Below are 144,179 nucleotides of genomic sequence, written 5' to 3' on the forward strand. Positions count from 1 at the left end.
TCAGCATGTAGATGAGCTAGGCAATTTTACAATTGCAAGAAACAAGCGGGAAAACATTACTATTGTGCAGTTTTATGACAATGACGTAGGCTCAGGCCAGATTTCATTAGTCATCAAGCCATCCTTTACAGCAGCAATATATGCACATCAACGTGACTTTGGCCCAAATCATGAATTCTGGATTGGTTTACCTGCATTTTTCTCCACTCTAAGAGATATGAAGAAACTTTTATCAAAACTGTCTACATACCATGTTTGCGTCTGCAATTATGAAGACAGATTTGCAGACTTGATTCCAGTTGGTGTAGGCATAAGTGAAGGAGCTATTTCAATAATATCTGCCTACAAATTTAACATGTAATAAAGTACATGAGTTGAAATTATGGAAATTAAAATCCAATGTACAGTTCACTTCATGGATATCTAAAATATCTGTTAATGAAGCTATATTAAGATTGTGTACAGATTTGTATGATTTTATGTTTTACATTCACAATCAGTCCTAAATGGACAACATAACTATGCAGGTTGTGTTGCAAGAAGTTTATAAGTTATCATCTTCCCTTATTTTATCATGACTACAATTAATATATTTTCCTGTCATCATTATTCTTCCTAATGAAGTTTGATTATGAGTTTACCTGGGCTTAGACAGTACCAACAGCCTGTCTTATGCAACAAACAAAATGAAAAATGAACTCATTATTCAACATTATATTTATATCATAAAATTATCGTTTGTTTTGTAGATGCCCAGGAAAAAGAAAGTTTTCATCGGAAGGGCTACTCAAAGAGCCTACTATTAAGTACAATATTCCCATCTTGATTAAGTACATATACCTTGTTTCAAATTCAGTTTAGAGTGTATTTGCAACAGTTGAAATTCACATTTACTGTGTTTTTAATGAAAGAATATCTAAATGGTTGAATTTAGTAATACATTATTGTACATATAGCTCTATGGTCCTATTCTACAATAAATACATTGTACATATAAGAACGTGTGATGTTGTGTTTTAATGTTATTGGTTGCATTTTCCTGCCAAGTTAAAGTTGACATATCTATTATATGGTCTCTGATTTCATACACTGTACGGAGTGAAAACGTTTGACATATATCATTGAATGTGTAAAAACATGTATCACTAAGTAAGTATGAACTGGGCACAACAGGAATTATCTTACCTCACACATAAATGTCGCTTTCTGATTGGCTGAGCACGCTTCTATTATTTTCAATGAACCCCCCTTACAAGCGAGTAACATGTCAATTTACCCCGCTGTCAATGGCGGGGTAAATTCGAGATAAAGAATTACTACCACGAAGTACGAAATGAGTGGCCATTGACAAGCCAATCAGAAAGCGACATTTATGTGTGAGGTAAGATAAGAACCCAGTCATTGATGTTCAGTCATCAACAGCATGAGCATCGATCTATAATTGGGATACGATGATATATGTCAACCGAGTCAGCGAGCCTGATCACCCGATCCCGTGTTTAATATTTTATATTATTCATCTTTCTGCTTAAGTGATAAACAAAACGGGTGTTACCAACAGTAAATATACTAAAAGAAGTACATTACATTACATTGTATGTTACATTCTCGAAATCAGACATGTTGGCGGATATGTAAAATTCAGAAAATCTGAAGCCTCACAAAATCAAACAAATAGAGGTTATGAATTGAATCAGCTTTGGGATGGTGAGCACCCTGAAATAAGGAATAGATATTATACTTAGCAGCCCCTACTTGACCTTTCTTACAAATATCTCTATCCATGTACCCCCATCGTAAAACGTTTTTATTCGTTGGTTTTAGAAATCTGCCCATTAGGTGATAAAAACAATACTGGAAATTACAGAATTTAAGATAAAATGTCTAAACATCAGCTGTTGTGTTTTAGGCGAAGGCCTGATGGATATGACTTCTGCTCGGAGAATATAAAGCCGGAGTTCGATCCCTGGACAACGTATACTAAGTTACCCTTAGACGGTACAGAAACTGTGAGGGTCCAGCTTCTTAAATATGATTTAAGCCGCTTCGTAATATATGTAAGATAACTACTTTTCAACATGGAAATTAAATGTCAACCTTTCGAAAACAAAAATAATTGTGTTGCGTAAGGGAAATCTTAAACAATGTGAAAAATGGTATTATCGTAATGAAATTGTAGAAGTTGTTGGGCTGTTGATGACTTCATCATTAAATTTCACAAGAGAAGTATCACATTTGGCGTTAAACGGGAAAAGAGCAATGATAAATGTTTTCCAAATATACTATTCCAAAAACGAAACGCATAACCCAGAAATCTGTTGCGAAAATGTTGTATTTTCAAACATGTATAACTCGTCCACAAATAGACTTTAAGAAATGAATGTTTACATTACTTTAGAAGAAAGTAATGTCTATACAACTAAGTGGATAATTTTAGATAACGGAGACGTTGAGCCCGATGGTGACCACATAGCATGGTGCCGACGTCGGGTGTCCTGGCTCTCAGTCCAATCTCTCTCAACCTGTTCCGTACAGTTTGACCGGATATCACCCGAAGTCCAGGCACCCTGGCGGCTGTGCTCTCACACGTGGCATTACGATCACGCAAATGTAGTACCCGGATGTATCGATCTTGGGCTGCAGTGGTGACTCGAGGTCTACCTGTACGGGGACGGTCATATGTTATACCTGTTTGGTTGTAACGAGCTGCAAGCAGTGATATCGTGCTCAGACTAACATTCAGACGCCTGGCAACAGACAATTGGTAATCTTCAGCGTGCATTCTTTCAATATTTCGTGTCCCAGCGTCAAGGCTTGGATAATAATGATTTGACCTTAAAACTCCTTCAAAATGGATGCCGATTTCCGAAAGTAATCTGGATTTTTATAGCCAGACAGTGCATGCTCTTTGCTGCACAATATCAACTTATAGTTTATTTCTGTTGCGTTGTGGCGATACCTTTTTAATTCTTGTAAGAAATCTCATCAAAATCAACATTTTTATAATCATGTTATCAAACACTTTTGTTACATATTTTGACGACTGTTTGAACACAATAGGTAATTAATATATTTTATAAAATACAAAACGCCTATGCGTTTCTTTTTGGGGATAGTATAGTTTGGACAAATGGAAGAGTCGCACTCAGAACATTTTTCAAAATATTTGATTAAAACATCAAACCTGCCCTTCTTTATGGATGCGAAATATGGGGACATCAAAGACTAGAGGTGGTAGAGAGGGACCAAGTTCTTGCATGTAAACACTATCTTGATACAGGCATTAACACTCACAATGCAATGGCGCTTGGGGAATGTGGTCATTACCCATTGTTTATAGAGAGTTCGGTGAGGTGCATCACATACTGGCTAAAACCACTTTACATGCCACCTAGTAGACTCCCGCGTAAGGCTTATGTTATTTATTCTTGAATTAGTAGGTGGACAGAATTGGGCAAGTAATGTGATACATATTGTATTTAGTTCAGGTCTTGGTTATGCTTGAGTCTACGAAGACGTTAGATGTATAGCTAGTTTTCTTAACATTTCTCAAACCAGAGTAAAGGATATCTTCACCCAAGAACGGACAAATACATTAGCACTAGATATGAATGCTATGCAAGGTGTAAGACTAACAATGAAGCAACCGACTTTGCTCGGGTTCAAGTTGGATGTACAATACTAAATACTTATACCGGGAGACATCATAACATTGCAAAGTCTGAAAGAGTATATGTATCTTGTAACTTAAACAATATCGAAAAGCTGTACCATTTCACCCGTCTTTGTCCATCATTAAAGATCGTCAGAAGGCAATGGACACCAAATATATGTTTCATTCGACCTTCGGTACAATGTATTCGCGTTATAGCAACCACAAACTATCACAATTTACAATATGTTGTGCTATACTTTAAATATACCTTCCAGAGCAGAAACGGATTGAAATGAAATGTGAATCGTTTCCTAACGTGATCATATACTGTATCATATGCACTTCATGCATTTGGGCCTATGGCCTTTCATACAATAAACATTTTAACGATGGAACTTTGTTGATCCTGGAGTTAGGCATAGGTGGGATAAAACAAGAAATTGTCTGTTCGGAGTCCGTGTAATATTTTTGTATTTCCTTCAAAAGGTCAAGACGAATAACTGATTATATGATACTGCATATGTAATTCATACTTTCTGTTCCAGAATGAAAGGTCTACTCACCACGGTTACCGTAAAGAAAAACAGAGCGAACATTTCCACATATCTGCCTTCGTTTTCCATGTTCAGCAAGTTTAAAGGCTGTTATCCAATCACACAGAATGCAATGAACTGGAGACTGCGATGTGTACTGGCAGCGCACCAGGGTACTGCAGTATCTAGTTTACATGTAACATGTATACAACAAATCATGTGACACTGTTTATGTAGCTGCAGAAATGTGCATCTGACTTTAATGCTTAGTTTGTTGAAAATGACAAGGGACAACAGCTTGTCGTGACCAGAATGCATATAAAACTGTCACAATTAAAATATTGATACTAAATCTATTATTTATGAATATACATTTGTCATGCTGGTGATTTTAAACGTTTGCAAGTTAGTTGGGTATTGGAAAACAACCCTGGTCGATATGGAAATTGAGTGGCCATTGATGGTCACACTAAATATTTTGAGATTTCCAACAGAGATTTGATACTTGATTCGAAGAGAAAAAGGTTAGAACAAAAGTACATGCAGTTCTTCACAGCTACTAGCAGTGTCTTCGATTAATATTCAATATCTGTTTTCAAATACGGTAGAGTAATATTGCAACATTTCACCATCGTTGACACTTAAGTTCCAAAACATACGTTTATCAAGGGTTGTTTATGCATGGAGATACGGATGGAAATGGACATTGGTGTTGCTGAACATCAGCTCTAACCGTGGTCCTAGAGAAGTAGCAACGCAAAGGTTTCTACAGTGTGACGTCACCTCAGTAATCCCAGTGCTTGACGTCATAGTTGAAAACCAAAGTGGAAACATACAATTTTGTCAATAACGTCTCCTCCATGTATAACAGGGCAGTGGGGTAGCCTAGTGGTTAAAGCGTTCGCTCGTCGCGCTGAAGACCCGGATTCGATTGCCCACATGTGTGAAGCCCATTTCTGGTGTTCCCCACCGTGATATTGCTGGAATACTGCTATAAGCGCCGTAAAACTAAACTCCCTCACTCAGTCATTTATAACGGTGTAAGAAAATACACTGAAACGTCACTTAATGCAATAAGCAAGGAGCTGATTTCCTTGAAGTTGCATGTTTCCCTATTCACACACCCAATTCCAGAATGCCAGTCAAACAATTAAAAGCGGATGGTAGCAACACGTTAATTCTATATTTGAAATACATAAATAGCAATTTTATATTAATGTTACCTCATTAACATGATTGTCTCATAGATGCAAATCTAATCAATATGTCGTTTTTAATTTAAAACCTTGATATTAATTAATAAATGTTTTTATGTGTTTACTGTGAAGACTGTTTTGGATTTCTCTCTATACTATGTCAGTCACTGCTGTAGTAAGTTGGAGTACCGAGCACTAGAACACCTCCGGTTTATAATTTATAGTAACTTTAAAAGCGGACATCCTTGACACATTTCTTCATGGAAGCTGTGCAACATCAGACAACAATATATTTTAACAGACACGGAACAGAAGCAGAAATCAAGAATATAAGTCTGGTTGGAAGAAATGTTTTTATTCTTAATTGTTTGAAATTGGACATCAGCCGGAAATTTCTTTTTTCTGTCTCTCTAATATGTCTCCAAAACTGATATTTTTCTTACCAACTCACTCTCTTTTCAAGGTCAGGTTTTGGTTAGTAATAACGGGTCAATAGCCTGTAAATGGTGAATGGATACACGTAAAAATATGTGCAAATCCAGAAGAGTTAAGAAATCGAGTTTCCCTTGTCCGAGATATCAGTTATTGTAAGAGTTGCTCAGTGGTTGTTTCCACCGGCATGCTGCTGTTTTAGTGACAGCAGTGGAAAGTCTATCTAATTGTATGTGCGTAATACTTTCGGCATCAGGTTACTTTGTGGAAGAGTTTCACATTACTTTCTTGTGTCATCATGATGGTATAGGCGCCATCACTAAAGAACGGTCTCTCCAATATCGGGGCTGATGTGGACCAAAGAGCGTCTACACTAAACGGATGAGAGAAAACAATGCTAACTTTACACATGCGAAACGTCACCAAATATAGAAAAATATGTGAAATTCACCCCATCCCTTTGATAAAAGGAAACACCAGAAAACAAATATAGATAATTACAGCTGACTAAATTTTATCACGAGGATGTATCGATGGTCTTGCTGTGATATAAACATAGAAACCATTAAACAATTTAGTCCAGAACAACAATACAATTTGAGTTTAAGGGTGCCTGGAAGCATTTCGTGATGCCGTAATCACAATACTGTATCGTAGTATTGCTCGAATTTGCAAAACATTGTCGTGACATCAGACACGATCTTCGCGTCTTTAGGTATTTATTCAGAACAGTTTACATGAGATGCAGGCGACACATCTCATAGGCTACAAGTAGGTCCCAGACCTTTCCTGAATATTACCAGTCACATTGCTGTCAACAGGGGAAATTCAATAACATAAAGCATTTCATTGGCTTCATCAGAAATGACAAGGTCGGGTTAGTTGGCGTGCATAGGCGTCTGAGGCTCTATAGGGTCCTAATTCAAAGAATTGGGGGATTGTCATTTTCAACAACGCTGTCTACATTTTCTAGGTCATACCATGGACGACCCTCTCATTCAAAACCACAAGCATGGCGAAGACTGTAATAACAGGACCGAACCAACATGTCGCTTAAGATACTCTGTGTATGTGCCATCATTGACTGACAAATCACACACTGACATAGAGTGAGAAGTTACTGGTCCTTGGCAGCAAAGACAAAGCCTTGTTTCACTTGGAAGCCTTGTTTCCCTTGGAAGCGAAAGGCAGCATGGCTTCCCTCCTGTGCACATAAACCAGGTGTAGCGGTAGTTCAGAGAGCCTTCACTTGAAAACTGAGCTTGTGCTATTTAATATGACACTTTGCTTGGTTGACACTCTGTAAAGAATCAAGTCTGGACCAGACAATGCAGTGATCAACAGCACGAACTACGCATTTAGGATACATGACATGTGTCAACCAAGTCAGTGAGCCTGACCACCAGATCCTGTTAGTCGCCTCTTACGACAAACAAGAATTGCTGAACACCAATTCTAGCCCGGATTTTCACGGGTTCATAATATTGCTACCCGTGAAGGTCCGGGCTGGAATGACTCATCAGTAACCCATGCTTGTCGTAAGATGCGACTAACAGGATCGGGTAGTCAGGCTCACTGACTTGGTTGACAAATGTCATCGGTTCCCAATTGCGCAGATCGATGCTCATGCTGTTGATCACTGGATTGTCTAGTCCAGACTCGATTATTAACAGACCGCCGCCATATAGCTGGAATATTGCTGAGTGTGGCGTACAACTAAACTCACTCACTCACTCACCCACTCACTCATAAAATTGCAGATCATCAGACAAATAAATGTGTATACACAATATAATTCTGTCACAAAGGGCCCTTTCAATAGAAACTTCATTAAATATTGATACGCAATTGAGGGAAGAGCGAGGATGGTCTACTCTATGACATGAATCTTCATGTGGGGGGTATCATTACTCTGAAGTTCTTGTTTCGGTCAAACAGAAACACCAAACGAATAAGGAAGGACGGGCACAGCAACTGTAATTTATTGTTATTGTGCCTTGGTACAATGCTTCTGCCAAAGAACGGTCAATCCGCCCTATTACCTGTGAGAATACACAGGACAAAATAATTTAAAAGCATGTCTGATCTTATGTCACAAGATCAGCTTGAAGCAAGAAAAGCTTGAAGCAGAAAGAAACTGGAAAGGGTCGTTGAGGTTCAAGAAACATTTGTTTCTTAGGAATGTCCATAAACTCGGTCATATATTCTTCTACTCGCATTAAATAAGACCCAGCTTTCCACGGTCATTGGAAAGAGAAAAAGGGCCTCAACCCTTCAGCTATTGTCTGTCCATCATGGTCAGCCATTGTACAGAGTGTCCCTCCATGCATTTGGAATAGAGGAAGTGGCGGACACCTAGAACTTGATACAGCATGCCGTAGTGTAACAATTGGGCCGAGGCAACTCTGTTCAACAGGAAGCCGATGGATTCATGCGGCTATTTAGAAATGATAATTGCATTACAGATGGCGAATAATTAGACATAAATATACAGTTATATTTGCTAAAAAATCAAAACCCAATTCTGATGACTCAATGGTGAATAATAGGTCAGTTCCACTTCAATGGTGAAGTAGTGCTGCTAATAGCTCCACATTGCTGCACTTCAGTAGTATATTAGTGACGCCGTTTATGCAGGTGAATAGCGTGTGTGACGTTTATGTCGATTTTGTCCACCATTCTGACGGGTGACAGCTTGTTGTGATCCAAGGGAAAATGGAATTAGGACAATTACAGCATAGTCCAGCAAGTTTGTTTATCCCTATTCAATTATCATGCGGGGTTCAAACATATGCAAAATACGATATAGGAAACAGCATGGTCAGGTGGAAATGTAGCCCTCAAATTGGCTAATGAACTGAAGAAAACATAAAAGACAACGATAAAGATCCTGTCTGAGGCTGTGATTCCTGTTTCCCAGCAGTAATAATGTTGTGTTATGCTATTTGTAAGATATTACATGGCACATTATTACGGTGTAAGATGTGGCATTTTGTTAATTCTATATCATGGTCTGTTGTGATGTGGGCAATACGGGCCAGGAAGAGGTCACCAGTGTCTGACCACTGTCACTTACTTATTAGAACTGCTATCATTAGTGAGGTGGTCTTTAAGAATTATTCAAAACATGAATTGGTAAATAGCAGAGCGGTTCCACGTACATATACCAGTGGACTATAAGTACGTTGCCACACTCATATATTTTCAATTACACAGAAGAAGAGGTATTGTAAAATAAATACCTGATCATTTATTCATCATTTTCAAAGGCCGAACACACATGTATATATTTCTTTCAACAGGATTACAAATATGTAGACATAAATGTTTTCACTCCTGCCAAAAGTCAAAGTCAGAGTGCCATCGTACACCATGGTCTGGTCTTTGACTCGGTTGACAGTGTCATCGTACACCATGGTCTGGTCTTTGACTCGGTTGACAGTGTCATTGTACACCATGGTCAGGTCTGTGACTCGGTTGACAGTGTCATCGTACACCATGGTCTGGTCTGTGACTCGGTTGACAGTGTCATCGTACACCATGGTCTGGTCTTTGACTCGGTTGACAGTGTCATTGTACACCATGGTCTGGTCTGTGACTCGGTTGACAGTGTCATCGTACACCATGGTCTAGTCTGTGACTCGGTTGACAGTGTCATTGTACACAATGGTCTGGTCTGTGACTCGGTTGACAGTGTCATCGTTCACCATGGTCAGGTCTGTGACTCGGTGACAGTGTCATCGTAAATCATGGTCTGGTCTGTGACTCGGCTGACAGTGTCATTGTACACAATGGTCTGGTCTGTGACTCGGTTGACAGTGTCATTGTACACCATGGTCTGGTCTGTGACTCGGTTTACAGGGAGGCATGGTACACCATGGTCTGGTCTGTGACTCGGTTGACAGTGTCATTGTACACCATGGTCTGGTCTGTGACTCGGTTGACAGTGTCATTGTACACAATGGTCTGGTCTGTGACTCGGTGACAGTGTCATCGTACACCATGGTCTGGTCTGTGACTCGGTTGACAGTGTCATCGTACACCATGGTCTGGTCTGTGACTCGGTTTACAGGGAGGCATGGTGCACCATGGTCTGGTCTTTGACTCGGTTGACAGTGTCATCGTACACCATGGTCTGGTCTGTGACTCGGTTGACAGTGTCATCGTACACCATGGTCTGGTCTGTGACTCGGTTTACAGGGAGGCATGGTGCACCATGGTCTGGTCTTTGACTCGGTTGACAGTGTCATTGTACACAATGGTCTGGTCTGTGACTCGGCTGACAGTGTCATTGTACACCATGGTCTGGTCTGTGACTCGGTTGACAGAGAGGCATCGTACACCATGGTCTGGTCTGTGACTCGGTTGACAGTGTCATTTTACACAATGGTCAGGTCTGTGACTCGGTGACAGTGTCATCGTACACCATGGTCTGGTCTGTGACTCGGTTGACAGTGTCATCGTACACCATGGTCTGGTCTGTGACTCGGTTGACAGAGAGGCATCGTACACCATGGTCTGGTCTGTGACTCGGTTGACAGAGAGGCATCGTACACCATGGTCTGGTCTGTGACTCGGTTGACAGAGAGGCGACGTACAACATGGTCTGGTTTGTGACTCGGCTGACACTCAGATACCTAATAGACCACATAATTAATCACTTCCACTTTGCTTATTCCGCTGAGTACATGATACCTGAGGCAGTCATGGGAAATTTGCATTGTATAAATTCACTGAAATTGCGCTACGCCACTTATTGCTGCACAATATTGACGGCCATTGTTCAATACTCCGAACAGATGTACATGTATACAGGTATATTTTTAAAGGAAACAAACTGAAACAAGTTGAATAGTAGCATAAGGTTCCGCTCGAAATTGTCAGGTGCACAAATGTAGGTATCGATCGAAGTCAAAGTGAACGGAGGTGAGCCGTGTCGTTACAAAGTACATGGGAGCTTCACTGACTTGAGTGGGCCATATACACAAATAAAGTGTTAGGTAAACAAGGTTTAAGGCGCGATAACATCCCACAAACAGCGTTACTTAATGAGCAGCAGGTGGTACTGATTACCGCGTGGCGGAATAACGATTACTGCAGGTCAGTTTTCATCCGGACCTTGAATAACCACAGACTGACCACCGGCGTTACCGGATATAACGATCAGCTGATTACCAGATTATCAGCTTAGTTAATCGTAACACATACGCCAACTGAAAATGATTGATACATGTTACATTTGACCACTTTCAAAATGGCGTACTAGATTCTGCACGCTCCACATATTTGTCCATTTCGAAAGATCTTTGTTATTTTGTCATGGCGAAACAAACTAAGTTTTTCTACATACAGTTTGTATACCTGTATGGTATACGATATCCTATGACACCCTCCAGGTGAGACTGAGAACTTCTCAAACAACCCTGGTACTGTCGGTTGGAATACAACTGGACCCGTGAAGGTCCGGGTTAGAATATTGATCTTCAGTAACCCATGCTTGTCGTAAAAGGCGAATAACGGGATCGGGTGGTCAGGCTCGCTGACTTAGTGGACAAATGTCATCGGTTCCCAATTGCGCAGATCGATGCTCATCCTGTTGATCACTGTATTGTCTGGTCCAGACTCGATTATTTACAGACCGTCGCCATATTGCTGGAATATTGCTGAGTGCGGCGTAAAACTAAACTCACTCACTCTCTGGAACTGAGTTAGAGTTAGAGCGTGGCTGGTGGAAAATTCCGATCGATTTTTTTCATTACGTCAGTTCTATTTTAACGAATTATCCAGTTTTTCTTTTCACTTCATGTTTTTTTATTGAATGAAGTTACGAGTAACGACAAGCCCCCATCCCCCAAAGCATGAAAGTTCAAGACTATAAATGAAAGAACGAAACATTTTGGTTTAAAAATGTACTTTACCAATGTGGGATTTTTGTATTTAAGTGGCCACCACATATCACTAACCGCCTGAGCGTGGGTAAACATGTAGTATCTGGTATGCTGGGTATTGTATGCTTGGTTTGTAGGCATGTCGTAAAATGTAGGCATGTCGTAAAATGTAGACTGTCATTATTAGGTACTATAGTCCGCAATATCCATGGACCACAGTCTCTGACATACTGATAAGATTGATAATATCCACGTAAATGACTAGTTTGTTCTCTTGACAATTGATGCAATATCCCTTATTGTGTACTGGCGTTACTGTAAGTGTGTCTAACCCTGGAGACACTTTGGCTGGTGCAGTTCTCTACCCGAGATTCACCATTAGCTCTGAAGCATATTGCTTTCTCTTGTCAATTGCGCAGATCGATGCTCATGCTGTTGATCACTGGATTGTCTGGTCCAGACTCGATTATTTACAGACCGCCGCCATATAGCTGGAATATTGCTGAGTGCGGCGTAAAACTAAACTCACTCACTTACTCTTTCTCTTGTCAGGCAGACATGTAGCTAGGCGACATGAAGCTAGTAGACTCCACACAACATTCAGATCATAAGATTTAAATTATTTTAGATCATAGTGCTGTTGAGTGTGTTTGAGGCATTACCACGTGTGGGACAGTGGTGTAACCTAGCGGTTAAAGCGTTCGCTTGTCACGCCGAATACCCGGGTTCAATTCCCCACATGGGTACAATGTGTGAAGCCCATTTCTGGTGTCTCCCGCCATGACGTTGCAGGAATATTGCTAAAGGCGGCGTAAAACTCACTCACTTACTCATTAACACGTGCCTTTGACTGCGGTCAACGTTCTTTGGATTCAGACATGTTGTGGACATACAACGACGTCAGTAAATGGACAAACGGTGTGATTATCTGCCGAAACAGATTCCATAGGATGTGAAAGGCACAGCAGCAGTGGCAATGGTATCAATGGTTTTTGGATAAAAGGTCAGCATCCGCCACTCACTCAATTCGACTGAAGGCGTGTGTTGCCAAACGTTGCTTTAATTGAGTGACCCAGATTATATACGTCTGATATAAATCCCCTACCCGAGCATCAAACGTGTGGTCCCCTTCAATTATTTCTTAGATTGGGACAGTAGACGAGGTGTATTGAGGCAATGGTCTCATTTGAAAATACTTCATGTTATCTGTCAAAGTATATGTGATGCTTCACAATTCACTGGCGAACTGACCCGTGATGATCCGGGGTAGAATAGTTCTTCAGCAACCCATATCATGTGCTTGCCATAAAAGGCGACTATGCTTGTTGTAAGAGGCGACTAACGGGATCGGGTGGTCAGTTTCGCTGACTTGGTTGACACATGTCATCGGTTCCCAATTGCGCAGATCGATGCCCATGCTGTTGATCACTGGATTGTCTGGTCCAGACTCGATTATTTACAGACCGTCGCCATTTAGCTGGGATATTGCTGAGTGTGGCATAAAACTAAACTAAACTCACTCACTCACTCACTCACTCACTCACTCACTCACTCACTCACTCACTCACTCACTCACTCACTCACTCACTCACTCACTCACTCACTCACTCACTCACTCACTCACTCACTCATCACTGCTCACTCACTCACTCACTCACTCACTCACTCACTCACTCACTCACTCACTCACTCACTCACTCACTCACTCACTCACTCACTCACTCACTCACTCACTCACTCACTCACTCACTCACTCACTCACTCACTCACTCACTCACTCACTCACTCACTCACTCACTCACTGGCAAACTGGCGCGCCAGGCATGGGAGAATCGTGGACCCGGATCGACCTCAGTTTAGTAATTTTTAATTTCACTGCACGTGTTTCTGTATCTACAATTCGGGTATTATTTTCGAATTGTCACCTTTTCTTTAATTGGGTAATAACACAGTTCGAAAACATGTTCTTGAAAAGCTACAGTATGGTGGAATTAACATGAGTGAATGTGCAGAGGATGACAATGACATACATGTATTTGAGTTTCCGAGCGGCTTACAGTGTGACGTTATAAATATATGTGAATGGTAAGCCGGTTGAGTAAACCAACGCCCGTTCGTGTTGAATAAAACATATTCGTGTTATTTTGTTGCATTTTTGTGCATTTTATTTCCAAATTGATACAGCATTTGGTTATGATGGTTTCCACTTGAACAAATTCAAGTGACCATAAGAAAGGATTGCAGTGAACATATACAACTTGAATTGATTCTTTGTGCCGAGTACTGAATGCACTATGATCCTTTTTCCAAACGTTACACCGTAAAATTCACGGTACGATAACCTTCAGTCTTCAACCGTAAAATAATACAATATACATCCCAGTGTCATACCGTAACATTCCTGATAGGATAACTCTCAGCTCTTTACTATAACCCCCCAAAACAACAATAACAAAAAACAACAAGAAAGACCAACAAAAAAGCAACAAAACAGAAAAAAAACAAAACATAAACAACCCCCCCAAAAAACAACAACAAACAAAATAACCCACCAAAAACACAACAACAACAACAAACAAAAAATCCCCCACGGTTTATATTGGAACGTTACACCGCAACATTTACAGTAAGATAACTTTCAGTCTGTAACCGTAAAATAATAGCCCTTTACTGTCCCCCCAAAAAACCCAACCAAAACGGTTTATATTGGAACATTACAAGTTAAAAACATGGTAAAAAAGCGGACCTTGCCGTCAATATACCTCGCTTGCCTGCCAAATACACTGTTTTCAAGCTCCCCATTGTCCTCGGTGCCCATGGTTTGGTACCTTTCATCTGTTGTACCCGTGTTCTCCACCCACAGCACAGCCTTTCTGATGTTCTAGGTATTGCAGGAGGCTGTAGTGTTGGGGAATCTACATGCCAACGAAATGTTTTGGTGGGTTCGATTAGGTAGCACTTCCTAGGATAACTCAAATTCCCTGTTCCAGCTGCGTGGCCAAGGGCCAAGAGCTGATGATGAGCTTATTCAGGCTGACTCTGTCAGGATTTAAATCTGTAAAATAATAATATCATTATGATAAACCATAGGCTACTGCTTCATCTCCGCGACACCTGGACATAGTTGCAGGGTATGACAATGTGTCAATTATAAACAGCTTACAGCCAACAGGATGTAATATTGCTTTCATGTGTGAATGAGATTTTATCGAAGGTTTACTGCAGTTATTCCTTGTCGACTGTCTATTGTTCAGTAAGGTATGTAATTACTGATGGCGTCACGCGTCGCCTCCAGGGTATGTAGGTGGAAAGTCAGCGGCCTATATAAACGCCTTTAGTCAACTTCTCTCTAGTGGATCATTCTCTCCCTCAAGAACAATGTACACGTAAGTTGTTCTACCTGTATTCTCCATATCATAGCTTCAGCAGATGTAATCACACTGTCTGTGTACCACAATAGGCACCAACAAATTCGCGGTTTCTGAGACTTTCTTTTGCGCAGCTCAAATGTGACAATCTAGTTTCAAATTGTTTCAACAATATCTGCTTAGTCCACATTCACTATGAGATCACAATATCACTTCTAATTTAAAGGAAATTGTCCATATAGATATGGGACTCAGACAAGTATGTTAAAGAAGATAAAAAAACATAAATCACCAAATAAGATTTGCTGACGATCATTGTTTCTGGGTCGTGTTCGGCAAATTACATTTGTTGGCCGTAAGAAAATAACAATGAATATGTTGATTTCCGATCAGTGACAAGATTTGTAAGAAAAACATCTGACAGTATTACACCTAAAATTACCCGTCACATTATAGTCTCTCTACAATTGTACATAACATTCACCCTTGTCTAACCACTGGATTGTCTGGTCCAGACCGCCGCCATATAGCTGGAATATTGCTGAGTGCGGCGTTAAACGACAAAACAACTAACCACTCTTGTCTAACCTGGAGCGGTGGGGTAGCCTAGTGGATAAAGCGTTCGCTCGTCACGCCAAAGACCCGGGTTCGATTGCCCTCATGGTTACAATGTGTGAAGCCCATTTCTGGTGGAAAATTGCTTAAAGCGGCGTAAAACTAAACTCACTCACTCTTGTCTAACCTAATACAACGTTTGTCCAAACCAAATCCTATATATACACAGAATGTCTAAACTTCATTGAAACACACGAACACAAGCATGGTGCTGGCAAACCTTAAACATATTCAGCGTGACCTGGGATTCGAACCCACCATCTCGCACGTCGACAAGGCGCAACTGTGCAGGACAGGAACACCCGTGATCCCGATCTGGTGAAGACCATGTACTCTATAAACATGTGTGACTTCTTTTCAAGATTCCTGCTGCCACTTGCGGCTGTGATCTCGACGACAATTGCGGCGTCCAACTACACCCTCCTCAACACCTGGCCGGGAGGTTTCCAGGCGGAACTATGCATCACAAACAAGATGAACGTCAAATGTGGCTGGAGAGTCGCCATTGATTTCAATCCTAAACTTTCTGTGTTAGATGTAAGTATTCTTTATTCGTTTCAGTCAGCTTCCGGATGTTTTTTCAATCAGAATAGGTTTTCGTTGTAGTTATGCCAATGAACTGCATCCTTTCAGCGATGACTGACCGACTGACTGACTGAGTTTGGTTTTACGCCGCTTTTAGCAATATTCCAGCAACATCACAGCGGGGGGACACCAGAAATGGGCTTCACACATTGTACCCATGTGGGGATTCGAACCCGGGTCTTCGGCGTGACGAGCCAACGCTTTAACCACTAGGCTACCCCACCGCCCCCTTTCAGCGATGAAGCTAAAGATACAGAACCGTCATGCATATAGTATCTATAAATATTAGGTATCTGTTGGACAACCAATAATCGCTTTACAGCTCGATGGTTAAAAGTACATATTACAAACTATACGGCCTCATTAAAATATCGTTACCGATTTATCGCATCGTTACATAACCGGAGGTATACTACGTAGCTGTGCTTTTCGAAGTCGACTATTAGCCTAAGGCTATAGAAAATATACCTTGCAGATGGTCAGGCGCACCTGTTATTTCAAATGGCGTTACCTTTGTATCTCACCATACGCATGTACATACAAAACATTGGATTGTGTTAAATGAGCTTTTTTTGTTTTTTTCAGATTTGGAATGTGCGAAGGGTAGAGCGTGTTGACGTAACTAAGAGGAAAGAGCGGTATGTTGTCGAGAGTTTCAGCTACAATCAAGTGCTCAAGCGCAATGAAAATCTCTGCCTTGGCTTTGTGGCCAGATACAACAATAACAAAATGCCTAATATCAGGAAACTGAAGGGGAAGTTCTTATACCGCTGTCAGGCTCCTACTACACCTGCTCCGGCAACGACGACGTTGCCTGCTACCTCAGCTACTACCACACAAATAATGACATCACCGACGATCCCAACAACCACTTTTGCGGAAACAACATTAACAACTAGTGATACTGAGCAGTCGACGTCGGAGACAACGTCTGCCACAACAACATCGACGTCGCAGACAACACCAACTACGTCACAGACAACAGCAGCGATTTCACAGACAACAGCAGCGATTTCACAGACAACAGCAGCGACTTCGCTGAAAACACCAACGACATCATGGACAACACCAACGACGTCACAGGCAACAGCAGCGACTTCACAGACAACAGCAGCGACTTCACAGACAACACCAACTACAACACAGACCCAACAAGGTAATTCAATATCAGAACGGGTCTTCATATACTTCTCTTCAAAAGTTAGAGGAGAACGGTTTAAAATATGACACTACAACACAACGTGATATCCATATCTATCCATGCCGCGCTTGCATTTTACCCACTGACATTTAATACGAAATATCCGTTTTTTGCAAAATATTCCATGTATTGTAAAACAAATTCGTAACAATGAAAAGATTATTGTAAATGATGAAAGTCAGTGAAAATTGGCGAATTCTTAACTCCACTTTACACCACAACGCAGCTGTTCACTTGCACGATATTTGCACATGCCTTTCAGCAATTTGATGCATGGTCCTCGTGCTATTCAGCTGCATACAGTCTGCAGTTGGTTCCCCCAAATTAGTGGAGAAATCAATCTTCGATGTAACCATATACTAGTATATATATGTAACATATAGTGAGTGTTTCAAGTGAGTCTAAACTTTTGAAGAGAAGTATATTTCGTCAGGTCTACTGGCTCGTTTGTCATGCTTATTATGACGTACCGACACTGACGGTCTTAAACCAAAGTTTAGATCATGGTTTTTGAAGAAAATTTTCACCAAATCCTTGGTGTCAGCGACATGATACTCGATGCGGTGTTTAGGCTACGACATTGATAACTCCTCCCGAGACAGTCGTGTTGTTATTTTCTGTCGAGAGCTTCTTTATACGGAATCATTACTTTTTTCAGCTGGAAGGTTCGACTACAACCAAGTGTTAGGACTGTCCATCATGTTTTATGAAGCGCAGCGATCTGGCAAACTACCGGAAACTAATAGAATCACCTGGCGGGGAGACTCTGCACTGGGCGACAAGGGAGGTAACACCGACCTAACAGGTGGATGGTACGATGGTAAGTCTCATGTACTGTTGCTAGGGAATCAAACTCGGGCCAGTGGCGTGACGATAGAGCACTGCTACCATGCTACCCATGCTAACAAGCTTTAAATGGTGTATGCTTATCTCGAGTAGGTGTGGTATGCATGTCCTTTGAGAGGTTAAACACTAGTTCGAATTCAAGTTTATTCACTGATATGAAGGTCTCTATATTTTGGACAAAAAAATAGGTTATAAGTTTAAGCATTCTGCTAGAGATCAACATTATATGTCCAAGGACTGGATTTGAAACCAAACCCTTAATTTACGATCATTATATAGAAATTGTTATTCAACAGATACGCAATACCGCTGTGATACGGTCGTCAAGATGTTCAATCCGCAGTTCAATTGTAATTTATAACATGTGATTAGCTAGAATAATACCTGAATATTTTCTAAGTGCATTCTCGATCATAATGAGATAATCCAAGTGATGCTTGCGGTTTTGTCGGACTAGATTCCGTTCCAGCCGCATTCTGTATTACATTTGAAATACAAAACCATTTGTTTAAATCAGTGGAAATGGTGCAGAAGCGTTCTCTACCTGTATCTATATTAAAGCCGGCGACTTCATCAAGTTCACGTTGCCGATGTCTTCAGCCGTCACCTACCTACTGTGGGGTCTGCTACGTTGGCCAGACGCCTACACCGCTGCGGGTCAGCTGGACTACATGTACGATAGCGTCCAGTGGCCCCTGGATTACTTCCTCAAGTGCTGGGAACCCACTCAGATGGAGTTCTATGCCCAGGTACAGTCAGGGAGGCAGTCTGGGATATCTGAGGGACATATCAGGGAACACAATCCATCATGATTGATTTAGGTTGTGCATGATAGATCTGTGGTAGCGGCATGTGAGTGAAACATCATAATTGGTTTCGGAGTGCATGACAGATTTGTGCTAGATCGGTTCTCGTGGTCTATGGTAGATATATAGTAGACTTTATGTTTGCGTATCAGAACATGTTGTGGTGTATATATTTTACCCGAGACCACGTACCGACCTGTAATTATAAATCACATACTCAATAAAACAGGAAGGTTGTCAACCTAATCGCTACTTTATGACGACATCTTCTTGTATTAATTTGCTTTGCTCCCTGTAATTATGAAAGGAACTGAATGCTATGGCTGCAGGCAGTTTTGGGGGTCCGAAAATGTTAGAAAAAATATTCAATTCGATCTATATACGATATATATTTGTCTCCACCAGCTGACATGTGAGAACGGATGGCGCAGCCAATAACTCCCACGGTGTGCTAGTTTTGTCAACCTGTGCTAAAAACTGATAAAATCAAACCCTTCTTGTACGTGACATAAATTTGAATTGATTATCACATAGTGTTATCTGATCTGATGTCGTATTCGTGTTGCAGGTTGGGAAGGTGTCGCTGGACCACAATTACTGGGGCAGACCGGAAGACATGGACATGGAAAGACCTGCGTACAAGGTGTCACCATCAGGACCCGGAAGTGACGTAGCCGGCCAAACCGCAACAGCACTTACTATGGGATATCTTGCATTTAAAGATAGAAGTATGTATTAGTTTAGTTGGTATGTCTCGGTAATTTGTTATTACACGTACCTCCATTTGATCTGCAAATATCAGTATCGAACCAGGCAGTGGGACAGCCTAGTGTTTAATGTTTGCTCGTCACGCCAAAGACACGCGTTCTATTCCCCACATAGGTACAATGTGTGAAGCCCATTTCTGGTGTCCTCCGTCGTGATATTGCTGGAATATGTTTGAAAACGTCGTAAAACTAAACTCACTCACTCACTGATGATAAACGAGAGAATAATATAAAAACGGAAAACGATGCTCTGTGTTGTGACCGTCAAGCGTCTGGACCCGCTAGTCGTTGGCTTGAATCTGTGATTTACTCCTGATTGCATATGTCAGCATCATGCTCATGTCGGGAGACCTAACCTCGACGTCGATAAACTCCGATATCTACACACACACGTCGTTATTCAATGCAATCCTATGACAAACCTCATTCCAAATGTTTTCAAGTCGTCGAATGCGTTGTGTGCGTGTTTTTTACACCGCCCTCAGCAATTGTTCTGCTTCATGATATAACTTTATGTGACCTGATTCCGTATCCCCATCACGTATACTACTATAATAAAACCTTGACCACTGGTTTCATCGAAGTAGTTACCTGGAAGAAAGTAAGGGATCCAAATACACAGTATGTCAGCAACGTAAGCAGTGTGTGCATGCCTTGAATATATTAGCGGCAGACCTTGTTGATTGTTGACTGTACTAAAAATATTATGACGAGACATGACTGCATTGTTCCGAACATATTTTGACAACGTGACGTCAAAACCAAATTTTGACTTCATCAGATTGAATTGTGTTGGCTTGAAATTTTCAGACATTTTCTTTGTATTTTTATTTTGTTGAAACGGCAGTGTGGAATATATGCTATAAAATGAAAGGCCATGAATGAATGCTGTGAAATGTTTCTCCACACCAGATGTGACGTACGCCACGACGCTTCTTGACGCTGCTAAGAGTCTGTACGACTTCGCCAAGACGTACCGTGGTATCTACAGCGACACCATCACAGACGCCAGAGATGTGTACCGGTGAGGTTATCTTTGATTTAATTCTTAAATAGTCTTAATTTTATTTTAATAAAATCCATTTTTACTAATAGTCGATACGGAACCTGATAAACAATGTCAGGTGGGATTTCTGCTCCACCAACCAAGATGAGGGTTCTGTTTAAGATGGAACTTTTATAAAAGAAACAGGTCAATTCCGACTGGTGTAATGGCCGCGCTATGCTGTGGAAATGTTATACTGTCGTTTCAGTCGCTTCTTTCAGCCAACAGCATTAGATATTTCTCTTAGCTGTGGTTCCTTGCCTCCTTCAAACACTTGATCAACTGCCCGTACTATATTGAATATTTTCAACTGCTCCCTAGTTGTTGCTGGTGCTGGTACTCGCACATACAGCTTACATGGTGTTACATACTCTTACATGGTGTGACCCGTGAAGGTCCCGGGGTAGAATAGGTCTTCAGTAACCCATGCTTGTCGTCAAAGGCGACTATGCTTGTCATAAGAGGCGACTAATGGGATCGGGTGGTCAGGCTCGCTGACTTGGTTGATACATGTCATCGGTTCCCAGTTGCGCAGATCGATGATCATGCTGTTGATCACTGGATTGTCTGGTCCAGACTCGATTATTTACAGACCGCCGCCATATAGCTGGAATATTCCTGAGTGCGGCGTAAAACTAAATTCACTCACTCACTCTTACATGGTGTTTTCAGAATTTGTGTCACGTATTATTGTCAACTGTCAACATGGTGTTAGGCCCTTCACGCAGTAGGTCAAATATCTAACTGTCACTGTCACAGACGTGTTTGTCACCCGTCCAAGGTAGTTGTCATAGACGTTAGTGCTGGCAACTGTCACCTGACATTGTCAACTGTAACTGTTATCAAATATTGTCAAGTGGCACACTTCAATGTCAACAGTCGAATAGTGTTGTCAGCCGAAACACTCTTTTGTCAACTATCACTTGTCGTTTCAACTGTCACACATTATTTTCAACTGTTATCCGATATTGTCAACTGTAACCTGACATTATAGAATGTTACCTGACATTGTCAACCGTTACCTGACATTGTCAACCTTTACTGCTATTGTCTGACCAGGTCCAGCATGTACGAAGACGAGCTGGCACTGGCTGCTGCCTGGCTCTACAAGGCTACGGGTGATAACAACTACCTCGTGGACGCTGAGACGTTGGTGCCGATGTACACGGCCTGGTCCCTTGACTGGGACGGCAAGATTGCTGCAGCACAGGTAACCGTCTTTGGGGAGGTGGTAGGAGAGTACGCAATAGTCCCTCCTTGAATTAACTGCAATCAATAATGTGAGGTGAAGTGAGGTGAAATTGGGTTTAACGTCGTGCTTGAGAATATTTCGCTCATATGACGACGTGCATACGTGTGTATGTGTATGTGCGGCTGCTTGTACTAGCCCAGACGTAAGCTGGTTTTATAGTGCTAGCCCACTGAGATACCATGCCACAGTGAAGCATGAATACCCCACTCAGACACATTATACTGACTCCGAGCCGACCAGTCATTGTTGTACCCATTAATGCCGAGCGCATGACAGGGACCAACAAGTACCATATTTTAACGTCTTTTGGTATGACGCGGTCGGGGATCGAACCCGCGACCTTCCGCTCTCCGGGCGGACGCTCTAACCACTACACCACGGAGGCGGTCCAATTATGTTTAAGAGTGCGTGAGTAAGCATGGTTTTACGTTGGTTTTATCAATATTGCAACAATATCACGGCGGGAGACGCCGGAAAATGGGTTCCACATAGCTTAACAACTTGGCTAAGAGTATCCTACCGTCCCAGTTATACTCAAGAATGTGGTATTCGTAAAGGTAGGTAAAGAAACTAGTATTTACGGAGAGGACACCAACCGCCAGGAGTATATAGAAATGTTAAATGTTTAGAATACGTGGTATTTTAGGTTTCATTGCTCGAGGATCCGTGAAGATCCGGGCTAGAATTGGTCTTCACCAACCCATACCTTTCGGAGGAGACGACTAACAGGATCGGGTGGTCAGAGTCGCTCATGATGTTGATCACTGGATTGTCTGGTCCAGACTCAATGTTTCCAGACCGCCTCCATAAAGCGTTAAACAATAAACCAACCAACCAACCAACTCTTGCTCGAGGAACCTGGGGCGGTGGGGTAGCCTAGTGGTTAAAGCGTTGGCTCGTCACGTCGAAGACCAGGGTTCGAATCCTCACATGGATACATTGTGTGAAGCCCATTTCTGGTGTTCCCCGCCGTGGTGTTAGTGGAATATTGCTAAAAGCGGTGTAAAACCAAAACTCAGTCAGTCAGTCGAGGAACCTGATTGTTTCACTGTGACAGTAGTTTTAATTATGTACATCCTTGTATGGCTGCATTAAACACGCACCAAACTGTGACCAGCGTTACGAGCACGCCAGTTAGTAACATCCTCACGCAAACACGCCGTCATCTGTGATGCTTTGTCTCTCCATGCTAAATATATGGAGCCTCTGTGTTCCAGTTGGTCCTGTATGAGGTCACTGGGAAACAGATATACAGGGACCAAGTGGAGGCCTTCGTCACCTCTTACATGCCCGGGGGGAGCGTCCCCTACACGCCCCTGGGTCTCGCCTACAGGTTGAAGTGGGGAGCTCTCAGATATGCAGGTATGTATGTCTTTTCCCTGCCTTATTAAGTGCACATCTTGCAATGAAACTCTACAGTAGCATACATTCCTTTACGTTCTGGCCCAATGGTGCCCTGTGTAGGACAGGTGTGTACTGGTCAAAAGCTGCAGTAAAATGGCTGGTGGTCAGAGTGACCTGGTTAACTGCATGTCGTTATAACCCGAGGGCGTGACGTAATGACACTGAGTGTACAGAGGGGCGTTAACATTACACTAACCGTGCATGCATCGTGTAATAGTTTGTAGTACGTTGTTATGAGATAAAAATGCTTCCAAATGTAGTAATGCACTTACTTCAGGTATATTGTGTAAAGTAGAAAAAATGGACCATAAGAAAATAACGTTAGCTCTCACTCATTGTTATACAGCCAACGTGGCCATGTTTGCCCTCATCGCTGCTGACGACGGCATCAACGCTGCAGAGTACCGTGCGTGGGCCTTGTCTCAGATACATTATATCCTTGGCGACAACAAATACGGCATGAGCTATGTCATCGGATTTGGAGACAAGTACCCACTCAAACCCCATCACGCTGCAAGGTAATGGATTTGGCTGGATGGGACAAGGGGTGCGACATGGTCTGTGAAGGATGTGGAGGAGTGAGACAAGGGGTGCAGCATGGGCGGTCAAGGGTGTGGCGGGATGCATGGGTCAAGGGGTGCAGCATGGACGGTCAAGGATGTGTCGGGGTGGGACAAGGGCTGCAACGTGGACGGTCAAGGATGTGGCGGGGTGGGACAAGGGGTGCGACGTGGACGGCCAAGGATGTGGCGGGTAGGAACAAGGAGTGCAACGTGGACGGTCAAGGATGTGGCGGGGTGGGACAAGGGGTGCGACGTGGACGGTCAAGGATGTGGCGGGTAGGGGTGCAACGTGGACGGTCAAGGAGGGGGTGGGACAAAGGGGTGCGACGTGGACGGTCAAGGATGTGGCGGGTAGGAACAAGGAGTGGACGGTCAAGGATGTGGCGGGGTGGGACAAGGGGTGCGACGTGGACGGTCAAGGATGTGGCGGGGTGGGACAAGGGGTGCGACGTGGACGGTCAAGGATGTGGCGGGGTGGGACAAGGGGTGCGACGTGGACGGTCACGGATGTGGCGGGTAGGAACAAGGAGTGCAACGTGGACGGTCAAGGATGTGACGGGTTGGGTCAAGGGGTGCAGCATGGACGGTGAAGGATGTGGCGGGTTGGGTCAAGGGGTGCGACATCATTTATTAAGGTGTGGCGGGGTAATGCAAGAGGAGTGCAGGGTCGACATTGATGATCGTGTTTCTAGTGCACACCGATGTGATACCGAGGTATCAACAGGGTGATCACGTCGATGAGCAATTCCTTGTCTTGTGACGTATGTTAACCTGGTGGTGTGGCGGGAGCGAAGAGGTAAAAGCGTGGACTTCCTTCGTCACGATAAAGTCCTTGGTTCGGTTCCCATAATGGGTAGACAGTGTGAAGCCCATTTATAATGTTCCCCGACGTGATATTGCTGGGATATTGCATGAAGCGGCGTAAAACCACACTCATTCAATTTCTCTTTACTTTTGCGTTAGGAACTGTGAAGACCTCCCGCGTGTTCCGACTGACATACACATATACAATGAACGTGTTGAATAACAAATGTGAAATCGGAAGACAGCCATTCAGGCTGCAGCAGGTGTTTATGTTCAGTGATGTCAGTCATGTTGATGGTAGTGATTCAGTGGCGTCCGCAGCGCTACATGGAACAGGTGTGTCTGATTCCTAGCTGGCAATAATTCATTATAATCACGTGTTCTAAAGTTTCTCAATTAACCCCCTTTATTTCTGACGTCAGCTCGTGCCCAGACCCTCCTGCAAGTTGTACCTGGAATGAATTCAACAGCCCCGACCCCAACCCCCAGATTCTCTACGGAGCCATGGTTGGGGGCCCGGATCAGAACGACAACTACGTGGACGACAGGACCGACTACGTCCAGAACGAAGTGGCCTGTGATTACAACGCTGGCATGCAGTCCGCCATTGCGGGTTGGTATTTTCGTCACACGGACGTTCTGTTGACATTAATATTTATTTAAACTCGTCACTGCGGTAAATATTCATCAGAGGTATACAGTCAGTTAAGGAAGCTACTAAAGAAATCATCAAACTGACATAAGAAATGGGTTGTAACAAGGTATACAACAAAATACGCCACGTACATACGCTTGGTATGCACGAAGATTTTGCGAATGGTTTGGATAAAGAATACACGCTTGGTATGGTCTTTGTACCAATTTGACAGAAACCTCGAGAGTCTATACTCTATACTCTCGAATTGTGATTTGTTTTGGACAGGCATAATTCATCTCCGAGAAACAAATCAGCTGCCGGAAGACGCCATTTCCTCCACAACCTCATTACCGGGGCAACGATCGACCTTGACCCCTGTGACGGTGACCGACGGTGGCCCAACAGTATCTACCGTCTCCCCAGGCACGTGTCTCGGGGTTGTAAATTCCTTTCAGTATATACCTGGACACAGGTATCCCAGTGAAGTACGCCGGAACAGATTGTACAGGGCTTCTACAGGCTAGACTTGAGGTCAAATCCTCAATTCCTTTAACGGTTTTACCTTTGTGGTTCCTTCAGTAATCAGTATGGCTTGGCATAGTTATCTACTTACAACCAAGTGAACCTTTGAGGTTCCTACAGTATAGCGGAGCACCGTTGTTTCCTGACAATGTAGTGACTCAATATGCTACAAGACTAATGTAAACAGCAGCACCTGTACACAGAGGGTAAACTAGATACTGTCCAAAAGAACATCGGTGTTTTTATCAAATATGGTATCCTCATGTACTGCATTGAAAAATGCATTTATAACATATCAAGTAAATGGAGATATAATATACTATTGGCAAACAAGGATAAGTTGGACCGGCGCAGAGAACGCGTTTACGAGACGTAGGCGGTACCCGGCAATGAGCAAACCCATTTGGTTTGTGAAAAGTAGAGCAGATGTAGGCTAGTGCACGTGCAGTGCATGACGATGCGTAGCTGTCGAACTCGGTGTTTGCTGAGACAGGCCACGCGCTTTACCCATCGCACTTTACTAGACAACTGGGGCCCCTTCGCTGACAATGGCAAGCCCCAGTGGGCGGCAGTCATATACATGTATGCTAATACGGGTCAATTGTCAGGTCGGTGCTCAACTTATCCTTGTTTGCCAGTAGATAATTAAGTGTTTCAGTGTGAACTGAGTGAATTTTATGAATCAAATCAAGAACTTGGTTAAAGTGTTTTACAATTACGTCATCTTCCTGGTGAAAGTAATCAACTGTTGTCATGCACGTTCTACCAACATGTTTTTGACACTATGCAGGGAGCGCCTCTGCTCACAACTTGTCTCAACTCCTGGAGCTCTCCATATTGTTCTATGAGGCACAGCGATCAGGTGATCTTCCAGACACTAACAGAATCCCCTGGCGGGTAGATTCGGCACTAGATGACAAGGTTCCTGGAGGATGGTATGATGGTGAGTGGACAATAACCTCGGGTGCCTCCAAAACTTCCATCATGTATGATGTTCCAGAGTAGTATGTGTCCATTTTGGAAAAATACCGTAGAGACATAAGTCACCATGATTTCAACATGTGGAAATGACTAAAGAAAATTTGGCTTAGAATTCAGTCGCACATGCTTGTTTGGGATTTTTGGTCAGTCTCGCTGACTAAGGTGACAAGTGTCACCTTGTTCTCACTGCGCTGATCGATATTCATGATGTTTATCACAGGATTGTCTGGTTCAGACTCGACTATTTACAGATCGCCATTCTACAGTTGTAATATCGTTTAATAGTGAGACGTTATATAACAAACAAGCATACATTTCTTATTTAAATCTCAGAATCATTGAGAATACAATGTAACTGCCGTTAGGGCATCTGAGTCAGCCATGTGGCACACCTATGGACAGTAATCATGTATGTGAGGATGTGTGTTGGATGCTAATGTGTCGAAGGATATAGGAGGGACAGCGATAGTGAGGGGTTCGCTGTACGGGTTCGCTGTACGGGGTTCGCTGTACGGGTTCGCTGTACTAGAACGGGATACATGGCGTTTCTTTTACCATGAAGCCAAATATCGGGACATTTCACTACAATAAGTATTACTTCTATAATCGTAGCTGGTGACCACATCAAGTTCACGTTCCCAATGTCGGCTGCTGTGACATACCTTCTGTTAGGCGTGAACGCGTGGAGGGACGCCTATGTGGCCAGCGACCAGCTCAACAACATGTACGACAGCATCCGCTGGCCTCTCGACTACTTCCTAAACAGCTGGAACCCAGTAACGCAGGAGCTGTACGTTCAGGTAAATTTCTCCATGTTACACTCGGTACTGTATCCTAGCATAAAGTATAGAGACAAGAACGGCATTGCAAACAGACCTCGCCGCTGTGACGATGGTTTGTAAAGTATGGAATACTGTAAGGGACATTCTCGCGATCTCGTCCTTTGGAAACAAGCTAAAAATGCCAAAAGAGCGAGAATGCGAGATCGCGAGAACGCGAGCTTTGGCCAAAATCTCGCGATCTCGCATTCTCGCACTTTTGGCATTTTTAGCTTGTTTCCAAAGGTCGAGATCGCGAGAATGCGAGATAGCGAGAATGTCCCTTACAGTATTCCATAGTAATGTGATGTGATGTGATGTGATGTGATGTGATGTGATTTGATGTTTTTCTCATCTTTCAAACACTTCAGGTAATGAAGCCATATTTTACGAACGTTTCACTTACTTCTCATGTTTTTCAGAAATTCATGTAATTTTCATTTCGACTTAAAACACAAACGTTTAAGTTAACCAAATACTCGTACAGTGCTAGTCTTTGTTCCCTTACATGATCTTTATAAAGTTAAAGGTCACATGCAACGTAAAACACAACTTTGCAGATTCTGATACCTTTCGGTGTGGACTTACAGATACAAATCATCAAAAATGCAAATTCAAGTTATAAAGTTGAAAAATAACGCGATGAAAGAAACCCCGCGAAATCGGAGTTCAAACGATTAACTACATTCACCCCAGCGCTGGGGTGAAAAGTGGTTTCAACAGCTGTGCTGCTCTGGGCTGCGCTCATAGCGCATGCGCAGTGAATAGGTTCACGCAGCGTGGAAGCGGGATGATTATAAGGTCGTTGTCAGTAGTCTAATCAAAATAAATAGAAAATACTGAGAAAGTGTAATCCAAAATATAACATATGATAAATAGGAAATAATCTCCTCGTTACATAAAAGAACGTTGTTAGGATCTCGATCTACTCAGCTATGTGCCAACCAGTGAGGCGTTCGACATCGGTGAGTACTCGGTGAAGGCTTTGATGCGAGCTATTTTTCTAATGTTTTGTTGATATTTCACAGGCGCGAGCTTTTTATATGTTATGAAAGTAGATTACCGATTTATCTGTTTATATAATTTTATTTGTCTATTTCACCACACGTTCATCTTACCGAGTCACTTACTCAGTTCGATAATTAAAAGCAATGTCATTATTTAGCGTTGACATAATGTCTAACTGTGATATAGATATGTCTTTTCACAGACAAAACTGAGTGTCTGTTTTATTGACACCTATGTGTCTAACTGCCTGTCTGCTAATGACAATATGCAATACACAACTTCGATCACTGACCACATGCAATTTGAACTTAACACCTATCAGGCCATACATCATAAACAAAACACATTGATTGATTTATGGCTCGTGCACCCGAGTTCTGTCTCTGTTACATTACGTAATTACACAGACAGGTGTGACACATGACATGCTATGATGTCTGTTGATTGCAAAATGTTATACACAAAAAATGATCATGTAATTACAAAACCCAACATCTCTATATACACACACACAATGGGCGATTGTGCGCTTATAATTTTGTTTTTTCATAATCAGCCATGTATATTATATGTCATGAATAAGTGATAATTGTGTTTTAATTATGTTTGATTTTTTGGTTGCATGTAACATATTTTTGAGGCGTATTAAAGTCAATGAACGTGCAGTTCTATGTGGAGTTACATATCCATTCCTAACAAGGACATCTTTCAAGGGGTGTTCCATGTCAGTGAACGTGCAATGTGGTGTTATGTAGATTGGCAAGGTCTCCCTGGATCACGCTGTGTGGGGTCGGGCTGAGGACATGACCATGGACAGACCAGCGTACAAGCTCAGCCCCTCGGGTCCTGGGAGTGACGCAGCGGCAGGGACAGCAGCAGCCATGGCTATAGGGGCCATTGTTTTTCAAAATGAGGGTATTAATCAAGTGTCCATATACCTTAAACTTCGATTTAAATGAATTTTTAATCAGCTTAAATTAATTGCTGTTGATCCAACTGAAAAGAAAAATGTTCAGACAACATAACACGCAGATCTCCTTATCTGTGCATTCGGAAGAGCAGGAATTAAATCATTACCCCTCCCCTTTGTACAGATCCCGCCTACGCCAGTCGACTGCTGACGGCTGCTGCAGAGCTGTACGACTTCGCAACGACATACGTTGGGATCTACACTGACACAGTCACTGACTCTCGTGGTCCCTACGGGTAAGCAAGGTCATGGTTAGCCTGAACCACGGAGCCATGTTGCAAATTTCAGAACAATTTGTCAGTCTCCAATTGCATGTCAAGATTATATGAAATGGGGGACTTCGTTATTGATGCTATCTATGTGATGTTTTGGGGATAAGACATTTAGGCAGGAAGTGTGCAGCCCAATGGGCACCTATTCTGCTCCCATTCTTAAGGATATGTTTCTTTTTGCATGGGAATATGAATTTCTGCTCATTTTCGCTACGGTCAGAGCCATGATATATTGCCAAGAAGCGCAGCTTAAGCTTCCGGAATAGTCCAGTAATGGATGGTCATATATCCCAGAGGTATTTTAATCCGAACAGGACCTCATTTTAATGAGATTGGAATTGCACCATACTGAGTCATAGGTTGCAGGACCGTCTTCATTTCGGATGGTCTCAACGGAGTGTTAGCGTCTGGGTGCTGCGTCGCTGTCGGAGTTGTGATGAATGACATACTGTGATTTAACTGAAAACAGTTGAAAGCAACGGATTACTTACCTGAAATTAGTTTCTTTCGCTGATTTACGTGAAGGATGTATATTATATAAAACAATTGCAAAAACAATGATTTTACTCAGATAATTTCTTAACATGTTTAAACGGGAAATTCGTGAGCCAAATAATTCTATATACGCTGACCAGGTCCAACGACTACAACGACGAGCTTGCCCTGGCCGCCATCTGGCTGTACAAGGCTACCCGTCAACAACACTACCTCACGGATGCCACCACACATGCCTCGACGCTGTCCACTCCATGGGCTCTCGACTGGTCAGATAAGACTGCAATCGTTAATGTGAGTACTGGAATGGTTACTGACCGCCCTTTAAATATCCTAGAAAGATTTCGATGTTTTAGAGAGAGTCTCGGGTTTGAACGTGGGTGAGCTGAAATGGGGTTTACCATGGAGTTCAAGATCATTACACTCAAATACGTGTCCGGTAATGAGTAAGTCAGCGTGGCTTTGTCCCGCTTTGGCAATATTCCATCAATATCACGGCGGGGGACACCAAAAATGTGCTTCACACATTGTGGGGAATCGAACCCGGGTCTTCGGCGTTACGAGTTAAGGCTTTAACCACAAGACTAACCGCCCCGAAGCCTGTAGTGATTACTCATGAGCTGTCCAAGCTGTAGTGTATGTATGTTGTACACGTTGTAATGTCACGTTGTATTTTACAGCTTGCGATGTACCAGGAGACGAGCGAGGAAAAGTATGGTAACGCCGTCAAGACCTTTATGACGTCATTCCTCCCCGGCGGGTCAGTCTCCTACACCCCGTGCGGTCTCGCCTGGCGCCTTGAGTGGGGGCCCCTCCGATATACAGGTAAAATCATCCTTAAACAACGCCATAAAGTTCTGTACATTTAAATGTTAATACATTGTCAGGGCTATTTCCAACATCGCTATCCTTATCATTCAAACACTGCATTCGACTGCATTGAGATGAAATCAACGAAATGTCTCTTGAATGTAGGTTAACTTCGAGCTTTTACCAAAGCAGGTCCTCTGTTATGGAACCAACTACCTGAAAATTTGAAAAATTTGTCAGACATCATTCCATTCAAAAAAGAACTAAAAACAGTTCCTTTCAACAGAGCATTCGACCAATCGCCTTAGAGCAAACCTTGGATTCAGGTGCTATACAAATTTTAACATTATTGTTATTACCTGCAAACGTAAATGACTATTTCAATATGGAAACCGATACAATGTTTACCTATTTGTCAAATTTGTGAAGCATTTACAAAAACCGGTACGAACGCGTAGTACTACAGGCATCCAGGAATGGCAATCCAGCAGTTCAAAGAAAATACTATTTTCAGAATATCGTATTTCTTGTAGCGAGAACTACCTGTACTTTCAGGGTCACGTACGCTCATGAAACACCTGGTGTGATGATGAGTTTCTCGTCAATAGACCATAATACTGATCCCTATGAACTAGTGATACTAACACCTCACTACTATTGACAGCCAATGTGGCCATGTTGGCGCTGCTGGCTGCCGATGCGGGGTTCGAACCTCAGACATACAGGTCATGGGCTTTGGGTCAGATCGGCTACATGCTGGGTGAGAACAACGCTGGAAGGAGCTACGTAATCGGCTACGGCAGCAACTACCCGGTCAGGCCGCACCATCAGAACAGGTAAAGCACTGATCACCCTACACAGACGTACATTCAAACGAACAGGCATAAGCACGTAAAATAGCTTGAATTTCACTGCGGCATCAAACAACATTCAGATACATGTTTGATACACCTTGACGATCGGTGCGACGTTGAAGTTTAACTAGCTACTACTATAGTCCGTTTGACTTCATTTGAGACCGATGAATTACTCACTAAAAAAAACACAAAATCTAATAATTGCAACAAAACCACATTTTGCACAGTCACATTCGACTGTCTAAAATTATGAGACTAATCATCAGAGTTGGTCTGTCGATTTCATGTGACTGTGCAAAATTTGGTTTTGTTGCAATTATTAGATTTTGTGTTAGTGAGTAATTCATCGATCTCAAATGAAATCAAACGGACTGTACCTCAACTGACATATCTGAACGCCTATCTAAATGAACAATTTCCAAAGAATAGTCAAATTAACATTAAATATATATATATAAATCTAAGTCATTTTGTCATGCCCTCCCCTCCCTGTTCAAAAGGACCAGTCCTAACGTGTTCAACTTCTCCCCTTCAGCGCCTGTCACCCTGCCCCAGCTGTCTGTGACTGGAGCACCTTCAATGACCCCGCCCCTAACGCACACGTTCTTAAAGGGGCCCTGGTAGGGGGTCCGGGGAGCAACGACAACTACGTGGACGACAGAACGGACTACATCCAGAACGAGGTGGCGTGTGACTACAACGCAGGATTCCAGTCTGCTATTGCAGGTAACGTTTCATGGTAACGGACCAGCACCGCTCTACACAGTACCTATCACGTCTTGGTGAGAGAGAAAGACTGACATGATGCAAGTGCTAGATATGGAACTGATTTCACATGTGGTAATGACATTACTAATAGGTCTGCTAAGTTGCTCACTTACAAGCTGAGGTGAGGTGAAATTGGGTTTAACGTAGTACTTGAGAATATTTCGCTCATATGACGACGTGCATGCCTGTGTATGTGTATGTGCGGCTGCTTGTACTAGCCCAGACTGAAGCTGGTTTTATAGTGCTAGCCCACTGAGATACCATGCCGCAGTGAAGAATGAATACCCCACTCAGACACATTATACTGACTCCGAGCCCACCAGTCCTTGTTGTACCCATTAATGCCGAGCGCCAGGCAGGGACCAACAAGTACCATATTTTAACGTCTTTTGGTATGGCGCGGTCGGGGATCGAACCCGCGACCTTCCGCTCTCGTTCACTTACAAGAATTGACTTGATGTTATTGTTTTTTTGCGCTGATGGAGGTAAACACATTCAAACTGGTTTGGTCACTGTGTCATTCTGCAAAGTACGCAGATTTGCACTCTTCACGAGGCGGTGGGGTAGCCGAGTGGTTAAAGCGTTCGCTCGTCACGCCGAAGACCCGGCTTCGATTCCGTACAATGTGTGAAGCCCATTGGTGTCCTGGTGTCCCCTACCGTGATACATGTATTGCTAAAAACTGCGAAAAACTTAACTCACTCGATACACTCTTCACGCTTGTTACTATGGTTACCCAGACAAATTGATAGTGACGTCAATATATATTAGTAAATGATTATAACAAATGTATTCGTGCATTGTTCTATGCTGATTTGCTTGCGTTTCTGTTTGCTAGGTCTTCTTCACCTGGAGATAACCAACCAGTATCCAGTTTCTGCTCTCGACAGGTGTTACCCATAAGGAATAGTTGGCGTGTAATACGTGGGCGATTAATTAAAATATAGCTTTGAATTTTGCGTTTGTTTTCCACATGAGTATATATGCTGATATATCTCCCCAGTTACCCTGTGACTGAATGATAAATAAAGAGAGGCAGACATCGAAAGAAACAGAATACATAAGACCTTTAAGGTTATTAGGTATTGGCGAATCACAGGTGAGCGGATTTCAGTAATCCTCCCATCACAAGGAAAACATAAGTTCATGAATGGCGTATTTCCAATCGAAAGGACCGCCTCCGTGGTGTAGTGGTTAGAGCGTCCAGCCGGAGAGCGGAAGGTCGCGGGTTCGATCCCCGACCGCGTCATACCAAAAGACGTTAAAATATGGTACTTGTTGGTCCCTGCCTGGCGCTTGGCATTAATGGGTACAACAAGGACTGGTCGGCTCGGAGTCAGTATAATGTGTCTGAGTGGGGTATTCATGCTTCACTGCGGCATGGTATCTCAGTGGGCTAGCACTATAAAACCAGCTTCAGTCTGGGCTAGTACAAGCAGCCGCACATACACACGCATGCACGTCGTCATATGAGTGAAATATTCCCAAGTACGACGTTAAACCCAATTTCACCTCACCTCCAATCGAAAGAAAACGTTGTATCAAGACATAAGAAAGAGGTCTGTCAGATTCAGACACTTTAGAAGATACAGTCAACACTTAAGTTAGTGGCGGGGTAGTGTAGTCTTGTGGTTAAAGCGTTCGCTCGTCATGCCGAAGACCCGGGTTCGATTCCCACATGGGTACAATGCGTGAAGCCCATTTTTGGTGTCCCCCCGCTGTGATATTGCTGGAATATTGCAAACAAAACCGGAGTAAAACTAAACTCACTTACTCAAACTTACCCGATCGACTTGAACTTTGGTCATCTCGTTCCCCAACCCGGGACGAGCTTGTTCAGTCTGGTGTCGACGTCCGAGTCACTTTACATTGAAGAAAGAGATTGAGGCACAGGAAATGCTTTATGTGTATAGAATATGTGTTGATCTTCTCATTGATTGAATGGGCGACAGTACATGAGTTGATAGTTAGGAACAGCGGTCCCACACTCGTACATGAATATAGCACAGTAATGTCTAGACTCTCCCGGAGCCACGGAGCCGCAATAGGTCGCGTGGTCCCTTTGGATCCCAAACCCGAGTTACTCTCGGAAGGAGAACCCAAAATGCAGTCACGGCAGTATGAAGTTGTTCCTTACTGATGCAAACTTTCACTAAACTAATCACAAAATGTGAGGATTTTATTTCACCTTCCATGCTTCCTGTACAAGTCTCCAAAACTCAGGAATATATTCACTAGCAACAGTCGTTGCTAATACAGGGCAGTCAGGTTTTCGAAAACATTCCAGTCCCTTCTTTGGTTGCATTTTAAAATCTCTTCTCATGAACGCCCCCTGGTGGTGGTCAACAATGTTCAGCCGTGATGCGACGATTCCAGTCAAGTACACGTCATCAATCCAAAGAAAGGGGGATATGAGAGACGCTTTATAGAAATTGGGGACAAGAGACCCGGGGACGAAAACAGCGTATCCTCCACAGTACGTCCAGGGGAAATAACGATAGAATTTAAACACGTCAACATGGACAGCCCACTTTGAATGACCTCGCTGAATCTTCCCCACAGACCCGGTTGCGATGTCACAGTGGACCCGACCCCGTCCCTTTAGGTCTCGTTCCATATCCAGGAGCTTGTACGTATTAACAAACGTATCATCGTCAATTTTACCCACCAGTTTCACATTCCGGCAGTACATTGACATCCATTTGAACGCCATTGTAAGTTTCAGTGTTAAATTACGGTAGCTGTCTACGAAATCACCTTGAACGATGTCTTTGTGCTCAGCGAACTCCGATATTATCTCATTGCCTATGCTTGTGTTGGATGAACGTCCTATCAAAAATATTGTCTTCACGACCTGTGGCAAGAAGAAAAGTCCGTCCGCGAATGTCGTTCTGAGTATCTGTCTCTGTTTAAAGTGACCAGGTGCACTGTTCACCACATACAGCAGCGAGATGTCCCTCACTTCAGAACAAGAGTCCTTATCATGGAGAAGGAACCCAGTGTCGTAATTCGCCGGATATAGAGTTGAAGCTCTCGCTGGTTTCTTTCTAACAATGATATTGGCGTGAAAACTAGTAAAGCGTTTGCGTATCCTTCTATCTGCAAGCATGGCCCACAGGCCGAGATTTGTGAAGGTATGGAGAACGGCAAGGGTTATTAAGGATGCCATGCAACCTTTCATCGAAACTCTCGATTGCATTGCCATCCGATGCGACATGACAGATATGGCTGATTTTGCGAAAATGAAGAAAATGTCAACCGCCCTGGTAACGACCTGTTGTCGATAAATCAGCAGCAGTTAAATATTACCAGATGTTACAATCACGAACATGAGCGGTTCAGTAATGACTGATAGATATGTCAATCTCACCCAATTTATGATCCACAGCTGATGGTGAAGATGGGGATCTTCAGGGCCGATTTGGACCAAGAAATACATCTTTGATCTGACAAGTATTCAGCCACATATCCTACTGAGATAGAGGCGTATGGTCAGTGACATCATTCTGTGGTGTCCGGTGAATTTCAAAATATAAACCTTACTGTTGCAAGCAAAACATTAATGATGCTGATACTCCAAATTAAGTACAATGCTAATGATTGATTGATTAATTAATTGAATGAATGATTGGTTGATTGATTGACTGATTGTTTTACGCCGCACTGAGCAATATTCCAGCTATATGGCGGTCTGTAAATAATCGAGTCTAGACCAGACAATCCAATGGTCAACAGCATGAGCATCGATCTACGCAATTGGGATACGATGACATGTGTCAACCAAGTCAGGGAGCCTGACCACCCGATCCTGTTTGTGGCCTTTTAGGACAATGCTAACGAGCAGATCCCTAACGTCAGTGACAATAAATAACTCAAAACAATTTCTAACTATATATATATTTGCACATAATTGATGGCATAAAAAATGACACAAACCATGAGATTAAATATTGTAAATGTACAAGATACTGTTTTTACAGGGTATATGATGAACACAGATTGAATTTGTGTTATGTTGTTTCAGCATTATGGCAGTCACTGGACACCAGCGAACATCAAGAATCCATGAACAATCAAACACAGGTCTTCAGGGTCACAAGTCTGTGGTCTAATCTCCAAAAGTTTGCCTGTTTCTTCGTTGCTTAACACTTTACACAGCGATATTCCCGCAATATGGCAGCAGTCTGTAATAATCAAGTTTGGACCAGATAATCCAGTGATCGACATCATGAGCATTGATCTGTGCAGTTGGGAAGCAATGACATGCACGAACCATGTCAGCGATCCTAGTCACCTGATTATGTTAGTTGCATCTTACGACAAGCATGGGTTGCTGAAGATCAGTTCTAACCCGGATCTTCATGGATATGATCAGCTACTATAGTTCCTTGAGGATACTTTAACATGTTTTTCTGCTATTCCTGAAAAGGTTATTGGTCCTTAAAGAATGTGTGAACTGAAAAATCTGAAAGTTGAACATTATGAGAAAGACTCAGAAGTTTGTAGTGAATGTTTATCGTTGGAAACTTGGAAAATACATGTATGTACATTATTCATTGTGAGAAAAACTGCGTAGTGTCCAGCAGAACAAGTTGATGGGGGAAAGAAGCAGAAGCATAATGATGATGTTAGCCAGAGGTTATTCCTTCTAGCCTTGGGTTTGAGGGCAGGTGTTAATTTCTATTTCTTCCTTACGGACTTTGATGAGCTAGGTCTGCAGCAACCTCTGCTTGTCAGAAGAGGTAATGGATCGGGCAGTCTGTCGGTGACTTTGTTGACTGCATGTTGTAAAGAAATAACTTGCGTCAAACTCTAGAAGGAAAACCGGATCCTTATTCCGAGGCCCACCTCGTACATTAAACAGTTGATCCTATGAGACTAGTAAATCTCTGTTACAAACTGATCCTTCCACCCAAATTCCTTGGTAGAAGGTTCTCATATGACTGATGGAGAATGTGTCTTGGACTGAGTTCACATAACACAATGTTCCCCGTCTATATGGATGCTGACAATGTTGTGTCTCATGACTGATGGAGAATATGTGTATTGGACTGAGTTCACATAACGCAATGTTCCCCGTCTATGTGAATGCTGACAATGTGGTTTCCCCTTTAACTGATGGAGAATATGTGTATTGGACTGAGTTCACATAACACAATGTTCCTCGTCAATATGGATGCTGACAATATTGTGTCTCCTATGACTGATGGAGTATGTATATTCGACTGAGTTCACATAACACAATGTTCCTCGTCAATATGGATGCTGACAATGTGGTGTCCTGGCACCATTGCTAATCCCAGAATCCTTGGCTCCTCTCGGCTGTCATCATCATCTGAAATGATGATGGAAAATTAATTGAACTGTTTTCCTGAGTACATGATTTGTTACAATGTTGACAGTTGGTATATAATTCATTTTAACCTAAAATACCAGTTTCACCGTGCATATAAGATGTTTTCTAAAAGGACATTTATGAACAATATATGATAGTCATATTACCATTCTTACAGTCCCACCCCATAACACATGACATGTCCCTACAATTAGACATTAACACATATCAACAGTTCCCTTTTTTCATAACTTCCAACCCTTTTCGTCAGACTTGTGAACATCCGGGTTAGACTTGATCTGAAGTAACCAGAGCTACAGATAACTTTTTGGTCCACTGAGTTCTGTACTCGCTTGTATTCATCTTAATTGGGTATCCTAATCTCCATTTGAGTAACCAAATGAATTGTACTCACCGCACTCAAACTCAATTGGGTACTTTGCCATTTTCCATTAATTTTGAAACTATATTAAAGTTTAAATGTTAGTGTTTGTCATTTCTATTAATGTGTAATATGAGAAATGATAAGAAAGACTGCATATTTGCAAAGTACCTGAAATAGAACCATTTATGGAGTATTTACAAAAATTCAAGCGTACTTGTACGCAAACGACTTAATAAGAATTGAGTTTTCACATAAATATTTGCGTAATTTACGCAAATACGCAGGTTATGTGTACCTCTGTCAGTAACCCATCTTACATGTCATCGTATCTAAATTGCATAGATCGATGTTCATGCTGTCACTAGCTTGTCTCGATTATTTACAGACTGCCGCCATATAGCTGGAATATTGCCGAGTGCAGCATAAAACTAAACTCCCTCACTCACTCTCATCAGTCTGTTTTGGTATTCTGTTACCATCATTACCTGGGGAACGAAGATACTCTTCACATGATCCAAGGATGACATTTCTGTCACGATCAGTGCATAGAAACACACCTGAAAAAATAAAATATAATACAATACATAGACTGGTATGTCTATAAGAAATGAATGAATTGGGTTTGAGGTCTGCGTAGAGCTTTTCCAAACAGTAGAATGTCAGCTAATTCAGGGGGGACAACTCGCAGTATCATATGTAAACAGTTCAAGGACTTTGACAAGGATGTGAACTTATACCTTTGTTCACCTGTGTTCATTGTAATGAGTGAGTGAGTGAGTTTGGTTTTACGCCGCTTTTAGCAATATTCCAGCAATATCACGGCGGGGGACACCAGAAATGGGCTTAACACATTGTACCCATGTGGGGTATCGAACCCGGGTCTTCGGCGTGACGAGCGAACGCCTTAACCACTAGGCTACCCCACCGCCCCTTCATTGTAATGACAGCACAGAAGATGAATTACATATCTTGTATCACTGCATATGATGTCTGGGAAACTCTTGTCAATGATTGTATTGCCTACATATTATGTATGAATCTGGTACTGACAGACTCTGCATTATGTTACTGTTGACAGTGCATGTATAATAGGCAGGGGTGGAAATAACTTTAAAATTGCTAGTGTACTCCGGTACAGTGGCACATGTAAAATCACTTGCCCTGATAATTTTTCCACTATACCGGCCATTTTCTTGTTGATTTTTAAAATAAACAACATAATTAACATTGGAATATCAACTGTACAACGGTACAGTGTGATATACAAATTTGCTTGCCCGACAGAAAAAAACACTGGACTTGGGCGTCGGGCAATGGGTTATTTCCACCCCCTGATAGGGCTGCAATGAATCCACTTGGAGGCAAAAACATCACCAGGTAATTTTCTATTTAATATATTCAGTCAAATCATAACAAAATATACTATTTGACACATTTTGAGTATATTGACAAGATTAATCTGTCTTGATAATGATAAGTGACCACCTTACTATCAAATCATAGCAGTCCATTGCCAAAGCCTCTTTTGAAATGTTTGGCTTTGATAATTTGTCCAATATCCTATATCTGACTACAAATAAAACTTGTAAACATACATTTGGGATTTCCATATCACAGATATGTACCATGTGTATTGCTCCTTGCATCTTGACCATTGAATAGGAGTCTGTTTTTCCGCCTGAATTGTTCATTGTATTATGACAGAGGATGACACTTAACCCTACCGGGGGCGGGTGGGGTAGCCAAGTGGGCAAAGCGTTGGCTCGTCACGCCGAAGACGAGGGTTCGATTCCCCACATGGGCACAATGTGTGAAGCCCATTTCTGGTGTCCCCTGCCGTGATGTTGATGGAATATTGCTAAAAGCGTCGTAAAACCAAACTCGCTCACTTAACCCTACCTATTAGTGTTCTTCCATCTGTCATCTTAATTTTCATGCTTTTATTCAACCATCGCTCAAGTTTCTGCCGACCTTCTGTCTTTGTCACAGACACGACGCTCTGAAAGCAAAAGCAATATAACCAACAAAGATGATAGAGAAATTTACCACTATACAATCTGTGTTACATACTTTCAGGTCAACAGACCTGATCTGGAGCATATTTACAGTTAACATACGGGTCATCATGATTTTATCATGCTACCAATACTTTTCTTATTACCCATAATTTCTAAATCTTTATTAAAGCGTTATATCATTTTATTTAAGCAATGTCACAGCCAAGGAAATATGGCGAGACAAAAAAATAATCATACGACTATGTTCAGGGCACAAATGAATAGAACATACAGAAAGAAGACATGGTGAATCCTGAGTGGTACATAAAATATTCATTGCAAAGAAATTCATGACAAGAAACTTAAGGTTTCTGTAAATAAAGTTTTGAAATTCCACGGTTAACTACATGACACCATTCCAATACATCATTAGGCCCTCATATTTATTCACCTTCAAAATAGTAACAGGGGTTTTGTAGGTCAAGGTAAGACCCAGAGTCTCCTCGACATTGCTCCCATGAACAGGGTTTTGGGTAAGTTAAGTGTTATGTCAGGGCAGGGTACAAGATGGTGGTGATGATGATGATGATACCGACTGTCTAACACACTTAATGCCATACTTTCAAATGTTTGCTGAACCAGGATGTAAATTACTCCATTTACAAAATGTATTTTCAGTCAATAGGAGATTCAGTTATAATATTTTGTGAATATTCTTCAAGGTTCAGGATACTGTGAAGGGCAACAACACTAATTGTAATAATATGAGCACTGTCTAGTAAATTACAATTTGCTTTGCCGGATACACAAAGGTAAACAGTCTCAAAACAAAAAAACATTTGTTGGAAAAGTATAATCTGAGTATCTTAGTTATTTGGCAGAACATAAGAAAATGAAAGTTATGTCACATTCTACTGCTGTTTAATAGAGCTATTATAATACAATTCCGCATTAAAGTTAAACTAGACTCTACACTGTGTTTTGCCAAAGTCAGTGAAGCCTTCCACATAACAGGTATAAGGTAGCTGTACATTCAACCATATGGGCGATCAACCATTTCCTCTGGTATTTAACCCATAGGGGGATCCTGTGATTCCACAAAAAAAAAAGTGAATTCTACAATGTATGGTAAGTTCATTCAAACATTGATTTAGGTTTTGAATTTTTCATTTCCGGACACACTTACACAGTAGCCTTCGGCAGGATCCAACCTGTCAATAATCAGATTGATTTAAGTTTGTGTTCTGTTAACAGATGCTGTGTGTAACATGCCTTCATATTGATTTAACGCCATGCTGTGGTGTACAGTAAACATGTCAATTAAAGCATACATATGATAACAAGATATTTGCTTATACCAGAATCTATACATATTCTCACAGACAAAGAAACAACTACTTGAATTTCAGGGGTGTGTGGATTTTCAAAAGAAATAATCAAAGTCCTTTGCTACTGAAAGAAAATTACATGGTCGATTCCAACGAAAAGTGTACACAGCTGGGTATAAGGTATCCAAAATAGAATTGCTTGCGCCATGTAATTCTTTTTACCAATGTAAAGTCAACATATTTGCCTCTTATGAAAATCAGTTGCCATCACTAATCTCTAAAAGTGACAAGTTGGTGGATCAGTGAAGTTGAAGGCTCATTTTCTAAATTGCCTACAAATACCAACATCATACCTTGTATATCCTGTGATTAGATGGATTGTATGTTGCCTAACATCTATATTCACTGTTGTTCTGCATGCACAATATGTTAATGACTATAGAAACTCTGAAGCCATATCATGGTTTCTTTCATGTTTTATAACCTCAAGCTTTACGAAAATAGAACCATTTTGGTACCATTGTTTGATGTAAGTGACATAGCACCACTTAGTGTTCTTTTCACAAGCAAATCATCTTTACATATCTATCTTATTCATCTGAGAGACAATGGGTGGAACTTTCGGTAAGTACAACAAATTTGAAAATGCACCAATAACTAAATTTTGGATGGATGATAAAAAATATGTAGGTAAAAAATATCACATAATTCCTTGCATTTCATAAATGTTTATATATGTCAAACTAAATCGAAGCTGGTTTATTAAAACATCGAACAGTTTGGAAATTGTTTTCTAAATGCATAGGACATGTGAATGAAGATTGTTTACAATCAGTTTAAGGCTTTCTCTTTGTTTTGTCTCAGTGTTTGTCGGAAAATAGCAATGTCATTTTAACTGATGGAAATTTACTTCTTATCAAAAGTTTAGACTCACTAGAAACACTCACTATATGATATGTATGTGTGTATATTAGTGTTGGGAATTGGTTAAAATCTCATAATTGATGATTGGTCTATTCAACCGATCAATCATCGAGAATAATTGGTTAGCGACATTTATCAAATGTTCTTGTTATCTTTGTTAATGCACAAAAAACTAAAAAAAAATATGTAGTTCTTTGAAGTTGTTTTTTCAAATTGCACAAAATGCATTTGCAAATGTCACATCTATAAAGGAGGACTGGTATGTTAGGAACTTAATTTTCCTGAAGTCTTTTAGATAAATTCAATCATGACTTGGAACGAACTGTAGAGCTTATGAAATGTAAATTTAGTGACACAGACAAAACCAACCTTTGGGAACATGTTCGATTGCTTGGTCGTTTTGGTCACTGCGACCAATCTTCGATTATTTCAATTAATCGGACCACCACTATCTCCAATAACTTGGGGGAACCAACTGCAAACCTTATGCAAATGACGAGGAACATGCATCAAATTGAATGTGCAAATATCGTACATGTGAACAGCTGCATTTTGGTGTAAAGTTTTGTTCAGAATTTGCCAATTTTCACTGATTTTTATCATTTATTGAACTCATGACAATAATCTTTTCAACGTTACGAATTTGTTTTACAATACATCAGTTCATGTGTAAACAGTTCACAGTATGGAATATTTTGCAAAATTTAGTTTAAAACAATCGCCTGAAGTAAGTGGTTATATTTACACTAGTGAGTCTAAACTGTTGATGAGAAGTATAGAAATTGAACTAAAATCATTACATCTGTAATTTTATTTACCAAATGTTTCAACTAACATTTGTATTCAAAGAAAGCACATCACAAATGTTCAAACCGCTTGAACTATTACCATATACCATATAAAATTATGTACAGATAAACATGTCACTAAAACAATCAATACATTATACGTCTTACTGAACTATAACTCAGCTTTAATTACCAATATTTTGCTATGACAATTGCTATTAGATAGACATATACAGAAAGTTTTAACTACAAAAACGAGTTACCTACGAATAAGACATACCTTTGACATATCTAATTACTAAACCCATGCAACTAACTTCTACTACAGTCTCAATTCTCCTATGGTCGCAAGTGCATCGGTGACAGCCCTGAACAAGACATACCTTTGACATATCTAATTACTAAACCCATGCAACTAACTTCTACTACAGTCTCAATTCTCCTATGGTCGCAAGTGCATCAGTGACAGCCCTGAACATGACATACAACTTCAAACACACTGACCATGCTGACTGTATTACCTACAAATTCGGAATGTTACCAACGAATACACATGTTACCTATGAATCTACCGTTTATCCCGTGATATCATGCAAACTTTTACTTTTATCACAAAGATCAACTTGTTTTCTGACATTTCATTATATATCACTATAATAAAGTCTAAACCACTAAACTGCAGTGCATCCCTGAATAGAACATTTTTATTGAACGCTCAGTTATGTAGCCATTTGGAATTCCGAGGAACCATTTCAATCTATTAATACCTGCATACCTAATCGGTTTTTATGATCTGCAATAATTGTCTTCAGTATAAATTATGTTACAGCAGCATTCTCTATTTCATTTTGTTAACAACAAATACATGTTACCTACAAATGCTGTGAGCCACAACCGGTGAAATCCCAGCTGGACACCATGTCTTACCAATTTGATCCCCCATGTCCATTTCACTTGCTGTCTGAGGCCTCTTTTACAGTAGTAAGACTTAAAACCTCACTAAAATTAAAGTTGGTTAGTTGTAACAGGTGTCATATGCATCCTATGTATATTGTGGCATGGGTTTATTTATATAACATTCTTGCAGAAAATGTGAAATACACTTACTAATCACTAATATGTTGTCTGGTCTCATCTATGATGACTTCCAAATGGAACACGTCACGTGTTGTCATTCCACCAATCTATTTGAATGTGATCAGTTTTTGGTACTTGTAGGTAAGATTTGGGAGTTAAAATTTACTTACGAATACAGGTTATTTTGTGTGATATCTTCGTAAAAACAGCACAGAAAATGTTCAAATGTAGCACTCGTATATATTGTAGCCCTTTGAACTTAGGATATCATTCACTAATGTGTTCATTTGTGGAAACAGCAACATATTTAATGGTATTTGTAGGTAACGTGATTTTTTTTACCAAATCAGACTTTGATTTTCTAACATATTTTAGATTATTACCTGCAAGAAATATTATGTAACGCCATTGCATTTGAGTACTTTACATATTAATGCTGTAAAAAGTAATACAAAACATAACCTTCTGTTGCATTTACATAAATTGACAAAGTCATTGAAAACTGTATTCGTAGGTAACGCCAAAAAATACCTCTTGAAAACAAATTACCAAAATTACACAGTAAGCCCTAGACAAAATCATTTCAGGGGATTTATTCATGAAATATTTGGCAATCAGATTAATAAACTTCTGTTCATCCCGTTTGACTAGTATTTAACAGACAACATGTTTTCAACAAAACAGTTGTAAAATAAACGTCAAAATGAATAAAAATGACCTGTTTTTGTCTCCCGTAAGCCTAATTTTTAATTAAAAATAGTCATGTTATATATGGCCCGAATTGTCTCACTTGTGCCGATGTGATGGGCACCCTGAAATAAATGAAGGTAGTAATGCTAAAATGTTATGGGCCCAAACATGCTGTGTACACTTTTCGTTGGAATCAACCACATATGCCATGCATTTTTTAGAGAAAAAAAAAATAAAGTCCCCCTTTATTGCAAACTTTATTGAAGTGTCTGAGCAGTACTGTCTAAGTTAAAAAACGTTTAGTGTCTGTTGTGAAAGCCATGTGACCAGGACATAAGACAGCTTGTGTACAATGAGACTTCCATTACAGATATGAAGTACTCTTCCATTACAGATATGAAGTACTGAAGAGTACTTCACTGTAAATTAAATAATTGCATCAAGCATATACATTGTATAATATATATGGTATTCGCAATATTTAGTGTACTGCTCCTACAGGTGCTCCCTGACCTTCTCTAGACCAATCTGTCAGTTGTTTGTTGGTTGTTGTTGTTTAATGCTGCATTCAGCCATATTCCAGCTACATGGCAGCAGTCTGTACATAATCGAATATGGACCATTACATTCACATGAAAATACATATTTTCTTGTGTATCTAATAAACTAATTCTTTTACACAAACAACAAAAGATGGCATATGTAGCATGCATTTGCTTAATAACCATGGTAACACTCCTCGAAAATGTTAAATGTTAAAACATCTTTGAGAGTGCTTTCCTTTATTATGCCCAGCCTTCATTATGTGTAGAATTCAGCACCAAACGAATTACAACTGGACATAATTATTGCAAACTGTACTAGCAAAACAATCACTTGTGACGTCATCATAGCAGCAAGGCTTACTGAATGAATGAATGAATGAATGATAACTGATTTGTATAGCACCTGGTTTCCAGATTGGACATGACTGCTCAACGGCGCGCTTGTTGAAGTGAGTGGAAAAAAAATATGTCTTCAGATGAGTTAGAAAAGAGTCTGATTTCCAGTGGTAGAACATTCCACAGTTTTGGAGCTGCAAAGCATAGACCCACTTCGCCCATCTTTGTTTTAGTTTTAGGAACATGCAGTAGTTTATCATCAGCTGATCTTAAGCTCTTGTGGGTTGGTAGTGATGTAACATGTCCTTAATATAAGTTGGGGAGTTTTCATCATTTAGTGCTAAATATGTGATAGAAAAAGTCTTGAAAGTGATGCGGTGCCCTATGGGTAGCCAGTGGAGTGATTTCAGGACAGGGGTGATATGGTCAGTTCTGTTGGTACCAGTCAGCATCCTCGCAGCACTGTTCTGCACTTGTTGCAGTAGTTTGACGTTAGCGGTAGTAGTCCCATTGAGGAGGGCATTTCCATTGTCTAGACGTAATGTGACACAGGCTTGGATAACTGCCCTCAGACTGTCATTGTCAAGGTATTTCTTGATCTTGCTGATCTTAAATAGCTGGAAGAAGGAAGATCTGCATGTTGACTTGACATGGTTTCATCGTCATGTTTCTGTCAAACTTGACCCCCAGATTTCGCACGTCATTGCTTGGCTTGATATGACTGCCACTAATCTCAACAGTTACATCTGGGATTTTGGACTGTAATTTTCCAGAGCTAATAGTCATGAATTCTGTTTTGGAACTGTTGAATTTGAGTGCATTTGCTGTCATCCACTGTTGAATATCACTGATACAATGTTCAAGCTGTAAGTTGGAAGCAACTACTTGGGTAGGTTTTGTTCCTATATACAACTGGTTGTCGTCTGCGTATCTATGGAAGTTGACATTGTGTTGTTGGATGATATTTCCTATAGGCAGTATGTAAATGTTAAAAAGAGAAGACCAAGGACAAAGCCTTGTGGGACACCACAGCGCAGCTCACATTCTTGCGATCTGGATCCATCAAATTTGAACTTGAAGGTATCTGTCAGTGAGGTACGATCTGAACCACTGAAGTGCAGAGCCGCCAATACCAACTGTTTGTTCTAATCTCTGAAGCAATATGTCATGGTCCACAGTATCGAAAGCTGCAGAGAGGTGTAGCAGAACTAAGAGAACTGTTTCCTGATTGTCCAGTGAATGCATGATGTCATTTTGGACAGACAGTAGTGCAGATTCGGCACTGTGTTTCCTCTTATAGGCAGACTGGAAGTCTTCTCCAAGGCTGTTATGATTAAGATGCTCCCTGAGACGTATGGATACAATTCTTTCGAAGAAATGGGAGATTGGATACCAGGCGAAAATTGTTCAGCAGTGTTTCATCTAAAGTCACTTTGTTTAGGAGAGGAGTAACAAGGCATCGTTTGAAGGGTGAAGGAACGGTTCCTGAGTCGAGAGAACAGTTTACGATGTCGGCAATAGGACCAACCAAGGGATCCCTACAGTTCACTTCATAGGTCATCACATGTGTATGACCGCCTCCGTGGTGTAGTGGTTAGAGCGTCCGCCCGGAGAGCGGAAGGTCGCGGGTTCGATCCCCCGACCTCATCATACCAAAAGACATTAAAATATGGTACTTGTTGGTCCCTGCCTGGCGCTCGGCATAAATGGGTACAACAAGGACTGGTCGGCTCGGAGTCGGTATACTGTGTCTGAGTGGGGTATTCATGCTTCACTGCAGCATGGTATCTCAGTGAGCTAGCACTATAAAACCAGCTTAAGTCTGGGCTAGTACAAGCAGCAGCACATACACATACACACGCATGCATGTCGTCATATGAGCAAAATATTCTCAAGCACGACGTTAAACCCAATTTCACCTCACCTCACCTCAAATGTGTATGAGCTCCTATTAGTGATCCTGGTGATCTATTGCCTCAACAAACAATGTCATTGAACAGGCCCAGAGGTGTTCTGAGTTTTCAATATTAGTTTACAATATATAAAGAGCATTATAGAACATTAAAGCTAACACCAGTTGATGAATGCCTTTTATGTCAACATATTGCTTCGTTTTCAGTTTTAATTCAAACCATGTAGCTGGGTGGATTATTAAAGGGAATAAGATACATATTTTACTTAAAACTCCAACTGGAGTATTCTCTGCAATACCCACCCCTACTGAGTAGAGTAAAAGATTATAAGTAAACATGGTAAAATAGTTATAAGTAAATATGGTAAATAAGGTGGTGATAATATACTATGATCGCACCAGGGTTGCATTCTCGGTGATATGTTAGTTTTGTGATTACACTTTCTTAGTAAAGTACAGATTCTGGTACATTTGTTTGGTTGAGTCCCATCTGGGATTCGAACCGACACCCTCAGAGTCAGGCACCTAATCGCCAGCACACAGTACAGTACTGAACAGTAGACAACTCTCATTACTTGATTAACAGAGTGACCCCCGTTCACTGATCACTCTTGATTTCACGCCCCAATTACCTCATTAATTATGTTATCATGTCAGAAACAGAAGCTGTTATAACAATTGAGACATTTTACAACCCACTAGTAATATCTCATATTATATATTATATTACTAGTATATATCTTATTGTATTGTCACTTTTTTTCCTGTGAGTTTCTTTCCTACATTCGCAATCTCTAAACCAAATCACCCTTGATAGTATCTGCTAATCGATATAGAAATTCAACAGGTTCGTACCTGAGATACGCAGTTGTACACGGCTATAGGTTATGCTACATACACACCAAAAGTCATATGGTCCAAATATTTACGGCCCGAAATGTAGATTAATTTGGAAATATTGAGTTCATCCACGTGATCGAAATCTGGACAAATATCATCTCTATCAGCTAGATCATTTTGAATATTGAACAAGAACATTCTTTTTACACGAAATGGAACTGGAACTATAAGCTCGGTGTTGTAGCCTTTCGCGAAATGCTTACAGAAACTGTGTACACAACTTTATAACTAATAAATATATCGAAACAGCTCACCGTATCATCACCAGCCATTTTGCAAGTTCAACCTCGAACTTGTTACTGAAACGGAATATAAACTGAAATTGATGTTAATGTCTTGCTGTTTCATTTTGCACATGCTATATTATATAATAGAATACGTCAACGTCGTAGTGTATTATCATTTGTGATAAAGGTACTGCCACAGGAAATAAGACCAGTTAAAAAGAATAAAATATTATTCTATTTTCGTTTCAGGTCCCAGGTATTTATTGCACTCGTCAACTTCCGCTTCCGGCAGCTTTGTTGATATTGGCAACAGGATGCTTTTCGTTTAGTCCGAGTTTGAAAGCAATGAATTTGTAGATCATTTGTCAAACAATCATCATGCCGAGGCCGAAATATTTCACCCCAAATGAAGTGTCTATTCACAACACGATAGATGATCTCTGGGTCTCATTTTTGGGAAAAGTGTACAATTTGACTCCGCTGTGTGAACAATACAAAGGTAAGAATATTAGGCCACACCTAAAATATTACCTGAAATATTTTTGTTTTGTTGTCTTGAGCGTGCTTTTTGTGAGTATTTGGTGAACTCCATGTTGTCACAAGTATGTGCTATCAAAAGATTTGATAACTCTGCCTATAAGACAGTGTTTGAAATGTATTCTGGTATTTTGATATATTTCAGTCTCAAGATAAATACAAAAGTTGTAAGATGAAAACATATATCTGACAATAGGTGTGTAACAGGCCCTAAATCTCTTGTTTTTTTTCAACCAGGCAGTTTAAAATTCCAACGAAAACACTTGGAAACTGTTACTAAGGAAAGCGTTCACAAGTACACATTCCTTAGTCTCATTGTTTCAATATATGCAGTATTCTGGCTAATTTCCAAAATCATTTAGGTATGGTTAGGGTTAAGTTGCATTAAGAAAGGTAAAATTTGAAAAAGGTTATCTGAGCTGGAATCTTTTAGGGTTGCTAAAATAAGTTATATGTTTTATCAAGATTATTATTTGTAAATCAGTGTTATGATAGGCAAGTGTTTTAGAGAATGTGTGACTTAATTCATCATTATCACCTCATTAATATTTACTCCAAAAAGGCTGTGAATAAGTTTTTAATTATTTTTTCCTAATTTTATTCCAGTTTGTTGAATACAAACCTGATAACCATAATCCTTTTGCTCATAATATAAATTCTATTCATTTCTACAACTTGAATAGATATGAAAAATATCATCTGGATGTGTATCAAAATAATAGATCAATGTTATGACTATGGTATAACATCAAGTTTTCTTAATCTTAAATTGATTATCTTTCACTGGCATTTTGGAAGTTGATGGATAATAGAAAAGTATACAACTTCTATATTTATTATGATGCGACGTTTCGGTATGGCTTCTTATACCGTTGTCAAGCAAGAGTAAAGTAATTTGAATGAATGAACTTGAGGTTTAACGCAGAACAGAGCACTTCTGCCATCATTGCTAATTAATCCTATCTGCTATGTATAATTTGTTCCGCCTCCTCAACCTTGGCTTCCTCCCATTGTTATTGTATTATTACCTATCCCTTCTGTTATGTATACCTTGTTCCGCCTCCTCAACATTGGCTTCCTCCCATTGTTATTGTATGATTACCTATTCCATTGTTGTTGTTTATCCCTTTGATGTATTCCCTCATGTTGTCTTACTTAATCCCTGTTACATGTATATATGTCGGTTCTGTGCTGTATTATTTTACTCTTGCTTGACAACGGTATAAGAAGCTATACCGAAACGTCGCATCATAATAAATAAACAAGTTGTTATCCATAAAGTATTATACTTTTCTTAAATAGATTATATGAGAAATGACAGCTGGAAGATCATTTTAATATGGCAGTTAATATAGCTTCTTGACAATAGGTTACTTGGGAAATGATGGTATGCAAATAATGGGCCTGAAAATTATAACTTGACATGAATCATGAAATGATATGTTGTTAAAAATCTATGATGCAGTGTGTGCTGATGATACATGACAGTAGAAGGGATTCAGAGTGGTTCAATGTAAAGGAGTGTGGCTGTCTGGCTGGATTCTATATGACAAGTTCTTACTTTGGTGCATGTTTGACACGCTTGTCAGAACAGTAACAAGAAAGTCCATATAGTAACACTGTAATCCTCTGAAAGTAATGCCAGTACAAGGGCGGACCCAGGATTTTGGAGAATGGGGGGGTGCACATAAATCATGAAGCCTAAAGGTTAGGGGGAAATGCTCCTCAGGGAATTTTTTTGAGAAAGGGGGTGGGGGTGCTCACCCCCGCAATCCCCTCTTGATCTGCCCCTGCAGTAAAGTAGTGAGTGAGTGAGTTGAGTTTTACGCCGCACTCAGCAATATTCCAGCTATATGGCGGCGGTCTGTAAATAATCGAGTCTGGACCAGACAATCCAGTGGTCAACAGCATGAGCATCGATATGCGCAATGGGGAACCGATGACATGTGTCAACCAAGTCAGCGAGCCTGACCACCCGATCCCGTTAGTCGCCTTTTACGACAAGCATAGTCGCCTTTTACAGCAAGCATGGGTTGCTGAAGGGCTATTCTAATAGACCCAGACCTTCACGGGTCAACCTGCAGTAAAGTAAGAGCCAAGTAGACTCAAATACAAATTCACTGAGGAGATAATTGATAATTCCCAATGTTGTCATCACTACAGTTGATATACAGAAAAAGTGACATAAAATCACATGTTTCAGTTTTGATTCATTATTGATATTTTTTCAGGTGATGTCCTCCTTAAGCCAATTATTCAGTCAGCAGGAAAAGATATTTCACACTGGTTCAATCCAAAACTCAAAGATGTAAGTTGATTTCAATCACATCCCATCGTAAAGACACTGTGTGTTCACACTGGTACTAATATGATTAAGACCCCAATGCTTATCATCAGGTCAAAACTGTTCCTCAGTTAATTCATCATTGTAAACTTTGTGTTCATAGTTACAGAGATGCGTTGTAAGTGTACATACCATGACAGCCCTGTATACCAGTGACAGGTAACTCCCTGTTTGAACAAGGGGATCTTAGATTGTTTGGAGAACCAGAGTCTGGTGCCTTGTACAAAGTTGGAATCCTTGTTATATTTAGGACACTCGTGCAGTGTATCTGTTTGATAAATGATTATTGTTTTTTATCACCAGCCAAGTATGACTTGGGCCATGAAGTTCAGGCTGTCAGTTCATGCTAACTGTGTTAGTATTGTTGAAACATTGTAAAGCATTAAAGTAATAACTTGTCCACATAATTTCCACCCGTTGTGATATTGCTGGATTATTGCTAAAAGCAGCGTAAAACTAAACTCACTCACACATGATTTCCTCTTTTTGTTTTTCACATACAACCCAAGAGAGGTATCAATTTGCACAAGTAGCATGTATATACAGTAAAAAATGAACTCAGAAACTGGTTTGGCTAGAAATGTTTGCAGAATGCCTCTTTTGCATGTAATGTTTGACCATGTCTTATTAAAGACTTGTCTTTCAAATAAGTAGTGAGTGAGTGAGTATGGTTTTACGCCGATTTCAGCAATATTCTAGCAACATCACGGCAGAGGACACCAGAAATCAGGGCTATACACATTGTACCCATGTGGGGAATCAAACACAGGCCTTGGGCGTGACGAGCGAACGCTTTAACCACTAGGCTACCACCCCGCCCTTCAAATAAGTAAGACAAACCCCAACATGAATGTGTTTAAACAGACAAATGTCTTCCGAACATTTTTCATATTTCTTTTATCATTCTGATCATGGGGCAAAAATGATCTCAGCTAATATCTTGCTCTTTTTAAACCCTGCTTTTCCCATTTGTATACATGTATATTCCCCGAGTTAATCAAATATTTCACAATTAGGCCCTGAAATTTGAGGAACACTTCATATTCCCTGTGAGATATAAGTCCATGTAGCAGTTGACAATTATTGATGAACCATTCGACATACCATACGAAAATACCTGTGTTTGAATTTAATTTTATATAAGCACAAATGGTAAGTTTCCTCAATGCCATCCTGTTAAACCTGATAGATGCTAGGGGAGCTTAGATTTAATGCTTTTGCAAGAAATTCCCCAATCCAATCCCCATAATGTATGCCTGGCACTAAGAACTAGTCAATCAAACTTGCTGACATAACCTCTATTTATATGTGTCCACATACATGTGACGGAACAACAGTCTGTATATATATATTAGTTTGTGTGTCACTTTTCTGCAGATCCGCACCCACGTTGACCCCCTGACAGGCTGTGTGATTCCGTACTGTCCTAATGGCAGGTTTGTACACATCCCACCACCCTACCCTCACTCTGACTGGGCCAATGACTTTGGTCGGCCATGGTGGAAGGATGATTCCTATCTGGTTGGAATACTCTCCAAGAAGACAAGATTCGCAAAAATCATCAACACCCTCACATCACAAGAACAGGTGATCGAGGTAAGTGGAGAATATCTTCCAACATGATTTGACTAACCATATTTGATGCCATATTGACAAAGAATGATCAAATACTGTAACAGCACCTCATGCATTATGGCAATGCCCAATGCACTGTACACATTATGACAATCCAAACTGCATCTCACACATTATGACAATCCAACATGCAATGTACCCCTTCTGACAATCAAAATTGCGTCTCACATATTATGACAATCCCAAATGCAATTTACCCCTTCCGACAATCAAAATGGCATTTCACACATTATGGCATTCCCAAATGCACTGTACACCTTCTGACAATCCAAACTGCATCTCACACATTATGACAATACCTAATGCAGTATACACATTATGTCAATCCAAACTGCATCTCACACATTATGACAATGCCAAATGCACTGTACACCTTCTGACAATCCAAACTGCATCAATACCAAATGGAGTGTACACATTTTGACAATAGAAACTGCATCTCACACATCTATATACATACTTCCTTCTGTAAAACAGGTGTGTTCTGAAGAGATTATGTCTGAGATCCTGGATCGCTATATCTGAAGTACAACAGCCATGCTGGCAGCTACACGTGGAAGTATGATGGCAGGAACCTGGACATGATGAAGACTTTGGAACAAAACAGCATCCCCGACGAGGATGAAGAGTTCTACAAGCTGAGCATGAATGACGATACATTCCTCCAGGCTATCCATCTGTACTTCAACGATGACCTGACAGAGGCTTAGACTGTAATCTTGTATATCTGTTGAGCAACATCCACAATGGTGAGAATTGTGATTCTGGATGTTCTCCAAGGATACATCATGGATGCCTTACCAGTTGCTGTCATCTCAGCAAACCATCTTCTCATCAAGATATTGAAGTATTATCAAATACCATTACTTTCTGTGAGGAAATCCTTAATTTTGTAATATTTCCTTTGTGGAATTGCAGCTTTTAAATTTTCTGTGTGTCGATCTAAATCAACTATGTCATTGTATATTATAATATTTGTTATTATTGAGTTTATTTGTTGAATATAAATTATAATTAATAAGATAGACTGATTTTGGAGAGAGCATTTATTTGTGTACATACTATGTGAACAATTAATAGAAATAAATTTTAAATTTAAATTCCTTATTGTAATAAAAAATCAATAATTTATAAAACATATTGATCATTGTTGCTGTGCATGCTGTCAGCTGTAACACCCAGTTTGTGATGAAATCTAGTTTTTGTACTCGACCAATCACAAATGAACAAGCAGTTGGCAATGAACAATGGTTCTGATCTCTACACACAGCAGTCATTAGTCAGAGATTTTAGGAACCAAAGGGTGTACATTTTCTTGTAGTCTTATAGAGAAATTGTTCATCCTGTTACAAAATTGATTTCCAAGCTAAAACTAAATAGTTAACAGAATCAGTCCATAATGGAACTATGTGTGAAACCATAGCTTGTATATACAGTAAAATTAAACTCAGACACTGGTTTGGCTAGAAATGTTTGCAGAATGCCTCTTTTGCATGTAATGTTTGACCATGTCTTATTAAAGACTTGTCTTTCAAATAAGTAGTGAGTGAGTATGGGTTTACACCGATTTCAGCAAATTCCAGCAACATCACGGCAGGGGACACCAGAAATGGGCTTCACACATTGTACCCATGTGGGGAATCAAACACAGGCCTTGAGCGTGACGAGCGAACGCCTTAACCACTAGGCTACCCCACCAAGTGCAGTGGCTACAGCAATATAGACACTGATGGTAATATTTACCTCTCAGCAAGAGTAATCCAACTTGTGACTAGGGCAAGGCAGGGACCATGGTGCACAATACTTGTCTTCTGGTGACTTGAGATGTAATGTGAGATGGGAGCCAATAGTTAGCTCCATCATATACCAGTATACAAAAATAAGTTCCTAGAAACTATAATGTTCTCTACATCAAAGGTACGGTTCTAGTACATTCCAGCACTGTGTCTAAATATAATACAAGTCTAAATATATCCCACCACTGCCGTTACTGAATATACAGGTACAGTGTATAACAGCTGAAACACTGTTGTGCAGGGTATAACACTTCCTCAGAACAATCCACACAGTAATTTATTTCAAATGCTTTTTGAGCGCTCATTGGTATACATAATCTTGTAAGAAGATTCTCTGTCTCCTCATTCAATTCTTACTGCATGGTTTTAAGGCCAGTTAGCAGTTTTACATATTCTTGTTTATTTGATGTTTAAATTCTATAAACTTTTAAATGCTATTATTCCAACCAAATCCGAAATGTGATAAAAATGCACCATTCTTGACAAATTCCATGCATTGTCTTTGTAATTTGGGCTCTAATGTATTTCACAACACATCTGAATCATTTGTTTGTTAAGACAAACTAACTATTTATATATTCATGAATGCTTATAAATCTAGATTTTCAAACAATATTAAACCATTTAAAGTCAAGTCCATCAAAAAATTTTTAGCTTCTGCCAAGCGTTATAGGCAGCTGCAGGGAGTATCAGTCTCCGTGTCAAGGTGGCATCCTCTGTCATTCAACATGGCTCTGTTGCCAAAGACTTTGCTGTGTACATAGACTCTAATCTCTCACTTGATGCCCACATTAACCATCTACTCTGCCATCACCATCTCAGAATCATTAGCTCAATCCGCCAATACATCACCACAGACTGTGCCCATGCCTTAGTAAAGATCTCTTGTGCTTTCTAGACTTGACTATTGCAACAGCCTCCACGCTGGATTGAACTCCATACAAGTACAGAAACTCCAAACAATTCAAAACACTGCTGCCCGTATTGTATGTCTGAAATCTAATATTGATCACATCACTCCATCTCTCATTTTCCTAAACTGGCTCCCTGTTAAGTACCCTGTGAACTTAAAAATCATGTGCTTTGTATATAAATGTCTCCACAGTCAAGCTCCAGAGTATCTATCTGAACTTCTCACTCTGTACACCCCTGCATGATGTCTAAGACTGACTGAGGTTGGTTTTACGCCACTTTTAGCAATATTCCAGCAACATCATGGCGGGGGACACCAGAAATGGGCTTCACACATTGTGCCCATGTGGGGATTCGAACCCGGGTCTTCGGCGTGACGAGACAACGCTTTAACCATTAGGCTACCCCACCGCCCCTCATGATGTCTAAGATCCCAGAATCAGCACTTACATGCAGTCCCTATAGTCAGACTTGTCACCTATGGTCAGGGGACCTTAGCCTACACTGCAGCATTGCTCTGGAATTCACTGCCAGCTGATGTCAAATGTGTCGAATCGCTGAACTCTTTCAAGTCCCTTCTAAAAACCCGTTACTTCTCCATAGCTTTCCCTTAGATCTTTTCTTCCTTTTTAACTCCAACTATTTGTAATCTCCTATACACATTGTACATAGATTTACCTGTTTGAGCAAGCATGGAATGCACGGATACAGGCGCAGTTATAAATACCCTCTATTATTATAAAACGTAAGAAAATTTCGTGTGGACGCAGTCTTTGGGCACAGCAGGTTTTCCTCATCCAGTTGAAGAATTTGGTTGCCATTAAACAGGGCCTTCAGTGGAATATGATGCTGTTCAGTGTGAAGTTGATGTTTACTAGGGGCGGTGGGGTAGCCTAGTGGCTAAAGCGTTCGATCGTCACGCAAAATACCCGAGGTCGATTCCCCACATGAGTACAATGTGTGAAGCCCATTTCTGGTGTTCCACGCCGTGATATTGCTGGAATATTGCTAAAAGCGGCGTAAAACCACATTCACTCACTCATACTCACTCACATGCACTGTAACTGTCCATATAGCCTTTCACTCCACAGGCCCTCGTGTCTTTGCGAGGATTAAAGATTTTATTTAAATATATACACAAATTTGAGATGACCCCCGACTCGAAATGCTTCACAGCATAATACCATCTTGTCATGATGTATTGTACTGTGAAGCATTTCGAGTCGGGGGTCATCTTAAAAACAGTATATTTTATAATCATTAATCCTCGCAAAGACACGAGGGCCTTTGTTTCACTCGTGCTGTTTATGTTGACCGAGCCACGAGTTCACTCTCAGGTTGGTGGCGTTCTTAAGTTGTTTGTAGGCTGTGACATAGGATGAACCTGTGTGAGGTCTGATCCCGTTACTAACGTGGATCTCATGCAGTCAGTTGGCTCACCACGTAGTTGCTGCATACGTTTACTGATTTCTGAAATCCTGGTGTGGAAAGATCCTGATGTCAGCAGAAATACTTCTTGCTTTCATGCCTGCTGCTTGTCATGTAGGGATAAAGATGGGTTCGCCGGCTCGGAATCCGTACACTGTATCTTGGTGGGGCATCCATGTTTAACTGTTGGTATCTCAGTGTGCCAGCACTATCAAAGAGGCTGAAGTCCCGAGTAGTGCCAGCCAAACACGTACGCATGCAAATAGTCCTATAATGAAAACAACTTTTGAGCACTTTCTTAAGCCCCATTTCACAATGCGTTCCTGGAACTTAAGTTATGCAAAAGGACCCCAAACCTCCATTTTGGATAGACCCGCGAAGATCCGGGTTAGAATTAGTCTTCAGCAACCCACGCTTGTCGTAAGAGGCAACTAACTGAGTGCGGCGTAAAACTAAACTTAATCACTCACTCCACTTTGGATAGACCAGGATATCTTCATCCGCTGTTGGTGCCGTTCATGAAGTCATCTCCATCTATGCGACCTTCTACAAGCAGGTCATATCTTCAATCAGAGGTAATGTATCAGTGCAAGAGGTCTGATTGTAATGAGCTAAGTAAAGCTAAGTATCCAGGTCGCTACCACAACCTTTCGGACCAAACACGTACACCTTGAAACCAGAATACGTCTAACGTATCTAACTTCTCACTCAAAAAGTCCAAGACATCAAAACAGTAATGATTAAGACTAAGACAGTGGTCAAAGGTAACATATCTAATATTTGGGATTACCCTCAAAAGTAAAGAACACATTGATGTACTTTTTATGTGTAATAAGGACGACCAATTATAAGGCGTCCAGTTTTGTGGAAATAGTGGTGGCTGAGTGGGTTGGATCTCTGGCTTTGTGTGCTGACGCTCAGATGCCTAACTCTGAGTGTGTGCTCAAATCACAAAAGTGGCACAACCCCCTAGAAGTTCTCGGGTCTGTACTTGACTGAGAGACTGAAATCCTATCATACGTTACATGCTTAAGGTTGATGTTAAGGGTGAGTGAGTATGGTTTTACGCCGCTTTTAGTAATAAACCAGCTATATTACGGCGGGGGACACCAGACATGGGCTTCACACGTTGTTACCATGAGGGGAATCGAATGTGGGTCGTCAGCGTGACACTTTAACGAACACTTTAACCACTAGGCTACCCCACCGCCCCTGATGTTAAGAACTTTTGAAAAAAGGAAATATATGATGTCCGAAACACAAAGCATCCAGAACACTTTTACTCCTGACTATACAGTAGTACGTTGTAGTGTATATCACTGCAAAACCTTGCTGAGAGTGTATTACATTGTAAGATATTAGGAGTGAACGATATTAGTTGTGTGTAAGATAGTAGTTACAATAATTAGACTGGGCTAAAAGAGTAATCTGGAAGATTTGAGAACAGTTTGGGACAGAAAGAAGTATACAGGAAGGTATACACTTTCACATCTCAGAGTGAGGAATCGAATTTCCAGCAAACAAGATCAGGGGAAACAGCTGGCTTTGTGGGCAGTTTTGGTGTTAATAGGCGATAAATCACACACATATGACACACCCGACGCATATACGAGTAGACAGTATTTGGGACTTGTCATGAGACACTCCTTTAGCTGATTAAACTGATTACAACTTCTAACTTAGCATGCTCTGTAAACATGTTAGCCAACTCGAGCCTTGCTTTTTTGGGGGAGTGGTTTTCATACCGTGTATCAAACAAGGATGTATCGTATCGCCAGATGACAGGCTATACGCTCTTGCTGTGACACTAAATACTGATTCTGTAACTTGGGTAGTTCATGTACATTCACTAAGTATTATTGTATTTTTACCATGCTCTATTGCTGTAATCATTCTAGTATGCAAAGGTCGTGGTATAACTGGAATATGATCAAAGCAGTGTTAAAACCAACTCACAACACTGAATTTCCCTCCTTTTAATTCGGACAGATGAGACCATTAAAATCGTTAATACATGATAACGGTATGAAGATACTAACCAAGGCCAAGAAGTGCGGCGAAGTTAGAGAACTGCATATTGTCTAGTAATGTCCTTCTGTGGTTAGTGAAAGGAAAAAAACTGATAGCTGCCAGTTGTTTCAAACTTATATACCCAGCGATCGCGGAAATCGTAGAAAAATTATATCATAATGATATTATTGCATAAACCTTTTTTTCTAACGCTTGTGGTGATGTCACAGTGGTTTTAGCTACCCACCAAGCACACCGCAGAGCTCTAAGGAAGCCTAGTATTATCCCGCAATCTACGCATGTGGTGATTTGCTGTCGATTAAATGTTTTCGTTTAAAACAAAGTTCAACCCATTTATCAAATATTTTAGACTGATCTCCACTATACTCTCTTACCTTTGCTGGTACGAGAAAGATTTTAATTGTCTCTGTGACACGTATTCCATAAGATTTACTCACCTAATGAGCACAAAATACACCAAGTACTTTTATCTTAGCAGACAACACCTAAAAACTGGAGCATATCTGTAACAGCCCATGCCGGAGATGAATATTCATGAACCAGTATGGTGATGGCCATGGTGGTGGATGACATGGGGTAAGGACACTGTTGAAATGGGAAAATCATTTACAAAAAAGAGTAGGGGCGGTGGGGTAGCCTAATGGTTAAAGCGTTGGCTCGTCACGCCGAAGACCCGGGTTCGAATCCCCACATGGGCACGATGTGTGAAGCCCATTTCTGGTGTCCCCCGCCGTGATGTTGCTGGAATATTGCTAAAAGCGGCGTAAAAACCAAACTCAGTCAGTCAGTCAGTACAAAAAGAGTACGCTGATACAGAGTGGAAAAATATTAATCTTTTTTGCAAAACGATGTACACAAAGTAGTGAATTAAGAAGGTTTCAATTTAAAATCATTCATAATATATTGAGTACCAATAACGTGCGATTTAAGATGGGATACGTTGAATCCCCAGCATGTTCTTTATGTAATGATCCACTTGAAACCATTGTACATGTTTTATATTCCTGTCAATATGCCAAAATCATGTGGAGGAAACTTTCAGAATGGCCTGCAAAATATACTGAAGGAAACATCGAATTCAATGAAGAGAATGTATTACTTGGATTTAGGGTATGAATACTAATCCCTTGAATGCAATTATTCTTATAACAAAATCTATGCTTTACAGATGTAGTATCAAAACAAATTTCAAACCTTTACAACAAGAAATATATAGATACTACCAAGCAAGAAACTTTACAGCATTCTCAAACTATAAACAAGCGAGCTTTCATGCCTTTTGGTCGTCTCTACATATGCTTTTCAGCAACCCTGTGTAATGTCTAAATATGTCACTTAAATGATCACAGCCCTGTGTACATCTATAACACCTTTGGTCGACTCGTCATATGCTTTTCAGCAACCCTGTGTAATGTCTTAGATATGACATTTAATGAACCACCATCCTGTGTACATCTATGACACCTTTGGTCGACTCTACATATACGTTTTAGTAACCCTGTGTAATGTCTTACATATGACATTTAATGAACCACCATCCTGTGTACATCTATATGCACATATATATATATGTACGTGTATGTATTGTTTTCATAAAATGGATTCAAATGTAACCAAAAAGTGGAAATAAAAGAACACAAAATGGAAATTTACGAAAACATCACTAGATTTGCAATCTATTTCCACGAAAACACGACAAATCTCTCTCATCAGTCATAAAAAGCCACCGTGCAATCTTCTACAATACCAATTATTTCACAAGTCTATGTACATATAATCGCAATCAAATAGGGATGATAAGCAACTTTTGAACAAGAATCACGTGGGAAACCTCATTCGAAACTGCTCAGACAGGACATCAAAAACTGAAAAATTTACTAAATATATCAATGACATGTAAAATGAAGTGGTTAAACACAGTTGTGGGTAACATTGTTTGACACGTCAACTATTGGTGTGCTTTCACTGAAATAATCTGACCAAAAAAAAAAAGACTAATAAATGCAACGTGTTGCAAATTTTGTCAAATATATGTGAAGAGGAACTAACCAAGGATGACAGATCAACGATTATTTGGAAAACATATATATACGCATAAAAGCACCCAACATTTTTACATAAAACAAACGTGAGTTAAGGTGCATATGTTACATTCCTATTTCATGAAAAGAGCAATGACACTTATAAGTTTTAACTTTTTCTTTTGACATTGACATTGTTGTGTGTCTGTATTGCAAGGTTAGGATCAAACACTACTTTTCGAATTCAAATATAAATATTGTCCTTAAGATTTAAAGAAATACACACAACCCATAGTAAAATATTATTCACACTTTGCTAAGGATCAGATCATTGATTCAACAGAAAACTATGATGTTGGGTCTAATTCGGTTTTATTATCTAAGCTTATTGTAAGCATGGATCCTAGGTTCCAGTATGTCACTGCATCTTGTGGATCCAATACCTGCTATTGACAGGTGTTGTGTACTTGCCAATGACTCGTTCCATGATTTGCAAAATGGTTGATTGGTGCCATGAAAACCATTTTTATGGTTACTCATGTATCAAGTGCACAAGTTAGATTAAAGTGCCTGTTCGCCTAAAGAAGGGTTACAATATTATTATTTATCCAGTTTTAAATCGATACAATTTCATATTATGAATCTATGTTTAAGTAAAGGTGGGAATGTTTGTGACCCTTAGCCAAGTGTAAGTAGTATATAACACATATCTATGTTTACGTACTGTGACGTTAACGCCAACACCTTAACTGAGTGAGAGCTCTGGAAATATTATTTTCACCTATTTGGCACGGCCCTTTGTAAAATGATGTTATTGCTATCCAATACGCGGTGAGTAAATGTTTGCACTGCCAATAGCTTTATGCAGTAAAACTGTATAGATACATATCAATAATTATCGTTGTGTGTAATTTCTGGTCATTGGTCAGTGAACAGATGTGCTCATAAAATATCGACTGTTGTAGTTACCAAATTACCAAGCATGAGACTTGTTGACAGTTCGAGTGGTTTCTATTTCGTGGGAATTATTATAATTTTATAGTGTTTATGAAAATATCTTTTAAGCGGTATTTGTGTTTTTAGCAGTCTTGTACATAAATATTTGTGTACGAAGGGAGGAAGCTATTATTGCTTATTTGTGGATTTCCACAAGGCATTCGATTCTGTGGATAGATCCAAACTTATTTATGTCAAAAGCTTCTGCCAGAACTAGTAAATATGAGATGACAGATATATTTGATACGTATTCTGGTCTTCGACAGGGTTGCGTTTTGTCACCAATACTATTCTTGCTATGTATAGAAAAACTTGGAAAAGAAATATTAGCTAATGACACAAGGGGCATACTCATTAATGAAATAATCCACGAGATATCAATATTATTGTTCGCGGATGACGTAGCTATATTTTCGGACTCAGTTATTAACTTGCAGCGAAAGATTGATGTTTTAAAGGAATACAGTTTGAAGTGGGGTCTCTCAATATACATGAACAAAACGAAACTTATAGCATTCAAAAACGGAAGTAAAATGCTGTGAAAAATGGCATATTTGTGATAGCCAAATAGAGGTTGTAAGTATCTAGGAATTGTGTTCTGTTGTAGAAATATTTTCTCCAGAGCTTGTGAGACACTTGCAATGCAAGCAGAAAGAGCACTGTACGTTGTGAAGCGTTTTTTCTGTAGATATAAGATTTTTTCCTTTGAGTCTTCACTCAAATTGTTTGACGGAAAAATCCAACAATTCTTTTATATCGATCGGAAGTTTGGGGATTAAAAGTAACAAGAATATAGAAAAAGTTCATACTAAACTCTGTAAATTCATTTTGAAAAGTGGATATAAAGCTGCTACTAAAATTATACTTGCAGAAAGTGGACGCCTCCCGCTAGTCATCAATGGTCGTTGCCGAGTACTATCGTTTTGGATAACATTGATCAGACAGCCTCTTAACAGAATATCCAGAAACAGTTACGAACTTCTAAAGAAATTAGATGGTACGGGAGATTAAACTGGGTCTCATCTGTACGTGAATTATTGTTTAAATGTGGATTTGGCCATGTATAGATCGCACAAGATGTTGGCAACAGGGATTAGTTTTTTAAAATGTTCAAACAACGATGCAAAGATATATAGCAGCAGGAATGGTTCCATGACGTTCGTTTGTTTAGTAGTATTAGTTATTGTGCTGAGTTTAAATCCTTTATCAAACCTGAATTGTATCTATCGTCTCTAACACCTATCCATCTACGCAGAATCGTAACTATGTTCAGAAGGGCCATGATTTTAAGATAACAGCTGCAAGGTTTTCTAAACACCCGTATGCTCAAATTACCACTTGTGATCATTGTAACCTCACAGAGGATGAATACCATGTACTTTTAGAATGTCCTAAATATTCATTCTTAAGATATAAATACTTACCTTTACATCTATGTAGACAACCATCAAAAGAAACAAAAATATTGCTGTTTTAACAACGAATGACGTGCAACTACTGTACAAGTTAGCCTTAATACTATACCATATAAATCGCAATATATCAAATCAACAATAACTGTATATTTCCCATAACATTGCCTATCTATGGTATACTATTTACGTCGTATTGCATGGTAGCGCTGTCACTGTGCCCATTTAGGAGATAAACCTACTGTGTGGGAAAATCAGAGGTATATAACGAAATTATAATAGCTCTAAATTTCATTTAAAACCGAACGCGTAGCGTGAGGTTTTAAATGAACAATTCAGAGCTATTATAATTTCGTTATATACCTCTGATTTTCCCACACAGTAGGTTTATCTCCATTCTACCATGATAATTTTATGAACAGTTTAAGGTGGAGCTCTTTCTTTGGCTACGAGTCAATACGTGAAGCGGCCTCGCATTCCAATCTCAAGTGGCATCGCCCGAAACGGGGTGATTGGTGGCAAATCGCCAATGACTAACAAACTCCAGATTCAGTAATAACAAATCACGTTTTGTTTTTTCAATGCATCAATCATCAATCATTAACTGATAAGTTGGAAAACATACATCAAATAAGTTTAAAAAGCTTGGTTCACATTTGAAAATTCCACCGTAGACCCTAACCCCACCAGAATAATGGCAGCAACCTCATGGCCTTGACCTTTTCTCGGAAGTCATTGTTTACATTTACGTGCAAATTTGGAAAGATGCGACAGGAGAGCATCTGACAGTTTGCGCAAGGTTAACCTGATTGTATGACTGAGATAGTCTTTGATATCTAACTACTGGTACTGGTACAAAATTTAAGAGTAGAGGCGCTTTTGCTGTAACGAGAAGTCCGTGTTGTAGCGAATTTAGATACTGTTGAATTTTGCGCCCTGTCAACTTGACGATTTCACGCACCTCTACGTCTGCGTGCGACAGCTGTGGTGACTCTTACACACTCATGTGTGTACTTTGTGCTCAAATTTGATTCTACGGATATTATTTTCAACATTTTGGAAAGTGTTTTGTGACCTAGTGGCTTCAAAGTGTAGTGAATTCAAATTGAATCGGATTCGCTGGCATGTTCGCGAGTCTGTTGACAAAGAGCCAGATTTGTGGTGATATTTCCGAAAGGATGGATCAGGACATAAGGGTGTACCTCTGGCATAAACACGGTAAGGTAATTAATTATACTTTAATAGACTACTTTAGATCAAGCAGTGTAATGGATAAGAGGGATCATGACTAAGCTAAATAACTTTTTCAACGATATTACTTTTAGAAAAAGAATATGTTGGGCTCAACAGAACGGTTTGCAGATTCTGTAATTGTGTTTTACTACCGCTAAATTTGAAACAGTACAAATTTCAAAATATCATTTTGTTTGAATTGATAACCCAACTGTTTATTTATGTGGACGGAATTCCTTCGGCGTTCGGGGGCGGTAGGGTAGTCTAGTGGTTAAAGCGTTGTACCCCACATGGGTACAATGAGTGAAGCCCATTTCTGGTGTCCCCCGCCCTGATATTGCAGGAATATTGCTAAAAGCGGCGTAAAACCAAATTCAGTCAGTCAGTCTTCGGCGTTCGATGTTATTGCATCCTCCGTTGCCGGATCTAGATCAGTGGCGATATCGTTGACGAAAGCTGATAATAAATTTAACACGGAAATTATGTAGCAGTCTATTACTGGATCTATTCTGACATAACATAGAATCAACGCAAACATATTTGTTTTTGCTGAATTTTTATTCGGAAAGCAGACGATGTTTTGATCTTGTTCGACTGAATATTTGTTTCCATGCTTTCGAAGTACTTTTGTATGTATAAACACCTATTGCTGTGATTTACGCAAGTAGTAAGTCGAGCCCGTCATCGCTAAATCCATCTTTAAAGACATATGTGTAATTTCCAACAGTAAAATCGCCGTTTATTGATGCATCGGTAGGTTGTTTGGTGTCCGCCATGTTGGTGGGCAGACACAAATAGTGCATTACCGTAAACCATGTATGATTGCGCACGGAAAACAGAGACCTGTATAACGTGATTATATACCTCTGAATGACTTTAATTAACCAATCACAATCCAGTGTTTACTGAAGTCATGGTAGAATACAATATATTTACATTGTCCTGTCGGCCTCCGGGCCATATATACAAATAAAATCTGTCTGTCTGTCTGTCTATCCGTCTGTGTTTTTATTAAGTACGTAAATGCAAACAATAAGCGCGACGTTTGGTACAACCACAAATTACGATTTGATGTGAAAAGAATCACTGGTGCAAATACATATGCTAGCGTCAATAAGGAAACTCCGTCAGTAGCGTTACTGCCTAGCCAATAAGGTACTGCTTAGTCAATAAGAGAACTGGGGCCGGATTCACTAAACTACTTAGAATATTCTTAAGCCTTAAGAACTCTTAAATCTACTAAGAATTCAAAGTTTCCATAGAAACCTATCTAAAACTAAGATTTTTGCTTAAGCAATATTCATCAAACGTCTTAGTGCTTCAGATTTTTTCATAACTTAAGAATCCTCCATAGGTTACTTAAAACATTAAGAATTTTCTTAAACTAAACAAAGATGGCCGCCAATGCATTCATGGATAGAACCAACATTTTAGAAAAAGACACAGAAAGCGAGTTGACACGAAGATTTAGATTATCCAAAGATGGTATTCAATTTATAGCAAGTCTCATGTCAACTGAAATTTCACCTGTGACTCAAAGAAGTAATCCTTTATCAGCTACTGATAAAGTTCTACTGACGCTGCGTGACTTTACCACGGGCAAAATAAAGCTGTGTAATGCGGACCACATTGGAGTTTCACAGTCTTCAGTGAATAGGGCCATTAACCAAACAATAACTGCTATGTCTGCCCCTGCCATTGTTCGACAGTTCGTTTCGTTTCCTACCAGTCCGACTGAAATCCGAAGAAACCAACTTGGTTTCTATGGTATCGCTAATTCCCCGGAGTGGTTGGGGTTATAGATGGCACCCACCCAGCACGATGCCTAAGGTTAGTCAGTAAGCTTACTGACTGAGTCAATAAGGATACCGCCTGAAATGTATGGTAGGCAGTAGCGTTACTCCCCAATACATAAAAGTTGAAATTTATTGCCTCATTTAACATACACAGAAGCGTAGATTGATTGATTGATTACTTATTCATATTACACGTTCAGTGAGGAGTTCTTTTGAAGATGTACAAATTGAACCCCTACACCCCTAAATATGTTGGCCGCCAACACAACTATGTTCAAATTCAGCTGTTGTATGACGGTACGTATGGTAACGATGTTCATTTAAGAAATCATTGCAAGTGTACCTGGTGGAATGTGCCTTCCAAACACGCCTCGTGTAGCATGTCCAGGAACAAACCCACGAATATTCACAAGTGCAGTTTGTGTACGTGCCACGTGTCTTTAAACGGCATGGGTTACAATGTTCAATAATCTTTCGCTATATGGTACGAAGAGGATTTTCAAATGCCAAATTATTGGCATGCATAACTCCAGTAGGTCCTTTAAACATTTTGGTCGGGAAATAAACATCCACTTCACAGTTGTCAGAAAATACAGGGAATGAGAGGACTTGGCGAAGAATACATTGGTCTGATGAAAGTCGATTCCTTTTTTATGTAACTGACGGATGCTTGAGAGTTTGGAATCAACGAAATAAAGGATTTACATCAAAAGCATGCAAGCAACTGTTGCCTTTGGTGGAGGTCCAATCATGGTGTTAGGATGTGTATCTCATGACTGTAAACTTGATGTGGTGACAATATGAGGGAATATGACGGGTGAACAGTATATCCAAGACGTTCTGGAGCCAGTTCTTGTCTCCAATATTGATAATCATCCTCTTGCTACAAGGCCTGTATTAACGGATGATACACCAGACATCTTGTGATATCTTTCACTCGTATTTCCAAGGCCATCCACGAGTCCAGACCTTAGCTAAATTGATCCGATGTGAGACTGCATCGAGCAACGGATACAAGCCCGTGAGTTGGAAGCAGCTTTGCAGCAAGAATGGCGACATATTCCTTTGCAACGGATGCGACGAGAGTCGGGGGTATGCGACGTAGGTTCAGGCAGTTATCCAAGCACGTGGAGGGTATACAAGATAGTGATTACAAATGAATGGCTGTTTTTGTTTCATTAGACACGCCACCTTGCTTGATCCTCTTTCAAACTACATGCTTGTAGCAGGTAACACAACTATACTAATGCACTGTACACTACAGACACATACCACTTTGTAATAAATACCAGGGTACTGAACCTTTTTCCTGGTGTTATATATGCAGGAATACAACTAATATACAACATAGTCTGTAGTCTCTATGTATGTTACATGGGTCAATGGAGAGATCCATCACTAATAATTTGCCAACTAATCAGAACAAAGGGGTCAGTCGCAATAACGAAGCTGGTACGAAACCCATCCATTTTCAGACGTCATGCTGAATGATGCCATTTCTCTGTTGTAGAGGGCGCAGATAGCCTGCTGTTTGTTGTAGCTATACATGTGGCAGTTTCCGTGTGCCTGACACTGTATGCCACAGTGTAAGCCACTCCAAGCCTTGGTCTCGTACAACAGCCCATCGGAGTACCTCCCAGTTCGGCTAGCTACTCCATACAGCGACTCATACCCCTCACCTGCAAACAAAAATGTATAGTTAGAGTTATGATTGCCAAGTACTGTGAGGAGTTTACTGTGGACGATGCTTATCATCCCCCTAAAGCAGTTTGTCAGTTGATTTCCCAATATTTTCAGTTTCCAATGTCTTCATTGGAACTTGCAGCATAGCTAGAAGCTCTGGACCAAATGCCATTTGAGTACATGAGTAAGGCAATGCATTTCTATCCTGAAATAAACTCTGTCCGCTACACTCGCTGCTGTGTTGCTCATGTTGTTGTACCTCGAGAGATGTAGACATAAATTAGCCTTGAGTTTGGGGACAAATGAAGTGCTGGTTGTGCGAACATATCACGTCATACCTTGGAGCCGGGTGGAGCAACACTAAGGGCTGAATGCGTATCCCACTTGTGACAAAGTTGTTATTTAGCGTACGGGCCAACTATGATTGTAAAACTCGAATGTGTTCATAAAAACGAAGCTGTCAAAACAAGTCATGCCTTCCTGGGAAGATGACGTCGATTGTGCTTCTGTTCACTCAGCGCGGAATGGTTAAAGATGCAAAGATGCAAAAGCCTTGTAGCGGATGCAGTCAGGTTGAGTTCTACATTCCCAGGGTGTTGAATGATAACATAACGATATGGATCGACTAGGTCCACAGACACAACCGCTTTTGAGAAGATATATCTGGAAAAGTTATGTACCTTAATGCATAACATGCTAAGTAAATTGTCTACCGGTCATGGGTGTTTGTCTGTGTCGTAGGACAGACAGGACTGTCATTCAGCCTTTATCTATTACTTCGTCATGAACAACCCAACTCATGCGTCAATTCATACTTCTTTGTCCGCTGTTTCTATACTGTCTGTGAGCGTCATTTGAATACTGAATACAGGAAAAAACTTTATCGACTTGTTTTTCTATGTCGTCATCACAAACCAGCGCTTTTTACTGTATGTCTTTGAGACCATACACCATGTGGACATAGCACCGGCTGATGCTATTGATCAGTCATTATGTGTGAAATAATGACTTCAACAATTGCTTCCAACTTCTTGTCCCGAGGCGGACACGCAAATATATATAGCACTTTAAATACTCAAAAAGTTACGCATGATGAATATATATTTGCCAGGAATAAGGACGTAACTGCTTCCAGCCTTTGCCCCGAAGGGATCACGCAATAAATGATGCAGTTTAAATACTCTAGAAGACATTTGTCAGAAATACGGACGAAAGTGCCCACAGGTATTTCAAAAATGTGGTTTGACCCACCAAGTGCCAAGGAGATTTCAACTATAGTAGTCTGATACTCCAACCTGCAGGGCCTTTCAATAGCATATACGTCGTCTTTGTTTGTTCAGATATAAGACGATCCATTATGGAAGATTTACAATGGTCTTCCAGTCTGGCGGATTTTCCATTCAAATAAAAACTGTAAAGAGGAATAAGATGTGTTGTTGAAATTCTTGAGTGTGTGACACGTAACAATCATTTCTCTTATTAACATATTCCGATCCTGGTCTTGATAAGATTGAGCGATTCATTGACCGTGATTGTTTCGGACAATACTCATCACTGTGTTTATGTTAGATATAAGCTTATCCATTATGGAAGATTTAGAACAGTCTTCCAGTTTTGCGGATTTTCCATTAAAATAGAAACTGTAAAGAGGAACAAGAAATTCTTAAGTAACGTTCGTATTCGCCACAATTAACCCTCTTATTGACATATTCCTGTTCTTGATGATGTCATTAGAGATCCATTAAGTCTGTTAGATCCAGCCACCAAGAAATATACCATCATGTGTGTCCCTTACGCTAACATTGCAAATTCTACCATGTTTACACACACACACACACACACACGCGCGCGCGCGCGCACACACACACGCACACGCACACACACACATTCTACCATGTTTTCGGTACATATGTGTTGTTATCTGTTGTTTTTGACTGTATGTTTGTTTGTTGTTTAACTCCGTACTGAACAATATTTTAGCTTCATACGGAGGTATGTAAATAACCAAGTCTGAACCTGAAAATGCAGTGATTGATACCATGGGATACGATGACATGTGTCAACCAAGTCGGCAAGCCGGACCACCCGTTCCCATTCGTCGCCTCCTACCACAATCATGGGTTGCTGGAGACCGATTCTAACCCAGGTCTTCACGGGTAATGTATGTGTGTGTGTGTGTGTGTGTGTGTGTGTGCGTGTGTGCGTGCGTGCGTGTGTGCGTGTGCGCGCGCGCACACACACACACATATATCACATATATATATAATACGTGTACGTGTGCGCGCGCGCGCATGCACACACACGCACACACACACACACACACACACACAAATCTCTCTGAAGCTGACTGACTGAGTGAGTTTTGGTTTTACGCCGCTTTTAGCAATATTCCAGCAACATCACGGCGGGGAACACCAGAAATGGGCTTCACACAATGTACCCATGTGGGAATTCGAACCCGGGTCTTCGGCGTGAGGAGCCAACGCTTTAACCACTAGGCTACCCCACCGCCCCTCTCCCCTGAAGAGTAACGAACATGTTGGAGAAAAAGGCATTCTGTCTTTATTTATCTATGTGATATTTATGACTGAACACCTGGACTATTTTGAACATTTTGTGCGTATATATATAGTTATATATAGTTATATATATCACATAAATAAATAAAAACCGAATGCCTTTATATATATAATTATATATAATGTGTGTGTGGTGAAACTGACCATATCATTAACTCATTAACTTACTCAATGAAGAAGGAATAGAGGAAGAACCTACCCAGAATGTACTCCACCGTATATAAATATGATGACACGCTGAACACCTCAATGGGTCTGTTGATTGGTTCATCAAACACCAGCTGCAAACCACCAATGCGACCTTCACCGAACTTCAGACGACCTTCACCCCACCGGAACCAGAACCACCTGAAAATATTTGTAGCTCAGCAAGTAAAAATACAAAGTTAACACAAGTTTGTTGTAAGGTATTTCGAAACTGCATGTTAGTACACAATCCTTAGAAAGTGGTCAAGATGTAACAAATGTTATATTTGGGATAACACTGTCTCAGTAAAGTACCGATTCTAGTATTTTTGATAGGTTGAGTCCCATCCGGGATTTGAATCCACACTCTCAGAGTCCGGCACCTAATCACCATCAGCCATCGCCACTCAGTCGTCGCTGCTTCCAATGTTGCATGTTTATGCGTTGGGTATCGAGTGAATTTTACAAATCCGCTGAACGCGTTTCAGATTCATCCAGACACACAATAGGATATATTCTTTCAGCACATAGTGTTATATGGCAGTCTGGCAGGGTTGTACTTGTGTTACAGTGTTTCTGTTCAGATTCGGTAGAGGCCAGCGATGTGTCGTTTATCATACCAAGACTGTTAAAACTATGCTGGACATTCCTAGGCCTATTCCGGAATATTCCAGTGTAGTCTGACCCAGAGAGTTAGAGAAAGTTCAGGAAAGTTTTAATGTACAAACAGCTAACTCTAGTCTCACAGTGATCTTACATTTCAAACAGACCAATAGATGTGTGAAGATCACATCTCTCCCTGGATATTTAGCTGAGGGGTATTTTTATGCTTGACCACTGTTGCAGTGAGGTGGTTTCATCAGCGCTGTCTTTATTGCTCTAATCAATGCTTTTCCATTATGTTGTACTGAGGTGGATATTATCAGCGCTGTCTTTTTTGCTCTAATCAATGCTTTTCCATTATGTTGTACTGAGGTGGATATTATCAGCGCTGTCTTTATTGCTCTAATCAATGCTTTTCCATTATGTTGTACTGAGGTGGATATTATCAGCGCTGTCTTTTTTGCTCTAATCAATGCTTTTCCATTATGTTGTACTGAGGTGGATATTATCAGCGCTGTCTTTATTGCTCTAATCAATGCTTTTCCATTATGTTGTACTGAGGTGGATATTATCAGCGCTGTCTCTATTGCTCTAATTAATACTTTTCCATTATGTTGTACTGAGGTGGATATTATCAGCGCTGTCTTTATTGCTTCAATCATTGCTTTTCCATTATGTTGTCCTGATGTGGATATTATCAGCGCGGTCTTTTTTGCTCTAATCAATGCTTTTCCATATGTTGTACTGAGGTGGATATTATCAGCGCTGTCTTTATTGCTCTAATCAATGCTTTTCCATTATGTTGTACTGAGGTGGATATTATCAGCGCTGTCTTTATTGCTCTAATCAATGCTTTTCCATTATGTTGTACTGAGGTGGATATAATCAGCGCTGTCTCTATTGCTCTAATTAATACTTTTCCATTATGTTGTACTGAGGTGGATATTATCAGCGCTGTCTTTATTGCTTCAATCAATGCTTTTCCATTATGTTGTCCTGATGTGGATATTATCAGCGCTGTCTTTATTGCTCCAATCAATGCTTTTCCATTATGTTGTACTGAGGTGGATATTATCAGCGCTGTCTCTATTGCTCTAATTAATACTTTTCCATTATGTTGTACTGAGGTGGATATTATCAGCGCTGTCTCTATTGCTTCAAGCAATGCTTTTCCATTATGTTGTACTGAGGTGGATATTATCAGCGCTGTCTTTATTGCTCTGATCAATGCTTTTCCATTATTTTGTACTGATGTGGATATTATCAGCGCTGTCTTTATTGCTCTAATCAATGCTTTTCCATTATGTTGTACTGAGGTGGATATTATCAGCGCTGTCTTTATTGCTCTGATCAATGCTTTTCCATTACGTTGTCCTGATGTGGATATTATCAGCACTGTCTTTATTGCTCCAATCAATGCTTTTCCATTATGTTGTACTGAGGTGAATATTATCAGCGCTGTCTTTATTGCTCTAATCAATGCTTTTCCATTTTGTTGTCCTGATGTGGATATTTTCAGCGCTGTCTTTATTGCTCCAATCAATGCTTTTCCATTATTTTGTACTGAGGTGGATATTATCAGCGCTGTCTCTGTTGCTCTAACCAATGCTTTTCCATTATGTTGTAATGAGGTGGATATTATCAGCGCTGTCTTTATTGCTCTAATCAATGCTTTTCCATTATGTTGCAGTGAGGTGGATATTATCAACGTTGTCTTTATTGCTCTAATCAATGCTTTTCCATTATGTTGTACAGGGATGGATATTATCAACGCTGTCTTTATTGCTCTAATAAATGCTTTTCCATTATGTTGCAGTGAGATGGATATTATCAGCGCTGTCTTTATTGCTCTAACCAATGCTTTTCCATTATGTTTTCCTGATGTGGATATTATCAGCGCTGTCTTTATTGCTCTAATCAACGCTTTTTTTTATTATGTTGTACTGAGGTGGATATTATCAACGCTGTCTTTATTGCTCTAATCAATGCTTTTCCATTATGTTGCAGTGAGATGGATATTATCAGCACTGTCTTTATTGCTCTAATCAACGCTTTTTTTTATTATGTTGTACTTAGATGGACATTATCAGCGCTGTCTTTATTGCTCTAATCAATGCTTTTCCATTATTTTGCCAGTGCATTTGTATTGCCATTGTAATTCCTTTGTTCTGATTCCTATTGATCACATCTCACATTTCTACTTTTACAAACTGATTTTCTAATCGTTAAAAATTGGGAATCAAAACTATGAGTGTCGAGAAGAGTGCCGTTCGTAGCTTTGCTACATGAGATAATCGACATCATGAATATGCGACATAAATTTTCGCTATCACATTAACGTTTCTGAAACTCTACTTTCTACATCAATACATTAATGGCCTACATCGGTAACACCAATGTATTTCAAACAAGACGAGTCGTTTACAACCACTTTCAGTGAAAGCATACCCTGTCGTGTCAATATTAACTTTAATCACGGGATTTTAACATTTGTGTTCGATCATTTTCATCCGATCAAAAATAGCAATCAGCTTAAGGAACATTTACCATACAGAAGCAACCGTCAGCCGCCCAACCTCATAACGGGGCAAACAAATGATCACCTAATGTCTCCATGGTACCTCCGTTTCTGTTTGCATAAGGGCTTGTACGTACGTGGACACTCCCTTATGAGAAGATAGGGGATTAGACACTTAAGCAAGAAGCAGGCATTGCCACGGGCACAAATTGTACTCTTACACGTCTTACAGAAATGTTTCTTTACAACAAGATGTTTAACTCTTTGAAGGGCAGTTAGATGTGGAATGCATAAGAAAAGCAAGATTTATGGATGTCAACTTCTTCATTTTGAATAACTTTAGTTATGTTTAACTGAAGTCTCAGGTGTTAAAATTGATCAAATGGCCAATTCCCATCTTAACAAAACCAAACGGGGACCAGTGAAACCTCCTCATCTATTTCATGTTTAGATAGAAATAGATAGAAGTGTTGTAAATGATAAAAAAGTTGTAAATCCGTACCATATGTTGTTAAGATAGAACGTGAGTAATCAAAATATCCGCAGTACAAGAGCAAAGACTTCATATTTCCAATCGTTATCTCTCGCTTTGTGTTAAGCGACAGTCCAGGAGCTCCAAACTTTGTCGTCAACATTTCTGGTCAAGCTCTGTCTGACAGGCGGTCTGGGTAGAGTAGCGGTTAAAGCGTTCGCTCGTCCCGTCGAAGACCCAGGTTCGATTCCCCACATGGGTAGAATGTGTGACGCCTATTTCTGGTTTCTCCCGCCGTGATATTGCTAAAGGCGGCGTAAAACTAAACTCACTATCTGAAAACAGTGTGATATGTCTTATATAATACGACTAATATTACATGACTCATATGACTTGTTCAAATGTTGATATGAACTGGATTACAACATTCAAAACCTAAGTAAAGCTGTCTGGAAGGTGTTATGTTGTAAACATCTCTATATTTAGCATCATGTTTCAAACACGTGTCACTGCCTTTCACCGCTTTGACGTTCATTTCTCATCGTGTTTTTTCTGTCAGTTGATGGGTTTCACAGAACGGGTTTGATGTCGCCTTTCCGATAAATACCAGGTATCATTATCATGCTTGTAATTTGGTCGGAATCGTGTAGTGGCTTTCTTATAATTAGTAATTACAGACATGACCTCGTGACTTGTTTGCATGCGTGAAAGGTGCAGTGAAAATGTTCATTATGATTCAATAATTACAGCAATTTACAAATTTGATCTTAGAAAGATTTGTTCAATCAATAACCTGAAAAGTATTGGTCGATATTTTGAAAACAGCTTTTTGTCTAAAGTAGAGGTGCAATGCAAAGTTTGGTTCCGATTTAAATATTTTGCAAAGGTTACGTCAATTTACACATTTTGAATTCAAGAAAGACCATGGGAATTTTTGTTTAACCAAAAACATGAACATAGTGTATGGGATTGCTTTCTAATTTGGGGATCCCCTTCCATATCTAGTTTTAGTATGATCTTTATATCTGTAAAAAAAATATCACAATTTACATTTCTTAAACACGAGAAAATGTCCTCGACAAATGTGTTCAACCATGTGTGTAATCATTTACTGGATTGTTTTGGAAGATTTGGGTAATGGCGTCGTTGTGTTTGTAGAAAAGGTGCAGTGCAATTTGATAAAGATATTCATAATTTGTCAAGAATAATCATAATTAACACATGTTGAACTCTGACAATTCCTATGGCAAGTTTGCTCAACAAAACATACCTTGATCGAATGTTTTCAAATCTTTGGAACACTCAATATGAATCTATGAAAAGTACAATGCAATGTAATTTTTTAATTCAATATGTATACATTGTGAAAGAGTATCACAGATCATTTATTCTTTTTGTATATTGTCGGAGTAGCTGCATTTATGTTTCCATTTCAGCTGTACTTACTTAATTTTAACCCGCTCATATACCTAATGCTATATCGCTTGCCCGATGGCAGGTAATGTGAGCGTTTCTATTTTAGTCTGTGACATGCCAATGAGAGAAAGGATGGAGACGGCACAGCACAGGCTAATGAATCAATAACTTGGTAGGCACTTGTGCACGTGCTTCTCTAACACCTGGCTGTCCCTTTCTCTGCACTCCTCCCTCGTAACAAATAGTGAACTGTGTCAAAATTTTAATGATAGTTTCTTAAAGAACTGTTTTGGTGGAGTTCGGAGAATTTTCAAATATAAGAAAGCTGTTGGGTATTAGTAAATGATAAACATGTGTACTATTTATATTTATGTGGCAATTTTGTACAATGATAAAATTTGCAATTCATCGGTCCGTTTCTGACTCAAACGGACTGTAGTGTGACGACGAAATCATGATGACAGGTGTATATATGTAGATTCTTTAGTTGGATAAACAAACACCCTGGCAACTGCAGGATGTTGCAAAACGAACGTATTTCTTAAACATTTCTTCCCTTGATTTTTCAGGGGCGCATTCCAGCTGTAGGTTTTAGGGACCAAATACCTTATGTGCAAATTGAGTGAGTGACGATGATACCGGTAGGGCCTAACATCTTTTCGCTAATATCTAGTGTCATGGCTGATTTTTAGCGATTAATGTGTATAGATTCTCAACGTTATTTGGCCTTCTGGGTCAAAATGGAATCTGGATAAGCCAGGCGTTGAAGTTTTATCTTCATTTCTGTTGAATACTTAGAGGTGGACACAATTTAGCATAAACATTGTAACAAAACTATGATTAATATAATTGTGGTATTCAAACATATTAAAAAATAAAATACTCCAAATATTTGAAAAATATTTACAGTGGGTGAGTGAGTGAGTTAAGATTTAAAGTCACATCGGCAATATTTCAGCCATATCGTGACTAAAGCTAGTTCTAAATTCATTATACATACATATGATATATAAAACCCTGTCAACGAAGGACAGTAAAATTACTAGATTATCACAAAATAAGTTAAAACTAGCTAGCATATATCTTTAAAAGTAGAAAATTATTTTTGGACAATACAATGTAAAAATGGGCAATTGATCGCCAACAACTGAAGGTATATCACCATACTAGGGACCATGGGGACTTACAGTACCTTTGCTACCTGCATGGACCCTAGGTGATTTATATCATCCCTGGCGATTGTAGTCGAGTTTAGCCAAACATTAAAAGAACAAAAATACTACGTTTAAAGCAGCTGGTAAGTTGAAATTTACTTTAAATGTTTCGGAACTTACGTATCGAAAAAAACAAACAGATTGTGGTATTTAAACATGTAAAGATCTAATATTCTAAATATTTGAAAAAATACATAATCATTTCAGTGTTGGTAATCTGTGCAGTTCATCCAGTGATCTTACCTGAATTCATCGCAGTGTATGCCTCGTGGATTTAGGAAGAATATCTGTGTGCTGTAACATTCACTACACTGTCTGAAGCCGGTCTCTGCCCTCCTCCAGGTACCAATCTCATAGGAGTTGGTGGGTGTTCCGTCCCCAAACCACACATGTGCCTGGTCACAGGCCTTGATCTGCAGTGGGATCGTCGTGCACGACCTGATATCGACGCCATACCGGGAGGTGTTGATGAACTTCCAGTCTCCAGGTGACGTTATGTGTAGCGAAGCTAAACACAGATGGAAATGTAAGTCAGCAAGACATGTCACGATTCAAATGTCTTGTTTCCAAACACAAACACCTCCTTTCAAACTTTATAACATGTATTCATACAGACTTAAAAAATTCTGGACAATCTATAAAATGTCCACCAGAATGAAATTTATAGAAACACAAGCTAAAGTAACACATTTTGATATGATCACCTTTGATGTTATGGAACGATATCGATAAGACAACCCAGAATAGAAATACGAAGAATCTGGAAATCATTGTAAGAAGACGATCCAGTTCCTGTTCTGCGTTTCAGAAGCCAGCAGCCTTCTGCACAATACGGGCCTAGCCGTCTATGAGAAGTTACAGATCAATATGTACTTGAATTAAATGTGTTTCAGTCACATTTCTTCCATAGGAATGGAATAAATCTATAATACAATGTTTGTCTTGAGTACAGCAATTTTGTTCCAATTTATTTGAGAATTACCGTGTGTAGCTATTATATACAATCATGGGATAACAAATCTTTCTTTTATACTTCGAAGTTCTTCAAGCACATATTTAGATACTTTTGTCAGTCTGTTCGACCAGTAACTAACGTTTCAACTTATGTGACAATTACGTCTTATACAAACAGCAATCTGTCATTCGTCCCTAATTACAAGAAACTCCGCAAACATAGCTTTCCGACCGATGGAGAGGAAGAAACGGGTAGACAAGTGTCGACAATGCCAGAAACTGGAACATATCATATAAACCGATCAATACTCCTTTTAAAAGCCGGGTAACATTTCCCAGAGGAGACCAAAGTCAATAAAATTAATCTAGTCTAGATACAAGTATTAATGTGTTGATGTTATTTTCCAGAAATGTGTGTTCTATCGCATAAGGAGAGGAAGGAAGAAACATTTAGTAATGAACTGCGTCTCACATGATTATCATAAATATTGATAATACCAAGATAATGTACAAATGATGAACAGAATGTGTTGATGTATCTGACAAATACTATGCGTGTGACTGCACTGGGACTAAATACTATTTAGCTTTGACCTGTGGAGGCTGACTTTATTTCGGGACATCTGTAAGCATGTGTCTAGTTCAATTTGGTGAACAGGAAGACCAATTCATCACATTGACTTCAGCTTGTTGCGTCATGCCCTGTACCACTCTTGCTGCGCGAGGACGTGCATTGTCATGCTGGAATATCAACTGGCCCTGGTGTTGTTGTTGTCGTTCACGACATCGTCGATATACATGTCCATCAACAATTGCAATGCAGTAACGTGACTGGTCAGAAAACACAATTGTACGAAGAAAAGCCGTACGTGTCGTTCATTTTGTTGAACAGATTTTCGTCGGACTTGTCGGTGTCGGTGTTGCAAAATTGGAAGGCGATAAGGACGACGGCAGCATATTCAAGCTTGTCTTAGACATGTCCGCTGACTCTGATGATTTTGCCTTTCAGAACCTCGGAGCAGCGCCAGTCTAATCTGTCGGTTTTGTCTGGTTTGACAGCTGAGTTCTTCAATATCATAATTCATTTGCTGTTGTGAACCTTTATATTCGTTACATTTGGTCGTAATATTTTGGAAACTAAGTCTATGTTTGATCGATGCTCATGATCACTTAATGCAGCTGGAATATTGCTGAGTGCGGTGTTAAACAACAAACTACATATTGTACGTAGATTTAACAATTTATCGAGACATAGGTGGTAGGATCGAAATGTCACTTAAGTTCGCTGTCTGCATCTGACATTCTTGCTCCATGAGTTTCATCTTGTTTGCATCTGTATTGATCTATTTTACAAAATCACTGAAAAATCTCATGCCGTGGTGTTTCGAGTGGACAGCTAATGCATTGTGCGCTATCCTGTTTATCTCGAAAAAACTTAAAGATGAAAATCGAAGCACGTATACAGCTTAACCAGGCTTTCAAACCCAAGATACAGACATGTCTCGTGTATCAACATGCCCAGAGGCTAGTCACACGTTGTTTCCATGTGGAGAAACGAAGCCAAGCCTTTTGTGTGACGAGTCAGAGTTTCAGCCACAAGATGCCCCTACCGACCCATGTTTTGTAACATCTCAAATGTAATATAGAACAAATGAGTGAGTGAGTTTGATTTTACGCCGCTTTTAGCAATATTCCAGCAATATCACGGCGGGGGACACCAGAAATGGGCTTCACACATTTTGCCCATGATGGGAATCGAACCCGGGTCTTCGGCGTGACGAGCGAACGCTTTAACCACTAGGCTACCCCACCGCCCCATATAGAACAAAGGGAATACATAGAAGTGGATAGGCATATACCCTTATTGGACCCAACCTCTGAACTTTGTATTCTTTTCCAAATAGCAAAATAAATATTCAGAGATTATTTATTCAAAGTCAGCATATCAGATGTTTTTGATCAAGGTCCAATGCGATCGCGGTGTAACAACCATACCAAGGCTGATCAAAGTATCCATTCAATCATTTCTCATGAATCACAGAGGTAGCATAGCCATGTTCATAAGCAAACATATACATAGTCATTGCATTTATCAAAACGAACATGGTCTGGTTGGAAGCCTTCTTCTCTAAATATTCTGGATGTCCTGTCGGCCAAACACGTGCAGTACTCTTCATTTGAAATGTGGCAAGGTATAAGATTGTTTTTTTGTTGTTTTACTTTACTGCAGTCTGTAAATAAGCCAGATTCAGGACCAGACAATCCAGTGATTGACACCAAGGGCATCAATCTACGTAATTGGGATACGATGATAACTGTTTAAGAAAGGGTATCAATTCAATCGTGGAAGAAGTTATTGACTATCTCGTAGAAGAACAAGACCATACAGACTTAGGCATCAGGTCAGAGACGATTCCAGTATGCTCATACAATACAAATGTAGACATATGTTGAGTTCAAGCTGAACGCTCACAATAAGTCCAAACAACAAATATTTACCCTGTCCCTGTGCTTTCATATTCTTTTGGGATTGTTGATTGGGTGAAACATCGACACAGACTGGGTTTTTCATGGGAAGTATCCCTGAAGGACTACTGTACATTTTATGTGCATTACTTTGAGAAGAGAAAGCATACATGTTTTGTCTCTTAGAGGATGTCTGCTAACGTGACCAGTAACTTCCCTCTTGAAACCGTCAATGAGTGATTTTGAAACATAATGTAAATATGAAATGTAGATTATGCTTAATCGAATGAGACGATGCAACACCTTTTCAGTAGACTCATCACGCCAAAGCCCATGGGTACTCATCACGCCCAAGCCACATGGGTACAATGTGTGAAGCCCATTTGTGGTGTTCTCTCTCTCTCTCTCTCTCTCTCTCTCTCTCTCTCTCTCTCTCTCTCTCTCTCTCTCTCTCTCTCTCTCTCTCTCTCTCTCTCTCTCTCTCTCTCTCTCTCTCTCTCTCTCTCTCTCTCTCTCTCACACACACACTTTTCAGTAGATGCCTACTGTTGCTTTACTATTCCAAGAGGCATGGTGGCGTTGGTTGATCCTTTGACTATCGTCTTTGCCCTTCTTGCTGTTTTCAGTCAGAGGTCCAAGTTGTGATACGATCTAGAATATGCAGAAGGCGTCATGGAAAATGATAATTATACGGTGCTCTAGAGTTGGTCCGAAAACAGCTTGAGAAGCACCTAGGCCGTCAAATATGACCTGGTGGTAAATTCAATGAAATCATTGATATCACTGAATTCTCTGCCCCTTTTGACACTAATGTGACTGAAAATATTCATAAAGAGCACAGCAAATATACGGACCGCGATTACAAGATGCAATGGTAGCTTCGCGAGTACCAAGTTGTCCGACTCACCATTGTTATTGGTTCCTGGGTGTTGTACCTCTAAATCTGTTGACGTACAATGTGTGAACATCCGGATTTGCTGCCAGAGACACATCCCTTCTGCGTCACCACAAGGTTGCAGTGTTGGGGAGTCTTCACTGTCTGCAGAGAAAACGCAGTAGGCAGCACTTCTTGGGCAATGTCCCAAATGCTTTTGGGGAGGCATGTAAATGGGACAAGGGCCCCTGAGCTGCTGATGAGCCTAAAACGGCTTGAATATATAGTATGTCACGAACCCTATAATTGTGGAATGCTGAATTCAACTGTTCAAAAGTACTTTCCTGGAGTGCTCTCATGAAGTCTTCTTGTGTCAGTCTTCGGGGATTGAGAATTGGCCAGTTCTGGAATGATTCGTAGACAGAGAGGTGCCTTGTTTCACAGTTATGTAGCTGCTATTCCGAAACAGCAGTCTGCAAGAGCAGTTGTCTGCGGAACAGGTACGAAGAAAGATTGTTGACTTCTTCGCTGGTATTCTGCAATGAGTTCTGGAAGGTAGATATGAGCTACGTAAGACTAGTACAATGATTTCGTGGTAATTTTGCAGCAGCTTTTAGCCACTGAAGATCTTCTAACGGGGGAATTATGCGATTCCGTATTGTGACACGTCTGGCAGTAGTGGACTTCGTAAATCGCTGGAGGTTGTCTATCAGATGTTTCGAGAGGGCAGAGGTGTAAAAAATAGCACATGGCGGTAATCGAGTTGTGACATGACACAAGATTTCAGAAAAGTGTCAGTGGGGTTGGTGTTGATAAACCTTCGTATCTACCTGGTGTTCTTTGGTTCAAATATGCGTCCTATGCTGATGTAGGATTTCAACACCAAACGAGCGAAATATAACACCCGGACTGTGATTATATATTTGTTGGGTTTACGTTTTCAAGTGCCTGCATCTAGAAGTATCATATCCGATATTAGCTTCTGTAAAATGTGTTTGTATGCTGAGCACGAACCGTAATGGATTGTTTGTCTGACATAATCTCAAACTAAACATGTATAAAATCTAAACCAGTTCGTATTGTCAATATTTTTAAAACCAAACATTTTCAGAAAAGAAGTTTATTACACGCATGTTTTAGATTTTTGCCAAGATTTCTATCTTGAAAGATTCTGTGAGCTTGAGTCCAACGAAATCGATATCTGTGGGGTACTGTGGGTGGGCATGTTGTTATGACGTGCATGTAATACGTTGGTCAATAATGTGTTACCTGTGATAAATTGCACCAGTAGAGTCAGTGAGGGGTGTTTTGGAATCTTCCAGCAACTTATATTTTGTATATATAAGGGTAGTTAACTATTGCCTCTAATCTCACAATCTCTAAAGTCACAAGAAGAGCAGCATTGTGTAGAAAGATCTGGAAAGTGCTGCAAGGATTTAATTCCAGAACCATCTTCCTTAGTGTGGACCTTTCTGGCATCTTTTTCTTGGGTATGAGGCGAGTTAACTCTTGCCTCTCATCTCATATTACATCTCAAGTTACACGAAGAGGCATTATGTGTGATGATCATATACCCTGCGCCTCTGTGAACAGTGTGGAAAGATCTGGAAAGTGCTGCAAGGATTTAATTCCAGAACCATCTTCCTTAGTGTGGACCTTTCTGGCATCTTTTTCTTGGGTATGAGGCGAGTTAACTCTTGCCTCTCATCTCATATTACATCTCAAGTTACACGAAGAGGCATTTTGTGTGATGATCATATACCCTGCGCCTCTGTGAACAGTGTAGAAAGATCTGGAAAGTGCTGCAAGGATTTTATTCCAGAACCATCTTCCTTAGTGTGGACCTTTCTGGCATCTTTTTCTTGGGTATGAGGCGAGTTAACTCTTGCCTCTCATCTCATTTTACATCTCAAGTTACACGAAGAGGCATTATGTGTGATGATCATATACCCTGCGCCTCTGTGAACAGTGTAGAAAGATCTGGAAAGTGCTGCAAGGATTTTATTCCAGAACCATCTTCCTTAGTGTGGACCTTTCTGGCATCTTTTTCTTGGGTATGAGGCGAGTTAACTCTTGCCTCTCATCTCATTTTACATCTCAAGTTACACGAAGAGGCATTATGTGTGATGATCATATACCCTGCGCCTCTGTGAACAGTGTAGAAAGATCTGGAAAGTGCTGCAAGGATTTTATTCCAGAACCATCTGCCTTAGTGTGGACCTTTCTGGCATCTTTTTCTTGGGTATGAGGTGTGTTAACTCTTGCCTCTCATCTCATATTACATCTCAAGTTACATAAAGATCAGGATTATGTGTGATAATCATTATCCCTGCCTGGAATAGCTCCAAAGTATATTACTGTTACTGAGAGGGAAATATTACCATCAGTGTCTTCATTGCTATAGTCAGTGCTCATGTCTCATATCAATTCTGAATTTTCTCCTCCATAACAGAACGCCTCCGTGGTGTAGTGGTTAGAGCGTCCGCCCGGAGAGCGGAAGGTCGCGGGTTCGATCCCCGACCGTGTCATACCAAAAGACGTTAAAATATGGTACTTGTTGGTCCCTGCCTGGCGCTCGGCATTAATGGGTACAACAAGAACTGGTCGGCTCGGAGTCAGTATAATGTGTCTGAGTGTGGTATTCATGCTTCACTGCGGCATGGTATTTTCAGTGGGCTAGCACTATAAAACCAGCTTCAGTCTGGGCTAGTACAAGCAGCCGCACATACACATTCACACGCATGCACGTCGTCATATGAGCGAAATATTCTCAAGCACGACGTTAAACCCAATTCCACCACCACCACCTCCATAAAACCGTTGCACTGAATAACAACACAACATACATGATCAACATTGTGACACGCTGCCTAGTGTGCACGGCCGAGTTTATTTCATCAACAAAGACACAAATTCATGTCACACTCTGGCAACATTTCGCGCAAGCTAGGTATGACATATGTCTACCATAACGATACAATCCGTTACTGTAGCCCGACACGTAAAACCAGAGATAAACGTCCATGAAGAAAAGCTCTGGAACCGTGTCCCCTCAACGTATGCAACAGCAACCTGTACTGGAGGGTCTACAGCAGACTATGTTCACCTTTAGATATATGGAACCTTACATGTGGTGGAATAATCCTTACAACAAATTATGTTTCCATAATGTAAGGAAATCAGGGAAATATGATGCCATCAGCAATATTAATAAATAAATCATAATCGTGTATAATATCATACTCCCGTTTGTTATAGAAACTATTATAATGACTCTTCAGCCAACAGCAATCGTACAACTCGTGGAGACAGGATAAATAGTAATAAAAGCGTTCTTCAGATAACCCAGTATTTAATTGTCCACTAAGCAGAGATTTCTGTTGGGTGTGGAAAGGGTTAGTCAATTACATTACATTTGGAACGATGGTTCTAATTAAAATTTGAGTCTATAATTGGCATTATTAGCTTCATACGTGAAAACGACAGCTCTCATAGATCGACATGTCTTTGAGTGAGTAAATGAATTGGGTTTTACGCCGCTTTTAGCACTATTCCAGCAATATCACGGCGGGGAACACCACAAATGGGCTACACACGTTGTACCCATGTGGGGAATTGAATATCACGGCGGCGAGCACCACAAATGGGCTTCACACATTGTACCCATGTGGGGAATTGAATATCACGGCGGGGAGCACCACAAATGGGCTTCACACATTGTACCCATGTGGGAAATCGAATCCGGGTCTTAAGCGTGACATGCGGGCGCTTTTAACCACAAGGCTACCCCACCGCCACTCGACATGTCTTTACTGATCCATCACACGGATTCCCTAGTCATGTAGTGGACGTTCCTGCAAGTCTCTACACAACACAGTTCACACACACCCAAACCTTTAAACACAATTCACACATGGCCACACATGAGTGATAGGCCTAATTTGTTGTGTTCACTTTTTAGCATGCTCAAGGTAGGCGTTATGGACATAATTTCAAAGGTAACTTACTACCCCTACACCGTGACTGGCCAAGCTAATCCTAATCCCTAATAGATAGGATTAATTAACACAGGGCTGGGTGAGCGGGAATAACCCCACCAAAGGGGATGGTTGATATATCGATATATTATGCGTTCCATTTCATTGTTCGTGTAAACTTGTACCTCCAATGGTGCAGAACGCGGCCGGAGTGTAAATAAAGTTCAGTTCGGTTCAGTCATGTTAGTTACCCGTTTCGACTCCTTAAGGGGGTTCCATAATTAGCAGGTGGAGATAATGTGTCAGTGAAATATTGCCCCACTTCACATTACAATTACTATTGTAATGAATCTGAAACTGATACTCTTATATTACTACAGCGTGTACAACATCATTATGTAGAAATGTGTATCCCTAAACATAAACCTGCAAAATCAATTTCCCAATGTAACAAAACGTCCTGGAAAGTTGAAACCAAATACAAACCACTCGGATGTTGATCAGTATATAAGGAATCGAACTCAGGAAATCCGGATTATGCTGACTATCGATTGACCTTCAGAAACGATTCAAAGATAACGTAGATTCAGAACGAAGTGTACAAACACAAATCTAGAGTTAACTATACAATCACAATTGTGTAACTACTGAACAAGTTAGCCAACTGTACAAATTCTAAAGATCTTGTGAACTGTAAAAGAAATACGTTAAAAGCCTTCCCATCAGAAAGCTCTGATGAAAGCAGTATCGATTGCACAATTCATGAGAATGTGTTTACATATTGCTATTAACATAGTGATGATATTAGGTGTTCGCGAAATGGTTAGCTTACCCTGTCCCACCACCGGTGGCTCCAATCATAAAAGACCACAAACCCATACATAGTCAACAGTGCAAATACAGATCTTGAGGCAAGTGTACAGATCTTCAGCCTACAGTACAAACATACAAATGTACCAACGCAGATCGTCAGCCATGAGTACAAGCACAGATCTTCAGCCATGAGTACAAGCACAGATCTTCAGCCATGAGTACAAGCACAGATCTTCAGCGTATAGTACAAGCATAGATCTTCAGCGTATAGTACAAGCATAGATCTTCAGCGTATAGTACAAGCATAGATCTTCAGCGTATAGTACAAGCATAGATCTTCAGCGTATAGTACAAGCATAGATCTTCAGCGTATAGTAAAAGCATAGATCTTCAGCGTATAGTACAAGCATAGATCTTCAGCGTATAGTACAAGCATAGATCTTCAGCGTACAGTACAAGCATAGATCTTCAGCGTACAGTACAAGCATAGATCTTCAGCGTATAGTGCAAGCATAGATCTTCAGCGTACAGTACAAGCATAGATCTTCAGCGTATAGTACAAACATAGATCTTCAGCGTATAGTACAAACATAGATCTTCAGCCATGAGTACAAGCACAGATCTTCAGCCATGAGTACAAGCATAGATCTTCAGCGTATAGTACAAGCACAGATCTTCAGCCATGAGTACAAGCACAGATCTTCAGCCATGAGTACAAGCACAGATCTTCAGCCATGAGTACAAGCATAGATCTTCAGCCATGAGTACAAGCATAGATCTTCAGCATACAGTACAAGCATAGGTCTTTGGCGTATAGTACAAGGAGAGATCTTCAGCGCATAGTACAAGTATAGATGTTCAGCGTACAGCACAAGCACAAATCTTCATCGTGCAGTACAAGTAGAGGTCTTCAGCGTGCAGAACAAACAGAGATCCTCATCGTGCAGTACAAGCAGAGGTCTTCATTGTGCAGAACAAGCAGGGATCTTCATCGTGCAGTACAAGCAGAGATCTTCATCGTGCAGTACAAGCACAGATCTTCAGCGTATAGTACAAGCACAGATCTTCATCATGCAGTACAAGCAGAGATCTTCAGCGTGCAGTACAAGCAGAGATCTTCAGCGTGCAGTACAAACAGAGATCTTCAGCGTGCAGTACAAGCACATATCTTCAGCGTGCAGTACAAGCATAGATCTTCAGCGTGCAGTACAAGCAGAGATCTTCAGCGTGCAGCACAAGCACTGATCTTCAGCCATGCGTACAAGCACAGATCTTCAGCGTGCAGCGCAAGCACTAATATTCAGCGTATAGTACAAACATAGATCTTCATCGTGCGGTACAAGCATAGATCTTCAGCGTGCAGTACAAGCATAGGTCTTTAGCGTATAGTACAAGGAGAGATCTTCAGCGCATAGTATAAGTATAGATGTTCAGCGTGCAGCACAAGCAGAGATCTTCAGCGCATAGTACAAGTTTAGATGTTCAGCGTGTAGCACAAGCAGAGATCTTCAGCGCATAGTACAAGCGCATATTTTGAAACAACCGTTCGGGGACACTGGCGTTTGAAATAACCTTTTTGAAGATTCAAGTAGTGAGAACTCGTGTATCTCATGTTATCGTTTATGTTCCATTTTCCTGCAGAGAGACAGACGAATTCACAAGTAACAATGCTTGTGCATGTTAACAAAGAACAGACATTGTCTTCCTCACGGTTGAATTTGGTGTTGCTGTCGTTATCCAGATGCAGTACACACGGAATGGCAGATTTTCTTATAAAACTCTGCCCAGAAGGCGAATTGTTGAAGTCGTTTTATGTAGGCACAATACCAGGGTAGTAATCCACAGGATGCACTTGGCGAGCGTTTATCTGCAAATAATAATAAATGATAATTATTTGTATCACAAAACATATTGCTGCAAAATATATTTCGCAGTGTGAGTGAGTGAGTGATGCCCGGTTTCCAACCATCAGCTTTTGTAAATCGCATATGAGGCGAGGGCGATGAGATTGCCTGTAATTGATCACAATCCCCGACTTTCCACCAGCCATTGTAAGAATCGGATCTATCTCTCATGTTGTCTTTGTTCAGCGAATACAATTGCAGTCATTTCATTCAGTTTACCATTTCATGCATTTTCACAACTTGTTTCCGGGCAAACGACTGCACATTTAGTGTCAACATTCTAAATAATGACGTCTATTTACTGATCATTCGGCTCACCTCGATCTCTGTCCTGTGCAACTTCCACAGGGCCAGGCACCACAGAGCTTGTGACCAGTCCCACACACAAGATCATCACCAAGAGACTGACCACAGCTGCCATTGTCCAGATGGTTGTCATGTTTCTGTGTCGTAACTCCGTCAACACATATATGGAGGGTGGCAGTACATGGAGCTGCACACAACCTGTTGAACAGGAAGTGTTGTAGTGACGCCATATTCAAAATGATTGCATATTAATATAGCACAAGTACTCTGTACAACCAGGGAGACTATATAAGGTTGTAGAGTATCCCTGGTACAACCTACTGGAAATAGCTTACACAGTGTGATTGTTTGGGATGAATAGGAAGACGAGTGTAAGGCTCACAAGATGTCATAATGACACTCCCGTTTCATGCTACAGTCACGAAGCACTGCAACAACCTCAATTACTGATGCATTCCCCATACAAAGTGTACATGAGCTGTACATGATCCAGTTTGAACTCGGTGAACTAGTGGCAGATAACACAAACAGCCCTTTGTAATACTCTAGGGTGGTGGTAATACTATCGAGTGGTTCGTGTTTCGGGTACGGCAGGCCCTGATTGCTCATTTTAATAAATGTGTCAAAGTGGTCCGCTGAATGATATTAGCATGTATGAATTTGCAATCATGCTGCATTTGAAAGTGTGCAAGAACTTCGTGGTCTCTCCCCTGTCAACACAAATAATGCTGGTGACATCGCCGGGCGTGGGACCCGACTCTTTCAAAATGTCGCATTTAAATGACTGAATTACGTTTTTTTTCAAGCAGACATATCTTTCCACGAACACTTGAAATGGCTCGTCATGCCTGAATAGCCTCTCGACTTATGGTATGCCTTTAACCCATCTTACAGCACGAACGCCCATCGAAATACACATGTGGCATACACATTGTAGACAGAAAGTCTCTCTCATGGCGGACTAGATGCTTCTATCCATGTGGATATTGTACAGAAACACAACATAGGAATAATCAGAATAGGCCTATCCTGTGATTTACACCAGTGACTACGCTAATTTAGGCTATGTAACCAAGCATCTGCTTACCTGGAGATTGAAGGTTGATCTAGATTATGTGAAATATTCACGAGTAGGAGGGATCACGTGAGATAGCGAAGCAAAACCAGTGTTAAAGTGTTTGAAAGCCCGCATAGGGTGGGTGTTCATTTGGAAGGCACGTGATACCAGTATATTTCACCCAATCACGATGTAGATTGTGATCACGTGAGATGTTGAAAGCAAAGGGCTTAAAAAAATCCTGAAAACACGCAGCTTAGGAAAAGGATTTTAGTTAAAACAAATCACATATATTCACAGGGATTGGAGCAAAAATCAGACACCAGTCAGATTCATTTCTAAAACAGATAACAAACAGCCTGTCTGTTACATAACAGCGAAAATGTATACGACGGATCAGTAAAAATCTTGTCATAATACTTCCTAAACGTTGTTGAGGTACTCGGACCTGTAGACCTTGGTCTGCCATTCCAGATGATGATTTTGGAGATTTTATGTGCGCTTTCCGACGTGATGCGTATTTTGCACACGGGCCCGCCAGGACGTTTTATGCTTGACGGAAAGAGGGGTGACTATGACCGAAAGATAGGCAACCTGTAGGGGGCGTTAGGGTTGCATAATTAACTTTTGTGTGAATTTTGAATTTTGAAATATGCCAGAAGGTGTAAGGGGAGAGGAAGTAGTTAGGTTGGTAATTTAGGTTGGAGTGTGTGCATTTGCCCGTTTTGGTGTTTTTATATTTTATGAAGGTGGGACTTAAGTTCTTTGTGACCTGTTTGTCGGTAAATAAAGTATATAACTTAAGGGTTTTAGTGAGTGAGTGAGTTTAGTTTTACGCCGCACTCAGCAATATTCCAGCTATATGGCGGCAGTCTGTAAATAATCGAGTCTGGACCAGACAATCCAGTGATCAACAGCATGAGCATCGATCTGCGCAATTGGAAACGGATGACATGTGTCAACCTAGTCAGCGAGCCTGACCACCCGATCCTATTAGTAGCCTCTTACGACAAGCATAGTCGCCTTTTGTGGCAAGCATGGGTTGCTGAAGACCTATTCTACCCCGGATCTTCACGGGCCCTTAAGGGTTTTAAGTTTTTGGGGAGGATGCTTTATCATTTGGTAAGAGGTGAGATCAAGCCCTTACCTTTCTGCGGTTATTAAGAACATGAAACAGTTCTTCCATTATACATAGTTGGTTTATTTTGGGGGTGTCGTCCGTAGGTAATTTAGAAAACTTAGTTTCATGTTTTAGTGTGTTTGGTTTATTCTATTTTAATTTTAATGTTTTACTGAAGTTACTGTTGCTACTAACAAACGAGAAATGATTTAATATATTATTTGCTTTCTCTTCTGGACATTTTTTTTGTTTTTTTATATTGTGAGGTTTGGTGTGATTCAGCTCAGCGCAGAAGTTCTGCTAGTGTTTAGGCTTCGGTGGTTTGAACTAGATTTTGTACTTTGGGTTTATTTGATGTGCTGTATCAATGTAGGAGTAGTCCCGTTTAGCTTTATTAAATGTCCTTTTGCGCTTTTCCCTAATCTGTTATTTTCCTCTGTACACCAAGGCCCTGAGGGTTTATCTGCTTTAGGTGTTTTAAAGGGAATGGATTCTTTAGCTATATTAATTATGCAATTTGTTAGGTTTGGACAAAAGATTTCTGGGTATTTGTTTTCTAGTTTTCTAGTTCAATTGGTTTACCTGGTTACACAAGTGTTGGAATTTTATCCAGTCGACTTTGTTGTATTATTTTGGTCCTTGTTGATTACTCTCTTATTTATGTTGCCTACTGTTATACATAGATAGGAAAGTGATGGCTGCATAACGTATCCTCATGTACTTCCCACTGAATACATAGAGCGAGGTCCGGGTGCTGTTTGTAATATTGATAACAGACATAGTTAGTTACTCACAATCGTACCTAGCTAGGGTGTTATTTAGGAGTATTAGGTTATTTTGTTCGATCCAGTCGGCTGTAAGTTGGCCGTTTTGATTCAGCTATTTGCATTCCATTGTAAAATATGGAGTGGTGTCATGTCATCGAAAGCATATTACTTTTTATTTGAAAAATTAGTAACTTTAACAGAAGAACTTTACCCTACATTGAAACAGGTCGTGTCAGTCCCAATAACATCTACCAATATTCACTTCCAAATAATATAAACACTCTGTGATGTTTCAACAAGAAGCCATAAAGGTTAATCCGGGAACCCCAATACGTTATTTGTGGAAAGAAAAGAAGACGAAACACTGTCACTTCCTGTCCAGGAAGTCACGAGTCATTAGCTGAGAGAAGTGAGATACCTTCTCCCATACACAAATTAAAGAAAACACCCTGCATCAAGACACTTGCTCTGCTACCTGGACATTCGGTTTGTAGTCAAATTATCACTTTACTGCATTGTTTGATATACAGTGTGATTCAAACGTGGGAAAAATTATGCATTTGTGGACGCTGGGACTGTGATGCTTACGTTTCGTTGTAATATTCGGCAATCCATTTTTAGTATAACCCATACGGTCCGGCCCGGTTTTTTAACAGTTTTGTCGCCATTTTGTGTAAATTCAGGCGGAAGTGTTTCGGTATCTTATGTGTTTTGACAGAATATGAGGCTAAAGAGGACGTAGTCAAAGATCTGAGAATACACATCAATGTGAAAGCGTGGCAGTGTTCCACACGGAATGTGTTAACAGATGTCAGTAGGTATGTATTCGGTCTGAATGATTTTTAATATGCGATTTGAGTCGGTGTGAAAACGTCTTTAGAAACGATGCCTTGCAGTTGCACTCTGAGACAAATTACGCCAAACGACCAAGCAATCAATTACGTTTTCTTATAAATCAAACACAAACACCCCAAACACGTTTTGGCATGAAGATATTTTTGCAAGATTGATTTGTCTGTGTTATTAAATTTACATAGCGGAAGCACTATCAGTTCGTTCAGCTGATGTCGGTAGTTGTTACCAGTGTTACTTAGCAACCAGACAGGGAAATTACCAAAACCTGCAATGCAGAGATTTTCCGGAAAGTATATATGCGCATCTGTCTGTAGCAGGGATGGTTGTTGTTGAAGAATTAATTTGCACCACAGCTCCGGGTGTGAATCAGGATACATTTACTGAGTGCTATACACTGTATATCATACGTAAACCATATGGGGCAATATGAACGTCGCATTTCTACTATCAACGTAAATTTAGATCAGTACATCCAGATGAAGCTGAGTAGTCAAGCAACATTCTATGATTGCATTGTGGGAATGTAAACATTGCGAACGTTACCGTGTCGCTGAAAACTTGTGAGTCGAATTGACACATTTTAACCGTCGTAAAACATAAACGTAATGTTTCCACCAGTGATGTTAGCTGCGTGAAGCAACTGCAAACTAAGAAACGAGGTGCAATGGAGTAGTTTACTGTAGGAGGCCGTACGAGGCGATGACAACTGACATGCATTGTGACGTCACTTACATGGTGACGTAATGTAAAATGGTTCGATTACGAGGGGGCACACTAGAATGGCGCAGTGACGGGATAACGTCATTCAATTGTTACGTCATCAAAGAAATATACCTTAATTGTCTGATAATGTATTTTTTATTTATTGTTCTGACCGCTAGGCATCTTAGAACATACATTATATGTACACTATTGACTGTCATATGACTATTTCACTGACTACAGAAATCTCCTAAATGCATTTCGTTGCTGCCGACGGTCATAACTCGTCAGTGTTGTGAACAGGGTGCAAGTCAGACAGGCCCCAAAACATGCAAAGCTAACAATAGGGTCAGTCATTCAAGCGGAACATTTGACCTGTGTTAAAAACTAGCACTGGAAGGGTGGGGACAGACCTCAGCAAAAACTAACTTAAATTATGAAAGGTCAACTACCACCTTTTCATTAAAATGCTTGAAACCCATTCTATAAACTTATACTGATAACTAGTTGCTATTAGTCAGTGTTTGCCCTAGGCAAAAATAATTAGGAGTCATCATAACTCCCTGGTTACATATGAGAGGGAGTCATGGACATGATTTTGGGAGTCAACTTCAGTTTGGAACTTTCATCAAGACATCAACTGGGTAAGAGTTCCTTATGTACCCCCTACCTAATTTTTAACTATACACTAGAATCTATAGACTTAACTATAGTGTTTGCTCATCACAAAAATAGGCGTGGGACCCGTATGTAAGGAACTTTTTCCATCAACTGTGATTGTTTAATAAGGACAAAAGACAAGGTGAGGCAGGTGAGGTATTTAATCAGCACTGAGCAGTTAACTGGCAAACATCTAGTTTACAAGTTTAGATTATCTGAACTAAGGGCCCAGTAGCATTGCATCAACAATGACGCAAGCTTCTAAATTCACTGCATATTTCAGATAATTGTGCGTCAGTACGCATGTTTTCTGTGTCATGGCAAACACTGATTATAGTCCGTTTGACTCAAAAGCGGACTGATGAATTGCAGTCTTACTCGAAAACTGAGGTTTTTGCAGAATTTTTGGCCTAAAAATAATAAAGTTGTTTAACAAACTATCATTAAAATATTGACACAGTTCACTATTTGTTATGAGGGAGGAGTGCAGAGAAAGGGACAGCCAGGTGTTCGAGAACGGATGGAGACGGCACAGCACAGGTTAATGAATAAATAACTTTGTCTGTGAACGTGCTTCTCGAACACCTGGCTGTCCCTTTCTCTGCACTCCTCCCTCGTAACAAACAGTCACACTGTGTCAATATTTTAATGATAGTTTGTTAAACAACTTTATTATTTTTAGGACAAAAATTCTGCAAAAACCTCACAGAGTGGGTATGATGTTTTGATTATGATCAGCGTTTCATTGAGTATGTTATGTTTATAAGTTTTTGAGTTAGATTGCAATTCATCGTTCCGCTTTTGAGCCAAACGGACTGTAGTAAAACTGATCAAGCTGGTACACTGTTAATACAAGTGATGTGATATGATGTTTTATTCATGTACAGGGTTAAGTTGAAATCCTTATTCTCATTGTTCTGCAATTTGTTCCTCAGACTAATGTGTCATGCTTCCTATTATTGTTTATCAATGTTAAAAGTCAGTTAGAATGAGAAATATTCCTTTTTTGAACTTTCAAAGCTTTTTGGCATCATGGAGAAATGTTACAGTGAATAAACATTTCTCAAAACATATTTTAAAAATCTATGAAATTTAACATTTAATGTAATGTTCATATTGAATTATTAAACAAGAAAGCATGTTGCAGCATGTTACTTAGAGTATGATCATTGAATTGAAAATGTTTTAATCTTCAGATATGTAAGATTACTTTGTCATGTGACATATGTATATATATTACTTTAAACAAAGCAGGGTTTTACATGACGCGTGATTCCTGTGTATTTACGCAACAATTTTGTAAACGACTCTCAAAATATTATCATACGAGTCAAGTTTGACGTAAGTTTAATGGGTGGCCCTGAGCAATTCAGTTCAATAAAATTGATTTGATAAGCAAAAAAAGATATTGTTCGATGATAGTATGACTTTTACAGAGCTGTCAGATTGTTCCAGAGAACTCAGAGGAGACAGTAATCCTGGCTGTTTGAATTGAGCAATGCTGTAGTTTCATTTGGTGGTGTGACATATACAGTTACATACTGAGAATGATTAACATTAAGATTTCATGACTCCTAAATATTGAAAATGACTCCCAAAAATAAATATTGTGAGTCACCATGACTCACATTTTTAAAAGTCTGTGTAAAACCCTGAACGAAGGTTACGTTCATGATATATTAGTCATCAGTTTAAGGTAGCAAGTTGTATCTTTCTGAGTTGGATGTGACATTTGCAGAGTTTGCGCAGTTACTAAAAAAAACAAAGAAAGAGACAACCACAATAACGATCTTTAAAGGATGATTGATCGGTTGCAAAGAACTAATAATCAATTATGAGATTTCAACCAATTCCCAAAACTACATTACTCCATCGATAAACTGGGTATTTAGTAGGTAATTACATAGATCCCTAGAGATTTGATCCTTGTCCAACTTATTAAGCAATAATTTTTAAGGTTTTCACCAGTTCTTTGCAAGGGGATTTTAAATCAGGTCATGCTATATGCTCCAAATGAAAAAAAAAATGGTTGAATGGAGGCAAGTTTGATTGTAGTGAAGACAGTATTTATTGACTGTAGAGTTGTAAAAATGGTGCACATGTTTTGGAAGTTTACTATATTTGGAAATGTTGCATTTTTTCGGGCTAAATGGTGTCGTTTGTTTCTGTAATAATTTCAGTTCCTCTACCATGTTGTTTCAAAAGGACATGTTTGTACAAATGGCATCGAGCAGGTTCAACCAGCACCAGTCTCTCCCTGTAAACACAACTTAAGTTCTTCAATACTCGATTACATCATATTTACTTTTATTGATACATTTATCTTTTAACGAGACTCCCAATGGAACGAATGAAGAGTAGTACTACAGATTTCTTTATGATTAATGACACAATTTCTCTGGCCACAATAACAATGGTCTGTTTCTACCCAAATGGATGTTATAAAGTATATCCATACATCATTCTATTCCAGGACAAAACAAATGGCTTATGGTTTATCCTTTGCACAAAAAGATGAATACAAACAGCATTTGTTTGAGACTTAAAGGGCCACTGATCCAGAGCGATTATTGTTTCCAGCCAACAGTCTAATTACAAAACCTAGCTGCAAACTGGTCAGCCTCTGCTCCCTCGACCGTGACGGACACGGGGACTGGGCTACTGTCCACCTTGGCAGAATTTCATCAACCTAATCAGTGGGACATTAGGAAGGGTGGATGCCCATCAGATGCCATTATTTGAAAATGTCCCTGGTAGTTCTTGTCTGATTGTAATAAAGTATCCCAGCAGTGTAGGCTTTTTCAGATTTTCAAATGTTTGGATGGGGGCAGATACAGCTTTTTGAGAAAGGGGGGGTGCACATTATTGAGAAAAGGAGGGGCGCACACTTCATTTTCACCCGAGTTTCAATGGTCATTTAACAAACTTTCAACACAAAGGGGGGTGGGGGTGGTGTGTGTGTCGCACCCCTGCACATCTTATTTGTCATCATTCACTTGATGGTCAGTTAATTAATTTATAACAGGTATAATTAGTAATAACACCACTCAGATTACCCGACAAAGGTTCCCATTTGGCATTTCTTGTGTCTGGAGTAAATACTCATCATTATAAATCAAGAGGAATTATCAGCAGAGTTACAAAACAAACATCGATCAAAGGATTAACCGATAACATGCTGATTGGTTAATTGCTTTTATCCTGCACAACTGAGTTGTCAAAAGGTAGTGTTTATGTATGTAGATTTACTAATCTATACTGAATACACCCAAGTCTCTTTGTAAAAACAACGTCCTTCCTTCAAAGGATTAACCGCCAATACATTGATTGATTGCTCATTACTGGCGAACTAAATTACTTTTTTAAAGAATGGAGGACATCATGCAATAAGTTGTCAGGTGTGCTATCTTGGGTGACCAATGGGACTATGCACCAATGTGAAAAACCTGAAACGATAGATCACTTTTTCGCATATTAGACTGTTAAAAGACACATGACATGGAACAGGATACTTTGTCAGCTGCACATGAATGGCATCTCATTCCTTTATGTGGATATTGATGGATACATTTCCCGAACAAGGTAATAGCCTGGTATTGTTGCTATAACTTTAGTCTGTTTTAATTTTAATATTTACATTCTTTTTATTTATTTGTTCTGGCATTCAACAGAATCATGTTTTTGCCGTGAAGTGTAATGAGACAGACAGCATCCCAGATAGCATTCAGACGTTGGTCCAACGTTGGCAATGGTTTTGCCAACATTGCCAATGTTGGGCCAACGTCCGAATGCTATCTGGGATACACTAGGTCGCACTCAGGGCGTGTGTGTGAAATATGTTACACGTTGGCAATCTATAAAATGTCTAGATATTACAATCATGTTATAAAGTCACTAAGTATAAGCAGATCGTGTGCATTTTATGAAGTTTCAAAATGCATACAAATATGATAATAAACTAATTAGGATTATAAGACAAAATATATAGAGAATCTCACCCAAGTGTCTTCTGATATCAATTATATCAACACGAGTTGATAAAGTTACAAATATCCGAGGCTTGCCGAGGATATTTTTACTTTATCAACGAGTGTTGATATATTTGATATCAGAAGACACGAGGGTGAGATTCTATTTATCATCCAAAATCACTCTTTATTAATTTTCAATGAAAAATGTACATCTCTGAACATGGTACTGCCATTAGACTTGCAGTGCAGCGATGTCATAACATTGTGACGTCATCAAGTAAATGACGTCATAGCATTGTCAGGGCATTGTACAAAATCTACTGTCAAAACGATATCTCCTAGGAGATATCGTTTGATCTCACACAAGCGATATCTCCTGTGGAACACAGTTTTGGATGATAAAAAGACGTACATAGACTTCTTTATTTCAGTCCTAACATTTTTTACCACTGGCAGATGGTTAAACTTAAAATGTTTTCATTTGTTATCAAAAAAATGCCATTTAATACAACATTCAGATTGACTAGTAGTGAACCAAGGCTCACTACTCTCACCAAGACTCCCCTTGTACTTAGTTAGCCTTACTTTCAAAACAATGCTATAATATCAGGCTTCTCACCAAATTCAAGGTCAAACTGTTTCTTAAATCAAATTCTACATCCATTTGCGTTAACATTTTTATAAAGTCAATATTACTATGAAATCAAAATCTTACATCAAAGCGGCGTAAAACCATACTCACTCACTCACTCACTCACTCACTCACTCACCCACCCACCCACCCACCCACCCACCCACCCACTCACTCACTCACTCACTCACTCACTCACTCACTCACTCACTCACTCACTCACTCACTCACTCACTCACTCACTCACTCACTCACTCACTCACTCACTCACTCACTGGAGTAAAACAATAACAAAAGCAACAACCAGTCCACGGAAATTGCTCTGGATCGGTGGCCCTTTAAAATGTGGAACGGATTTGCCCTCTAGCTCACTTGGACATATGATCAGACATGTCGCACAATACTCCTGCGGCAGTGGCTACATATAGAAATGATTTAGAAAATATATGCATGTGTCTGCTAACATTGAAGAAAGAGAGCAGAAATTAGTAATATATTTGTGTTTATGCAATGGTATCACATTTTTAATAATATTCTATTTCCTCTCAGAATCAAAAACGTCTGACAACCACAATATAGGCTTCTGATACTGCTGGGTCTGTCACAAGGTGCTACTTTCCTGCAAACTCTGAATCGAATTATGTCACATCAGTCCTCATCAGTGGTGTTGGTTTGAGCAAGGATGGGAACCTGGGTGACGTGTTTCGACAGGGTGGTGTATTCCATCAATCTCGCTGGCTCAGTGCTTGGACTATCCACCATATGGAGATTTCCCTACGTCTATTTTCAAAGTGGAGGTGGTAAGCATTTTCATTTATTAAAAAACACTGTCTCAAAGTAAAAGTTTTGTCCCTGTATGTTCCTTTAGTCATATTTTGCATTTGTGTAGAACCTCTAAAACCTTGAAGTAGTCATGTATAGGGATGACAAGTCTTTACGAGTATGGGGGGAGTTTGAAAACGGTATAAGTATCTATATTGAAACGTTGCTATTGTACAATAAAGAAGTTGATCATCCATAAAGACTTGTCATTCCTATTGCTTACAACTCCTAGTATGCCTCTCAAACAGTTTAATAATGTGTTTCCCTACAACTTCATCATCAGTGTTTGTATTAGGCTTCAATAAGTATGTACGTATTGTCATTATATTGTGTAGAACCTGTAAAAACATGACGTAGTAATGTATATACCTTCATCTTCAACATCGGTGTTTGTACTGAGGTTTCAATAAGTATGTACGTATTGTCATTATATTGTGTAGAACCTGTAAAAACATGACGTAGTAATGTATATCCCTACAACTTCAACATCGGTGTTTGTACTAGGTTTCAATAAGTATACATTGTCATTATATTGTGTACGTTAATAACATATGTTTTAATAGAGTATTGTCCAGTAACTGTTAGAATGAAACTGTCAGGGCTGATGTACCTTACTCTTGTGGCATCCTTCCAGGTACGTTTCTCATCCCATACTTGTTGGCCATGTTTGTGTGTGCATTGCCTGCCACCCTGTTGGACGTGCTCTTCTGTCAGTTCTCCGGCCGTGGTCCTGGACGTAGGTGGATTGTCTGCCCTTTGTTTCAAGGTAAGTCACGGCCATGTCTGGAACTACAAAGTCACATGTTTCTTATTGTACTGATAAACGGTATGTTGGCTTAGTTGTAGAAGTCAAGCTGGTGTGTCACAACTAGCAAGCGGCACGTGTGCCACAGTAATTACGGCATTGCCGATTATGTTTTTTACATACTTGTGGTATGTGGTCCTGTGCATAGAGCTCAGGTCACAAATCAGGGGAAGTTAAGCAATGTTCGTCGCAGAGTCCAGTCCTTGGATGGGTGACTGTGTTTGGCAGCTTGACTCCTGAGAGTTTCTAGGACTTCATTCCTGCCCCACAATGAAGCACATGTGACACATGTGGTCTCAGTCCCTAGGCAAGTGAGTTTGTTCAAAATTGCCTCTGTTCACCCAGCAGAAAGTGGGTACCCGGTGGGATAAAGTCATGCGACTATAACCCGTAGCGCTTTACAGACAGCTTGGGTTATCAGGGGTAATAATATTTTGTTTGGGCGCTTCAAGCATGCATTGTGCATGGAGCAATGCACATGATAAATGGACTATTGTTATTTCCCCAGTTGTATGGAAAGTTTTGAAGGCAGCATCACTTAAGGCTTCATTTCACTGATGCTGAAACGCTGCTTTCCAATTGGAAATTCAGTCCTGTCCACACGGCTTTAAGCCCAACTTGCTCACTCAGTCATAACTAACAGGCTTGTGTGACCAAAAAAGTAAAATGATGTCATGGTGTGATTTTATTTCACTTACCATAAGACCCGTGAACATCTGGGGTAGAATAGGTCGTCAGCAACCCATGTGCTTGCCATAAAAGGCGACTATGCTTGTCGTAAGAGGCGACTAACAGGATCAGGTGGTCAGTTTCGCTGACTTGGTTGACACATGTCATCGGTTCCCAATTGCGCAGATAATATGCTCATGCTGTTGATCACTGGATTGTCTGGTCCAGACTCGATTATTTACAGACCGCCACCATATAGCTGGGATATTGCTGAGTTCGGCGTAAAACTAAACTCACTCACTCACTGACTCACTTCCCATAACATGTATTTGTGATGGATGCCAGCGGTTGGGCAGGACATATTCAGGTTCTTGAGAGGCATTTAGAAGTTGGTGTTCAAGTAAAACGCAAATGTTATGGATGACAACTTCTTCATTATTGTATATCACAACGTTTCTGGGCTATTCCTTGCCCCTTCATAATTCACCTGACGAAGGGGCAAGGAATAGCCCAGAAACGTTGTGATATACAATAAAGAAGAAGTTGTCATCCATAATATTTGTGTTTTACTGGGACATATTCACCTTTCATGAACTCCTGATATCATCACCAGTTGATAGTGACACTGAAGTGGGAATCTAACAGTGGTTGTTTGTGATAATGGAAAGTCATTTGTCGTTTATATACACATGGGACAAGTATCGCGACACCCTATATTTTTCGTAGTATAAATATATTATCGTTAACCAACTTAGCAAAGGAACTTATCCAAACCTCAATTTAGTTGGATAAGTATCTGGATAAACTTACCGCCAAGGAAAAACGAAAGAAAAACTAGTTTATTAAGAGAAACAAACATGTCAAAACATTTATTCAGTTTGAAGTGCTAATTCCTGTGGTCATATGATGTTAACAAGTCAAGATTCTGATAACTGGTCATATGTTAACAAGTCAAGAATCTGATAACTGTGGTTGTATGATGTTAAGTCAAGATTCTGATAACTGTCGTTGTATGATGTTAACAAGTCAAGATTCTGATAACTGGTTGTATGATGTTGACAAGTCAAGATTCTCATAACTGGTCGCTTGATGTTAACAAGTCAAGATTCTGATAACTGTCGTATGATGTTAACAAGTCAAGATTCTGATAACTCGTCGTATGATGTTAACAAGTCAAGATTCTGATAACTGTCATCGTATGATGTTAACAAGTCAAGATTCTGATAACTGTCGTATGATGTTAACAAGTCAAGATTCTGATAACTGTCGTCATATGATGTTAACATTAGTCAAGATTCTGATAACTTTGGTTGTATGACGTTAATTAGTCAAGATTGTAAAAATTGTGTCTGTATGATGTCATAATAATAGTAACGATAAAGTTAGTATTTATATAGCGCCTTTTCCAACATCTTTGCTCAGAGGTGCTTCAAGGCAAAGGAGCTGTCAAAAATGTGAGTTTTCAAGACACGCTTGAATAGTTCAAGGACTTTGATGTTCTGAATGTTTGGTGGCAAGTTATTCCACAGACTTGGTCCTGCTTTAGAAAAACAATTCTTCTTTCTCGTCAGTGGAATGTCTAGCACTCACGACCGCATCATACCAAAAGACGTTAAAATATGGTACTTGTTGGTGCCTGCCTGGCGCTCGGCATTAATAGGTACAACAAGGACTGGTCGGCTCGGAGTCAGTATAATGTGTCTGAGTGGGGTATTCATGCTTCACTGCGGCATGGTATCTCAGTGGGCTAGCACTATAAAACCAGCTTAAGTCTGGGCTAGTACAAGCAGCCGCACAGACACATACACACGCATGCACGTCATCATATGAGCGAAATATTCTCAAGCACGACGTTAAACCCAATTTCACCTCACCTCACCTCATCTAGCACTCACGAGGATTTGGGTGTCAGTGTTCTTCTGGGGTTCATCAAGTCACTGATCTATACTGGAGCCAGATGGTTGAGAGAGTTGAACACAAAGATGAGAATCTTAAACATTGAGCCTTCAGTACTGGAGTGATGTGTTCTGCGTTTGGTCCCAGTAATGAGGCGAGTAGCACAGTTCTGACGCTCTGTAATTTGACTAGTGCTTTCGCTGATGATCCGTAAAGGGGACTATTGCAATAGTCTAAGCTTGATGTCACAAAAGCATGGATGAGAGTCTTAACTGCTTTCTCACCAGTGTACCGTTTGATGAGGCTGCTGTTTCTTATATGAAAGTAGGCTGTCCTGCATACAGCATCGGAGTGACGCTCAAGAGCCAGAGAAGACTCGAAAATAACACCAAGGTTTTTATAGCGTGTGAACTTGGCCTGATATCGCTCTCACCTACTTTCAGTGGCTGGTATTGGAATGATGGCAGTGTAGATTTCGATCCACGTATAACAAGCTCTGACGTATCACCATTAAGTCGTAGGAAGTGAGTTGTCATCCAGGTCCTTTTCTTGTCAACACATGCAGTTATGGAGTCACGTAGAGCTGTAACAGAAGCAGCAACCTTTGTATTGAATCCCATATAGATCTGAGAGTCGTCGGCATACATTTTAAGTATTTTTATGTGCACTCTGATTATTTTGTCGCTCATAGCATTCATGGGGTGAGTTGGTTGGTTGGTTGGTTTGTTGTTTAACGCCGCACTCAGCAGTATTCCAGCTATATGGCGACAGTCAGTGAATAATCAACTCTGGACAGGCAATCCAGTGATCAACAGCATGAGCATCGATCGATGCTAGTGGAATGCAATGACATGTGTCAACCAAGCTGTCTTAGCGCTAAGATAGTCGTAAGTTAATGTTAATGTATGGCACTTATGACTATCTTGGCACTAAGGGAGCTTCGGAAATCTAGGTCCAGATCTTCATGGGTATCATGGGGTAAGTTTTCTTGGAGTTTATGAATGATATACTGCTATATGGGGCTTTCAAATTATTGATGTTGCCATACTTTTTCCATGTCTATATGTATAGAAAGAAATATTATGTTTTGCTATCATATAAACATTTTGTTCTGTTCCAGGCATAGGATACGGCATGGTTTTCATCAGAAGTATCGTCAGCATATACTACAGCGTCATCCTTGCCTGGAGCCTCTACTACATCTTTAGTACATTCAGTGAATTCCTTCCATGGACCCTGTGCACCAACGAATGGAACACGGACCTGTGTGTTGGCGTGGACAGTCAAACAAATTCATCCTTTCTTGTCAATGGTACGGGGTTATCGCATGTGGAAACGACGACCTTGTCTTCTGATGTCACCACTCAAAATGTCTCTGCTTCTGAGGAATACTGGAGGTTCGTTATTAGCCACATTCTGTTAAACATGGAAGATGTGCAGAATTGTAGGATATACTGTCACTTACTTCAGGTATCATTCCCTGTGTATTGGTTTACATTTTCTGTGATTAGATTTATGTAACTATAGGCACAACGTTTGTCCGTGCAGTACAAGCACCACATTCTTTGATATGTCTTTGTCATATTCACACAGAGAGATAATAGCATGTTATTTGATGTGTGAAGGTATATTGTCAGTGTGATGGTTATGTTAACAACCCTCCCCACATCCTGTAGTGATATTGTCAGTGTGATGGTTATGTTAACAACCCTCCCCACATCCTGTAGTGATATTGTCAGTGTGAGGGTTATGTTAACAACCCTCTCCACATCCTGTAGTGATATTGTCAGTGTGAGGGTTATGTTAACAACCCTCCCCACATCCTGTAATGATATTGTCAGTGTGACAGTTATGTTAACAACCCTCCCCACATCCTGTAGTGATATTGTCACTGTGATGGTTATGTTAACAACCCTCTCCACATCCTGTAGTGATATTGTGAGTGTGACAGTTATGTTAACAACCCTCTCCACATCCTGTAGTGATTTGTCAGTGTGATGGTTATGTTAACAACCCTCCCTGCATCCTGCAGTGATATTGTCAGTGTGATGGTTATGTTAACAACCCTCCCCACATCCTGTAGTGATATTGTCAGTGTGACAGTTATGTTAACAACCCTCCCCACATCCTGTAGTGATATTGTCAGTGAGATGGTTATGTTAACAACCCTCCCCACATCCTGTAGTGATATTGTCAGTGTGATGGTTATGTTAACAACCCTCCCCACATCCTGTAGTGATATTGTCAGTGTGATGGTTATGTTAACAACCCTCCCCACATCCTGTAGTGATATTGTCAGTGTGAGGGTTATGTTAACAACCCTCCCCACATCCTGTAGTGATATTGTCAGTGTGACAGTTATGTTAACAACCCTCCCCACATCCTGTAGTGATATTGTCAGTGAGATGGTTATGTTAACAACCCTCCCCACATCCTGTAGTGATATTGTCAGTGAGATGGTTATGTTAACAACCCTCCCCACATCCTGTAGTGATATTGTCAGTGAGATGGTTATGTTAACAACCCTCTCCACATCCTGTAGTGATATTGTCAGTGTGACAGTTATGTTAACAACCCTCCCCACATCCTGTAGTGATATTGTCAGTGTGACAGTTATGTTAACAACCCTCTCCACATCCTGTAGTGATATTGTCAGTGAAATGGTTATGTTAACAACCCTCCCCACATCCTGTAGTGATATTGTCAGTGTGATGGTTATGTTAACAACCCTCCCCACATCCTGTAGTGATATTGTCAGTGAGATGGTTATGTTAACAACCCTCTCCACATCCTGTAGTGATATTGTCAGTGTGATGGTTATGTTAACAACCCTCCCCACATCCTGTAGTGATATTGTCAGTGAGATGGTTATGTTAACAACCCTCTCCACATTCTGTAGTGATATTGTCAGTGTGAAGGTTATGTTAACAACCCTCTCCACATCCTCTAGTGATATTGTCAGTGTGACAGTTATGTTAACAACCCTTCCCACATCCTGTAGTGATATTGTCAGTGTGATGGTTATGTTAACAACCCTCCCCACATCCTGTAGTGATATTGTCAGTGAGATGGTTATGTTAACAACCCTCCCCACATCCTGTAGTGATATTGTCAGTGAGATGGTTATGTTAACAACCCTCTCCACATCCTGTAGTGATATTGTCAGTGTGACAGTTATGTTAACAACCCTGCCCACATCCTGGAGTGATATTGTCAGTGCGAAGGTTATGTTAACAATCCTGCCCACATTCTGTAGTGATATTGTCAGTGTGACAGTTATGTTAACAACTCTTTCCACATCCTTTAGTGATATTGTCAATGTGAGGGTTATGTTAACAACCCTCTCCACACCCTGTAGTGATATTGTCAGTTTTGTGTAATTGTACGTGATTTGTTTGTTTGTACATTTCAGCAAACACTTGCTTCAGATGTCCTCTGGAATCGGTGACCCTGGAAGTATTCGGTGACAGCTTCTTCTGTGTTTAGTGGGAGCCTGGCTGTTAGTGTTCATCGGTACCATAAAACCCAGCAGCTCCACAGACACGGTATTGTTACTAAGCTGCTTTATGCTGTAATGGTGAAGTAATAGTGGAAGAAAAATGGAATTTAGTTAAGATTATAAACAATGAAATAGTGTCATCATCAGGACATTCGGATTGGTCAGCTTCTACATGTTCAGCTCTATCCTTGACGTGCAATCAAGTACAATATTCCTGTTGAAAATGTATTCCTACATAAGGGTTTACGGGTACATTTACACATTTCTATTTTTTACTGCTGTAGTCTGTTAATGTGTTTTTGGCATATGTATGTTACATATTTCTTGAATTTTTCCTTATCCTGACTCATGCTAATTATGCTTGTCTCCTTCCTCTTGCGAATGATAGTGGAACACTTGAAATCCCTTGAAGTTCCCTTTAACAAAGCGGACGTAAAATCACTCACCCAAGAGTAGCGGCCATATTTGTCACTCTCTCTCCATCTTTGCCCTTGAGGACAGTTGTGAGAGCACCTGGGTCCCTATACGGCACATATCCTTTTATATTTTCGGACCTTACATCAAAATTATTGCTGTATACGGTGTTTAGGATTATATTCTACATTGCGGTTTGAAATTTGTTCTAAAGTTATCCGTTGTTTGACATGTGTTTTCTTCATGTTTACAATTGATGAAATCTTGTATTCATTGTAGGTACCAAGTGTCTGTGGCTGATCCGCATTTATTATGTCCTAATTGCACTGTTTCATGTTCTTTCAGCTCTTGCTGTGAGTATTGTGTAAATTTAAATTTTGTTTGAAATAACCTTTTTTCCATCCATACACGTGCTAAGGACTGGGTACGTAGGTATTCACAAGTCATGTCTAAATCGAGTGATTGCGCTCAGATAACCGGGATGACTGGGAACTCAGCTTTCTCCTGTTCAGCATAGTCGATGACCTGAACATCTCCATGAAGGCATGCCACATTCCGGGAGCAAAGAATGTCATAGCAGACGCCCTATCTCGTCCACCACAACCATCCCAGACGGAATGGACGTTGCATCCAGAAGCTTTCCAGTTCATCAGACAGACTTAAGGATCCCCACTAATAGACCTGTATGCAACAAAGTTCAACAAACAGCTACCAACGTTCGTCTCACCGATTCCAGATCCTCAGGCATGGGCAACAGATGCTCTAAGCATCTCATGGGAAGGACTAAACTCTTACGCGTTTCCGCCTCCTGCACTACTACCACAAGTACTACAGAAAATCAAGCAGACGACTACGTTGCAACTGATTTTGGTCGCGCCCTACTGGCCAGCAAAGGTATGGTTTCCCATCCACATACAAGAATTCGGAAGTCCAACCCTGAAACTACCAGAGTGGTCGAACCTACTCGTCCATCTCACACCAAGCAAGCTCATGGGAACCCGACACTGTTCCAGCTACACGCGTGGAGCGTATTAAAGCTTGCCTGAAGACCAGAGGGTACTCCGCCAGAGCAGCGAAAGCAGTTACACTAGCTCTACGCAGATCAACGCGCAACTTGTATGACGACAAGTGGCAGAGATTTGAACAATATGCAAAGAGGAAAGGGTTTACAGGGGAAAGCAACACATCCTCAAGTGGCGGAATACTTATGTCATCTACGACAGTCGAGACACTTAAAAGGTTCAACACTTTCAATGTACTTAGCTGCCCTCAGTACAGTTATCACCATGAAAATGGGTATCAAGCTGACCAAAGTACCAGAGATTCTGGCACTACTATGCTCGTTCAAGTTGGAAGACCAACAAAAGAAATTTAAGGCTCCTGCCTGGGACCTCAACGTAGTTTTACAACATCTCACCAGTGATGCCTATGAGCCTCTAGAACGGACATCCTTTGAACTACTAACTCAGAAAACGCTGTTCCTGATCGCACTAGCAACAGCTGCAAGGATGTCAGAAATACATGCTCTGGACTTTGAACGAACACGATTTGAATCAAGACATCGTGACATCGTACATCTGGGACTGAGATGGGATTTTATCGCCAAGAACCAACTGCCTGGTCAGCCTGACAGACAGTTCCACTTCCCAGCACTATCTACAGTCCTTGGGCCACAGAATACGCAAGATCTATCCTGATGCCCAGTCAGAGCACTTAAAGTCTACTTACAAAGAACCAAAACAAGGAGACGAAAATTCAAGCGCCTATTTATCCCCTTATCCACTGAGACGCCCACGGAAGTCTCTAGGACAACGATATCGGTCTGGATGAGAGCCGTTATACTAAGGGCCTATAAAGCAGCAGGTCTTGAGCCTCCACGAGCTTCCAATCCACACGAAGTCAGAGCCCTGGCGTCAACACTTGCTCTGCATGGAAACTGCTCGATTACAACTATAATGGAGGGCTGCTTTTGGAGATCGAACACAGTGTTTGCCAACCACTACCTCAGAGACATTGCCACTGAAGACATCTCAGGCATTCACAAGTTTGGGCCACTTGTTGTAGCACAACAACTAACGGTTCCACAAAGGGCGCTGAGTAAATCTCACCCCTTTTATCACATGACTTGTGAAAACCAACGCTCTGGAGAGCAATGGCTATAAGTCCATGCACACGTCTAGGACAGACTAGCATGAGTGATAGACCCTGTACCTGTATAGGACATATTCGTATATGAAGAAGGGTTGCATCTCCACTTGATGCGCGCATCAAGAGATGGACTTGTATTAGATAACTAATGGAATATTGTTTCAGAGAAATCTGACAAGTTGTGGTCCCCCCCAGACTCATCAGAGAAGTTGAAAGAATCTTCAACAGTGCCGTCATAAGTTCCCAAGGTGGGTAATACAGGACGTAAATCTACAACCAGTGAATCCAGAACGTGGCCTGTCCCACCACCATTTCCAACGGATTCTGCAAGCATAATTAGCATGAGTCAGGATAAGGAAAAATATGTAATTTTCTGACTAAAATTGATATTTTATACTTATCCTGACTCATGAGGTTAGCCCTCCCAACATCCCCTCTTATAACACTCTGGATTTCCCTGTAAATCCGGGTGTCGGGCTTAAATCACGGAGAGAGTGACAAATATGGCCAATCATGTGACCATTTGGGCGCCAAAGGGAGGAATGGGACGCTACTCTTGGGTGAGTGATTTTACGTCCGCTTTCTTAAAGGGAACCTCAAGGGATTTCAAGTGTTCCACTATCATTCGCAAGAGGAAGGAGACAAGCATAATTAGCATGAGTCAGGATAAGTATAAAATATCAACTTTAGTCAGAAAATTACATTTTTGTCTGTTGTACACTTGTCTTTTTAACAAAATCCAAAAATTAATATAGTATGTTTAAAATTTATGAATGTTTACAATAATGTTAGGTAGAGTGTGACCTGAGTAATCTACCATGATAATTCCACGGGGTTCTAATTTCCCTTCATACACAAGAAACCCTATACATGGATGAAACAAAACAATAGACATATGAAAGAAGAACTAGAGAACGAATAGTATATTCGAATGGGTATTATTTATTCTTCTAAACATGTCTGTGTAGTTACAATGAGTGAGTGAGTTTAGTTTTACACCCCTTTTAGAAATATTCCAGCAATATCACGGCACAGGACACCAGAAATGGGCTTCACACATTGTACCCATGTCGATATAACAAATTACTTTTAAAAAAACCCTTTCTTTCTGCTTGTCATAGTTTTCTGAGAAGTCAGTGGGAATTAAAATATGACCTTATGGGTACTTGAATAGAGGGTCGAAACAGCAATATTTTCTTAAAGAATCTTCTATAACATGTCACATTTGATCAAGTGATTCTAACAGTTCTAGTTATTTTGTAAATTGTTATAATACGTTTTTGTTTCATTTAAAACCTAAGGTGCATGACATTTGTGAGAAAGTTAATCACAATAATGAGATGGAGGTAGTCAAAGAATAGTTGGAAACCATGGTTTGAGATATGAAACAGCAAATGAATGGAAATCAGTGTTGTTTATCTTGTTTTAAACGCGCTTGTGGTCATTAAACATTTCCTGGAAATCCTTTTATTGTAAACATAATTTGACAAATTAATAGTTTGACGCTGTGATGATACACAATGAATTGTTGTGTGTGTGTGTCTCCAGCACCTTGACAATTGTTGTGTGTCTCCAGCACCTTGATAATTGTTGTGTGTGTCTCCAGCACCTTGACAATTGTTGTGTGTATATCTCCAACGCCTTGACAATTGTTGTGTGTGTCTCAAGCACCTGGACAATTGTGTGTGTCTCAAGCACCTTGACAATTGTTGTGTGTGTCTCCAGCACCTTGACAATTGTTGTGTGTGTCTCAAGCACCTTGACAATTGTTGTGTATGTCTCCAGCACCTTGACAATTGTTGTGTGTGTCTCAAGCACGTTGACAATTGTTGTGTGTGTCTCCAGCACCTTGACAATTGTTGTGTGTCTCCAGCACCTTGACAATTGTTGTGTCTCCAGCACCTTGACAATTGTTGTGTGTATGTCTCCAGCACCTTGACTATTGTTGTGTGTGTCTCCAGCACCTTGACAATTGTTGTGTGTCTCCAGCACCTTGACAATTGTTGTGTGTGTCTCAAGCAACTTGACAATTGTTGTGTGTGTCTCCAGCACCTTGACAATTGTTGTGTGTGTCTCCAGCACCTTGACAATTGTTGTGTGTGTCTCCAGTACCTTGACAATTGTTGTGTGTCTCCAACACCTTGACAATTGTTGTGTGTGTCTCCAGCACCTTGACAATTGTTGTGTGTCTCAAGCACCTTGACAATTGTTGTGTGTGTCTCCAGCACCTTGACAATTGTTGTGTGTCTCCAGCACCTTGACAATTGTTGTGTGTGTCTCCAGCACCTTGACAATTGTTGTGTGTCTCCAGCACCTTGACAATTGTTGTGTCTCCAGCACCTTGACAATTGTTGTGTGTATGTCTCCAGCACCTTGACTATTGTTGTGTGTGTCTCCAGCACCTTGACAATTGTTGTGTGTATGTCTCCAGCACCTTGACAACTGTTGTGTGTCTGCAGCACCTTGACAATTGTTGTGTGTGTCTCTAGCACGTTGACAATTGTTGTGTATGTCTCAAGCACCTTTACAACTGTTGTGTGTCTCCAGCACCTTGACAATTGTTGTGTGTGTCTCAGGCACATTGACAATTGTTGTGTGTGTCTCAAGCACCTTGACAATTGTTGTGTGTGTCTCAAGCACCTTGACAATTGTTGTGTGTATGTCTGCAGCACCTTGACAATTGTTGTGTGTGTCTCCAGCACCTTGACAATTGTTGTGTGTGTCTCAAGCACCTTGACAATTGTTGTGTGTGTCTCCAGCACCTTGACAATTGTTGTGTGTGTCTCAAGCACCTTGACAATTGTTGTGTGTATGTCTGCAGCACCTTGACAATTGTTGTGTGTGTCTCCAGCACCTTGACAATTGTTGTGTGTGTCTCAAGCACCTTGACAATTGTTGTGTGTGTCTCCAGCACCTTGACAATTGTTGTGTGTATGTCTCCAGCACCTTGACTATTGTTGTGTGTGTATGTCTCCAGCACCTTGGCAATTGATGTGTGTGTATGTCTCCAGCACCTTGACAATTGTTGTGTGTGTCTCCAGCACCATGACAATTGTTATGTGTGTGTCTCCAGCACCTTGACAATTGATGTGAGTGTCTCCAGCACCTTGACAATTGTTGTGTGTATATGTGTCCAGCACCTTGACAATTGTTGTGTGTATTTCTCCAGCACCTTGACAATTGATGTGTGTGTATGGAATCAAATACTACTTTTTACCCCAGTGGGAAAGGCTCCTGGATATTAAGGTGATATTTTCTTTCAAAGTGCACATAATACTTCTAATGTTTTATCTTCTATTTGAGAAATGATGTCATGTACATTGTACTTAAAGTGAGTGTAATTGATTAAACGATTATTTTGGTACTTGGGGTACTTTTATGCAGTTTCTGCTGCTGAACATGTCCTATAACAGTTGGGACAATGTTTTAATGAAAATAATTTATTTTCTTTTTATGTGCACATCATACGAAAGATGATACTTTTTATAGATATACAACTTCTTTATTGTGAACTAGAACCTATGTTGAAATGTCGCCTTTCACAGAATAAAAAAGTTGTATATCCATTAAAAGTATCATCATTTTTCATCACCCCAACAATCAAACTGACAATCAAGGAAGCAATAATTCTGATTTTAATCTTCCACTTGAAAAACGATGTCACATTGTTAAAGTGAGTATAGTAAAGTGAGAACCAATGTCACAACTCTGGTCAACAGGTGCGGGTGGAGGTCCATGGTGCATACCCCTCCTTATGATGTAGAGGTCACCTACCCATAATTCTGTTCTCTGATATTTATCGTCAGCTGAAGGAATGATGATTTGGGCCAGGGATACCCCTGTGCGGTAAGGGAGGTAATCCTAGGTGATAGTGGGCTATATAATAAATATAAAACAACATTGTTATAAATTGTCACAGGACACAGAAAATAAATATATATGTACACCAACGGAGACCCTCTTCAAAGAATTGAAACCCCCATGGGTTTGGCTAAAATTACCACGACTATACCCAGCTCGGTTGAGGTAATGAACGTTGCCTGATGAAAACAAAGACTGGTTTTCCCTGGCAATTTACAAGGTGGCATAAACTGAACTACATTGGTGTTTTCCTCATTGCCTTTAAGGTGTGGCGTAATGCTGTGGCCCAGGCCTTCTTCTCTGTGGGTATAGGGTGGGGGAGAATGTCTAACATGGCGAGCTTCAACGGGATTCACAATAACTGTTACAGGTAAGGACAATTTGCGGTTTCTAAAGGGCTCATTGTGTTCATTTTCATTGATGTCCATATGGCAGCATATCAGTCACTGGGACGGTCAACACTTGATGCCAACATTTCATGAATATATGTGATAGGCTGTGTTTGAGAGGTTTTGTTACAAACCATTCCAAACCAATCAAATCTGATGTTCCCCGACTTGGATACACAGTTTCTGTCTCGATCTTGTTCGTCTGAAACTGTTCAACTTGTATTTTAAAACATCCATTATATCTCAGCCATTCTCCAACTATCTTTGTAAATGTATCTTTGAAACTGTTAGGGGTAGTGCAACTTCTCAGTACTGTATTTGTATTTGATTTGTGGGAGTTTGCACATATTCAGGCAATTCAGTTGGGGATGAGATGCCATCAACGCAAGTTGTATGTTGACACCAAGTAACAACCATCCATTAACCAACCATTAAATTACATTTGTGACGTCATTCCATTGTCTGCTCGCTCCATTACTTTTCAGGAATGGAGCGATGTGTACCAGTTTCAAATTTCATTTTGTCATTTTGACATTTAATTTTGATAACAGAAATATTACCAATACTTTGAATGTAATTTAAGTAAGGTAATATCCTCGTATGGAGAGTTACTCGGACATTACCCTCTACATAATCCAATGTGTAGAGGCAAAATGTTTATCAGTAGAGGACAGATTCGTCCATTCATGAACTATTTTCATATTTCATATATACAATCACATAACTACATGAATGTTGTCTATCAGACATTTCAATCCCTCATCCAACAGTGCCATACAGACTTGACCTGATACAAGAACATTGAAAATCTACCAGAAGTGACACAAGTGACACCAGTCAGACTAGCCATGGTTAACACACAAGCGACACCATTCAGACTAGTCATGGTTAACACACAAGTGACACCAGTCAGACTAGCCATGGTTAACACACAAGTGACACCAGTCAGACTAGCCATGGTTGACACACAAGTGACACCAGTCAGACTAGCCATGGTTGACACACAAGCGACACCAGTCAGACTAGCCATGGTTAACACACTAGTGACACCAGTCAGACTAGGCATGGTTGACACCAATCAGAGTAGTCATGGTTGACACACACGTGACACCAGTCAGACTAGCCATGGTTGACACACAAGTGACACCAGTCAGACTAGCCATGGTTGACACACAAGTGACACAAGTCAGACTAGCCATGGTTGACACCAGTCAGACTAGCCATGGTTAACACACAGGTGACACAAGTCAGACTAGCCATGGTTGACACACAAGTGACACCAGTCAGACTAGCCATGGTTGGCACACAAGTGACACCAGTCAGACAGAGATGGTTGACCTCATGACACATCACAAACTGACGGTTTACAATCCCAACTAGGTAAGAATCTTATATAAGCTATATTGATATATAAAGTTGTTGACATCTTTTCGGGGCAGACATAGTTCAGACAAATGATGCATCCTAAATCACTGTATATATTGATCCTATATTCAATGTGGCACATAGTGAATGGAAAAACAATATCTCATGAGTAAACAGCATGTTATGCATGTGTGTCCTTATCATAAAAGAGGGAACAACGTACATAGTACATAGTGCTGTGGACATGATGAAATAATCCAATAATATTAACGACAAAACCCTTTCCATGTCCATGTGAAATATCTGCCAAATGCAGAGTCGATTGTGCAATTCCGACATGAGCATGTGCTTGTGAATCATTATCCAATAGTGATGACACCAGGTGATTGCCAAACAGTGAGCGTATCCTGCCCTACCGGTGGCACTCGGCATAAACACATGTATATGCGCCACTCGTGAACATATCAACTTTGTCAGACCACGAGATGAAATATACATGTTATTTGACATCATTAACAAAATATTCTATTCTATACACCCCAAAAAAGTGTTATTAAATTTTGAACATTGTTTATAAATGATGGAGACATCGAGTAAGTCTGAATTTTATTACGCAACCCAACTACAGTCTAGCCCTTGAGTTCCAGGCAAAAGTGATATTCTACTCAGTGAAATAACATGTTATTTTACTCAGTGAAAATACCATTTTTATTTTCACCAATATTTACAGTATTTCACCCTTAAGAATATAATAAAATGGGAAACAGGAATGTGTGCTAGAAGTCAAACTAGGGAATTGCATCATACATCATTTGATGTGTCCAGTTTGGAGATATCTTCCTCACTTTTACTGTAAAAGAAATTGAAATGTTATGGGGCATTGAATGTTGTAACGATTGAACAACTTCTGTTTGGCAAATACATATTTAATTTGCAGACTTATCGATTTGAGGTGCATAATTAAGGTTTATATATTTACAAAGCAGAGCATTTGCTTTTCACCTGTAATTTAAATGACACGTAAATCCTACTTGGGAAATAGTTATTGCAAGTTGGGGATGTCATTATGCTTCTCTCTTATCAAATGGGCTCGGGGGCAGTAGGGTAGCCTAGTGGTTAAAGCGTTTGCACGTCACGCCGAAGACCCAGGTTCGATTCTCCACATGGGTACAATGTGTAAAGCCCATTTCTGGTGTCCCCTGCCGTGATATTGCTGGAATATTTCTAAAAGCGGTGTAAAACCAAACTCACTCACTCAAATGGGTTCGATAGCAACATAAATATGCTTCTACATATGTTTCTTGTTTTCTTTCAGAGACGCTCTGGCGATTATTGTGGTGAATTGTCTCGCCAGCCTGTTCGTAGGATTCATCATCTTCATGTTCCTGGGTAACATGGCCAACGAAACCCAATTGCCAGTCTCAGATGTAGTAAAAGGAGGTGGGTGTGATAAAAACAAAACAATGCCGATATGGATAGAGCAGTGCAATATGGCCAATATATCTCATTACACTGAGGGTTATGGAAAATGTTAATATACCTGTTACGTTGCAACATAGACTTTGATGGTGACTAAACCTAAACTCTTATAAAAATGAAACATGCTCCTGAGTGATTGAGTATCGTTTCACACCGCTTTTAGCAACGTTCCAGCAATATCACAGCAAGGGACACCAGAAATGGACTTCACGCATTGTACCCATGTTGGGAATTGAACTTGGGTCATCAGCAAATGATTTGACCACAGGCAACCCCCCGCCCATTGTGCCAGAGCCTTTGAAAAGAAACTTGAACTAAGGAGAAGATAATCTAAATCTTGAAAAATCTAATCAAATGAACAAGAACATAGTAGTGAGTGAGTGAATTTTCTTTGTAAAGTACAGATTCTAATACTTTTGTTGGATTGTTTTAGTCCCACCCGGGATTCGAACCTACACCCTCAGAGTCAGGCACCTAATCGCCAGCACACAAAGTCAGACGCCTAGACCGCTCAGCCACCGCGCCTTCCAAATATGTTATATTTGACCACTTTCTAAATGGCATTGTGTATTTCATACAAAATATCAAAAAATCATTCTAGAAGGTCAAAAATGCAACCCAAAACTTCATCATGAAAACATGACTATTATGTTATTCACTTCAGGCCCTGGTCTAGCAATCATGGTGTACTCCAAAGCTGTCTCGACAATGCCTGGGTCTCAGCTGTGTTCAGCAATATTCTTCCTGTCGCTGTTCATCATTGGTCTGGAAGGCCAGGTACAATTTATGATACTATTGATTTCCAAATATTTCTAAAAAACACAAACTGGGAAATATGATAAATCACAATCACTGCTGGGGATATAACATTTTAGCTTCACTTAATGCACTGTCTAATGGAAAACAGATCGGATTAGTATGTCAGATGGATTAAGGTTGACAATGATTAACAATTGGACAGGCATATTTGATTTACGTTTCTTTGACATGGTGTTGACATGTGTTGAATGGTCTACCAGTGTTTCAAGTGTTGTTACTGATGACATAATCATTAGGGTGCTGTATTTAGACTGAGAATTCTGGAAGGTACTACAGGGCTCTAAACTGCCTTTCCAGCATAGCCTAATCCAGATACTTCTGGAACAGTTGCACTTTGGCCTCAGCCACCTTACATTAGATCAATTATGACCCTGGATACTCAGGCGAGCCCTATTTTACCTGACATCTCACGTTACAAGAAGGCCAGTGGTTGTGTGAAGATCAATTCTGACCGTGGATACTCAGGCGAGGCCTATTTTACATGACATCTCACGTCACAAGAAGGCAAGAGGTTTTGTGAAGATCAGTTTTGACCCTGGATACTCAGGCGATGCCTATTTTACATGAATCTCACGTTATAAGAAAGCCAGTGGTGTGAAGATCAGTTTTGACCCTGGATACTCAGGCTAGGCCTATTTTAAAAACTTGACTTGTCAAGTGAATGCTAATGTCCATGTGTTTTGGGCTATAATCAATGTTTATTTTATAATTTTGCTTTTGAATCAGCACCTCCACTCTGTTCTGCAGGGCAATTGTGATTCCTTGTATTGACCTTTAAACTCAGTTAGCTCTTTATGACAATACATATCATGTCACATTTCTTTGTTGTTCGCTGGTTTCACACTGAGCTCTTTTACCGACTGATTTCCAGCTTAGGCCAGACCAATTTTATTTCTTGTTTTACAGATCCGCCGGTCGTATTTTAACAAGAATGAGATAAAAAATATTTAAAAATACCCCCCCCCCCCACCTCCTAATGTTTGTACTTACACGAAAGTTTTTTTTAGATTGTTTTTTGCCCCATATACACTTCATAAATATCCAAAAGTAAAATACTTTTGGTATTTAGAAGGAATATTACTTTGATTGGTGATTTTTAATTTTTTATTTTCCCTCCTTCCTTTAGGTTTTCTGAGGACAAAACTCTGTAAAACAAGAAATAAAATTGGTCTGGCCTTACTCAGGAAGCATTACACTTAACAGTATAACAAAGAACTCCAAGGATATTACTACGGTCAAAGAAGACATAAATCTCATGGGAGAATCACGAATCCAATATTAGGCTCTGACATTATGCATGAAATAAGTAAATATTGGGAAATTAACCCATTCAACAATTGTTCCGTGCCTTTTCTTTATGTTAAGTATTTTCATGAAGAGTTTCAAGGGTTTATATTTACCACCCTTAAAGATTTTGTACAATATCTACCAGGCTGCAGTAAATGAGTTCAATAATGTTTAATTCGGGGAGAGAACTTTCCACAACACTGAGGGCGTACATTTTCACCCCAAACTACGAAGTGTTTTCTCTTATTTGTACACTGTCGATATAACACGTAATGATTGTTTAACATAATGTATACAAGTGTGTTTCAACAGCCTGAAAAGCCCATGTAAAATATGTTTGACTAGGTACTATAATCTAAACATGGTACATCCAAATAAAACCCATATTGTCAATCAGTTCTGTGCTGCAATGGTTAGACTGCCTGGCAACTGACCAGGAGATTCTGAATTTGATTTCCACAGTCCCAAATCCAACATTTCAGTTATTGTTGTGACTGTTAGAGTGTTTGGCAACTGAAACATGAAGCACTGATGAGATCGTACAAGGAAAAAGGAAGAACATCACCCCAGGTCATGATGCTTATAGTGCTACGTGTTAGTTCCTAGTTGAAACTAAAATAATAATGGAATAATTCCATAAAATAACTAGTTGTCAGATGCGTAGAAAGCCACTTTTTTCGTGTAAGCCTGATAGGTTGCAAAGCTTTATATTTGGATAGTATTGAGGGCTTGTCCAGCCTTTTTAGCAACAATCATGTGTAAGCCCGGGCTTTTATTATAATGGTAGCTACACCCCTGGCTGTGAAAACAACACACAACACAGAAATGTGCAAATAACAATTGTATTCAATTGTGGTTGGGGTGTGGTCATGTGCATAGAGCTCAGGTAAAAAATCAGTTAAAATCAAGCAACATTGGTCACGGACAGTCCTAGGATGGGTGACCGTGTTTGGCAGCATGACTCCTGAGAGTTTCTAGGACTTCAGTCCTGCCCCACAATGAAGCACATGTAATACATGTGGTCTTGTTATTCTCAAATGAACTAATTCACAAATCAGCATAAATCAATACGAAGATATCACTATGGCAGTACATGGCATAAGTTTAAATATAGCCTCTTACTGAATTGACAGATACATTATATAGCAGTTGTAACTATGTATATCAATAGTTATAACAATAGAAACACTATTCATTACAATAGAAACACTATTCACAACAATAGAAACACTGTTCATAACAATAGAAACACTGTTCATAACAATAGAAACACTGTTCACAACAATAGAAACACTGTTCACAACAATAGAAACACTGTTCACAACAATAGAAACACTGTTCATAACAATAGAAACACTGTTCATAACAATAGAAACACTGTTCATTACAATATAAACACTGTTCACAACAATACAAACACTGTTCACAACAATGGAAACACTGTTCATAACAATAGAAACACTGTTCCGACAATCGAAACACTGTTCACAACAATAGAAACACTGTTCATAACAATAGAAACACTGTTCACAACAATAGAAACACTTCACAACAATAGAAACACTGTTCACAACAATAGAAACACTGTTCACAACAATAGAAACACTGTTCATAACAATAGAAACACTGTTCACAACAATAGAAACACTGTTCACAACAATAGAAACACTGTTCACAACAATAGAAACACTGTTCATAACAATAGAAACACTGTTCACAACAATAGAAACACTGTTCACAACAATAGAAACACTGTTCATAACAATAGAAACACTGTTCATAACAATAGAAACACTGTTCATAACAATAGAAACACTGTTCATAACAATAGAAACACTGTTCATAACAATAGAAACACTGTTCATTACAATAGAAACACTGTTCATAACAATAGAAACACTGTTCACAACAATAGAAACACTGTTCACAACAATGGAAACACTGTTCATAACAATAGAAACACTGTTCACAACAATAGAAACACTGTTCACAACAATAGAAACACTGTTCATAACAATAGAAACACTGTTCACAACAATAGAAACACTGTTCAACAATAGAAACACTGTTCACAACAATAGAAACACTGTTCACAACAATAGAAACACTGTTCACAACAATAGAAACACTGTTCACAACAATAGAAACACTGTTCATAACAATAGAAACACTGTTCACAACAATAGAAACACTGTTCACAACAACAGAAACACTGTTCACAACAATAGAAACACTGTTCACAACAATAGAAACACTGTTCATAACAATAGAAACTCTGTTCACAACAATAGAAACACTGTTCACAACAATAGAAACACTGTTCATAACAATAGAGAGGATAGTTTTGTTCAGTGGCAAGTACCAGAGGTACAAAGAGTTTTACGATAAAATTGAAAGAAATCTATCCAATTTGCAATAACTTTTGCCTGTATGAAGTTTGGTGATATGAAAGACTTGAAATGTGATTACAGAACCATTTTAGTTTACTCCATAGATAGTAATGAAAGTGGAGATGGCCATGACATACATGATCCTTGATAATGATTTGCATATTAATGTTGCATACAATTTTCATATCCAGATAATCCACGTCCATACAGCTTTTATGGCCATGAATGACGCCTTCCCAAAATCTCTGAGAGGCTTAGAGTTACCTATAACAGCTGTATTGTGTTGTGCTGGCTTGATGCTGGGATATTCCTGTGTCACTCAGGTGAGCTATGTCCATCCCAGCAGGAACTCTATATCAATCAGGTGAGCTATGTCCATCCCAGCAGGAACACTCTATCACACAGGTGAGCTATGTCCATCCCAGCAGGAACACTTCGTCACTCAGATGAGCTATGTCCATCCCAGCAGGAACTCTCCACCACTCAGATTAATATGTTCTTCCTAACACGTACAGCATTTTACTCAGGTCAGCTTGTCCACAATTAGCCCTCACGCTGATGAGCTAAGCCAGTGAAACTATTTGTTGAGGTTAGTTTCAGTTTTAAACTTTGTACCTCCCCAACCAAATACAACTATACACTGTTCCAGGGCGGTATCTACGTGCTGTCGCTGATGGATTGGTACATCGCCAGCATATCAGTCATGGTGCTGGTAGCAGCGGAAGTGTTGGTTCTGGCGTGGATATATGGTAAGCAAGCTTTCTACGCGGAGCACATCCCTTGTCATGGGTACAATGTACAAAATCATGTCAAATTTGCATATCAATATGTTCAATCTCCCCCTTGATAACAATGACTGTTAAGAATGAAGATCTGCTGAGGGAGATGCTCCGTCATTCAAAAGAAGATAAATTGTACTGGTTAATAAATATCATAATGGGAGCACAACCATCTGAGATGGCAGCAAACAACCTTAGTGCTAAGTCAATGTTAAAGTATGGGAGTTACCATAATTTTAGCGTGAAGATCGATGTAGAATAAAGGACTTTCTTTTTGCTTAATGGAACGTCAACGATATAAAATTACAGCTTTGTAATATTGATAAGAACTTTTCTTTCAAGAATGATGACTATATATCACCTTTTTTTTTTGGTCACATTTATTTTGTGTGTGTTTGGTAACGTTACCCTAGGGATTAAATTTGACTCATGATATAATGAGAAGCAATCTATGCAATACATTTCACTCTGTAGTAATTATCAGTAGTTACGCCTTCTTTTTAAGTGAGTAAGCTTAACACTACTTTTACCAATCATCAATCAAAACACGCTGAAGAACAACAGAAATGAGCTTCACAAAATGTATCCATATGGGGCATCAAACCTGGTTCTTCGGTGTAACTAACAAATGCTGTAACCACAAGACTACCCCATCTACACAACAGATCCATTTAAAGTCACTTGATTATCTCTGCGCTCGAGGTATGTTTGGGGCTTATTAATGCACATCACATATTAACGATAACATGTTTGTTTCCTGTTGTTCCAAAAATGTCCATATGTTCTGAAACAGGTGTCAACCGTCTGTATGATGATCTGGAGATGATGATTGGCTACCGAGTGTCTCCTGTCTGGAAGGCCATGTGGCTTGTTGTAACACCTCTGTATATCATTGTGAGTTGTCATTTCTTTTAAATTTGGTTGTTCCAAAGTACAGAAGTGAGCATGGTTTTACACTCTTTTGGCAACATTCCAGTAATATCCCAGTGGGGGACACAAGAAATGGGATTCACATATTGCACCATGTGGGAAATTAAACCTGTTTCTTCAGCATGACGAGCAAACACTTCGACCACAAGACTACCAAACTGTACTTTAGAAGCACGTCAGTGCAGTCGTGTGGTTTAGGTATTGTTGCTGTGAACCATCCATCCATCCATCCACCCATCCATCCATCCATCCATCCATCCATTCTGGTGTCCCCGGCAGTGATATTGCTGGAATACTGCTTAAAGCAGCACAAAAGCAAACTCACACACTCATTAATTGACATCAGATATAAACATGTCCATATGATGGTATTCTGATATTCCAATAACTGCAATATATCTCCTTTAGTAATTATTCATTTGTTTACATCAGATACAAACATGTTCATGTGATGCCAATCTGATATTCAACTAACTGCAATATATCACAGTTATTAACCTTTTATTTATTTATTAATTATTTATTTATTTACACCAGAATGTTCTTATGACAGGTGTTGCTGATAGGCGGCTTCATTAATTTTTCGCCTGTGAGTCCTGGCAGGACAGGCTATCCGCCATGGTCTCAGGCCATTGGCTGGATCATTGCCATGTGCCCTGTGATTCCAATACCAGTGGGAATGGTGATCGCCATTCGGAAGGAAGAAGGTACCACTTTTAAAGAGGTAAGAGTGAGTGAGTGAGTTTAGTTTTACACCGCACTCAGCCATATTCCAGCTATGTGGCGGCGGTCTGTAAATAATCAAGTCTGGACCAGACAATCCAGTGATCAACAGCATGAGCATCGATCTATTGGGAACCGATGACATGTGTCAACCAAGTCAGCAAGCCTGACCACCCGATCCCGTTAGTCGCCTTTTACGACAAGCATGGGTTACTGAAGGCTCATTCTAACCTGGACCTTCACGGGTGTTTAAAAATGTAAGAATAATGGCTATAGGTAGCTCATCATTTGAGACGAAGTGAACAGGATGTATGTTAAGATTAAATGATTGAGATATTTATCTTTTATATCCTTGATATTTACCCTTCAGAGGCTGATCAAAGCTACTAAACCTAGAAAGGAATGGCGGAGTAGTCAGAAAGAGGAGACCTCACATGAGAAGAAGGATTCACATCATGAGCTTGATGACATTAGTTCCGCTTAAACCTATTGTCGTTGATAATATTGCTAGATGGGTGTTGGATATTTATGCAGCATCATCAATGACACAGAGCAACCCAACACCATTATACAATGAAACAGATTCTTTAGCGAGCAGAAGGCTCAATACAGGTGTGAATGGAAAACAGGAAATCTGTGATGACACTAACACCATATCGTCCTCGGTGACAATTTGTCTGTAGGTTGATACAAATAGTATCTGTACCTGTTGACCAAGAGCATTTTGATTAGGATAATCAATCTTCCTAACATTTACATTACAAGTGACAGGAATCGAGGGGGGTATCAGGCAAACACAAACAATCAATAATCTGTATGAGGAACCACCATTGGAAAGATACTTTGCTACGCTTTGGATTATTTTGTTGAGACCAGTCGCCAGCTTAAACCTAATGTCTTCCAATTTGATCACAGCCTACATTGGGGGATAATGCAGACACCAGTTGATTTGGGTGACCTTGACCTTATTTTCAAGGTCACCACGACACTTTGACCACTTTTCAAACTCTTGTTAACCAGATATCTCATGCACTGTTGTACCCAATGTCTTCAAATTTGGTGACAGCCTACATTGGGTGATTACACAGACATCAGTCGATTTGCGTGACCTGGACACGACACTTTGACCACTTTCCAAACTTAACGTGATATCTCATAAGACGTTGCAACCATTGTTTCAAATATGTCGACAGCCTACATTGGGTGATTACATAATGGGTATCAGGGTAGGGTAGGGTAATAGGGGTGGGATACCAAGGTAGAAAATTTGGTCCCATCCCAGCCCTAATACACACTGATATTGACAGTGGATATGTGCATCTGCATCTATACATTCAAATCTGCTATATTCCTGAAATGTTTTCAAGGAGAAAAATTCTGAGATCATGATTAAAACTATATCACACAAAAGGTAATCTTCTATGTGACCAAAAGATAAAACTAGTAAATGTGTTATGTGTCATTCTTCTTCTGCAGCGAGGGACATTGCCATGTTAGTGGCAAACACTTGTGATTTGAAATATATGTGTGACTTTTTATCCTCTCGGAATTGAATGTGTCCGTCCATCCATCCATAATGATATTTTATATTTAATGGATTTGAATAAGAAGTGTATGTAATTTCATGCTAGTTTTGGTAGGTGTTGAATTCAGATGAGTTTACCACTTTGGTACATTTATATGTTTATTTTATGGCCATGTAGCCGTAACTGTTAAGTGACTTATTTGGCTCCAGAGCTATTACAATACTCATGTTTTATTATAATCTGCTCAGGAGTTATGAATCTCATGTTTGTTTGTTGTTTAATGCGGCCATCAGCAATAGATGGATGTTCCCATTTCGGCTACATCCTTTTTCGCCTACATCCCATTTCGCCTACATCCCATTTCGACTACAGTAATTGAGGATGGCAACCCATCCACCCCTCATTCAGTGAATGGGATGGCCCACATTTCCTGCTCAGCATCGTCAAAAGAATATGTTCACTGTTTTGTTTTGTTATTTTATTAATTAAACTGGTTTGTTGCTTAATAATGAAAATTACTATAATAGGTTTGAGATCAAATCTCTTTATATCTATGTTGATAAGATTTGTTGTTTTAATAAAACCTTAATAAAGTGGCTACTCTCATGCTTCCTGCTCAATGTGCAATGTTGTTATGTTCTCTTCTCCGTGTACTGTTGTTTTAATGTACAGTATATAAGGTATGTGAAATGTTGTTTGTGATGTCACAGAGAGTAGAATTTATTACAACACAGAGAGGCGGGCAGCAAGTTCTATATGATGGATATCGCTATCGACTGAATATGAAACGTCAGATGGCAACACACTGGAAGTGTGTTCAGACAGGATGCAAGACACGTTGCAGTACCATAGGGGACCACATCACCATTGCATCTGACCACTGCCATCCCAGAGAGAATGAAGATCATACGCATCTTCTAAGCCGACTCCGTGAACGTGTGCAGACAGTTCAGCAGATCTACGATGATGAGTTGAATGCAGCTGAAGACGTGAACGCAGCAACCTGCATGCCATCCTTCAACAGCTTGAAGTCCGGGGGGCAGTGGGGTAGTCTAGTGGTTAAAGCGTTGGCTCGAATACCCGGGTTCGAATCCCCACATGGGTATCATGAGTGAAGCCCAATTTCTGGTGTCCCCCGCCGTGATATTGCTGGAATATTGCTGAAAGCGGCGTAACACCAAACTCAGTCAGTCAGTCAGTCTTGAAGTCCGGACTGTATCGACAGCGAAGCAAGTGTGTTCCAACTCTTCCCCAGTCTCGAGCTGAGGTTGATCTGCAAGAACCTTGGACTCAGACCCTAAATGGTCAAACCAACTCAACCCGACTCACAAGTTTATTTCTCATTATTTGGGTTAACAGGGTAAACAGCATACAAATCCTATGTTCACTCAAGTGTAAATTTGTTTTGATAAGGGTGTAGGCGCAATGGGATGCAGGCGAAATGGGAACAAGCCTGATAATGGCAGCAAATCTGATGTAATTATATTGGAAACATCACCATTACAATGTAGTGTTTTGTTCTCCAGATCATCTGATATGTGTATGTATTTGTACCATGATGAATTGATTGCTGCATCACCTATGTGTTCACACTATTGCTTGGAAAGCAGCTGCAATATATTGGGTGATGAGCCATTATGATGCATGTATGCAGATTACTTTGGTTGAAGTAATCACATGTTTGGGGCAAAGTAATGATTTGCACTGTTGTATGCTCAATTTACTTGTTACTTTTCATATTTATTACTCAGGTTGTACCTTTCTATTATTCATTTGAAAACTTTTTTACAAATTTTGTATATATTTATTTGTTGATGTATATTTAATTGTTGATATATTTTGTTACAATGTTTGTATTATTTGTTTCAGCTACTGTAAACATTCAAATAGATGTTGTCCTTCATAGGCTCAGGGAACAAGGTTCCAAGTTATTTATCTTTAGTTTTTTCATACTAACATCGACCGTACATGTAATATATACATATATTTTGTATGGTAACTGACATAAAGATGGTGGTTTTCTGCCAATGATTGTTATTTATGTTCGTGCAAATAGAGATTTTGGTATTGTATCAAGAATGGTGACAATAAAGAAGGCCTTGTACTGCACAGCTGGTCTAGTTGTACTTGGTTTAATATATTTTGTTGATTATAGGACTGTTTGGCATTCCAGGAGAATGGACACTTGCTGTATTATCGTATTGTGGATTGTTATATCGTTGTTGTATGTTTCATTATCGACTTCCAGAATGCCGATAAAACAAATAGTAAAACAAATAGTAAGACGACCTGCGAGTTTTGGCGACATGAAAACATCTAGAAAAATTTGAGTTTGGATTTGATACACTGCGGTTGAACTTTTTCTAGAAGAAATTTATCATATTTATCTCCAAGAAATAACATTAATTTTTGACAATTCTGACAGCAGCATTGTACCAAACCTTATCTAAATGTTGAAATTTACTGGCGACATTTCATTTTTAGTGTCTTGAACTTATTACTACTTTCTGGCACTGATAACAAAAAGAAGTGAAACAGTTTGTTTTTCTTTTCTAGTCACCCTTGCCTAAACAAAAACAGTTTCTTGTGTAATTTTAAATGTGTAAAATACCATGTGTATGCTGGAAAAATGGATAAACATCAATTGACTGTGTAATGCGCTTCATGTGGGTCTCCCAAATCATCTTATACAAAAGCTTCAGAAGGTGCAGAATACCAGAGTGGTCTCTCAGTCAAAGAAATCGGGCCACATTACTCCCGTTCTTTACTCACTTCTTGGATTCCCGTCCATTACCGGATAAAATATAAAACTCTACTCCTTGTTTTCTAGCCCCTCAGTACCTCCGTGAACTGTTCCACCGTTATACTCCTGCACGTTCCCTCCGATCAAATGACCAATGTCTTTTGACAATTTCCGTGACTAGGACAAAAACATATGGTGACAGGTCACTCGAGACGGCTGGCCCTCATCTCTTGAACAGTCTCCCATCTCACCTCAGAATACAACCACATTGTATGGCTGGCTGGCTGGCTGGCTGGCTGGCTGGCAGGATGGATGGATGCATTGGTTCCATAACGACTGTTTGAGGTGCTGCTGGGAGCAAATATAGGAAAGTGTTATTATCACCGATAAGCTTTCATGATTTGATATTATACACTTCAACAGGCGCTTTGTCCTTGGACTTGAGTTAATTTGAGCTTATACGCAATCATTTTAATTCATGCTTTGGCTTATACAACAGCTGATAAAGAATATAGTAAAAAGAAATAGTCAAATCGTACTACAATTACACTGACAACAATACACACGGGTCCACTTGATGCTTATATACATATAAACAAGAAGAGCCAGGAGAGACACTGGTAAAATGTATCAGTGAGAGGATATATATTTGAATATTTTGAGTATTTGGAAACATGTCGAATTCATATACCTGTAAAGGGTCATTCAGTGGTAAATTATAGTATAGTCCTTAACGAATCGTTTCTTTGGTCAATTTGATGCAATACAATAGGTTAAGAACAATGATTAGGGTTCAAGGTTTCAAATATGAACGCAAATATCGTCTGAAAGATACTGAGGAAACAATTTGGAATTGCCTATGGATTTTGGATTGCATCCTCATTCACAACTGGTCAATGGGAAATGTGAGAAAAGAATTTTCAGGCAAGAATTTGGCCTCCCCACTGGACACCAATTGTGCATGAGAATATTCATTTCTGCTCTGGTTGGCAAAATCAAAACATGTTAATTTGGCAATGGAGATAGCTTCGGGTATGAATCAGTTATATTTCAATTAAAGTCAAATAGGCAATTCCCTGCACTAATCCACCTGAACTTGAGATAAGTGAAACCACCTCATGTGTATTTATATTTAGTGTCAGAGCGACAAACAAACTCTCCACACGACTAAAAAAACTTTTCCAGTAGTCAGCTTTTCCTTCATGCCGAACAATGTTTTCAACAGCTCCACCCTTTGGTGCTTACATTTCACAACGTTGTGGTACAATCGACCATGGATCGATCTCGTACAACATTCAAATAACCAGTAAATATATAAGCTGATGGAGGCATTAAGAATCTGACGATGCCCAAAATATTCACCACCTGTGATAACCAAACAAATATGAATAGTCATCTTCAAACGCTGAGTCGACTAAAAGGAAATATCATCACGTCAAGGAAACAAGACACAAAGTCGACACCATGACATTACAATTTCGACACCATGACATCAAAGGTCGACACCATGACATTACAATTTCGACACCATGACATCAAAGGTCGACACCATGACAATACAATTTCGACACCATGACATTAATGGTCGACACCATGACATCACAAGGTCAACACCATGACATTACCATGACTGTGTATTTGGAGCTCACACCTACTATTTGTATTGTGTTTCTAAGAAACACATGCATATTTGTCCCAGAGCAAAACGATTAATACGCTTGGTAAAATGAATGAAACAGTTCTTTAGGCAAACAGAACTATCATTCGACAGGACATTACTAATGTAATGACCTATAAACCCTATGAGGATTTGGGTCAAAACGTGTCCCTGGAATGTTATCATTTTCGTTCGATTGGACGGAAATGAAATGGTAAGATAAGACACTCAGACTTGGCTGATCATTTGACTTAAGTCTAATGTAGTATTCGTGTCACAACCACAACAACAACGAACAGACTCCGTGCCTGGTTACTCAAAATATGAAGAGTGTCAGTTGTAATGTTACAAGCACAACCACAAGCACATTACACAATAATAGCAAAGGCACAACATGTACAAATGACGACACAACACAGTCTATATGAGGCCAACCCATATCTCAGATAACTACAGATTAAGTTCGGAATACAATCAGATCAGAATTGAGAAGATGAATGTAACACTGTCAGCTCTCCTCTTGGTCACCACCTTCATACCCCTCACATCAACGGCAGGAGTCAATGTTAGTGTCACAGTTTCAACAACACAAGCAGTTTCATTTATTGATGAATTATTCATTGGTGTCACTCTGGACTCTCATCTCCTGCCCACCCCGGAGCACTGGGGAGGATTAGACTTCAAGTAAGTAGGTCAAGGTGACCGGCATAGAGGTCAACAGCTATCACATTATTGAAGATTCCTTTCATTTGTTTATAATTTGTATTTTGGACACACTTATACGCAAACCTTATTTATGCAAATAATCGAAAAAAAAAAGAAATTGGATCCTAATCGCGTTAATGATCTTCAAAGTAATTGGAATGAACAAAGTTACACTTTCGTATTCTGGAATCACTTACAGGACACATAATATTTAGGAGATAAACCTACTGTGTTGGAAAATCAGAAGTATTATAAAATCAATAAAATGAATAAATAAAATAGAGCTATTATAATTTCGTTATATACCTCTGGTTTTCCAACACAGTACGCATATCTCCATTTTACCATTACCGCGTCATTAAGATTTAAAACAAATACATACTGTGTTGGAAAATCAGAGGTATATAACGTCATTATATACCTGTGAATGACTTTGATTAACCAATCACAATCCAATATTTACTGAAGTCATGGTAGAATCATTCATATATTATGAAGTGCCCTGTGCTACCCCTCTGCTCACAGAAGGTTCAGGCCCTGGCTAAAGGTTTGTCTCCATGCTATCTGAGGGTTGGAGGAACTGTGGGTGACACGCTGACCTTTGACCCTACAGGTCATGGCACAACAGATGTCAATCATACATTTACAGGTGCGTTTATCTATTTCGATCTATTGTATAGTTTGTCGTGCTATAATATTTCGAATGTATACACTTGCATATGAGAATCCCAGGCTTCATTCCTGAGGCAAGAGAATACCAGGTGCTCCAAAATTTCGACCATTATGAGTGGTTGGTTATCTCACTTTCGAGGATTCAATTAACACTATAAGTATTTGTGATCTCATTATCGTTAAGTATGTTGTTACTGCAGGAGCTACCTGGGATGCTCTTAATACATTTGTCCAGGATGTCAACTGGAGGTTTATATTCGGTCTGAACGCCCTGAAGAGGAAGGAGGGTCACTGGGATCCTACCAACGCCAAAGAACTGCTGCAATACAACAGTGCGAAAGGGTACCAACTGGCAGGCCTTGAACTCGGAAATGGTATTAATGTAACCATGTTGATGAAAACATATGATTGGACATTACCATTTTAGTTGTACGGAATGATTCAATTCAACAAAGCGAACTTTTTACAATGTGCCAAAACTTTACAATTCTGATGACGTTTCTTTTAATTAATTTTAGAAAATAACTTAATTATTTGTCTAAACATCTTCAGGAGTCGAAGTCATTGGACATTACTTTCTCATTTTGTTCACAATGGATTGAATTCGAAAGACAAAAAAATAACCGGATTGAAGATGTCTCAAAACGTTGAGTTTGAACATATAACGTATTATAAAATGACAAATGCCCCTTTGTGCTTAATTGCATACACCTGTCAATTCCAGCAACAATGTATTACTTGAGAATAACATTTCGTGTTACTTCAAGCCCAATGCTTGAAAAAAGTGTTAATTTGTAAACCTATCCTTTCTCACGTCTCTCTCCTTAATTCAACCTGCTGAGTGGTAACAAACTGCAAATAAAACATCCTTGGCCTCACGTGCCCATACGCCCGAGCGCTCCATGCTGCCTCCGTATAAGGACGCCTGGGCAACCTCATTGGAAGCATGCAGCACACACCATTACCTACTCACGTGACCACCTTACCTTAATCATTCTCTTTAAAAAAAAACATCTAAAAAACATCCGGGAGACAGGACTTGTGACCTCATAGTTAATATGATAAAGATGATCTTTTAAATGCAAATCTAGAACTTAATAACACCTCAAACGTTATTTGATCAAGTCAGCGCAACGGAACATCGTTCATTCACGACTGACGTGTGTCTAGTGACGTTGAAGTATTGAAGTCAACGGTTAAAGTTGGGAACTCTAAAAAAAAACCATCCCACGAATACATTTGAAAATGTTTTCTGTCAAGAAACTCAACAAGTTTGAAGATTAAACAACATTTTGTTCTGTGGAAGGCGTGTTACAGTCACGCCATTGGTCGCAGTAGGGTACAGCAGTTCCTAGAAGGAGCACTCTAGTTGGAATCCGAGTCAATGGGAAGAATACGCCTATTTGGAGCTTAGGTCGACTGACAGGGGAGTCATTCGAGATGTTGAAGTGGAATACACCACCATAAATTGGACCTGAGAGTAGTGTGTGAGTGAGTTAATATTTAACGTCACATCGGCAATATGAGAGTAGTGTATGTACAGAATGAAGATTTACGCCATGCGACAAAGACTGTGACGTCATGGTGGCAGTCTGAGGCTAAGGGGGCAGAGTGGTGGACAACAATTTATTGATGGACTCACGTTGTTTCTTATTAATTGAAGAGTAACTGTTTATTGACTGAATATTTTTGTGCCCAGGATATTGTGCCTTGTTCTATGGCATGGACGCCGTGGCAGACTAACTTGTCATACTTTCAGGTAACACCTTTAATCGGTATCATGCTGCTTTTATTTCCCCGAATTCAGTTTCAACAACAAACAGGTTGTAGGAATTCAAGGGCTGTAAAGTTCTCATCACTCTTCCTATTAGGTCGACTTTAACTAGATCATTGACCTTGATCAGGGTTAGCGTAATGGCGGCCATGTTTGAATACAAACAATGCAAACGATTGATTTTGTTTCTTTTAAAGGTTATTTATTTTAAAAAAGACAACTATTTCTAACGCAATTGCTTTGCAAAATAATAATGTCTAATGAAAAGAATATTCCTGTTCTTTAACCTCAATGTTTTCTTTTTTAAATATTGGAATGTGTGAGTACAGTACGTTCTAATTATCAACGAAACGGTAAAAGTTGTCAATAAACTTGGATCGTAAAAAGTAGTTCCGTCAACCATCATATTTTTTTTCTGCTTAGCTGACCTATCAACGTTGAGAATAACTGAATAAGCACATGTGCGATTACCACAAAAATAATCACCTGTGTGTCCTAGCCCGTATGTGTAATAAATTGGCTTCTGCAATTGGGATCGGCGTTGTGATCAGTGCAAACACTTGCCTGACACGGGTTTCACTGCTTACAAGCGGGTAGGGTCCCGTCGCTTGGCAGACAGGGACTGCAGGAGGCACACTGATGATCATGACCTTTCTTCCCCCAAGAAGGCTAAGAAAGCCTGTCCAACAAAGACAGCTTACCGTTCCTTCACTCCTACACCTGAGAGAGAAGATTTTTGGAGGTTTCCTCTGACTCCTCTCTTTCTGAGAACCTGCGTCGGCTCCTGGGCTGAATGAATCACCGTCCTCGGACCACGCTGTTAAGTTGCGTGTGGTCGTGGACGGGGGAAATCATCCGATGACAGGATCTCAGAACTACTATGATGTCATCCCGTTCGCGAATTCCCCCGTGGATTCGGCAAATCATGGTGGAGGTCCGACTCTCCAGTTGCTGGAGAGTCCCATTCGCTGAACCCTCTTTTCTGGACCTTTCACCGAATCACACAAGTGGTTTACTACCAGGAGACCAAATCGATTCATTATTTGGATGACGTCTCTACCCCGGAGGGTAGTTTTGACATGTTAAAGCCAGGGCACGTTCTAGCATGGGTTGTTGATAAACTACGTTTGCCTAAGAGTACTTCAGTGAATTACTTACCCACCTCATACTATATTCCCAGTCGGGATTTGGTCTCTGTTTCCTTTTCACCGTGTGCCTGCATTCCTCAAATGATGGCCTTGTGGGATGAGGCATTTCGTAACCTGAAGCGAGTCAAGGGTTGGTTTAGTTTGCCGAGATTTTCCTAACCTTCCAACCATTTTCATGGGTTTGCAAAGCTTGTGGTTGCACTTCTGGTGAATGAGGATGCCTTTCCTCATTGAGGATCGGTTAGCTCACCTGGATACTGCTGTACGTCGTATGCTTCCCGGTATTAACTGCTTCCTGTCGGCTGTAGACGTTGTTATGGCTGAGGTCGACCATGCCAACTCTGATGATCAGGCTTACATCCGTGGGTCTATGTCTCTGAGGGGCGATGGGGTACCCAACTGGTTAAAGTGTTCGCTTGTCACGCTGAAGAGCCGTGTTTGAGTCCCCACATCGTTACAATGTGTGAAGCCTATTTCTGCCACTGTGATATTGCTGGACTATTGCTAAACGCGGAGTAACACAGAATTCAACTCTATGGCCCTGGTGTTGGAACAGTTTCAGATGGTTCTGGACCAGCTGACCCATTTTGACGGTTATCTGCTCGCGATCAGGGGACCTCTTAGTCAGACCTACAGGAGTCTTTGAAAAAGCAGCGGAGTTCATTCCCTCAAACCTGGTACTCAGAGATGGACGCGTTAGGAAGCAGGGCCATGGTAGCTTCTCTTAGCACCCCTCTAAACCCAACTCGCCGAACTCCTTGCATGGCTGGGACCTTCCACCACCGGTCGTGCCAATCTCGGATACCCCGGTAGGTGGGAGATTAGGACTCCTCGCCCCCAATTGGACTATTCTCATCAACCCATTCATACTTTCAACGTTGGCTTATGGTTACGAGATGCCAGTCATTGAATCGCCACCTCTACCCCTCGTCCCATCTCACCGGACTTACCCTTTGGATCAGGTGATGGCTCTACGAACCACTAGAGAGACGATACTTGTAATAGGGTCTGTTGGCTCACCTCCACAATAGGGTCTGTTGGCTCACCTCCACGATAGGGTCTTTTGGCTCACCTCCACGGTAGGGTCTTTTGGCTCACCTCCACGATAGTGTCTCTTGGCTCACCTCCACGATAGGGTACTCTGACAGAGTGGAAGTTACTTCCCCGGGTATTCCGGTCGTTGGTTTACCCGATCACCAGACCACAGGTAGATATGATTGTGACCAGGTTCAAACACCAACTTCGGAGGTTCGTGTCCCCATTCCGGATGACCTAGCGTGGGGTCTAGACGCACTAGAAATCTCATGGGACGGCCACAACACCTATACATTTCCTCCGCCGGCAATTCTTCCAAGGGTAACCCAGAAACTGTCAACCACAAGGGAGATATCTCTGGTTTTAGTCGCGCCTTATTGGCCAGTTAGAAGTTGCTTCGTGGATCTACTATGCCTTACAGAGCCAAACCCAGTACCTCTACCCAACCGAGATGACCTTCTACTTCATCCTCACTCGGACCTATACCACAGATCCCCACAGACGCTAAATCTACACGGCATATCGCACATCAACTCAATCTCTCTAACAACTGGAAGAGGATTCGACCCCAGTCTAGGAAGTTCTGTTTGCCGACTTGGGATCTTTCTGTTGTCCTTCGGCGTCTTGTATCTAGTGACTACAAACCACTTCAGGAGAAGTAATTTCAGCAAGTGACGTTTAAAACCTTCTTCCTAGTAGCTTTGGCTACTGCAGCTCGTTCATCTGAGCTCCATGCACTGAATGTCAAACGTGTGAAGTCTGAGCGGAAGAAGCATAGCCAGCTTTTCCTGGGTCTCCATTGGGACTTCGTAGCGAAGAACCAGTTGGCAGGGCAACCAAATGGAGCTTTTACATTTCCCCTGTTGTCCACCTTTCGTGGGCCTGATGATTCTGGACATTTGTCATTGTGCCCCGTTAGGATCTTTCTTGAACCCTCTCAAAAGCGTCGGATGTTACGGAACTGCCTCCAGAGCCGAAGTCTCCCTGATTACACTATCTTTTTGGATGCGCTCTACCATCCTATGGGCTTACACCTTTGCCGGGTTACCGCCCCCAACCACCTCTAGTCAACATGAAACTCGAGCCCCAGCTTCAACGATGGTTCTACATAGTAACTGTTCCTTGACATCCATTATGGAAGGGTGTTTTTGGCGATCCGATACAGTCTTCTCTTCACAATACATGCGAGACGTCTCCGTGACTGATGTCCAAGGACTACGTCAGTTCGGACCCTTTGTGCCCATGCAGCAGCTATCATCAGCCCGCCAACGCAGATAAAGGGACGTGTACCGCGTTCGGTTCATTGCTTCCTTGTAATTACTGAATATGTCTGCCTTTTGTTCTAGTTTATTATTGGTTTCGATCTACCTCACCTAGTTACACACTGGGGTACAGCCACAGTGTAGCTTCATCATAGACTTCAAGGCAAAATCTTGTATCCTGAGACAGAAGTGATCACCACTCCCGCTTACTAACCTCTACTCTACGGAGCAATTACGTCAGTAAAGTGGGTCCTCCCTGTATTCCTTTTGGATTCGTTGCGTTATGCTCATAAGTTTCTGGACACATCTTTTGACAAGTTGTTATAGAAAGTGAAAATCGTTTGATGTCGTTCGGAACTGAATGTAAAAATAGTAAGCTTTCCGAGTTGTGATGGTGTCTGCAGGGACAATCACGAAGCAAGTGGGGGCCAGATTAAGGTCGAAAGACTTTAGTTTACTGACGCCTTCTGTAACTCGTGCCTTGGCGAGTTTTACACACCAAAAGGTGCGTCCTTTCGTTTCGTACGAAGGTTGCGGTTGAACACCAATTTCCTCGAGAGTACCCATCTCCATGGGAGTCGTTGTGCTTAGTAGACCATGGAGTTCTGGAAAGCCAGTCACAAGCTTAGGAGTTTGGAGTTTCGTAACAGGACTCCCTTGTGTAATGCTATCTATGGTTGACTGCAGGCTGTACAGCGTCAGCTGTTCGCACTGTCCTGATCTGGGTAATCTCCCGTTCGACCGTGTGATAAGTACAGATAGGATAAGTTTAAAAACTCGGAAATTTTAACTATATTGTATAATTATTAGTTCTGGATATTGCCCTGTTTCTCATATTGTGATATATTGCAATAATTTAAGAGATATTGCAATACATATTGTAATATATATAGACTGGAAGGTTTCTACCGAAGTGCTGACATCATAAATTCATAATAGCTCTCTGTGTGCGACACGATGTCTTCTTACTAATTAACTAAGATCCTTGAGTACAATGTCATTATACAGTCCTGCAGAATTTATAAGACTTAGGCCTTTTATAATAAATCGACAACAGATATCCCATTATGAAACGAACAAAAATAACAAAACAATGTGAGTTGTGAAATGGTCCCTCAGGCACTACTTACAAGAAGAGCCTTTAAAAAGACAACTTTGGAGGCACCTGTGTAAATTTAGAATTTTAGTGAGAAGGACGTGAAATTATTGGAGGGTGTTGAAACGCTGATGGGTGATACTAAAATGGAATGGATTTTCCGATTCTGCAATTCGAAATTGTGCACTGAACTGGTACAAGTGTGCTCTCTTACGTGTAAAATTGTTTTGAATTGAAAATATATCAGTTTATTAACGTTTTTGAACGGTAAATACATAGAATCCCTTTGAATTATAAATTTATAGAAAACTCGATTTCCGCATGAGAGACAATTTCAGACGAGAGACAAATTCAGCCTGAATAAGTCGAAATATAAAAATTGGCCATTTGAGGCTACTTAATTCCTCCAAAATAGCACAAATAAAACCATTTAAACCCACAAAACCAAGAATTTGGTAGAACATTTGGTACTCTTGGAGCTTCCACTTGTAAAATGTTACATGAAACCAACAGAAATAAAAGTACATTTTTCCACTTTTAGAGCACATATTGTTGGAATGGAAATCAAGGGAAGATAATTCAATGGGAGCTAACTCTGGATGACCCAATATATTGCAGAATCTGAACCATATTACGATAATATTGCACAGCCCTAATATTTATATACTTATCCTATCTGACGCGATGGATGCCCGCCAGGCCTCCCCACTACTCAGATTGTTTACTTTGCTCCAAGAACGAGGATGATTATGGTAAGACGGTCACGTGAGTAGGTAGTGGTGTGTGCTGCATGCTTCCCGTGAGGTTGCCCAGGCGTCCTTATAAGGGGGCAGCGCTCGGGCGTAGGGGCTAGTGATGCCAAGGATGTTTTATTTGCAGTTCCTTTCCACTCAGCAGGTTGAATTGAAGAGAGAGGAGGTACAAGACGTGAGATAGGATAAGTATATAACTATACAATTTATAGTGAACATTTTCAAATTGTTGCAGAACCTGACCATTTCAATGGGACATATAACATCACTGGCAGTAAGTTGGGTATGGACTTCTACAACTTCCACAGGTTGCTCAAAACGATACCAGGATATGGGATAACACCAGTAATTGGACCTGATATGGCGTCTGTAACGGGGTCAAGAACACCGTTTTTTGCTGAGTAAGTGCATTCATCTGACATTTGTGTCAATGAATTTACTTAAGAGCTGTTGTCACACAACTAGCGTCAACCATATCGCATGAGAGCGTTTAATATAGTTTACACAAGAGTTAACCACAAAATACTTACATTTGTAAACAGTCCCCTACGGATTTGTCAGTTGGTGCTTGGTTGAGGAATGTTAAGTTTGATTTATGGTTTGCGGTTATTTTGATAAACAATCGTTATATAATCAGATAAGACATTATAATAATATTACTCATAATTTAACCCCACCTTGTTTCCAGTTTCTTCACAGGAGGCGGGGACAAAGCCGTAGACAGGATAACCTTCCACCAGTAGGTTGATTTTGGTATCTATGAAATGTTCTAAACTGCCGGGGCGGTGGGGTAGTCTAGTGATTAAAGCGTTGGCTCGTCACGCCGAAGACCCGGTTTCGAATACTCACATGGGTACAGTGAGTGAAGCCCATTTCTAGTGTCCCCCGTCGTGATATTGCTAAAAGCGGCGTAAAACCAAACTCAATCAGTCAGGCAGTCTAAATGCCCAAGTGTTTACTGTGGACTTTTATGACAAGATCACTTACTCTGTTCAAATATTTCATTTCAATCATATTTGTAGGCCTTAAAATATGTTTGATAAATTTTGACTGAATATACCTTGGAATGTAACACCTGAAACATCACCAATGTTTTGTTTTATCCATGATAATCCTGTGTTTTATCTGTCGTTGAAGTTCCTCATCACATGTGTTAAATGATGGGATAATATGAGGCTAAATAATGTTATAATTAGTTGTGCTAGCACTCACTCGTGTATTACATGTTTTATGTGTTTGTGATATTTACAACCAGAAAAGGTGGATGAAACATTGGTATCAAGTCTAGCCTTGTTTCGAACAGATACTACACCAATGGGCATACTGCACAGCTCTCTGATTTTACCGATTCCAAGTTGATGGACCGCTTGGTCAGTGTTATAGAGACAGGGCTGAATGTGTCAAGACGCACCAACCCACTTACCCCAGTCTGGCTGGGGGAGACGTCCTCCTGTTATGATGGTGGTGCTCCTGGAATCTCCGACAGATACGTCGCTGGGTTTCTGTACGTAAGACAGGAACAGATATTAAACAATGCCCACCTCGTACCTTTGACACCTATACACGCAATATAATGAACAATGTCTATTCATTATAATTCTTTCCTAAATTATTCCTAAGAAACAAGTATTTTTCCCTAATTTTGAGGACTTTTGTAAAGTACTCGTAATACAACAGAAGTGTTCAAATAAATGGAACATCTATACCACCTTTTGAAAGTGTACACTGTCCAGGTGGCTGGACAAGCTTGGTATTGCTGCTAGGATGGGGCTGAAAGCAGTGCTGAGACAGGATTTCTACGCTGGAAGCTATGCACTGATTGACACTGATACATTTGAGCCATTACCTGTAAGTAGAGACGACCTTTGATCCATTGCCAGTAAGTATAGACAACCTTTGATCCATTGCCTGTAACTATAGAGACGGCCTTTGATTCATTGCCTGTACGTATAGAGACGACCTTTGACCCATTGCCTGTAAGTATAGAGACGGCCTTTGATTCATTGCCTGTATGTATAGAGACGACCTTTTATCCATTGCCTGTATGTATAGAAACGACCTTGGATCCATTGCCTGTAAGTATAGAGACGGCCTTTGATTCATTACCTGTAAGTATAGAGACGGCCTTTGATTCATTACCTGTAAGTAAAGATACGGCCTTTGATCCATTGCCTGTAAGTATAGAGACGACCTTTGATCCATTGCCTGTATGTATAGAGACGACCTTTGATCCATTGCCTGTAAGTATAGAAACGACCTTTGATCCATTGCCTGTATGTATAGAGACGACCTTTGATTCATTGCCTGTACGTATAGAGACGGCCTTTGATCCATTACCTGTAAGTATAGAAACGGCCCTTGATCCATTGCCTGTAAGTATAGAAACGGCCTTTGATCCATTACCTGTAAGTATAGAGATGATCCGTTTCCTTCTTTCTTTCTTGATTCTGTAGTCACACGATATCTTTTGGACAGGTATATCGACTTTAATCATACTGTTCACGTCTCTGATTTCACTGATTTCGAGCTGAGTTATAATATCGAATAGATGTTTCAAGTATCCATATTTTGAATCGGTCAGTGTAGTTATTGTTTTCCTCTTTAAAGACACAATTTTTGACACTTAAATTAATTTGAGCAATATGTTGAAATGAACGTTTAATGTAGCAACACATGAATGTAGTGACTTTTACCGTTAATGACAGATTATTGATTTTGTTTTGATCATGTCTTCAACTGCAGGACTACTGGTTAACTGTCCTGTACAAGAGTTTGGTGGGAGACGCCGTGTTTTCTGTGGAGGCGAGCGTGGACAACACCACCATCAGAGCCTACGCCCACTGCACAAAGCCATCCAAGTAAATTGCAAAATCACAGGTTAAGCAAATGGCGACATATCTCTACATTTGTTTCTTTCATCATAATGTACGTTTTAAAAGATAATTGGAATGAACATAAACAATACTGAATTACGATTCATGTTCATGTCAAGGGAACGGTCGTCTAATATTAAGTGTTGTGTTTTAGTTCCTATGGCTACGTGCCCGGCAGTGTGACGATGTACTTCCTGCTGCCCACGGATAACACTACCTCCATTTCGTTTCCACAATTTCCCGGCCAACCTGTAGATGTGTTCTGGCTGACGCCAGTCGGTAGACTCACCAGCAAGTAAGTCCCTCCCCAACCTGAAGTCTTCTAGTTCACTCCATTCAATAGACTCACTCACTATTTTCAAAACACCCCCTCCTGTCAATCTACATACACTTTCTGGTTTACACCAATAGGTAGAATCACTCTCAGGGAATTTCCACAATGAGAGTTTAGAAGTTGCTACGGGTGGAAAATTAACTATGTAATTTCTTCTGGAATAGGCCCCCAAAATTCACTTGAAACGTGATATGGGTGAATTGCCATTAAAACACTTATAACATCTACACGCAAATATTATTCAGGAAAATTACAATATACAATTATCATGTAAAGTTCATAATCAGTCTTCGCTATCTCAGAACCGTGGCCTTGAACAACAACCCGATAAAGCTTGTCAATAATACGCTGCCGGAGCTTAAACCTTACAGGATGGAAAGAAGCACTGTTACCTTCCCCGGGAAGTCATTCGGGTTCCTCGTCTTCCCTGAGGCTGACGTGGCTGCCTGCAGCAGTCAGTGATGATGTTCACAGAATGATTCAGAAGTACTGTCAGCACTTGTTGTAAAAAGAAATCATAACATGTATTCTTGATTCAGTTATCTGTTATTTTGTAATTAAATTAAGTTCATACCATCTCGATTTTTCCTATTTTTAACCAAGGTTATGAATTTACGTGATTAACTCACGCATGTAAAACCAACTGCATCGTGGCCCATATGACGTGAAATATGTTGTATACAAATCAGCATTACACTCGTGACTGAGAGCAAGACCTGAAGGCTTCAATACATCTTTACCCTAAGCTATCTGAAGGTAACAACGATAATCCGCATGTACAACACGGATTACGCTCGATATAGTTTTCGTTAATATGCCATTGTGTCACCTTGTTGCTGAAAGTGCCTGTAAATATAACGAGCTATTTCTTCTTCATTAATACACCAGATTAGACCTGTTCAAGGTTGGCACTCCTTGTCTTTTCACGTGTAAGGTTTGTTATGTAAGTGCGTGATGTTATATAAGTGCGTGATGTTATATTAGTGCGTGATAAAGAAACGGTGTCAACCTAAATAGATAAATCATTCAAAATGGCACAGGCCCGATTTAATCTGCAGATAACACAGTCTGTATAAAGCCATACCAGATCGCAGATTTAGCGTGGAATTCATTCAGATCAGAAAAGTCTCAGACAATGAAGGTAGCGCTGTCAGCTCTCCTCCTGGTCACCACCTTCATATCCCACACAGCGGGAGTAGTCCATGTTGATGTCACAGTTACAACAACACACGCAGTTTCAATTACTGATGACTTGTTTGTTGGCGTAACACTGGACTCCAGTCTACTGCCCACCCCACAGCACTGGAAAGGACTGGACCTCAAGTAAGTAGGCCGTCAATAAACTCCAAGTTACTGAAAGTTCTATTCATTTAAATTTCAAAATGCGTTCTCTGAACACAGTCATGCAGTAAACTACGTTTATATAGAACTTACAAATACATCGACGTGTTTGGTTTTTGTTCCGGCCATGCATGTAACGAACTACATGTAACGGACTGCATGTAACGAACTACATGTAACGAACTGCATGTAACGAAATACATGTAACGAAATGCATGTTACGAACTGCATATAACGGACATGGTGTAACGAACTACGTGTAACGGACTGCATGTAACGAACTGCATGTACGGGACTGCATGTAACGGACTGCATATAACGAACTTCATGTAATGATCTACATGTAACGGACTGCATGTAATGATCTCCATGTAACGGACTGCATGTAACGAACTTCATGTAACGGATTGCAAGTAACGAACTGCATGTAACGAACTGCATGTAACTGACTACATGTAACGGACTGCATGTAACGAAATACATGTAACGAAATGCATGTTACGAACTGCATATAACGGACTGGGTGTAACGAACTACGTGTAACGGACTGCATGTAAGGAACTGCATGAACGGGACTGCATGTAACGGACTGCATATAACGAACTTCATGTAATGATCTACTTGTAACGGACTGCATGTAACGAACTGCATGTAACGAACTTCATATATCGGACTGCATGTAGGGAAGTGCATGTAAGGAACTGCATGTGACGGACTGCATGTAACAAACTTCATGTAACGGACTGCATGTAACGAACTGCATGTAACCAACTGCATGTAACGAACTACATGTAACCAACTGCATGTAACGAACTGCATACGACGGACTACATGTAACGAACCTCATGTAACGAACAACATGTAACGAACTGTGTATAGCGGACTGCATGTAACGGACTGTGTATAGCGGACTGCATGTAACGAAATGCATGTAACGAAGTGCATACGACGGACAATGCGTAACGGACTACATGTTACAAACTGCATATAACGGACTGCGTGTAACTAACTAGATGTAACGGACTGCATTTAGGAAACTGCATGTAAAGACCTGCATGTAGCGAACTGCATGTAATGAACCACATGTAACGAACTGCATGTTACGAACTACTTGTAGCTAAAATACCTGGAATTATCATGAAGCGGCCCTCCCATTATCAGAAATTTGCGGTCCACTGCAAATGATATTGGACCGCTCAACCTTAACGACGGGCCACTATCAGTTCTGTTGTCAAGTGACGTCATAGTTCGACATTAATTGGCTTTCGACTGGCAGATATTCTTGGTCAAACAAGTCAAAGCAACCCAAATTCCCGCTTTAAATAGCGGTAATATTGGCTTTCTTGTTGGTGCTAACCTTAACAATTGCACTATTAAGACTGTTGATGGACCAAAACCGAGCACTGTCATAGTTTGACATGTTGCAGGCTATGGTCTTGTCAAAGGCCAAGGTCGAATATCGTCACTTTCTGTTGTGACGTCACTTGAATTGTTCGATGACGTAATTGCATTCGGGCAGTCAAGCCCGGCAGAAATTGATTTGGGTAAACTTACAGTCAGATTCCTTCATTGTTT

At 40.3% G+C, this 144,179-nt stretch overlaps 8 protein-coding genes and 2 long non-coding RNA genes across 10 annotated transcripts in view; 6 read left to right on the forward strand and 4 right to left on the reverse strand.

The window, feature by feature from the left end:
* The first annotated feature begins 16,029 nt into the window (after positions 1–16,029).
* LOC124278368 lies at positions 16,030–34,247 on the forward strand. Its single transcript, XM_046714090.1, has 22 exons — positions 16,030–16,224; positions 16,858–17,044; positions 17,185–17,428; positions 17,736–17,782; positions 18,132–18,293; positions 18,881–19,068; positions 19,694–19,853; positions 20,805–20,916; positions 21,997–22,147; positions 23,407–23,551; positions 23,940–24,111; positions 25,383–25,573; positions 25,883–26,077; positions 26,910–27,062; positions 27,713–27,900; positions 29,682–29,841; positions 30,021–30,132; positions 30,804–30,957; positions 31,344–31,488; positions 32,138–32,309; positions 32,866–33,056; positions 33,937–34,247. The coding sequence occupies exons 1-22, from the start codon at positions 16,030–16,032 to the stop codon at positions 33,999–34,001; spliced, it is 3,489 nt and encodes a 1,162-aa protein (XP_046570046.1). The 3' UTR covers positions 34,002–34,247.
* Positions 31,539–36,465, reverse strand: LOC124278297 (lactosylceramide 1,3-N-acetyl-beta-D-glucosaminyltransferase A-like). The gene is made up of 2 exons (XM_046714024.1): positions 34,883–36,465; positions 31,539–31,689 (listed from the first exon to the last, which is right to left on the reverse strand). Exon 1 carries the CDS (start codon positions 36,313–36,315, stop codon positions 35,278–35,280), a length of 1,038 nt encoding a protein of 345 aa, XP_046569980.1. The 5' UTR covers positions 36,316–36,465; the 3' UTR covers positions 31,539–31,689; positions 34,883–35,277.
* A 514-nt stretch (positions 36,466–36,979) lies between these two features.
* On the reverse strand, positions 36,980–49,654 carry LOC124278319 (N-alpha-acetyltransferase 38, NatC auxiliary subunit-like). Its single transcript, XM_046714042.1, has 5 exons — positions 49,570–49,654; positions 40,718–40,817; positions 39,304–39,375; positions 38,372–38,433; positions 36,980–38,285 (listed from the first exon to the last, which is right to left on the reverse strand). Exons 1-5 carry the CDS (start codon positions 49,585–49,587, stop codon positions 38,244–38,246), a joined length of 294 nt encoding a protein of 97 aa, XP_046569998.1. The 5' UTR covers positions 49,588–49,654; the 3' UTR covers positions 36,980–38,243.
* A 146-nt stretch (positions 49,655–49,800) lies between these two features.
* On the forward strand, positions 49,801–55,194 carry LOC124278309 (cytochrome b5 domain-containing protein 1-like). The gene is given in 5 exon segments (XM_046714030.1): positions 49,801–50,041; positions 52,311–52,387; positions 53,801–54,019; positions 54,536–54,574; positions 54,577–55,194. Coding segments are annotated over 5 exon segments (648 nt in total). The 5' UTR covers positions 49,801–49,920; the 3' UTR covers positions 54,769–55,194.
* Positions 55,195–67,958: 12,764 nt separating this feature from the next.
* On the reverse strand, positions 67,959–75,315 carry LOC124278379. Its single transcript, XM_046714098.1, has 3 exons — positions 75,311–75,315; positions 72,145–72,293; positions 67,959–69,362 (listed from the first exon to the last, which is right to left on the reverse strand). The coding sequence occupies exons 1-3, from the start codon at positions 75,313–75,315 to the stop codon at positions 69,115–69,117; spliced, it is 402 nt and encodes a 133-aa protein (XP_046570054.1). The 3' UTR covers positions 67,959–69,114.
* A 10,962-nt stretch (positions 75,316–86,277) lies between these two features.
* LOC124278333 lies at positions 86,278–86,734 on the forward strand. Its single transcript, XR_006899061.1, has 2 exons — positions 86,278–86,315; positions 86,402–86,734. It is a non-coding gene; the product is annotated as an uncharacterized LOC124278333 (long non-coding RNA).
* Positions 86,735–89,044: 2,310 nt separating this feature from the next.
* Positions 89,045–90,861, reverse strand: LOC124278327. Its single transcript, XR_006899060.1, has 3 exons — positions 90,736–90,861; positions 89,661–89,846; positions 89,045–89,305 (listed from the first exon to the last, which is right to left on the reverse strand). It is a non-coding gene; the product is annotated as an uncharacterized LOC124278327 (long non-coding RNA).
* A 9,232-nt stretch (positions 90,862–100,093) lies between these two features.
* Positions 100,094–107,089, forward strand: LOC124278389 (sodium- and chloride-dependent betaine transporter-like). The gene is made up of 4 exons (XM_046714108.1): positions 100,094–100,211; positions 100,868–100,969; positions 104,724–104,915; positions 107,016–107,089. The coding sequence occupies exons 1-4, from the start codon at positions 100,094–100,096 to the stop codon at positions 107,087–107,089; spliced, it is 486 nt and encodes a 161-aa protein (XP_046570064.1).
* A 5,769-nt stretch (positions 107,090–112,858) lies between these two features.
* Positions 112,859–124,215, forward strand: LOC124278339 (sodium- and chloride-dependent neutral and basic amino acid transporter B(0+)-like). The gene is made up of 9 exons (XM_046714066.1): positions 112,859–112,910; positions 113,792–113,895; positions 116,595–116,719; positions 117,423–117,535; positions 121,446–121,577; positions 121,904–122,003; positions 122,827–122,927; positions 123,517–123,687; positions 124,057–124,215. Exons 2-9 carry the CDS (start codon positions 113,849–113,851, stop codon positions 124,168–124,170), a joined length of 903 nt encoding a protein of 300 aa, XP_046570022.1. The 5' UTR covers positions 112,859–112,910; positions 113,792–113,848; the 3' UTR covers positions 124,171–124,215.
* A 9,913-nt stretch (positions 124,216–134,128) lies between these two features.
* Positions 134,129–144,179, forward strand: part of LOC124278401 (heparanase-like) — a 17,724-nt gene continuing 7,673 nt past the window's right edge. Inside the window, exons 1-7 of the mRNA XM_046714117.1 lie at positions 134,129–134,273; positions 138,292–138,457; positions 138,745–138,795; positions 139,790–139,904; positions 140,799–140,914; positions 141,084–141,224; positions 141,566–141,721. Of these exons, the coding sequence (XP_046570073.1) occupies positions 134,129–134,273; positions 138,292–138,457; positions 138,745–138,795; positions 139,790–139,904; positions 140,799–140,914; positions 141,084–141,224; positions 141,566–141,721 (890 nt within the window). The remainder of the gene's footprint in view (positions 134,274–138,291; positions 138,458–138,744; positions 138,796–139,789; positions 139,905–140,798; positions 140,915–141,083; positions 141,225–141,565; positions 141,722–144,179) is intronic.

This window comes from Haliotis rubra, unplaced genomic scaffold (assembly GCF_003918875.1).
Source record: "Haliotis rubra isolate DU_JTF1 unplaced genomic scaffold, ASM391887v1 Scf1061, whole genome shotgun sequence".
Taxonomy (NCBI): Eukaryota; Metazoa; Mollusca; class Gastropoda; order Lepetellida; family Haliotidae; genus Haliotis; species Haliotis rubra.

What these genes read in the sequence shown, in the direction of transcription:
- LOC124278368 (XM_046714090.1), top strand. Translation starts at nt 16,030, where the DNA reads ATGTGTGACTTCTTTTCAAGATTCCTGCTGCCACTTGCGGCTGTGATC. An exon ending in CTAAACTTTCTGTGTTAGAT is followed by an intron (nt 16,225 to 16,857) that starts GTAAGTATTCTT and finishes TGTTTTTTTCAG; the next exon opens with ATTTGGAATGTGCGAAGGGT. An exon ending in TACAACACAGACCCAACAAG is followed by an intron (nt 17,429 to 17,735) that starts GTAATTCAATAT and finishes CATGCCTTTCAG; the next exon opens with CAATTTGATGCATGGTCCTC.
- LOC124278297 (XM_046714024.1), bottom strand. Translation starts at nt 36,315, where the DNA reads ATGTCGCATCGGATGGCAATGCAATCGAGAGTTTCGATGAAAGGTTGC.
- LOC124278319 (XM_046714042.1), bottom strand. An exon ending in AGAGTATCTTCGTTCCCCAG is followed by an intron (nt 38,434 to 39,303) that starts GTAATGATGGTA and finishes TCATCATTTCAG; the next exon opens with ATGATGATGACAGCCGAGAG. An exon ending in CAATGGTGCCAGGACACCAC is followed by an intron (nt 38,286 to 38,371) that starts ATTGTCAGCATC and finishes AGGAGACACAAT; the next exon opens with ATTGTCAGCATCCATATTGA.
- LOC124278379 (XM_046714098.1), bottom strand. An exon ending in TACGGTGGAGTACATTCTGG is followed by an intron (nt 69,363 to 72,144) that starts GTAGGTTCTTCC and finishes TTTTGTTTGCAG; the next exon opens with GTGAGGGGTATGAGTCGCTG.
- LOC124278389 (XM_046714108.1), top strand. Translation starts at nt 100,094, where the DNA reads ATGGGAACCTGGGTGACGTGTTTCGACAGGGTGGTGTATTCCATCAAT. An exon ending in CTATTTTCAAAGTGGAGGTG is followed by an intron (nt 100,212 to 100,867) that starts GTAAGCATTTTC and finishes GCATCCTTCCAG; the next exon opens with GTACGTTTCTCATCCCATAC. An exon ending in TTCATCCTTTCTTGTCAATG is followed by an intron (nt 104,916 to 107,015) that starts GTACGGGGTTAT and finishes TGTACATTTCAG; the next exon opens with CAAACACTTGCTTCAGATGT.
- LOC124278339 (XM_046714066.1), top strand. Translation starts at nt 113,849, where the DNA reads ATGTCTAACATGGCGAGCTTCAACGGGATTCACAATAACTGTTACAG. An exon ending in CTCAGATGTAGTAAAAGGAG is followed by an intron (nt 116,720 to 117,422) that starts GTGGGTGTGATA and finishes TATTCACTTCAG; the next exon opens with GCCCTGGTCTAGCAATCATG. An exon ending in AAGGTACCACTTTTAAAGAG is followed by an intron (nt 123,688 to 124,056) that starts GTAAGAGTGAGT and finishes TTTACCCTTCAG; the next exon opens with AGGCTGATCAAAGCTACTAA.